Source organism: Corvus hawaiiensis, chromosome 3 (genome assembly GCF_020740725.1).
Source record: "Corvus hawaiiensis isolate bCorHaw1 chromosome 3, bCorHaw1.pri.cur, whole genome shotgun sequence".
NCBI lineage: Eukaryota > Metazoa > Chordata > Aves > Passeriformes > Corvidae > Corvus > Corvus hawaiiensis.
The window spans coordinates 72270605-72392797 of record NC_063215.1 but is presented as its reverse complement, the minus strand read 5'-3'; the positions used below and the strand labels follow the sequence as shown (position 1 = coordinate 72392797).

The 122193-nt window shown below is 39.3% G+C and overlaps 2 protein-coding genes and 1 long non-coding RNA gene across 10 annotated transcripts; 2 read left to right on the top strand and 1 right to left on the bottom strand.

Moving 5' to 3' along the window:
• Window positions 1-693: 693 nt before the first annotated feature.
• Window positions 694-36835, bottom strand: HEATR1 (HEAT repeat containing 1). Its single transcript, XM_048296595.1, has 45 exons — window positions 36776-36835; window positions 36388-36566; window positions 34457-34673; window positions 33396-33537; window positions 32770-32871; window positions 31728-31868; window positions 30946-31157; window positions 29657-29790; window positions 28818-28926; window positions 28357-28467; window positions 27890-28007; window positions 26549-26656; window positions 26019-26114; window positions 24916-25004; window positions 24405-24616; window positions 24012-24133; window positions 23228-23425; window positions 21766-21949; window positions 21358-21506; window positions 20497-20689; window positions 19755-19927; window positions 19252-19419; window positions 18155-18397; window positions 17305-17436; window positions 16782-16888; window positions 15586-15729; window positions 14729-14847; window positions 14358-14479; window positions 12715-12843; window positions 11230-11460; window positions 9952-10078; window positions 9488-9654; window positions 8784-8830; window positions 7958-8081; window positions 7009-7149; window positions 6505-6794; window positions 5595-5745; window positions 4921-5079; window positions 4134-4268; window positions 3756-3860; window positions 3494-3662; window positions 2631-2785; window positions 2119-2277; window positions 1306-1414; window positions 694-915 (listed from the first exon to the last, which is right to left on the bottom strand). The coding sequence occupies exons 2-45, from the start codon at window positions 36527-36529 to the stop codon at window positions 827-829; spliced, it is 6474 nt and encodes a 2157-aa protein (XP_048152552.1). The 5' UTR covers window positions 36530-36566; window positions 36776-36835; the 3' UTR covers window positions 694-826.
• A 298-nt stretch (window positions 36836-37133) lies between these two features.
• On the top strand, window positions 37134-41341 carry LOC125324116. Its single transcript, XR_007202820.1, has 3 exons — window positions 37134-37240; window positions 38662-38828; window positions 41152-41341. It is a non-coding gene; the product is annotated as an uncharacterized LOC125324116 (long non-coding RNA).
• Window positions 41342-53700: 12359 nt separating this feature from the next.
• On the top strand, window positions 53701-121941 carry ACTN2 (actinin alpha 2). 8 transcript variants are annotated; one of them, XM_048297563.1, is made up of 22 exons: window positions 53701-54097; window positions 77041-77155; window positions 78416-78535; window positions 84412-84498; window positions 85624-85711; window positions 87752-87830; window positions 90680-90761; window positions 92868-92953; window positions 95600-95692; window positions 96680-96910; window positions 98044-98191; window positions 99683-99833; window positions 107572-107680; window positions 108496-108636; window positions 109030-109212; window positions 110355-110489; window positions 110978-111157; window positions 111525-111671; window positions 117643-117720; window positions 118843-118908; window positions 119790-119948; window positions 121273-121941. In XM_048297563.1, exons 1-22 carry the CDS (start codon window positions 53963-53965, stop codon window positions 121429-121431), a joined length of 2772 nt encoding a protein of 923 aa, XP_048153520.1. In that variant the 5' UTR covers window positions 53701-53962; the 3' UTR covers window positions 121432-121941. The 8 variants fall into 8 exon arrangements, with proteins under 8 accessions (XP_048153520.1, XP_048153515.1, XP_048153518.1 ...); XM_048297558.1 differs by lacking the exons at window positions 87752-87830; window positions 118843-118908 and adding an exon at window positions 89472-89550; XM_048297561.1 differs by lacking the exons at window positions 87752-87830; window positions 117643-117720 and adding an exon at window positions 89472-89550 and having other exon boundaries at window positions 53702-54097.
• The last annotated feature ends 252 nt before the right edge of the window (window positions 121942-122193 follow it).

Genomic DNA, 122193 nt, shown 5'->3' with positions numbered 1-122193 from the left:
TGCCTTTATCTAAGAGTTCAGCAGACATTCTCATGGGAATGTCCTTTTTGCTTTGACAGCAGACACAATTAACAGTTTTAAGAAAATCCTGTAAGAGCTTGATGTGGTAATCTTTCCACATATGGGATCTACATGGCATGATGCACCCTCGACAGAGGCTTCTTCCCAGCACCCAATGGGATGTAAGACACTGTATAGTGTCAGTTCTACCCAGTTGCATTTTAAACCCTATTTTACAGAGTCTGCTTTTCTTAGTACCAGTGGAATGAACCAGCACCTCGTGGTGCAAAACAAGTAGTAAGTTTTTGGGCAAATTCATTATCATAGCAAGCAATTTATTCTTGAACTTCAGCTAATCAGTAGCAGTCTTTAAAGACTGTAAAACAGATTTAGTTCCTACATGAATCATAGTTTCTTGGAACTTCTTTTTCAGTATCTTATGTGGGTATACTTTTTACTTCCCTATAGATGACAGGAAAAACCCAGATTCTCAGGATTGCAGTGCATTGGTCCAGTGAGTACCATGCTTGGAGCACGACAGCCCCTCCACAGTAACTGTATACCCCAAGCACAGTGGAATTCAGTGAGTCTCACATGTTGTCACTCAGGATTTCTTTATAGCCTGCTCCAGTTTCCCACTGTTAAGAGCAGTTAAGGAAAAGTCATAAGAAAAGTACCCAGTCCATCCAGAAATGATAAAGCCAGATTCTTAAAATATTTTATTAAAAAGTTAAAATCTTGTCTCTGATAAAAACAGTTATGACAGTTTGCCTGTAACACCTGAATGTGTAAAGCTTACACAATTCAGACAAAATTTGAAAACAACTTAGAAGTAGCTTTGGAGTGGTTCTCCCAAAATGACTTCCAGTTGTTGAATTGTCTTCTGACACTGCTGTTCAACTTCTTCACATTCATCTAGAAAAAGAAATTAAGCAGGAATTAAGTAGAGCAGTGATTACAAGGCTACCCTAAGAAGGCTTCATCACTCATTAAGGCTAGAACCATCCTCAAACACAATGTATGAAATCATTATTCAGAAATACTTTGTCACTGAACTAGGTAAACTACTGTGACACTGATCTAAAATTTGCAAATGGGGAGATGTGTACAGGCTACAACACTGAAGAAATTACTGTAATTTAACTGAACTTCATGAGTGTGTTTGATATAATCCATTTCAGTTTGCATTTTTCACAGTATAAGCTACCATATACCAATTTGTAAGATTTACAACAGTTATAACAATGAGCCTGTCTGAATCTTTGAAGTAAGTGACCCTTCACTAATTCCAGTTTAGAACATTACCTTCCATAAGCTCAGCTAAGAAAGGAATAGATTCTGGTAGCAGGACCAGGTAGTTCTCCTTCAGTTTTTGTGCAACTTCTATCAAAGCAAGCAGGGCAGCAAACCGGACCTAAACCAAAACAATTATGTATGGAAACAAACATTACAATATAGTTCCCTGTTCTCCCCCACCCCTGCCTTCTTTCCATTCATTATAAGGTTAAAATCTTCCATTACTGAAGGGAACTAGTTTTATGCTAATTTAAATATTAAGATCTGGGTTAACATAATGGCAAATAAAAAAACAGGTTGGAAGAAGCAGGTAATGTTGCTGCAAGTTACTTGATATAATGGACTTTAACTTCCTGTCACAATGCCACTCCCACTGTATCAGGGCTTAGCTCAGCACTATGAAAAACCAAGTACACTCCCTTAATGTCTATAACCTGTCAATAGAAGAGTCTTGACAAAAGTCTATATAATAAACAGGTCTGAAAGCTGGTAACTGTCTTCCAGGTACCCCTCTAAAGTGCCCCTGTCTTCATAGACAAATAATTCTCTCTTTATTCCAACAGATACTCAATCTTCAAAAAACCCAAACCACACAGTATAAAAGGCATGTGGAATATTGACAGTGATATTGCTTACAGTGAGAGCAGAAGAGCATGTTGCACCCATCTCTACAACTTGGGAGTATTGTGGTACAGCACCAGTATTTTAATTTAGTCTAGTATTTCAGCAGTGACTTGGTTAACTCACTTCTGATTTTGGGGCCACTGTTCCCATTTTCTAGCATAACAAAGAAAACCAGTTCAAATTCTGACAGCTCCCAACCTTAGGAGAATTGTGCCTTGTCTTCAGCAGGATCTGGTAGTTCAGAGGTTTCCAAAGAGAATCGTCTGCCGTTGCCACTGAAAACTGAGCTATGCAGGGTATCAGGTGTGCTGTCACTCTTTCCCGGAACTTCTCATCTCCTCCAAGCACATTTTCTAGCTGTGGAAGTAAAACAGATCCAGACTCAGATAAACCCAGCCAAAAACACTTCTAGCTTTGGCTTTCAGGTACTCAAGAATTAGAGCCAAAGGTCATCAGTGGGAGTGCACTGGTCTGCAAGAGCTCAACAGCATGCATGGACCTTACAGAACAAAGACATTTAGAAAAGGATAAAAAATTAATCAGTAATCCAGAGTCTTAGGCAAAACAGTCAATATTGTCTGTAGCTCAAAGACAATGACCTAATCCCTCCCTTTTTGTTAAGGGGGAGGACTGACACCTGATCTCTTTTTTTTAACTATCAAAGGGAAAAAAAAGCCAGCTATGAATTGTTTTTAGGGGTTTGTCAATACCTGATCGACCAGAGGCTGCATCAAGGTTTCTGCTCTTTCTTTACTCAGGAACTTCTGGGTGTCAAACAGGAAGAGCTTGTGCAGACAGTCCATGGTGAACTGCAACAGTAGACAGCTCTTTTCTGTGTTATTGTCAGAGTCAAAGAAAGCTTCATCTACACACCAGCCAAGGAGAAGAATAAAAAAATCATCAACAGAATGAAAACACAAAAGTTCCCCCTGCAGGACAGAAACATTGGTAGTCTGTGAATGTAGCTAAGGGATGGATTACATAGCAATTATGTACTCATCACTCAGGACAACAGAATGGATGTGATAGGGTATCTGGCTTTAAGCTACTGCCCCAGCAGGTCTGCTACTGAGGGAAATAAAAGAGAACAGCCACAGGCTACAGGAAAAGTGCTTGGCCATACCTCTGGATATGGAGAGTTTTTTCAGGTCACTACAACTGGGATGGGCAAATAGTTTCCCATAGAAAACAGTAACACCTGTTTTTGCCCAGAAAGCAGAGGACTCTGAATACACCAGGTAGCGTGTAAGAGAAGTCAGTGAATGAAAAAGAAAAAAGCAAAAAGAGAAACAAGTCTCCCTCTTTCTACACAATTTCATACTCAGGAAACTCCCTGGGACTGACACTGAAAATTTTCATGTGGTCTCAACTTTGAAAGCATAGTGCCCAAGGATAAAAAAATGTCCTTTGGTTCCATCAGAGGAAGATTTCTCATTTACCAGAGAAAGAAGAAAAGAGTAAAGAATTATGTGTGCTGTGAAATAAATCCTGTAAGACTAAAATTTCAGCAATTAAAATTAACTTCTCAGCAATCAAGACTAAGCTGCTCTGTAGCCAGTAACTGACAACTTACCAGTTTTAGAAATGTTGACCTGGTTCAATGTCTCAGCAAATGGCTTCACTAAATGACCAGCAAAGAGGGTGAAGAGACCCTTGAGCTTGTCTGCAATGCAGTCTGCTATTCGGTGGAATGTCAGCAGCCTGTCTTTTAGGGTAGCCTCTGTTTTGGACCAATCAAAGAGCTGAAAGTGAAAGGCAGATTAGCTGTTCCCTGTGTCTGTGCACTGGAAAGCACAAACATGCTGATGCAGATGAATCACATTTAGACTTCTTACCTTGAAGAAGAGGGGCCTGAAAGAAGCCTCGGAAAGTTTCATAACCATACTGATTAGACAGTCAATAATATAAGCCTCTATCTTACCAACTTCCTCTAAATCATCCTAGAAAAATCAGAAAACATAATTCTGTGTTCGAAATGTAAGAATTTGAGCTTTCAAAGCACATTTTAATTTTGTCTATTTCAGATTAAATACTTAACTATCATGTTTTCTACTGTAAGAACAATTCGGAACAGAGTGTTTCATACCCAGAATTTCAGAGCACACATACAATCCGTAACAGCACATATACAATCTACTACTCTTTTTTTAAACAAGTGAGAGAATTAGCACGTAGAGAGGTGCAGCTGCTGCTCATCCTCCCAATCAAGCTACCTCGGCATGCTCTGTTCGGAAGTCCAGGACTTTCATGAAAAATGCTGTCAGTTCAGGCTGATGGGAGATCAGGTGCTCCTTCTCCATACCAGCAATGTGCTCCTTCAAAATATTCATAAGGGGACCCAGGCAGTTCTACCAAAACAAAAGCAAAACAATGCAAAGGCAACTGTGATATTGACAGTAACGGAGAAACGTAACTAGGAAATTGGATTTAGGCACTTCATGCGTTTGCTCATTAAAATACTGTTGATAAAATAAATAAGCTTCTTCCCTGTACTTTTGGGAGCTTAAGTTAGTAGAATTCCTGAAAAGTATTTTGTCTACCCTCTGCCATACTGGAGAGAATTCTGACGTGTTCCTAGCACATAAATGAAGTCCCTTATGAATGGGATGATCTCCCAAGCATTCATCATCTAAGATGCAAAGGACATTGAAGTGCTGGATCTCTCCCAGATCTACCTTTCCCGAATCACCACAGCAGTACAAAAAACCCCAGAGATTATAATATAGAGACTATGGTAGGTTTGGCTGGGATGGAGTTAATTTCCTTCATAGCAGCTCACATGGTGCTGTGTATTTGATCTGTGACCAAAACAACTCTGATTACACAGCGGTGTTTTAGCTGTTGCTGAACAGTGCTTGTAAGACTTTCTTTGTTTCTCATTCTGCTGCCACAGTGAGCAGGCTGGTGGTGGCCGAGGCTGAACCAAATTTTTCACTGCTTGTTTCTTTTTTTTTCTTGTCCTTCTTTATCTCAGTGCTAAAGGATGAAAAAACCCCTTACCTTGCGGGTATGCACCACCTCACTGTAACACTTGGTAACTGCAGGCAGGAGTATTCGGGGAGCCAGCCTTGTTGCTAGGATGGTTTTTAGTGATGCTACATGTACGCTTATCTGGGAAGAAGGACCAAACTCGGCCACAATCTTTTCCAAGCGAACAACCTATGAGGAATTCCAACAAGAGTTAGGCCTACTTAGCAACTAAAGAACTTATTCTACAGTAGCTAGCTGCTGCAAATGTCAGACAGGAATTTTGCTGTTTGCACCACTTGAAGCACCTTAGATTAAGCTGTCTGTACAAAGCTTCACTCTCTTCAGAAGACACTGAAAAAACGCCCATGCCAACAGCAGAGGGCCAGAATGACTCTAACAAGAGTGTTAGATACACATTTGAGGAGACTGTGGATATTACAGAATGATCTTTCGGGATACATCTCCCTTTCCAAAGAGGCAAAATACAACCTATGTGAGGGAGGAGAAGGAGATGCTCTTAGGTTCTGTATCTGAGTTACCTGCACAAGAAACTGAGTACAAGAGCCGTATGTTACGAACTTTCACATAGTTGGCACACACTCCTACTTCAGTTTCAGAGAAAAGAAGTAATCTCTACAGCTTCTGCTGGGATCTGGGCACATCCCCTCCCCCCTTTACACACCTGGGGGAGTCACACAGCTCACCTGCAACAAGCACTCCAAAAGGTAAGGACTAAGGAAGTGTGGTAGTGTTTCTGCAACCTTTAGCAGAGCAGTGACAGCACTCAGCAGGTAAATCTCATTTGAGACCAGCTCCTTCTTACTTTTTAAAGTCTTCAAGAGTGCTGGCATCAGCCTGTGAATAACCAAACACAAACAGAGAAAGGTGAAATAACTGACCATTTGGAGGTACATTTCCAATCAAATAAATACATCTGTTAAGCCTGCAGGGACAATTTTCACATGAGTTTTTACATGCATATTTGAGACAACTCAGTATTCTGGGCTCACTGCCGTATTTTCGAGCTAATGAAGGATATTAGATTTAGAATCACAAAATGGTTTGGTCAGAAGAAATCTTTAAAGATCATCTAGATCAACACCTTTCACTCTATCAGGTTACTCAAAACCCTGTCTTTAGTTTAAAGATTTAACGACAATAAGAGACTTATATTTGTAAAGAGATAAAATAGTCTTACAAGCAACAAGTTAGATGCTTGGATTCTTCTTGAATAGGGAGAATAAAATAATGCAGCTTGAAGGGTTTTCAAATGTACTTGTTCTCATGTTTTTAAATGCAATCTGTTCTACAGAAAAAACACAGACTATGGTCTGATTTTTCTAAAGCCATAAAGGTTGCCTCTCTAATGACAGCAGCAGATTCCATAAGGAACTCTACTGTGCATTATAAAAGTCTTGCCATTTTCCCCACTAGTTTCTCAGTTCTATGATGACAAAGCACCTTCAAGCACTAGAAATACTTTAAATCTTGTCTACACAAAACACACGAGGGGGCAGACTGCCATTTGGCTTTCATCAGCATTCCTTCACTAATGCATTTTAGTATAACTAACTCCTGCTGCAGTTGGTTCTGTTTAAAAGAACCCAACAGTACCTTGGAAGCTGAGGTATGGCTTGGGCTTTCAGGGTACAGGTGACCTCAGCTATACAGAGCAAAGCACTTCCCATCACATTTTTTTCCTCCTTCTCTGAAGAAATGAGATCAATGGCAGTTTTCAGAACAGGCACAAATGGCGCCGGATTTTCTGTGCCAAAACCTTTGCAGAGCAGCTTGAGGCTGAACAAAGCAGTCTGCCTGTTGATGGCTTGCTCCTCCTCTTCCTCCTTTCTTCTACACTTGACAATGGCAATGAGCTCAGGAACCAGCTCTAAGAGCTGCAGGATCTGAGAGGACAAGAAAACACCCACATCAGACGTAGTTACAAACTCAGGGCCTGCAAGGGCAACTCAGGGCAGGTAGCCTACGTGTCACTGCTCAGGAGTCCTTGCCAGGCTTGGCACTGGTACTGGGCACCTTTACACTGGGTCAAGCACTTGCACATCAGTCTCTCTCTGGGTACTTCTGCTAAAGGAACTGGGTTTAACCCCTTTGTCTCACCTGGCTCTTCTGCCACTTGGTGCGCTGCTGCACCTTGTTGTTCAGAAGGTCCATGGCCTTGCGTCTCACCGATGGCAGCTCATTCATCATCAGTCCCCCAATTACAGGGATGAAGGTTTCTGTTGGTAGTAAGGCATTGACCTACAAAACAATACCATAAATCCTTTTGCATGCACTGTGACATGGCAGCCTCCTGATACGACACTCTTCAACTTCCCTTATGGGTTTCAGGATCAGAGGAGAGAGGACAAGCCAGCAATGCTGTATCTGAGGCAAGCAAAAAATCAAAACAGGTTCCAGCTAGTCTGTGTTCACTGGCTGCTAACCAGCCATTATCCACTAGCTCTGACATCTCCTCAGCAAGTCCTTTTGTCTGCTCTGGTGAGCTATCCCTCTTTACCCAAAATAATTCTGCCAATGCCCTCTGCATGTACATCATGAAAACTGGAATATGCTTTACCGGTGAAAAAAACAAATTCCAAGCTGTAAAAAGATGTATGTTCTGACTTATGCAAAAAGACAGCCACTCAAATTCTACAAATATACTTCTAATCAGAAAAAATAGTGAGGTGAAAAGTGTAAAGATTTAACTTCATGTAGAAATACGCAACAGCATTAGTTAAGTCATTTTATGAGTTAACAGTGAAAAATGCTGCCAAGAGCCATTCTTCTCGACCAGACATAGTGAAATGACTGTTTACAGCCAGCAGAATACTAAACTAAAGGAAACAAGCATTGGTGATTTTTGTTCTGCTTGTTCTAAGAAGCTGTTAGCTGTAGTTAGCTGTTAGTGTAGCTGTTAGCTGAGTTTAAACATTGATGCACCAGGCAGCAGACCATCCAATGAAATACAGTACTAATGCAACAAGAAATCCTACAAAGTTTATAATCATATTAATGAGCAAAAGCAGCAATGTCTCAGTGCTAACATGGGGCTAGTGAGACATACTTTATCCAGCATATCATAGCACTTGCTAAGCAGAACCCTCCAAAATTTGGCCGTTGGCTTGTCCACATTTCCTTCCACAGAAGATGCCACAGTGTTTATATAGTGAAGAACTTCTTCTAACAGCCTAGAGAAAAAGGAAGTAACTTTTAGTAAGCAACAGGGAGACTAAAGAAGTCCATTTTTATTACGAGAAAGCATAAAATTTCACAAGACAACAAAAATACAAGAAAATGAATCAGAAAAATTTTAAAGTGAGCATTCGTGGAACACAGCATTTAAAATAATTCTTACACCCTTTTACAATCTCTTGGAACAAACATACAAGTTAGGCCTCTGCAAAAGAAACCCTCAATTTTGTATCACTGGCTTTTACAGCGCAATGGCTACAACTGTTATCTTTGATTACTGGTACTTACACCAATACAGAGGCACCTGTGAACAATGGTTAGTTCTTTTTTTCCTACTAATTAAGCAATATATTTTGCTAAAATGTGGAATTCTTTCAGTGATTCAGACATGAATAGCATGACAGTTATGGCCAAGCACGTAAATAACGTAAATAACCTCTTTCAAAAATACAGAAGAAGAGTGTATATTAGGTAGAGCAATCTTTCAGAAATAGAAAGCTCTACATTCTATTAAAAGAAAAAACCAAACCAAACCAAAACCAAACACAAGTAACTTGCACATAATAAATACTGCTTGTTGCAGAGGACGTTAAAAAAGTATCATTAGTGTAAAAGATATTCTAATGGCACTACACTTAAAGGTATTCCTGGGCTGCAGTAAAAGCTGAAAATAGGAATAGGGCAGATTTAAAGCATACCTCTGTTCCATCTCCTGCAGCTCTTCTGTTTCTTCATATTCAACTATCTGGTTTAAAAAGCAAGAATGAAAATATGAAACTTACCTCCCCTCATTAAACTGAAATGCCAGAATACACAAATTTGTTTGTTTTGAATCAAACGTCCACTAACGTGGTAATTATGAGTCCCTACATTTGTACTTAAGCCATCATTCTAGAAGGAAATCTGAGAACCCTGGGCAATGCAGTCACATTAGCAAATACATTTCGTGCTGGTGGATGATTCAGCTGAAAAACTGGGACTACCAGCTAGAGCCAGAGCCTGAAATTTGTAAGATTTTGTCTTTTCAGTTTACAGCATGAATCCCACACTGAACTTGGAGTTACACAGGCTGTGAGTGAAATCCCAACCTCCATGAAGCCAGTGGGAATACACTGGGACCAGAATTTCACTTGGTTACCTATTCATCAGTCATGTAAGTGGAGTCTGTCTGGAAAAGCATTATTAAAAAATAAATAACATTATTGAGAGGTTTCAAAACTGTGTCAATACAAAACTGCGTTTCTAAACTGCTAAAACCACCACAAGGTGTCAGCAAGATACACCGGACAGTGCCGCCCCTTTGAAAAATGAAGTCATACTAAAAGGTAAATTACACCTCATCTGTTACTGTATGGCACAGTCACTTACTGTGACCAGTTTAGAAGCAATCTGCCATTATTACCTTTTTCACAAAACTCTGAGAGGACAGAAGTTGTGACATGAAGGAGACGGACAAGAATTTGAAGTGCCGGAGTTGTTTGTCGGAGTGAGACTCCACATTAAAGAGCTGCCCATCCTCATTTTTCAGCTTCGTCTTACACGTTCTTGGCTTTTTTGTCCCAGGATCATCTGTTGAAGACGTTGACAAGAAAAATTTGCATCCAAGAGAAAATGTTACTTCACTTCTGATCACAGAAACAAAATTACAGTTGTTCAAACCCCCATCCAGCCTGGCCTTGAACACTGCCAGGGATGGGGCATCCACCACCTCTCTGGGACACCTGTTCCAGTGCTTCACCACTCCCACAGTTTAGTTTCTCCCTTATATCCAGTCTGAATCTATCCTCTTTTAGTTTAAAACCATTACCCCTTGCCTCTTATAACAGGAAAATAAACATGCATTTGCTGGCTCTGTTTTGTGGTTACCTTCTTTGTTCTCTGGCAGCTCTGTCAGGTACTGGATTATTTTCATCACACTCTGGAACTGTGAACGTACATTAAATTCGCAGCAGATGGAAATCCAAAATTCAGTGTCTGCTTCCAGAACAGCATCCTGTTAACAGTTCAGAAAAAAAAAAAGAAATATTTCAAGGATTAAGAAAGAGTATTTCTAATAATTGATGCCTTTTCCTGGTCTTAAAATCAAGAATCAAACACAATTGGAAGGGAAGAAGGGGTTTTACCTCAGCATTTGTTTCAAGGATCCTTAGGTGCACCACGTCCAGGTGGAATGGGCCGAAATGCCCACTGCAATGCCCACACACAATCAACGGGGTATAACTGTATAGGTCTTACTAATTACCATATCTATCAAAGATTCCCCAATGAGAGGCTTGAGTGAGCCCTCCCTCCCCAAGGAGCCTTCCCCTGGATGGTTCTATCTTAGTTTACAGAATGTGTTCTGGAGAGGACTTTGGGGTCTGGGGCACACTAACCCCTAACTAAGAGGCTTCTAAGATGTTTAGTCTCCTAGCTTAACAAAATAAGTCTAAGAATGTGAGCTAAAAAACACTAATACAAAAAGCTATAAAAAGGTATATAAAAGGGGTATAAAAGAAAAGGCAAAAATCATCATGGCATCATCATAATAATAAAAATACTCAAAAACTCCTCAGTGAGCTTGTGAAAATGCCATATTGAGCTGGACACCGCCAGGATTAACACTAGTGGTAAAAGCAGCAAGCTCTTGGAGAGAACATAGCTCCAGAGGGTGTAGAGAGAGCTTAAACTACTGCAGCAAAGACTTTCTTCTCACCAATGTTCCTTTAACAATTCTTTCAGTTTTCCCCATAAATTACGCTTTCACCTGATCTCAGGGCCTGACCACACAAAAACATAACAGGCTTTTCATCTTAGTCTGTAGGGAAAGACCAGTATCATGTTTCACAAACACAATTGAAGAAAAAACCCCAACTTCATTAATACTGAAGCACTACCTAATTAGATTATCAGCTCTTCAGATCACGGATTGCTGTACAATATGATCTGATTTATTGTTCAGGCTCCAGGACCTAACACTATTGAATGTGCAATACAAGTCATAGCCAACATCACCATCAAGTTCTGCTGTAGCACAAACCCAGAGCTCACTACCTTTTCCAGGATCATCTGGGGCTTACTGAGAACCTTCTTAAAGGCAAGACCATGAACAGAAGAGAGAGATCAGGCTGTCAAGGAAAAAGCTGACCCCCTCAGCCTGCTAACCTTGTCTGTGCTTGATGTCGCCGTCACAGTTTTGGTCACATACTGCTCAAAGAGCAGCACCAGGAGAACCCAGAGGAATTTGTCTCCTCCCACTGTGGTGATCAGCTGGGACAGGATAGGCAGGCGCCGGTGCTCGGGCACATGGGGCAGGGCATCAACAAACACACGGATGATCTTGATCACCACCTCTTCCACACTTCCTGAGGACTCTGACAAGTCACTGTCTTCAGCCTGTGCACAAACACGGGTACAGCAGTTCAGACAGGTTACTGCAGATGGGTACAAGGTCTTTCTGGTAATCTCAGAAAACAGGAGAAAGGACTACATGCCAGATAACGGCACTGCCAAATGTATAACCTCAAGGGTAATGCAAGTGTTCTGAAGTTTTCAATCATACAGCTCGTTGTCAGTTTTAAAGGAAGATGTTTAAAATAAAAGAAAAAAAAAGAAAAAGAAAGAAAAAAAAAAAGAAAAAGGAGAAAAACTGCTACTTGGCATCAGCTGAAACAAAGAGGACATTTTCAAGAGAAAGCAAAGCCACATCCTTCAGAAAACTTTGCCTGAGTTAGGGACTTGGATTCAAGGGCTCAGGAAAAATAATAAACATGGGCTACATGGTGTCAAGTAAATAACAGTAGGCTCTTCCCACATAATAATCGTGTGCCACAAATAATTTGTCACAGAAACTCATGTGGGCTGCTATGAAAGGCTTTCCATAAAAAAACTTAAGAAATCAAGTTGTCTCTCTTTTTATATAACAGAGAACTGCAAGAGGATGAAAAATGTGTACACGTGTAATTAAAAATAGTCCAGGGAATCCTCAGCCCATTATTGAAGACAACTTTTTTTCCCTAATTCATATTTACATGACATTTATACAACATTTTTCATGTTTAAATCTAGTAATGATCAAGAATTAAGATTTCTTAGGCGCAAGTGAAATCTGAATGAAGAAAATGTTGCTTTAAAAAACAAGCATCTATTTTTGTTTTGGTTTATAGCCATTTATCTAAAAGGTCCAGGCAAAACCAAGAAAAGCCCCACAAACACCAGCTGGAAGAATAAAAGCATCTGTCAAATATTATACCTTTCCACTTCCTTCAGACCATGTCTACTATGCCTATGACCATGACATATGATAGGACTAATAACCACCTGGTTACTTCCCACGGTTCCTCTACTGAACTTGTCTGGTTTTTTTATGACAAAAACTTGAACTTGAAGTATGTTTCAGGTCCTCTCAATGTATAGTTGTGATAATTTTGGCTAAACCATTTATAAAGTGCAGGAACCCAAAAGACTGCAAAGAAGCAGCAGCCTGATGAACTCAGTCGGTCAGAGACAGAGGCATCTGAATTACACTGTGCTACACATAATTTAATGTCTATCCAAAAATAATCCTAGAGTAGGTGACAACTTATTCTACCACCAATATTCTAAATAATTTACTTAATTAATAATCTTTCATTAAGTAGACAAATTTACCTGTATAAGAGCAGGAATAACCATCTGCACTGTCTTGTTAATTACTTGGAAAGTGTAGGTATCATCCAGACGCAAGACATTTGCTCCCATGAATGTAAAAATGGGCATAATGTTGTGAAGAACTTTATCCTGGAAAGGAACAGATCCAATTAGTTCATGCTGCTGTGCCTACTATACCTTAAGGCATTTCTCATTCCCACAAATGACACTAGATTCCTATTAAAAAGCCCAAAGAACCGAAAGATAATCTTGAGTATCTTTCAAAATCTCCCTAAATGAATTTTGAATGTATGTTGTCCCTTAATGTTACTCACTGTGTGATTGATAGAGTTCTAAATATGACTTAGAAACCAAGACACACACCTAAGCAAGTAATTAAAGAGTGGAAATCGAGAGTTTAGTGTGATGAGACACCTTGTATCCTTCCACTCAGCGCCATGTGAATACAACAAGTAAAACCAGCTATGAGGAGACTTGCAGAAGCACAAATGTGATTGTGCCACGGATTCCAGTGATTTTCCCACCCACCCTTTTTGTATCTGTAAAACATCTGCAATATCCACAATCATACAGTGTAAACCAACCATGCTTAATTTAATTTTTGGCTTTTTGGTGGCCTAGACTGTAATCACAGTAACCAATTCTAAGAAGGCTGAATTAGAGGTGTCACCTAGCTCAAAAGCTGATTTCCTAGATTTTGCCAGAACTTAGAGCAATAAATTATGGGCACATTTTTCACTTAGTTTAGTGACTGGAAGAAGTATTAGATATTAAAAATGAGATGAGATGAGATGAGATGAGATGAGATGAGATGAGATGAGATGAGATGAGATGGATACAAAATGTTTCCTTGTATTCTGACCTCGAAAATCTTGTAAGAGCCAATATTAATGTAAAATAAACACCTAGTTCTATAGCAGGTGATGGCAGTAAAATAAGAGGCAAAAAACCCCATACAATTTAACCACAAAATCCTCCAAAAATTTACCAAAAACATTACCATTTTATCTTTTGGAAAGAATGCTACCTTTCCAAATGTGTGGAGAAAATATTGAGGTGAATATAAAGATGCAAACTGAGTTTGATACACCTGGATACATTTTGCTGGCTTAGAGTTTCAAAGCAAAAGAACCTTACTTAGTGTACAGTCAAATTTCAATGCATACAAGAAAAGGCCTGTTTCTTGGCCAATTAAAATCAGAACAACCCAGTTTTATCATCAACTACAACCACATTTCTCAGTGTTGTACAAGATAGAAACGTGTAAGAATGCATGTGCTACCAGGCCAGGTGCTTTCCCTCTTTATATAAAAAAGCAGGAGAAAGAAGAAACAAGGCATGAGAGCTGTGACAAGCATGAGAGCAGTGGGAGGGTGAGGCAGGGCTGGTGTCAGAAAGCTGCTTCCATTTCTACTGCGCTCCACTGCAAGCCATAAATGGCTGGTGACCAAAGCATCAAGACAGAGGTTTGTTTTCAACTAAAATGGAATAGAAAGCCCTAAAGGAGCAGGGAACCTGCCCATTTTGCCTCTGCTCCTTTCAGGAAGTTTCTCCCCACAGAACAGATCTGTATGTTCTTCACCCTACCCAATATTTGGAAACCAAAGAGAAGAGCCGAAGCATAAATTCCAGGTGTTACTTACAGGAAACATTCCAGCAACAGCACCAAGGAGCAGCAGAGCATGGTGGTGTGTCTGGGGCATTTTAGAAATCCTGATGCACTGAACTATCAGTTCCACGTTGAATTTTTCTTTGTCCAGGATATCTGCAGGTAAAAATATTCACTGATTAACACTGTAGGAATAAACAGTACACTCAAGCAGGTTTCAATTTGCAAAGCATACCTAATGGATCTACAAAAAATTATTAGGAAGGCAAACCTGTACACCCTTATAGAGGAATCTCTCTCTCCTCAACAATACAGTGTAGATTGAGGAAGAAAAAAGATAGATACAATTGTTTTTGTGCTGTCCTGGTGAGAGAATTACCAAGAAATGAGTCTGGTGATTTTTACCTGCTGGGACCTTGCTACCATCTGATGACAATTTCTGACAAATGTTCAGCAGGCAGCTGAGGATCAGCTGCTTTGTATATTCCATATTTTCTTCTTCTGATGCCATGGGTTCCAGACATCTATACATTCAGGAAAAAAAACAGAGATGGAAAAATAAGTGACCAAACTGCATATTAAGATACAAATAAGAAACTGTGATTTTAATTCCACATACATTCTAAATTGAAGCTTCCAAAAAGTCTTTGCCAAAAAAGTGCCTCTTTGTGTTTTCAAATGCATCAACTGGTCTAATAAAAGGCATTTATCACAAAGCACTGTCAAAAACATAAGTCTAACCTGAACTGTATTTGTCAGTCTACATACAAGCAAGTCATATGGAAAGGAAGACAAACACCCAATCTACATGTAAACTTTCTTAAATGCTTGGAGATAGGGCTGGCAGGAAAAACAATTGTTTCCTTAGGTTGCACTGGACTAAGACTGTTCCATAATGTGTTGGGAGGAATTTCAAAGCTTAGAGAATTATAATAGCTCTGCTGAAGACACGAGTCCTGCCAATTATTCTAGTTTGAGGACAGGTGTTGTCCTTGTTGGCAATCCCAAGCCCTCTGCCCGATAAAGTTTTCACACAAGAGAAGCTATGCATTAGGTAAAAACCTTTTTGTTTCAAAGGGAAAAGAATCATAATAACTTCCCATTCCTCCCCTCTGATTTGCCTAAAAGAAGTTCAGTTGAAAGAGGCAAGCTAAGCTACAAGACATGGCAACAAAGCAGAGACACAGTAGCCCATATGTCCACGCTTTAGGGCGCTGGCTGCAGAAGAGAAGGCTCCAGGGCTCTGCTGTGGGTGCAGTTACCTGCTCAGAAGGTTGAAAAGTGCAGGTACCAACGCCTGTGGGCGCCGAAGCTTCTTCTTATGCTGCAGTAACTCCAGAATAAGCATCACCCTCTGCCAGCTGAAGTGGCTGGTTTCTGGTGCCAATTCTGCATCTTGAGGCTTTCTAAAAAGACAAGACAAACAATCAGGGATTTGCAAAGGAAATGCTACAGTGCTTCAGGAAACACACACACCCCCTCAAGTGAAAAAAGACCATTTTTCTTTCACATAGTAATGTATGTCCTTTACTGCTGCTCCCTGGAGAGGTGGCAATGTGTGGGCTTTTGACTGAAGCAGCAACACATTTTAAACAAACAACAACAACAACAAAAAAAATCAGACCAAACTTGAAAAAACAAGTGTTTCTTGGAAACACTTCTGGAAGTGGGGAAAAAAAAATCTGTTACCAGGTAACTGTCCACATGATGATCTGCTTGCCATCCAGGAAACTTGCTTCTCTGGAACTACTAGTGGTTAACACACTGACTATGCAGGCAATGGGGGTGTGTGTGAGCCTGTGTGTTTGTAAACTGTGACAGGTACAGTTTACAGATGGATCAATCTAATAGGTGATGATTATTCAAAACGGTCAAGTGAAGGAAAACTAGAAAAGCTATTCTAGGTCAAACCAGGAAAATTAACTCAATATCCTGTTTCAATATGGCTGAAAGAATGTTTAAATACAGTGAACAAAACAGTTCCTTATGAGAATGGAGAGAAGAAACAGGACAAAGATCTAAAAATTAGTGATTATATTACCATCTTGATGGAAACAAAATACTGTCTTTCAGTCAACTAACAGAAATATTTTGATGTACCTCTGTAGCTTTCAGCCAAGTTTATGTAATTTGTCCATACATCTATACTTAAAACTAACTTATTATTAACAAAAATGGATCTTGGACAACTGCATCAAGCCAGATTCTACAAAATCAAATGTCACCATTAAAAATGCTAGATTTTTTTTTTTTTTAATTCTGACTGTACTTCCATCGGTTCTCAAATAGCAACATGAGTTGGTTTTCTCATGCTAGAAGTAACTTGCAGTTATCTTTACTGTGCAGAGGAAAAGAAGAAACAGTTGCTTGTGCTTTCAATACAAACGATGCGATGTTTTAAGACAAGTGGTGTTTTCAAACTGCACGGATAATACTTGTGGGTTTCTAGTTATTTTACCTCTGTTGCTGCATTTTCTGCCTTCTAGTTTGTTGAACAGTGGCCAGACTTTTGGTTTTCTCAGGAAGTTCCAGTTCTCTGACAATCTGCTCAGCACACACTGTAATCTGAAACAGAATAGTAACAATGCAAGCACCAGTGAACAATTTGTCACATCATATACCTGTGCCCTGCCTTTTTTTAAAAACACGTCCCTTTCCTGCACATATGGGTATATAATCCACATAGTCCTTTCATACCCAGAAAATGAAAATCAGCGCAGCAGAAAGAAGTGACTTCTGGTGAAGTCATTCACTTAGTGTTGTAAATGACAGATAGGTGGCTTTAAAAAAAACACCTTCTAAAAGCAGTCATTTAACAAACTTTTCGTGCCATTAATGCTATTCTATTATTTGACAAAAAGCTTCCCATTCCTTTCCTGCTATAAATGATACAAACAATGAGTATTACTGAATGTAGGTGACACAAAATCACACTGCAGTAGGTTTGAACGTATTTCTGTGCTCTGGAGGTTGCCACTTACCCCTTTGAACACACTGCTGATTGTCTGGGCACAAAGCGGGTTCTTACAGTCTAAGAGTAAGTCAAACAATACATTTAGCAGCTTCTGTTGCACCATCCCATCCGACACAGCTGCAAAGAATGGCTTAGTAATCTACAAAAGGGGAAAAAAAGGATGCAGAGAGGTTTACTTTAAGAAGGTAACAAAATCACGAAGTGTGGGATTAATACACACTGGATTCTGTATGGCACACCCCATCAATTTGCACATCAACTATGTATTTGTATATATCCAGGAATCTTAAGAGATGTAAATCACATACATGTGAAATATCCAACAGACAAACTGATTCCTGAAATTTTTCACACGACTGGTGTGTGGAACAGACTTGCTGCTGCCAGCCTTTGGGAAATATATGCCACATCTGGCTAATACAGGCCTGAATTTGTAGCCTCCTTCAAATGAAACTATTTCTCACCTACTGTATTTTGTTGACAATTTTTCCTCAGAAGAAAAACATTAGGTAAAGCTCTTGCCTGACTGACAAAAACCTAAAACCTGTATAACAGTAGTATCTGTAATGATACAGGAATTCATCTGTGTGTAAATACAGTATTTCTATTCTGTGCTTGTCAAAATGCAAAAATTAGAGCAAGCAGCAATTCCTCCTCATGATAGCTTTAAGAGTTCAAGTTTTGCAGGCTGTTTAGATGTTTCAAAGACACTATGGAGACACTGAAAACTTGTACTAAAAGAAAGGTTGAAAGCTATGGACTCCTTCACATAGAAAGAGCCCTTGTAAATCCAATCCTAAACACTGCTAGCTGCTTTAAGGATAAAAATAAATGAAAAGTCTTTCATAAAGCCATACCTGCCCAAGTGCTGTGATCTGAAATGGTGGAATTTCTTCATATATTTTCTTGGCAGCATGCAGACTTTTGATAAACAAATCCAGACTCTGCTGATTCTTGCACAGGAGCGTTGCTGAATATTCATTAAACTTTCCAAGGATTAGATGCAGGAGAATAACTTCATCTTTCAACATTGCTTCGGGTTTGTTAAAGACCTTCTCTAGCAAACGGTCTAGTGCAGGCAAGAGGTGAGAGAGAACCATCTGCAAACAGAGAAAATGTGTAACAGAAGTTTTTATCCATTCTCAATTTAAGACCTTTCCAGTAGCACAGCTTCATTTTACTGCAGCATCCCCTCTCTCATAACACACTGCATACAGTATTTTAGGCAACAGCTGTTCAACTGGAAAAATACAAGACATAATGTGAGATTACCCCAAGTACTTGCTCATCTGCTCCTCAGCTATTCTCCTTTGCAGAGCAGTATTTCATATTTTCAAAGTACAGAAACAAGGTAATTTTCCCACCAATTTATGACTGCTGTTTTCCACAAAACTCAAATGTGAGGCAAAACCACTTACCCCCTCTATGCAGTTCACAACCTTTTCAAGACACATACAACTGAACAGAGCATAAAAATTCTAATTTAATTCATTTTTTGAACTTTGAAGCCATATATTTTCCAGCACTTGGAGAATTCTGAATATGCTAGATGAGAGTAGGTTAATATATACAAAAGAAATTCACAGTACTACTTAATACCTTGCAATTCTTTACAGAACTCTTATGTTCACTGACACCTCATCAAGGTAATATTTTTCTTCTGTAACAATCTCTTCTGAAACAGATCTTTTTTAGTAATATAAAGGGAGTTTCCTTAAAAATTCCAATGCAAAATTCTGCAGCCATTACACTCCTGGAAGGAGCATGCAAATGTTTTGTGTTTCATTAAATTGTACTTTGCAGTTTTACTGCTTATTACTGGAGGTGTCAACTTAATACCTAATAATCTAATACATTATGGAGTTACTTAACAGCATTATTACTAAATGAAATTTGATTTCAGCATTTCACTCAAGTGCAGAACCCATAAAACAACTCAAAAGGCAGCACTTACTTCACCATGGATTTCATGAAGAATTTTCATTAAGTTTCTTGCAATATATGATGGGAAAACAGGGTTCTGTACACAATCAAGTATGTTTTCCAAAGCTTCCAACAATTTTTTTTTCTGGGATTTCTGTTTTGGTTGTGTCTCAAGCTCCTCAAATAGAGTTTCCATAATCTAGTTCATTAACAAAGTGAAAATTAAGTTTTTTCCTGCAATAAAAATGCCTTAAAACAACATTTATTTGATGCTTTCATAACAATGCAATCTAGATATAAGCAGAGCTCTTCATCTGGAGATAAACCACCGTTAATGCCCCTTTGGTTCTTAGCCCTCTGCATGTAATAAATCACTTGAATGTTTTTATAGTTCCTAAAATAATTATACATCAGTCTGCTATAGAATATAAAGACAATTAACTTTCCTGCTTAACTTGATTTCTTTTCTGTAAGTTAGAAGCTCACAGCAGCAGACAAAACTTGCATTAATGTACACCTTAATAAGAAAAATACCTGTGCTACATATGTAGGGTCAGATATAATCTCTTCTGTCTTTTGCTCCAAATGCTGAAGGACAGGATGAAATAGAGACTCCTTTATTCCTCTCAAGGAATGGAGGCAGTTGAGAGCAGCCCTTCGAACTTCACTCACAGGACTACCCAAGTTAATTAGCAAAGATATCATCACTGCAAAAAGAATGAAGGAAGGAAGGAGGAAAAGAACAGAGTAAAATGAGTGGTGAAAATTTTACTGTAGCTGTCCCTGAAGAGGCATCAACATTACTTTGGAATTAAGAAGTCTTCTCTTTTCACTGTAAACCTCTAGGGTACACAAAACCAACATGAGTCTCACAGATCCATGACTCTGAACTTCATCACAGTCCTTATATTCATGTCTAAGCTCACAGCTCATTTATTGCTACTGCCAGTCACACCCTGACACTGCCCAGACAGTAACGTCCTGTAACAAAAACTTCTTTAGCACAGCACTGTGCTCCTTTAACACTTTCAAAATTAAAAAAAAAAAGTGGCTTCACTTACTTCAAGCTTGGACTGATAACTGCAGCAGTGAATCAGCGAGAGAGCTGTCTCGGCCCAGTGCAGCCAAACATAAATAACTACAGATACCTTTCATGGTATAAAATATAGTAAAATTGCACAAAAATATAAAGTACTGTGATTGAATTCTAAGATGAGAGATAGATAGACAGACATACAGACAGATAGAAAGACAGATAGATATTGTTTTACTTTACCTGGAGATGATGGTGATAGGAGTTGTTTTTTTTTCTGATTTGTTTGTGATTCAAGCAGTGCATAGCCAATATACAGAGCCTGAGTCTGTAGCATTGCACTGACTTCATAGTTCAGATGATTTGAAAGGTTGTAACTGTAAGTCCATAAAATGGAAAGGAATTTGAAGAGAACCTCTGAATCTTTTAGATGTACCTTAAATTTAACACAATGAAAAAAAACAGAAAAAAGAGAGAAGCACTTGTTTTATTTATTTGGCAAACTACTACTGAAAACATCTGATAAACCACCCCACCCACTTCAAAGGAGTACACTTGAAAGAGAACTTTGTCTCAGAAAAACAGAGAAACATTGTCTTTAGGGAAGAAAAAGTCATTGAGTAAATGTTGCATGTACGTGCAAGTCCAGACGTAACTTAAATATGCATATGAAAAACCATGAGATGACGTAATAAGGAAACACAAAATTTCTCCTAGAAGTTTTCCTTTCAGTTTCTGTATTTAAACACTAACAAATTTTACAAAGCAACCCTTTGTCTTGCTACCAGACAGAACCAAAACTTTTGGTTCAAAATTTAGGCTCTCGATTTTGTCCTGCAAATCAGCATTATGTTTTCACCTTTGCCTCAACTGGTACATTTGTGTTTTGGGGGGGATTTTTGTAGCTTTAGTTTTCCGTTATTACATTTAATTAGGGTTAAGTAACCCAGCTGAAGCTTACACTTCCAGCTCGTCACAGTACTTGAATGCCACAAGCAGTATTGCATGACCTGTTGAATATTTTTCTCAGTTTTCCTCAAAATTAATGTAACTGTGTAATAGTTGATAGCTCATAATTCAGAGTAACAAATGCAAAAATAATACCTTGAATAAGAGATTCATCAATGCTCTGTACTGAAGAGCATTGCTTCCCTCACTAGCTCCACTGACAAGCAGGTCAAACAGCCCCAAAAGGAGGTGCAGGTAGTCTTGGCTATCTTGATTCAGAGATTCGGGATTCCACCACGATTCCTCTAAAAAATACAGGTTACAGTTAAGACACAGTGGGTCCACAGGAACACCCTCAGAAACCAGGAGAAAACAGACATCTCTAGTTAAAAGAAGACATTTGGTTGATTTCATGTTCACAAGTAAGTAATCTTTACAGATGTCAATAACAAAGGAGAAGGTTAGGGAAGTAACATTTCCTTGATTCCAACAACTTCTGAAGGAAAAAAAAATTAACTTTCCTTCTTCACTGATGTAAGGGACAGGCAAAATCTTAACACCTACCTTTTGAAAAGGACAGGGGAGGTTTTAGGCCATTAATGAAGTCTTTCAATAAGAACAGGACCATAGCTGACTCCTCCGCCTGAGCAGTCTCATCACTATTGAGCTTTTCTATATATGCACTTAACAAGCCCTTAGGCACCAAAGTTTCCTCTATTGTTTCAACAGACCAATTCAGGGGTGTTTCCTGTGAATGAAATTTGATTTTAATGTATTCTGTCACAATTTCTGCAACAGAAAACAGAAATTTAGCACTAAAATTCAGCAACATTTAATTTCCAACCTCCAAAGAGGTATCCTTATGGAATGAATTACATTTCTGATTTTACATTGAAACTTGCATCTGCAGTTTTAAAACCTATGCCAGCTCTTTCTACCATAATTACAGTGTACATGAATGAGGTAACAGAAGAGTAAAATATCAATCTCTCTAAACTACCTCTTCAAAGAGATTGGGAATTGCAGCATTTTTCAACATTCAGCTTAACGCTTTAATCTAGCTCTGTTCCAGAAAAATAATCCATATCTTTCAGATATATATATATATTGCATATACAGAAAATCATTAATGGATTAACCTCAGATCAGAATAAATAATTACCATGTGTCACTATGTGTGTGTGTGTGTGTGTGTGTGTGTGTGTGTGTAAGGGGATATACACACAGAAACACAGCCCTGCTCACGTGGGTTTCTTGCACACAGAAAAAACCTAGCACTGTTTCTCAACAAAATAAGTCAAGAAAATTCCAATGGAAACACACATAAAATTAAGAAAAAAAGGTAGCAGAGAAAGATACAAAAGTGCTCTTTCTGAACATTGTTCCTAGCCCTGTGATGGCTCCTCCTTGGGTCTCCATGTTACCCCACAACAAGTGCCAGTACATCTACTCATGGAGCTGGACAATAAATCAAAACCCAGCAAATTCAGGAACAACCCTTTTAATATTGCTGTAAGGACGTGCCTGAGATTGCAATTCACAGTTTCAGCTCTCAGACCATTTTCATGGCCCTCCTCTAGAACATATCTTAGTATTTCCTTCTTTCCCCTACTGAATGAACCAGCAAACCTTGACTCAAGGACTAAACCCCCCAATATTCCTAAGGCTAACAATGACATCATATGACACCACAGGGCAACTGGCGGAAACACAACAAACCTTGTGCCAAGCCCACAGCACCAAAACAATGAATCAGTTGGTGGGATGCTAGCCTAAAGCTCTGGAGTTCTTAATTTGTTAATGTAGACTCACAGGAGTGGTAAAACATTAGAGTAATTCTTAATGGCACTATTGCCAAGTGTGTGTTTTTGCTCTGAGAAGAAATGAAAGTGAGATTTTTCACTCCTTCTCAAAGCTTCTGAACCTGGCCTTCAATAAAGCAATTAAAAAATAAAATTCAAAAATACTTCTTTGTATTGTTTTCCAATACCAAGAAAATGTCCTCTCCACACTGTTTACATCTTACCTCTGCAGGTTCACAAGTTCTGAGATTTTTAATTTTTTTATCCAAGAAGCGGAAGACTCTGATAGCCACTGGAAAATAATTTTCCTTCATCTGTGTATTGCAGCAGCACTGAACAAGCACTGAACCAATTATATGAGTAGTTACTTTCTGTCTCACACTGTCAGATTCTGTTTCAGCAACGAGTATCAGGTCATCAACCTTACAAAAAGGAGTGGAGGACAACAAAAATCAGTACAACGGTGGCACTTCATTATGACTTTAAACTGAACATGTAAATGAAAAATGGTGTAATAATGTTTACCTTCTATCATAGGTAACAAGTTACTGTCTGCTGTAATGGTACTCTTTGAAACCTGGCAATGCACAACCATCAGTTTCTATGAACAACCCACAGGTATACTTGCTTATTCTCTAGAGAATTTTTTTTCAGGAAACTAAAAATTCCTTGAATTTAGATACACTAATCATTTGTCTAAAAAGGTAATAACTTCATTTCTTTTCCTTATGTTAAGGAAGAAATTGGTTTTATCTGGATGGTATTGTGGTTTACTATTTTATATATATGTACAAAAATTGTATATAAATACTTACATACATATCTATATAAAAAAATTAATATACACACACACACACACATATATACATATGTTTGCCTAGCAGCTTGATGATTGCATACTAGTGCCTAGAGCAGCCATGAAAAGTTCTTCTATATCACATTTGTTCGATTACAGTCACCACCTGAAAAGTAAAACTTCTTAAGGTCAGGGTACTATGGCACACGTACCATTTGCAATAGTAGGGAAGGGTCCCCTGAAGTCAAGTTTCCAGAAAGTAGAAGAATCATTTTCTCATTGGCCACTCCAACCAACTCTGCAGACTTGGTAGATTTAACTGCCTCTTCAAGAGCTACTCCAAGGGAAAAAAGAAAAGTCAGATAATCTAGGTAAAAAAAAATCACATATTAACACACTGGTGGCTCAATAATATTTAGTCAGAAACACACTAAACAATTTCTACCTCTTTTCAAAGAGTATTTTTATGAAATGCGTTCACAGTTACAGCATGACAGCCTGTTAATGACAGCCAGTATCCTTAAATTTGCTTAGGTTCAATAAGGATGAGGTCCTAACTTGCCACAATTTTTCTCTTATCAAATTAGTTACAAGAAATGCTTTACCTTCTGGCCAGCCTTTCAGTAAAGGGTGTAAGGAGCAGAGATCAGACTCTGACAGACAAACAGCCATTTTCCAATCTGAAGATTTTGAATTTGCATTAGTGATTATCATAAAAGGTAACAACTGCATTACTGCTTCATCTAGCAGTTCTTTCTTCTCTTTTAAAATCTCCTCTTTGACTAAAATTTTTACTGCTTGCTCCAAAACCTTGTACCTAAAAGAGCACAAATCATGTTGAAAATACATTATTCAAACATGCCGGCAACATTTCTTTGATCTGTTCTCTATTCTCCATGCTGATTTTCTGTATCTAAATAAGACCAAGAACAAATAAGGAATTAATGGGAAATGGTATGCAAATAATTGAACATCTCTCCTGTAACTCAGCATAAAAATAGTGTAACAAAAAGCATTTGCAGAGAAACACAGCTTTTTAAGTATTCTTTATAGTTACTTTTAAAAGAATTAATTTATATAGAAAGAATGTAGACTGAAAAAAAATCACAAACATACCACTTTCCATCCTTTGAAAGATCAGCTTTCTGGAAAATGTTCAAAAGACTTGATACTATTACTTCTGGATTGACTTGTTTCCTGAAAGACTGAACCATAATCAAGAAAAATGAATGAAAGTACAATAATATACAAAACAATTTACCACATCATAATGGAAAATGCATCTGCTATACCAAGTGAAAGCAGAGATCAAACATCACTAACTGCATTCCTACTGATGTTCATGTAATGAAAATATTATCAGGTAGAAAGAAGTAATAGGCTGCCCAGTATGCCCTGTTGATATGCTAAAGTATGGAGAATTCACTGATTGTGGAAATGTTCGGTAAAATTGATAAACGATATGCAAACCACTTTATAATTAAATAAGAATTGCTTTTACTTTACATTCCATCTGGATCCCAATAATAGAAGGCACATTAACAAAAGATACTAAAGTTTAAAGGAGCACTCACGTGCTTCTATTCCTATTTATTAGCGATTGAGAATGAATGAACACACAAGACCAATTCCACTACTGCTAATAATATTCTCCACTACTACTAGCAGAAGCCATAAAGACAGTTACTCTAGCTGGAAACAATCAGTACAATGCATACCAGAGTCCTATCCAGTAAACCTGAGCTGGAGCTCAGGACTTTGCCACTATCAACTGACCAAATGACTCGCACATGGAAAAACTCAACTGAGCACCTCTCACTAGAGTAACGTCTTGTGACTGCACCGCTTTCCATCCAAAAGACAGATAGTGTGGCTTGCCTTTTTATAGAAAAATGTACAGAATAAGCAGAAAGAACACCTCAAATAATAATCAAAGATTTAAGTATGCTTCAGGAGCCACTGAAAGAAAAAGAAAAGCAAAATTGATAAATTCAGTTTAATTGCCAACACTTTGGGAAGGATCAGGTAGCAGAGATTTGGGGGGTAATTGTGAGATAGCAAACAACACAAGTCTCCTAAATTTGTGCTGCTTTATCCTGTTAAAGGATAAAAGTCATATGCTAATGACACAAGGACAAGAAGGACAAGTACACAGAATACATTCCAGTCACACATTCAAGACCAGGTAAAATCTCGCATGCCAAAAGACACACACCTACCTCCAAAGAACTGAGAGCAGACATCACAACATCTCTGTTGTCATCCTTGAGCCGACCAAAAATTGCTTCTTCTATGAAAGCCTGATCAAAGCCTTCCTGAAAAAATAAAGGAAAACAGAGTCAAAGGGAAAAAAAAAATCATTTGTAGGTAGAACAGCTAACAGGCTTTTAATGAAGTATCTGAATTCTAGTGGAAGAGAAGTGGTAATATCATCTAAATGAAACCTCACAGGCAGACTAACTTTCAACAACTTTTCAACTTTCTTTCAAAAGAAAGAAAACTAGAAATATTCATTAGCTTGGATTTTATCTTAGCATGCAAGCAGCTTAATAAACAAGAACTCTATTCAGACTCCAGAACATGGGAAAATGGTGACAGAAGCCTACTGAAAACACCATGAAAAGCAGTAAGGATGACAAAAGCACAGTTTCACATACCACTCATCTTCAACTGGTAAGTCTGGTAAAGCAGCTTTTTGAAGACATTTTACGTTAAGTCAGTTTTGTAAGTGAGAGATTCAGACACAAACCTTTGAAGTTTCAATAACATCTTTCAAATGCTGAAGAGCCAAGACCCGCACAGCAGGCTGAGGATGATTCAAACTCAGCAGAAGAGAGGTATCAGAGTCTTCTAGAAACTGAAATACAGATTTCACAGTGACCCCCCATTGCATGTTAAAAATACTTTAAATACACACAAGGATAATGGGAGACACTGTTATAGCAATTTTTTGTACCAGAAGAAAACCTGCATAATCTCGACCTAGAAAGTTAAACTACGGTACAATGATGTTGTATAACTGTTTTAAATTTGTCTTCTTCACTAATGCAGACAGTTTTTGGAAGATAGCTTGAAAAGTACAGTAAGCCACGGACACCATTATGTCCTAGAAAAGCATTACACTTATCTAAGGATTCTGAGAAAGCTCTAGTGACAATGTCAGTGTGACAGAGCACAGATAGAAACTGTTAAAAAGGCATCCCTGCTAGTCCAATTGCGTGCACTTATCTCAGGAACCTTAAAAGCTGGAAGAGAATCATATGCCTTTGTTCTGCATGCTTTGTTTTTACGTTAATCCACTTGTTACTCAGACACAGAATCTGCACCTTTGTTAAATCAGTACAAAAATACAGGAAGCGCTTCTTTATGTAGTTTGTCATATTTTCCTAAGTGCTTTCAGTCTTTCAATCATTGCAAACAACAGCCATAATACTAACCATCTCTTATAATAAATTCCTTGGCCAGATCTGTTGCAGTAATGGTTATTCTGTGTTAGGCTGAGTTTCAATTGCTCTTCAGATAATGGCACAGGAAGAACTCTGTGGTCACTCTATTCTTCCATGTTACCGACTGTAAACATTCATAAAATCAGTTCAAGAAAAAGGACCAAGCCATCTTCTCTCAACAGTGATAAAGTTGTTTGTCAGCTTTCCCAAAACAGACACTTTTGACACTGACAGCATCCTTAAGTAAGATGAGGCCTTGCCGGGCACCACTGTGTTGTCACTATTGACCACTACGGTATATGCAGTGGCCATGTTTCTAAGGAAAAAAAAACTATTGGCAGCAATTGGAGCTGGTGAAAATGTATAAATTTAAACCAGTGAAAAAAGCTCACACTCACAAGTCCTTATGATAAACAAAAACTTAAAAGATCTGACAGCTTTTATTTTACCACAGTTTTGACCAAGTTCCTCCCCAAAATATTTAATCAAGTTGGGTTATTTTTTTTTTATTTGGGTTTTTTTTTATTTTTTTGTGAGAATGGTAGACATTTTATTTATAAGAAGGAATAGAGAGCAGAACTCTGTCAAAAATCAGCCTTCTGACAGTATAACCATGTAAGAGCTGGGACCACAATCCTACCTACCTCGTACTTGCCACAGCTTAATGAAAGTGAAATAAATTGATGAAAAAGATTTTGGTCAGTCTCATCTGTGCAATCTTCCAGGTGCTTCTCCAACACAGAGTCTAAGGCTTTAGGATACCTGCCAAAAGACAAAACCATCAATATTTTCTGCAGAGGCTTATAGAAAAACGTGTATTTACAAGAGAAATGCAGGGAAAACCAAGGAAACTGAATGCACATGCATTCATCTGAACCAGATATTTTAAGTGGCTCAATTTTAAGCAATCAACCATTTTGTCTTAACACAGATGAACGAGATGCAGACCACTAGGATACATAACAAGCAGAGGTCATGCTACAAAGTAAAGAGCTGTACAAAGCCAGTAGGTCTGTGTCCATGTATTACAGTGATAACAAAATATGTAAGGACAGATCAGTAAAACAAAACTCTACAGACTGTGGGTCTGTCATAGAGAAACGGAACTTACTTTCTCTCAAGAAGTCTGATGAGAGGAAGGATCTTTTGATTGAGTGCAGCCATTTTGGTGGGATTGGATTCAATCTCTGTACCATGGGAGATAAACTCTTCAAGGAACTTGCTAAAATTACAAACAGAAGGAAAAGCCACTATGTTTTGCATGGTACTGTTCTCATTACTATTATAAAGCACAGTGCTTAACAGGTTGGAATTAATATACATTATTTACTGCAAGTACAGATTTGCTCCTGGCCTGAAGTTTCACTCTGTCCCACAATTACTCCCACAAATGCTAAAAGAATAGCTCTTCTGGGTTACTGAATGTTTAAATTTCAAAATCCACAAGCGGATTTAACTTATGAACTCAGAAAAACATGCTCATATAATCCTAATGCCATTGTCAGGAATTATTTATTATTAAACCAGAAGTGACTGCAGCACTGTGTAAGAAAAAGAACTGAATCAACTCACGAAGCCAACAGGCAATCTAAATCCTTTTCCAGTGGTATACTCTCAAGAATAACTTGAAGATGCTTGATGTAAATGTCATTTTCTGTCTCCCCGGATTCTTCTTGCTCCTCTAAGGACAATCATGAAAGAGGAACAATAGTTAAGAGAACAGCCCCTGCATACTGATTAAAGCAAACAGCTTGTACAGGCATCATCCTCTGGTGAACCAAGCACACAGCTTGAAGACCACAGTGCTCCTTGATTACTAGCACTAACTCTCTGTGATCCATTAGCAATGCTTTATACCAATGTCGTTAAAATGCCAAAGCCTGGACTGCTGCCAATAAATTCAAGCACGCTTTGGAATGTTCCAGACCTGCTGCTAAAAGCTGTGCCAGCAACTTCCCTACAGCATTCCTTGGTGTGAATCTGGACCTTTTTAACAAAAGAGCTTTCCCAGACGCGATTCAGCAACAAGGCCACAGTGCAAACAGACTCACTAGTGAAGACACAGGCTGCAACTGCATGCCAGTCAGCCTCGCTGCCCCAAACTGTTCCCAGGCACATTTGATTCACTGGGTAAGCACAGTTGTCCCCTAATTAAACCACATATGGAGTACATGCAATCTACCCAAGAATGATTTCACAGTACTACAATAAACCTCTAAGAGTCAGAAAAGAGAAAAAAACCAAAAAAACCAACTGGAAAAACAAAAAGCAAACACACAAAAGCTCAATCAGGTCCTCACATGTATTGGTGCAGTTTCAATGGAAGAAGCAATTACACAGCTGTGACATTTACCACAGATATCTGTCCTTAAGGCTAGCCCAAGTTTTAAAAAGAACCTGTGTTAACTTACCAGTATCACTTTTCACAATGGTGTGAACAAGGTGAGGCAACAGGTAGCGGAGAAGAGGAGAGACATCATAACCTGCTGACAGGCCTTGCAAAAGTGTTACTAGTTCTGGAGTTTTGCACAGATAATTAAATGGCCTGCACAATGGAAAGGGGGAAAAAAGAAAAGTATGTATACTCATCCGGGTTACAAACACTTTCAAAACCACGCAGACTTCATGAGGATTCAATTTTCAGCATCAGGTAACAGCCCCACTGTAAGCAAACACTGCAATGATTCAAGGGGCTCCACTTCCTTAATGCCAGAGGTTTTTTAATATCCAAGAAGAAAAGAGAGTACTGCCAGTCATGTTGAACACAGCTGCTGCAATGGCACAGTGAACTTACCTAAGCTTTTTGCAAAGTTGGTAGTACAAGAAAAAATACTTCTATGAATTGCAGGAAGAGATATCCTCACACTGCAAGGAGCGTATCCAGCCCCTGGTGGTAGCAAAAGGGACGGGAAGTAATTGTGCAATGACAGATCCTCTGAGTAGAAGCCATTTCCCTTTCTGCTAACACAAAGCTTCATCTTGTCTCCTTTTACACCCACCTGGCTGGATGCTACATGCATCAAGCATGCCTCTCCTTAGGTCCTCACACCTGTGCTTTTTAACCTATGACAGTGTTCAAGTATCTGGAAGGTAATCACTCTATATATCCCTCATAAGATTTTTCCTATTGGAATATTGGCTCTCTGCCAGCAAGCAAATTCCATGTAGCATGTGGGACTATGTTCAAATGCATGTTAACAGCACAAGCCAACTGTTCCAAGGCAGGGCAGACAGATGGGAATGCACCTACCACATGTTCCTCCAGGAGAACACCTCACCTGAAGTGAGACCAAAGAAGTGGTGGTATAGAAGCACTTATGCTTCAGGCAATAAACTACACAAACTCAAAGCCCTTCCACTAAAGGGGCAGAACTTTTTTGCACTTTCCAGAAAACCTCTTACTTGACAGGGTTCAGTTTTGCATATTGACATCAATAACCTTACTAAGAGAAGTAGCAGGAGAAGGACCAAGAGATGACCAACTCGCACCACTGAGACTCCTTTGCTATAGCGAACATACAAATTTTCAAAGTAAATTTTCAAAGTAAGCCAAAGGAACTTCCGAGCCCTTTGAAATGTCAACTACCAAAACTTCTGACAGGGAAGTATCCCATTAATGATGAGGATATAAAAATTTCAAATTATCCAAGTGCAGTTTGGAATTTTACAAAGTGGGAAAATTTGATTCATGTAGACTTACTTTTTCCCAAGCTTATCTCCTTTCTGAGTTTGTAGAAGTAGGTTCAAGCAAGCCAGCCCATCCCTGATTAATGAGGGCACTTTAAATAATGTCTTGCTTATCTGGACCATCAAGGAATGCACCAAGGAAGTCTCCACTGTCACTTTTACTGTCATCTGACAGATTATCATATATGTTGCAGCTCTGTAATCCTGTACAGAGGATTTCAAGCCCTAGAAAAGGAGATAAAGGTGAATTTTTAACACAGAATAACACGAAAGAGTACATTAACATAAAAACAATTTTTATTCTGACATCCACAGAATCACACTACGTTCTTTTCCATGTGTTAATGTTCAAGGTATTTATAAATTCCACTTCCAAGAAGAAAAAGCTGTCATGCAGGGTGCTCAGATAAAGAAGACACATTTATTAACTACTGCTCTGTTTGTTAACAAAGCCAACAGTCCTGGAGGAGAGAGGACATTAAAGCAGCCTGTCTACCCTGACTCCATTTCCTCATGATTTAGCATGATAAATCGCACAGCAAAGACATTCTTCAAACTGTGTATCCATTTCTCACAGCTCCATTCCTCATGCAGAGTAGAAAACAGTTCTTAAAGTGCTCATCTGAGGTGTGAAGAAACGTTATTTCCCATGGACCCTCACCTGCCTGAGGTTTCAAATCAGGCTGAGTGGTGCAATATGTATCATACAGGATGTCTCTCTCAGATACCTGCAGATGCACGCCTGCAGAACACTGTACACTTCATCACACAGGAAGGAAATAGAGCTTCACCTACCTTTTGGATGTAAGGGAGCAGCAGAGAGACCATAGTGTCTGTTATCTTCTCTGCAGCTCCAAGAGCTGACACAATGGTGGAAGCATAAAATACAAGGAGAACTCTCAGTTGAGCTGAATTGCTGGGACACTCTGAAAAGACCTGGATCACAGAAAAGTATCAGTTGTTCAGACGTCAGGGCAAGTGGAAATGCATATATGGCTTCTCTCCAATCATCAGAATCTTAGAATTCCAGCCTGTAAGCTCCACCAGCTCCTGCTGGCACAACTTAAGTCATCACCTCTTGCAGCAGTAACCCTCACCAGAGGTTACTGCTCCTCCTCACAGATACAGCATATGGAAATGGGTGTCAGTGTAGTTAATCAGAATAAAGCAGCCAAAATCCCTCGTGATCTTGGTGTACTGCTCAAGACTCAGAGCTGGACAGCCAAGAAGCAAACTGGTATGTTTAACACCTCCTTCTACACCTATGAATAAATTCTGTTATTGTGTGTGCTTTGCTTAGTTTGACAGCAGATGCATCCCAGTTCTCTAAATAACTGGAACTGTCATACATCTTACCCTTCTGAGACTATAGAACTAGCCCTCTATTTGACATCAGCTGAAAAAAACCAAATAAATTTGCCCACCTTCTAACATTCTCAATTTTAAGTTCTCAATTATATTTGAAGACGTATATTTAAAACACCCATGAGAACCCGCAGGAGAGACATGGAAATTCAGAGCACAGTTACAAACTAATACCATGAGTTTATGAAAGAAATTAAGACAATTAAGTACTCTGAGGCAACACAGTACATAATAGAGTATTGCCAAATTCTTTTGTCATGGCTGATTGGTACTCAGCTGTTTCCTTATACGAAGTTCTGACAGACGGTCATCTTCACAAATTATAATAAAAGAAATCTTCATATTGTTTACTGATAAATGAGTCATTTTACTCTTTGATATGTAGTTCAAAATACTAAGAAATAGCACACTACTATACAAACATGGGGAAGACAAAGTGACAAAGAACAACATTCTAGAACAAATGAACAACCTTCACAGATTTTGCCACCAGCCTGCAGATGAAATCCATGAAATCCAGGTCTTTGTAGCAGTGTGTAATGACAGTACCCCTTGCCAGTGGGACTCCAGGTTTCTTTACACAGTGAAAAAAAGTAAAATTAGAACACTCAGAGTAAAGCAAAGCACAGAAAGTAAAAATTACTATTATCTCTAGATTAATCCTACTGATCAGTTGACACCATTTAAATTGAAATAAGTACTGGATATCCACACATGGCTCTACAATGTTTTGCGTCTAAATTAAGACAGATGATGAAGAGAATCACATTTAATCTACATGCAAATAAACATACATCTTAGTAATTGATGTATCTTCCCAGCAGTAGCAAATACTTACACCTTAAAAGCATGCTTTAACTTAGACAAAACAGAGAGTAAAAAGTCAAAGCTTTTTAATATCAACTTCATCTCTAAAGAAAGATAACAGAAACAACACGTGGGCATCCAGGCTCCATTCCTGTAGTTAGATCTTTCAGTACAGTTCCACAACTAACCACATAAGTTGGTGGACCATATTCATAAGCAGAGTAAGAGTCAAGATATTATTAAATAAAATCCCTCAAGCTCCTCCCATTTTGCATCTGTTAAATACTTTACCCTTATTGGATCCATCCAATGCCACTTATGAGTTGGGCTTTTTATATCTAAAAGTTGAATAACTCTCACAAATAGATTAGTTTCATGATATGGCAGAACACAACCAATCAAACTGTCTTGATTGTAGAGATGAATGTGAAATCTAAGGAAAAGAACATACATATGGAGTTAAAAAGTATCTGGAAGTCAAAAAGGAAAAAAAACCCCATCCACATTCTTCTCCAAATACCTTGTTTACTTGCTTTTAAGCAAGACCTGACATGGTTGTCATACTGACTCAGAAATATGGTCCACCTACAGTCCAGAAACTCAAGGTGGCCACCAGCTTGTACGTGCTAGAAGAAAGGAACAGTGCTAAGTCCTTCTTTTCCCTCACTGTCAACCATTTTAGGTCCCTGTATGACTAAAAACTACCTTAATTTCTTCTGCATAGATTTCAATATTAAACCAGATGTTACAATAATCTAGTATGAATCTCAGTATAACAGATGTTTAAAAAATTGTGATTCAAAGGCTGTATCAAGAAAATCACCCATTCTTTCATGGTAAGTACTACACTTTCTGGATTTGGATCGGTGAATTTATATAAATAAATACAACATCACTTCACAAAATACTTGGCTGCTTTTTTCTTCACACCTTCTAACAAAATCTTGAAATAAGAATAGTTAGGGCTTATGGTTCACAGTTAATATTGAAAACTTGCTATTTTACGAAGTCCACTTCTAAAAGCACAATACCCTAACTGCCTCTCTATGTCTTCTGTAAGATGCCTAGGGCTGGGCAACTTTGGTGAAAGCTAGGCAAGGAAGTAATTGCTTTTATACAGAGTACCACGACAGGTTAAAATTTTCACAGAAATTCACCAAAAGACAAAAATCTAATTGGCAAAGAAGAGCACCTGGCCCCATAAATACTAAGCCCAAATGCACATTATTAACATTTTGACCTGTATTTTCAGACAGCTAAAGTAAAATTATTTGAAGTTTTTGTCATTGGAGAAAAATAAATCTTGCATTTCTAGCCTTCTCTATTGACAGGTAGGATATTCAGTGGATTACCTGTGAATCAGCCATTCAAGGCACTTCTGGGCTGGCTTAAGCATAAAGTAAGGGGACAGATGAATGAGGAACAATGAAATATTCTTATTCAGCTGCTGATTTACTGCTTTAGTCTGAACACTGCGTTCAAGGCCTTTGGATGTGGAACTAAACAAACTGGACTGGAACTCTTCAAATGAAGGATCAATCCCCATCAGCTCTTCTAAGCCAGTGCATCCTGTGGGGAAAAAAATAAAAATGGGAGGGATGCTTAAAACCCAACAGTTTGGTTCCCCAGTCCTACCTTCCAACCTCCTCACTGGCATATCCAACTTTTTTGCTATACTGGTATATGTCATCCTCACTAAGCAAACCAAAACAAACAGTAAAGACACCTAAGACCAAAACTTAATATACTTGAAGTATTTCTTAACCAACAAAGAAAAACAACATTAGCAACTATCAGCAGAGTGCTCTCGCAGCACTGAAGGCCAGCAGCATCCTGGGTTGTGCTGTCCCTGAGAGCACAGCCAGCAGGCTGAGGAGGGGGGAACTGCCCTTTCCATTTGTGAGCTGCAGCTGGAGCAGTGTGTGCAATTTTGAGATCATCAGTGGAAGAAAAACATTTCCATATGGATGTGAGTTCAGCAGAGGAATGCTGAGATGGTCTGGGAACTGGAAAACAACATACAAGGAAAAGAAGTAACTGGGTTTGTTCAGCGTGGAGAAGAGAGAGTCAAAAGGAAATCTTCTTGCTGTCTGCAACTACTTAGCAGGATATAGTGTGGGTTACCAAGAAGATGGAGCCAGACTCTTCTCACAGATGCACAGTGGAAGGATGAGAGGGCAACAGTTGCAAGCTGGAACGTAGGAAATTCAAAGCCAATGTATAGGTTCTACTTTTTCTAACAGTGGAGTGATCAAACATTGGATCAGAGGTCCAATATTGGATCAGGGACCATAGAAACTCCATCCTCAAACTCAGCCACACAGTTCTAGAGGAACTATTTAAGAAACTAAAAATATACTCTGTGCTGCATCAAATATATATCTACAGTCCCGTTACTTAAAATCAGTACATGATATCAATCTGCCTATCAATAACAAAACAGCTTTCTTATTCAAGAGTATCACATTCCTGGATAAAATTTTATACAAAAATGGAAGGGGATAAAGCATGAAGAATTTGAAGTGTGCCAACACTTCAACTTGAAAGGCTACTGCCACTTCACGTTATTTGTGACCATAATGTTACCCAAGAGCAGGGCATCAGCATGTTTTCATGAAACACAGAATTCAGGTCAGAAGGGACCTTGGGAGATTTCCAGTCCCAGGCTCTGCTCAAAGCAGGGTCAAAAGGGTCCCCAAAATTGGACCAGGTTGCTCAGGGCATTATCCTGCCAGGGTTTTTTTTTTCCAGGCACAATCTCCCTGGACAATCTTGTTAACTGCTTGACTGTCCTCACACTGAAAAATCCTTTCCTTCTATCCAGTTTGAACTCCTGTTCTTTCAATGTATGCCCACTGTCTCCTGTCCTCCAGCCATACATTCCTGTGGACAGCCTGGTGCATCTCCTGGGAAGGTCCTCAAAGGCAGTGGCAAGCTCCTATGAGACCCATCCAAAGCCTTCTCTTCTCCAGACTGAATGAAACCAGAGACATTCCTCCCACGAACATTCTCTTATTCGGCAAATTCTCTAGTCCTTGAGCATCTTGGGGATCCCTGGCTCTTCTCCATCACCTTATCCTTACGTGCCCAGAAAAGTGCTCCTAGAGCGACTGCTCCATGGTTTTCTCAAGGACTGGAGTGATGCTGACTAGCCTGCAGCTTTTTGAATTATTCTTTTGGCCTTTTTTGAATACGGGTTTGCCTTTCCTATTTATCTTGCTCCAGATTTTTTTTTTGCAGAGATTGTTTTTAAAACCAGTGGCATCTAAGCAGCCAAACTCACCGATGGCAAAAAAAGTGTCCCTGTCAATAGTCGCGGCTTCCTTGCAGTTGAACAGCAGCGATGCCACCTCGCTGCGGTCCAGGAGGCTGGGATCGTTCTGGGGAAGCGCCAGCCGCTTCAGCTGCTCCGCCAGGGACGTCATGGCTTCGCGCTTCGGGGATAGGAGCCTCCGGAGAAAACTGGGGACAGAAAAGCACAGCAGGCCCGCGGATGAAGCAGCCGCACGCAGAGCAGCCGCCTCTCCCGGCCCCTTCCCGGCCGCGCTGCGGGGCGCGCACGTGCGGCCAGGCCGAGCCCAGCCGGGCCGGAGGGGGGACAGCGCCCGGCGGTGACGCCTGTCCCGGTTCCTGTCCCGGTCCCGGTCCCGGTCCCGGTCCCCGCCACCGACCTGGCTCCCGCCGCTGCCCGCCGGGCCCCACGTGGGCTGCGCGCGCCGCTCACCCGGAAGCGGCTGCTCCGGAGGCTCGGGAAGTTCCCGCCCCGCCGGCGGGAGCCGGGCCCGGCCCTGCCCTCGCTCCGCCCCGGGGAGCGGGAAAGGAGCTGGAGGTGCTGGGGGAGAGCGCCAGCGGCGTGTCCCGGAGCCAGGGCACCCTGGCCTGTGGCAGAATGGTGTGGCCAGAAGGACCAGGGAAGGGATCTCCAGGTCCTGTGTCCGCTTCTGTGCCCTTAAGTACAAGGAAGACACTGAGGTGCTGGAGTGAATCTAGAGAAGGGCAACAAAGCTGGTGAAGGGTCTGGAGCACAAGTCCTGTGAGGAGCAGCTGAGAGAGCTGGAGGTGTTTAGCCTGGGGAAAAGGAGGCTCAGGGGGACCTTCTCACTCTTTACAACTGCCTGGAAGGAGATTGTAGCCAGGTGGGAGTTGGTCCTTCCTCCGGGCAGCAAGGGACAGGACAAAAGGAAACGGCCTCAAGTTGTGCCAGTTTAGATAGGATATTAAGAAAAATTGTTTCACTGTAAGGATGGTCAGGCCTAGGGAAGTAAAGGAGTCACCATCCCTGGAGGTAGTTAGAAGACATGTACTTTTAGATATGTGCCATTTAGGGACATGGTTTAGGGGTGGACTTGGCAGTGCTGGGTTAGTGGTTGGACACAATGATCTTAGAGGTCTTTTCCAGCCCAAATGATTCTATGATTCAGCTAAGTATGTGCCACATCCAGGAATGGCCATGCTGGCATGTAGCTGGTCTCCGTGAGGGAAGCAGCTGTTGTGGCCATTGTGGATTGTTTCATCCATCCAGGCAGATGCCTTGGAGGGCAGTGTCCCTGTGGAGGCATCATGCAGGTGTGGGGCAGCCTGCCTGCACTGAGGCAGCAACCAGTCCAGGCACCAGCCAGAGTGTGAAGGCAGCAGCAGTGGAGAGATGGACAAACCTCAGTGAGGTGTCTGTGGCGGAGCTGCTGCAGGCTTTGTGCTGAGCTCAGCAAGGCAACAGCCCAGGCTGGGAGTGGGGATCCACAAAACATCTCTTCAGAGAAGAGATGGAACAACTAGAGTTGTTCCACCTTGGGTTTTTTCCATATCTGGAGTGAGTGATGTTAGGGAAAGTGCAGGATTCCCATGAGCAGAAGGTATTGAAAGCTGCAGTAATGTGTGTGGGCTAGATCCCAGCTGCAGAACCACAGAATGATCTAGACTGGAAGAGTCCTCTAAAAGCCATCTGATCCAGCCCCAGAGCAGGGCCAGCTTAGAGCAGTTTGCTCACAGTTTTGCCTGGTTGTGTTTGGAATATCTCCAAGGGTGGAAATTCCATGGCTTCACTGAGCCTCTCATCCGAGATTTGCTCACCCTCAGATTAAAAAGAAATTTCTAATGTTAAAACCCGTGGTATCTCCCATCCGTTTGCATTCAACGTTGTAGGGTTCTGCACCTGGAAGAGGGTGCACAAAACCAGAAAGGGAACATGGCTTGTGACAAACCAGGAGAAGCCTGGCAAAAAATCAGAAATAAAACGTATTCCAACTGATGTCAGCAGATGGACAAAATGATACCAAAGATAACAATTCCAGCACCAGTTCTGTAAAACTATTTCCATATATTGTTGTTCTCAACAATATATGCAATATATGCATAGCTTCATAGCTATGACAGAAGTAACAGATTTGTTTGTAAGGCTGCTGTATTTGGCAATCATTTAACATGCAGTACAAATACAAAATGCTGATAGAAGTTTGGTACTGCAGATAATTATTTAAATGCTTAATTTTATCCATTGGGAGTGTCCACTGATTTCAATATTTTGTTATTTCTCTCTGATTTATTTTGCTTGTGTTAGGTTAAACCATTGTAGGAGTGGGAGCAGAGGGAAGAAATGCAGCTGGATGTCCGACTCTGTGCCTGATGATATTTACCAGTGACTTGTTAGAGTGTGTGTGTTAACTCTGTGTCACGTTCCCTCTGACATGGTATGATCTGGATGTAATATCAGCAGTTGCTGAGCTGGTAAGAGTTGCTACCACTGCAGTTATAACAGTGTTAAAGTGTTTGGAGGATATAACTGATTTAACAGGGATTGATACTATTTTTCTGATTGTTCTAACACTTGAGATACTGATCATCTAGCAAAGGAGCTGGCTGGAGGTGGTGCAAACCAAAAGGCCAGTTTTATTGCACTTTTTCACGTTCCCTGTGACTTCTGTGCATTCTTTTCTTCCATGAAACTTTCATGTGACCTTACTGCTAGCATAATTTAAAACCTGCAGAAATATGCATGTTTCCATGCCTAAAAATACCAAACATTAAAATATCTAGAAAATATGCAAGGGGCAGAAAGTTGGTTCTAAAACAAGAAAACCAGTCTTGTTTGTTTGTTTGCTTGCTTTTTTTTAGCAGGGTGGTTCATTATTTAAATGCTCTAGCCAGAAAGATAAACTGGAAGCTGTAAATGCTGAAATGTATTCAGGTTTTCCAGTACTCCTATCCCACTCTATTCTTTCCCATGGAGAGCTGCAAAACAAAGGTTTTATGCCTTTGTGCTTTCTATTCCATCCTTGTTTGGTTCCAAAGTAAAGCTGGATCCCTTTGGAAGTTAATTGGTGGAAGAGACACCTTATGCAGAGGGAAAAATATTTTTTCTTGATTTGATTATAAAGAAATATTTTGTGGAAAAGTATAAGCTCAGAAAGTCTATTAGGAAATATGCTTAGCTGGCTTTGTAATTATCCAGTGTTGAACTTGAGCCTCGTGGAGATTTGGTCCATGTTGGACTCCAAAGAGGTGCTCTTTGGAACTGAAATCCAAAGCTGTTTCAAGGAGTCCCTTTATTTTCTCATCACACAGATGGTCTGTGTAGGTGAAATTCTCATAGCCACACTGCAGCTGAGATCACCTCTGCTGATGGCTACTATGAAACTGCACTTGAACGAATATATTGTCTGTTAAAATTCATAGAGTCTTAGAATATAAATTGTCATGTGCTAACTTTTAATTGGGAAAAAGGTGATCTGTTTCAAGCATTTTCTGTAGGTTATTCACTTGTAAGCATTGGTGTGTTTGAAATGGTTTGGTTGAGAAAGGCAACACACATTAAACTTTTAATGTTCTTTGTATTTGGGTGAGTTTGTGGTACTGCTGGAGCAAATACAATGAATATCTTTATATAGCTAGAGGTCTAGTGTTTATTTTCCTTTTCTTCCAACTCACCTCACCAGCTGTGCATTGAGCAGAGCTTCATCTGCCTTGGTAAGTGATGTAATACAGCAGGAAAAGATTTGTAGAATGAAGTGGTGCTGAGAAACCCTCATGATACTGTGTGCACTTCAGAGGTTTTATGGAGACCAGATCTTGTTCTTTCTGATCAAACTCCTGTGTGTTGTGTTCCTGGAATGCATCTTTCTGGTTTGGTTTCATTTGTAAGCAAGAGATGGGGAGGAATTTCATTTAGAGAGGAAAAGGGAATCCCTTTCTGGTAGAAAAAAAAAAGGGAGTGTTCAGTAGCATTTGATTGTAATACATCAGAATGAATGTGAAGGAACTGAGTACTACCTATGCAATTTACTGTTTACATACCAAGTTACAGTGTTTGTATTAAATCCTCTTAAGCATTCTCAAATTGTTATTAATTTATTTACTAGTATGGTGCTTCTTTTTTCCTTCTTGCACTACCTTCTGTAATCTAGTGAACCACCATGATAAACAGTTCTGAAGGAGACAGAAGAAAGCCACCTTCCCTGTGCTTCCCCATCACTTGCTAATAATCTTGGTGTGTTCCCTGACATTTCCCCATGCCATTTCTAATTGGAAATGTGACAGTGCCTGGCATCTAAAATATAATGTGATTGCAGCATGATGAAGTAATAGTAAAACCTTTCTAGGATATGCAAAGGAGATTGTCACTTTCTTGGAGTGTATGATGTTCTTTAATGTTTTAAGCAAAAGTAGGTGTTAACAGATCCATGTGTTTAATGTGGGTATGTGGCTGCTAACTAAACTGTAAATCAATCTGTGTTTCAGAGCAGTGGCTTAAACATCTTGTTCACCCAAAGTAATCTCATTGTCAAGGAATATATATTGTGTTTTGCTGTTGGTTTTAGGAGGCATGCTGAAGTTTTATAGTTTGGGAGGCTGTGCAGTTTAATCTGCTACTCTGAGCCAATCCATGTCCTTTGTTCTTAATTCATGTACATATCTGCTCCCTATTAGAAGATTATAATTTATAAGAATGCACCTGTGGTCTCTGAATTTATAGAGTTACTGTAGTTATCAGGAAGAACAGTGCTTTATTGTGTTCTTTAGGCTGCATTAATCTATTTTTCTCTCTTTTCAGTTCTTTCTGTACCCTGTGACGCTGCAGCTGTCACTGTTCACCAGTGGGCATTGTGAAATGATGAGGCAGTACCTTTCTGCAGGGTACACATTGATAAGGCCTTGAGGCTCCTATTTCCTTGGCTAAGCTTTTGCTAGAAGCAAGGAGATGGGAGCTGTTTTGTCGTATAGTAATGCACCTATCTAAAATGAGGGAGGTAAGATTTGTTTTTCCTGTCTGCTCTTTCTCCCATAAGGGCTTGATCTTTTTATGCTTGCATCAGTGAAACTCAGGAGTAATTCTGATGAGGTCAGTGAAGCTGTATGAGTGCACAGCTGATGTAACTGGAGGCAAGCACAATCAAGCATAATTCATAGAATCACAGAATGGTTTGAGTTGGAAGGGACCTTATAGATCATTTAGTTCCAACCTCCCCACCATGGGCAAGGACACCTTTCACTAGACCAGGTTACTCAGAGCCCCATCCACCCTCACCTTGAACACTGTCAAGGTTGAGACATCCACCACTTCTCTGGGGAACCTGTTCCAGTGCCTTACCACCCTCACATTAAAGAATTTCTTCCTAACATCCAATATAAACCTACTTTCTTTCAGTTTGAAGCCATTCCCTGTGTTCTATCACTACAGTTCTTGACAAAGAGTCCCTCTCCGGATTCCCTGTATCCTCCTTCAGATACCGGAAGGTTGCTGTTAGGTCTTCACACAACCTTCTCCAGGCTGAACAGCCTGTGTTCATAGGAGAGGTGCTCCTGTCCTGTTATCAGCTTTGTGGTCTCCTCTGGATTTGCTCCAACAGTTCCACGTCCTTCTTATGTTGGGAACACCAGAGCTGGATGCTACACTCCTGGTGGGGGTCTCACAAGTGCAGAGTCGAGGGGTAGAATCCCCTTCTTTGCCCTGCTGGCCGTGCTGCTTTGGATGCAGCCCAGGACATGGTTGGCTGTCTGGGCTGTGAGGACACATTGCTGGGTTGTGTTGAGTTTTTTCTACACCATCACCACTCAGTGGTGGTTGAAATTACAGAGAATTGCACTTCTCACTGCTGGATTAGGTCTGAAGGGAGAAAAATACTTGAATTGAACTGAAGGTCTGGAAGAAGCTTCCCTGCTAGGCCGTGCATCCAGAACATCATTGACTAACTGACCACTCTGGCAGGCAGCGTCATGTTTTCCTGGATGTCCTTGAAAATCTTTTGTAGCTTCCCCCAGCCATAAATTCTCATGTTTAGCTGCATTCCAGATCTAATAATGAATAGAAACCCTCTAGATGTGGTGGTGGAAAGCTGTTTTGGGGATTTCACTGTATTAAAGGCTTTCTGATATGGTAAGAGACTAAAGGCTTTTGAATCAAAATTGCTGTAAAGGAAGCTTTTAAATATATATTCTACATAAGGAGAAATAAACCCAAAATAAGCCAACTAGCTTCAGCTAGACACATGCAGAGAGAGCATTGTCTTGAAAAAGGTAGGCAATAGTCATCTTTGTAAATCCATTTGTATCCATTTGAGGTAGGTCTAGTTTATCCTAGGAGCATCAGGGAGAGGAAGGAAGACAAATGGAGATGGTAAACAATGGGAAAAAAAAGCTGTCCTTTCAGTGCTGAGCTGCTTGATGGATTGTGACTTTTTTGTTTGTGTAAAAAGTCAGCTAGAAAGTTGGATTATAGAGACTGCATAACAGTTGCAATGAAAAGTAGGAAAATGTCTCTCATGATTGCCGTGAATGTATAGTCCTTTGTCATGCTTTGCTATTTCTTAGGCTGGGGAATACAATATTGCATCTATAAATTAACTGTTTATTATTATGAAAAGGTACCTGTGCCAGACAATCTACTGAGAGAGTAGCTGTCATAGATCTACTGTGGGGTAGTTGTGAGTCACACTGTTTAATGCATTGGAGTGTAGCAATGTGGCCATTGGGGACTTGGATGTAATAAACAATAAGGAAAATGTTGTGTACTAGACATGTCTCATCGCTCATAGCAGGGCTGTAAACAGTAAAAGAGACAATAAACTGAAGGATGGGAAGGAGGAAAAAGTGATCAATAGGGAACATGCTTAACACACTTTTCTTACTGCATGTACAGTCTTGCTATCACCTCCTTCAATTGCCTGTTAATCAAGCAATTGGCAGGTGTTGGAACAGCAGCAGAGCTCACTCACCTGTTCCTGACATGCAGCTGTTCAAACCTCTATTTGCTTGTCAGCCAGCCACTTTCTGGGTCTTTTTAAAAAAAAAAGTTAGGCTGAATCACAGCTCTTTCCCTGAAGAAGAAATGGTGTCGTTCCTATCTGAATGCACTAAATACAAATTTCAGCCTTTTTCCCAGGCTGGCCACTGAAGCCTGTGCTGCTTACATTTCTTCATTTGTCCCAGTCACTTCTAGTCCATGGGCCTTTTCTATAACTGATGAATACATGATTTGAACGACAATAAACTCAAAACTTTATGTGATAATCCCTGAAAACAGGTATGATCCACATTCCGTAGCAGAGAGGAGAATATTTATCTGCCAGTTTTGCTGTTCAGTTATATTCAGTTATGTATTTTGTTTATACGCTTTCTAAAGTTTAATTATTTTGCATATTTTTTTGTGTAGGAATGAGTTATGTAATGCCTAGCACAGTGACACTGTAAACACTGCGAAAAACTGGACATTTTTTAATGTGTGTATATAGATATATGCGCATACATATATGAGAGATATTAATACTGTTATATTTTAAAAGTATTAAAGAGTCAGAAAGTTCATTTTCATGGTAGTGAGTCACACAGTATCTGCAGTCACATAAATCCCCCAATCTTCTCTGCGCTTCAGTGCCATTTAAAAAAATGTTCGGCTTTTGTGTTTGTTTTCATTGTGAACTGGAAACTGTTCATGCTCTTATGTATTGTGGGGATTCTTGGGGGAAAAATATCCCTGTTATTAGAAGAAATATTGTGTTAGATGAGGGTATGCATCTGGGTTTTACTAATAAGCCTACATCTCCAGATTTGCTGATTACTAGAAGCGTCGTGTTTTCAGACTTAAAATAGTGGCCCTGCTGTCTCTGTGCCTTGCAGCCTTGCATAAAGTAGTCTTGACAACTGGAAATGTTCTAGATAACTGCTAACAGCTCTTACTGACAAGTGTATGTCAGTGGTTTCTCCACTGTGTTTCTTACTCTCTGACACTCTGCCTGCACTGTCCATACTGGGGACTTAAGGGAGTTCTCTACAGAGAAACTATTTGCGAGAGACTTAGAGACCCCGTGACATCAGAGGCAATTCCTTGGATACACAGAGACAAGGGTACTATTTCTGTGCTTGACAGAAAGGCTTGACAGGCACCTAGTATAGGGCTAGGAAGGCAGCCTGGACTTGAACATGTAGGGAACAGGAGAGTGGAGCACTAAGAATCAGGTTCTTCTGGCATCAGTATGCTGATACATTTCTTTTAAATAAGCCTGGTGGCAAAACACTCCTGCTGTCATACTCTCAAGTACTGCATGGGAGAGGTTACACTTCAGAACCTTTCTCACTTTACTTATGGTGTGATCCCTTTGGTTTGTATTACCTGCTGATTCTTAACAGTATGGTGATGTATGTGCCTCGTTTTAATTTGCAGGGGGGCAACAAAACACTTTGAACAATTTAGGACTAATTCAGTCCAAAAAATGTGTCTAGTCTGTGTCACTGTAACACATTTAATGACTCTTGTGTGCGAACTGCAACAGACAGATCTGAAATGCAAAACACGATGCTATTTCTTGAGCAGAAGCTGTAGGGGTTATGCAACTGCTGGGTTGCATTGGAAGCCTTTAGTGCTTTTCTTAACACTGTGTATGAATTGTCTTCCTATTCAGAACCTATTTATAATTACTTAATTTATAATTTATTTATAATTAGTTGTAGGGCAGTTATCTTAAAAAAACATCAAGGTCACAATTTAATTCATAGTGGACTATGCCAAAGCTGTTTTGTATGTGTCAGAATGCAGACTTTATTTGCATAGTCACAAACCTTTCTTCCCAGAAATTGTGCTTTGTTCTGTGTACTGCATAAGCAGTGCTCAACAGCATTGTGATTCCTCTTCTTTATTCGGTGAACGTCTGTTGCACTCAGTTGAAGCATGTTCCTAAATACATAATTTATGGTTTTCCGCTCTGGTCATCATGTTATTTGTACTCGTCTTCAAGTATTCAAAATTTATCCGGTATTTGATTTTCACACACTTCCTTGTACTTCATAGTATTAGTGTTATTCCTGGTCTATAGAAAGAAAACTGAGGCACATGCTCCAAATTGTATATACTTCAATTTCCCCATACACTGGATAGTTTTAGGGTAATGAATGCTGTTAGTGTGGAATTTGTCTTTTCCCTTGAGTACAGTTACATACTGCACTTTTCCCCACTGAGTAAGCCTGATGGTTTGAACCTTTAGGCCCAGCAGAATCCTCTGTTTTCTTGGTATTTCCATCATGCATTGCTTTAAACATTCTCTCCTGTGATTGGAAGTGCAGTGACTCTCCTGACTCCCACCAGTGGTACGTTCACAGTAAAAAATCAGGCCCTACAAATTTAGGGCCTGAACAGCCTGATCTTCAATAGATCATCTCTGTGCTGAGGTTACATATGAAAGGTTACAAGAGGGATTACTGATCTGTGGGGAACAAATGAAAAAGTGTCATGCTGTTCTAGAAGCACATTCATGACAAAATTAATTCCCCTAGAGAAATCTAAAATATATTTGAGTCCATTAATTGGAACTGCACAATGAGCTTTCTGCAGAATATTTTTATCAGGGAAGATGTGTTCAGATTGTATCTACTGAAAAATTAATGTGGGGGTTTGTAGAAATATATGTGGAACCTTACAGGCTATAGGGGTAATTTCACCTTTGTTGCTGACTCCACCTCCAGTAACTGTTTATATGAACTGGAAAATTACCTAGAACAGCTTCTGGCTTAGAAAAAAAACCCCACACATGTTGAATTTGGTTCAGTTGTGAAATTCTGGAAGATTACAGCTATTCCAAATTTAACTATGAGACACAACAGAAATCTAGACTGCCCTTTAGCACAGGTCCACTGCATTTATCCTATAGACTAACTAGTTTCAAAGTGAAGAAACATTTAAATGCTTTCCTGTCCTCCTTTGCTTATGCTTAACTGAACTTAGGCAGAGAGAGAGGTGATCTAGTTAAGAAACAAAGGACTTCTCCACATTCAGAGGGGTTGAGAACAGACAAGAGCCTTCACCATGAGTGGGTTATTGCTGGTAGATCTCAAGAGCAACCAGTCTGATACTGGAAAGTGTGCAAAACTGGTACTCATTTCTCCTGACATAAGAATATGTCTGAAGTTGGTGAGAGGGATCATAGCTGGGAGGAAACAATTGCCTTTAGAATTGGAATTGGAAAATTCAGGCCTTGCTGTTTTTCACATCAGGCATGGCAGGAACATTGCTCATTTTCTCAGTGCCAGTTCTTTATGAGTGTCAGAGTAAAGCTTTGTTGGACAGCATGCAAAGACAACAGCTCCTGAAAAGGGAAATTTGTGCTATACGTAAAGAACATGTTATCCCTGTTTGGCAGTAATTCAGGTTCTGCCTAACGCTGCTGTGTATAGGGATGAATTTGCTGCTTTTATTGATCTTTGTATCTCTACTGTGGAATGAATAATAAGTAGATAGTATTCATTTTTACAAACTGGCAATTTGTTCAATCACGTTGCCTTCTTGAGTGTGTAACTTGAATATCATTGATGTCAGTGATATTACACTTGTGTATCTGGAAAGAGAAATGAGGGCATTGAGACTGCAGCTTGTCAAAGGTCAGTCAGTCAATCTGTACAAATGCTGAGTTTAGAACACAGCAGTGTGATATCCTGTGCCCATAATCTCTACCTCATACCTCAGTGATTTAAAACCTGTGCCCCTCAGATAACTGTTGTCTGGAAACTCTTAGTTGACGGTGTTTGTTTCTAGATAAGTAGAGGCATATTGTCTTTGCATTCCTTGTCTCTCACACGCTCTCCTCTCTCATTGTGACCGAAACTATTGCTGAACGATGTGGTGCCATTTTAGATGATAATCTCAGGTAAATCATTAACGGTCACAGGCTGGCCTACAAAGGGGTTTTTTTAACTGATTCTATTAATGAAGTACAAATTGTATCATCAGTTGCAGCTTTCATATTGCCCTAGTCACACAGTTTCTTCCTTGCTTAGTATCTCTGTGTGGTAAGGCTAAGCCAACATAAAATAGGAACACAGACAGGGTTCTGGGAACACACTATGTGAAAAGGTTTCTTCAAAAGGTTTGTAATAGGCCATGCTATACCCCTAGTCCTGCCCCTTGCATTCTCGTCACTGAACCATTTTTAAAATCCTGGATCTGTCTCACCATTTTTTCCACTCTTACGCCAGGCCTATTTGTAGTTTCCCCACCTGTTACTGTGTGTATTGCGTTGTAGCTGACTGCATGTTGCTCCACGACTTCAGTGTGCCAACAGACTGACTGCAGTGTGGTATATAAGTTACAATATACTTTTCCCAGTTTTTCCTTTACCCACTTCTAATTTGTGCAAAGCATCTATCAAAGCTTCTGATATTATTTAGTTCATGATCGGTCTTTGTGAGTTGCACCTACCCTGACAAGAACGCTTAAACCAAAAAGACATCCTCAAAGAGGCTAGCTCAAGGGATAAGGGGCTTCAGATATCGTGGTTCCTTATGAATACAAATGTGTCAGTACGTGAAGTTTGAGGGCTCTTCTCATTCATGAAAGGTATGGTCTTGTGCTGTGCTGCCTGGCAGTGCCATTGCCAGAGGCTTTGCCTAGCTATGTTCCATCTTTCAGCACTCACGTTGCAGTTTGTGATTGTTAGTACGTATCACAGTACTGCCGAGTGACTTTGTGGCAGAGACCAGATGTTGATTGATTCCTACTGCTACCTGCCCTGAACCCTCGCTGAGAACCAGGACCGTCTGCTGTGCAGGATGCAGAGCTCTAAGCAGGGCCCTACAAACAGTAGGAACACTGCCTCCAGGGTGTAAGGGACCCTAAATGCCTGAGCAAGCCTGATGTCCTAGAATAATGCTAGGTGTGTTTGGGTGCAGGCCACACCCAGTCTGGAGCGGCGAACATGGAGGTGAAGGGTGTATGATAGGTAAAGCACACCGTAATCATCATTTTGGTGTCGATTCCTTGGGGCTTTTAAACAGACAAAGCCTCTGCTCCTGAGAATTCTTTTCTAGGTGGACATTAAGGACCAAAGGAAGCATTGCTGACACTGTTTCAGAGATGGCAGAGTGCAGCATGATAAGCTTGTTTCTCTCAGTGAGAGTAGTCTGATGAGCTAACACGCAGATTTTTGGGAAAATTTTATCTGACATGACTTGCTCAAGGTCACATAAGGGCATCTTAAGCTGGCATTATCACACCACGTCTCAGCCCCGTGATTTTCCTTCCGCACAAAGGGTTGGCAAAATCCAGTGATGTCAGTGCAGTCAGCATTTTCTCCATACCCCTGAAGCCCAAGCTATGCTTTGGTAGTATTTGTTGGTCCCATAAATGTTTCTTGCTACACTTCATCCATGGCTGAATTCCAGGGACAGAGTAAGTCGTCTCTATATATAGCTGATGAAACACTTTGGGATCTTCTGACAATGACAGTTGTTACTATGAAGCCAGCAAGTGAATTTTTTCTGTTCTTTCTTAATTTTTATTTCCAAACCTATCACTTGAAATAATATACTTTTTAAAAAGGATTTAACTACTGCATAGATAATATCACCATGTATAAGTAGCATGGAGATTTTTCAGAGTCAAAGTTTGTGCCTCTTGGTGCTAAATGTGGGAGGGCTAAATATGCTCAGTGCCCACAGTGCTTTTCCTTAGCTCAGACAAAATCATGGTTTTGGTTCCTGGATGTATGGCCCTGTTCTCTGCTCTCTATTTTCCTTATGTATGTGTTAATTTCAGAAATAGGAAGTGAGTTTAAAGTTTATTCATGCTACCTTTACATAATGAATTTAGATCCTTGGTTTTCTTCTTTTAGTGAACTTACAATGTATTGTGTTTCTTACATTGAAGAAGGCAGGTTATATTTATTGTATTGCAAAAAAAACAAACCCCAAAACCTCTAATAAATGATGAATACGTTTTATAACATGCCTTACCTTTCTGGTTAGCTTTGTTAGGGAAATTTATGCATAATTTTTTAACAGAATCCAACATTTTGGCCCAATCTAAATTATCATTTTCTTAAATAATTCAGATTTTTGTTGGTTAAGCTTTAAACTAGTGGATATTTGCTACAAGCAAAAGTATATTTTATGTACAGTGACAGTTATGGCGTGCTTTGAAAAGAAAAGGGCTTTTTGATCCCTCTTTTAAGATTCTATTAACAGTTTACACAAAAAAATAGTCACTTTGAATTTATTTTTTTTTACCTTTCATTGACTTCTTTCTTGAGAAAGCATCCTACTGTTCTTTTTCACAAAGAAACAGGCTGTGACTATGACAAGATGATTACTTAAAGACTTAATGACTGATTGAGTTCTCATAAGGTTCTTTATCTTCCTGTGGCCTTTCTGAGACAGTTTTGGCAGATACAAACTATTGTGTTCCTACACAGAAGGGTTACAGCTGAAAACTAATGGTGACCATTTCCATGTCAGTTGATTGTTTCACAGGCTATTATTTAAGTAGAGAAATCTGGCTCATTTCTTATTCTAGATCTCATTAAGTTCAAATAGAAGAATGATCTGGTGAAACATTGTTTGTAGTGTTCAGCATTTTTTAAGTTTTAATAGAAGTTGTCACTTTATTCTACAATTTTGTGAGAGGGAAGCATAAGAAACATGTTGAAGGATTGAAAGTCTGACAAACAGTAAAAATGCAAAGGAGAGAATTCTTGAAAGAATGATATGATGGCTTTTAACAAGTAAATGAATGTTAAATATAAACTCTGTGAAAAACTTTCAATTTCATTAAGAAGAATGATGAAGATTGATGTCCTTTAGCCAGAAAAGCCCTTTGATTCTCAAGGAACTTCATGCAAAGTGTACCAGAAGGCTTTCACTTGGGTGATATTCACTTGTGTGAACTCACAAACCACCTTCTCATGCTAGGAAAGGTCTGGCCTTTTTGGTGCTCCTCATGCATGGGAAGTGATGCCTGGTTGCCACAGTGTTCTCCTGGGTTCAAGGCATCATTCTCCTGGATTGGCCTTTACTAGTGTGTATGTTAGCATAAACTACAACTGCACACCTTTTGCCAAATAAAAGACAGAAATAATTGATAATTCAGCTCTGCCATCTCCATTTCTGATCTCCCCCTGCCACCTTACTTCTTCTAATCTGTTTGGCAGTCATGAGTATTCTTTCATCTTGTCACATTTTAAATAACCCGTGTCATTTCTGCCTTAAATATACTTGCTGGCTCTCAGGTGTCTTGCCGTGTCAACTTAAAATTCCCTATTCACATGGTTCATTGTGTTTCTTTCTCTATTTGAGGCTTTTGTCCTTTCTTTCCTGCTCAGGTTGCTAATTTCTGTTTTGGTTTTATTTTCTTTCTCCTTAGGCACACATAGTTCATGGCTATTTGACAGCTTTATTTGGGATAGTCCTAACCTACCTCTGATGTGAGAAGATCCTTAGTGAAGCAAACTTATTCATACTGCTGTGCTGGGCACAGCTTTCCTATTCTCTTGTTGAGCTGAAAGAGGCAGCTCTCTTTCCACTTCAAGTTTGGCTCTTTCCACTATGGACCTCCATTCATATGTTTCTCATTACCATCCACACAGTTAGTTTATAAAATTAAATTAAAGTAGTAAACAAAATACCAGATACTCCTTCTAAAGCTCCATCTATAAATATCTCTGCTGCCTACTCATGCTGTCTGATTAAGAGGCAGTAAGCAGTTAGTTAGAGAACCTAAAGCAGGTCAGATTCCATCAAGATAGGCAGGAGTTTTTTTTTTTTTAATGAGGCTATTCCATTTAGCTTCCTGTTTCATGGGTAAAATCCCCAATGTTCTCCAAATGCACTCTGACAATGTTGAAGTCTCCTATTTTGACATTTTCAGAATGAAAAAGATTTTTCATTCTGAAATATTTTTTGATCCAAAATGGACTAATACAACCTAACCTGGCTAATATAGCCAAAGTGGGTCTTGAAATACTCGATTTTTTTAATCTCTCAGACTAGCTGAGAGATGCTATGGTTCTGGCTGTAGGTTCCTTGGAACAATGAAGACATTTTGGTTTTATTTGCTTTGTTATCAAGTACTGTTTACCTATGTACCAAGTAAACATGGGAAAATGAACAGTACCTTTGCTGCAGTGGCTAGCTATGTTTTGAGAATATTCAGTTATTTTATGAAAAAACTTAATAGCCTTCTTTCAGAATTCTGGAAAATTTGGGTAGAATGTCCTTTGACTTCTAGAAATCTAGGCCTGGGTCTGATTCCAGTCCTAATCCACAGTGTGATTGGATATTCTTTGTCAAATAAATTCTTTGCCACAGCACCTCAGTTTTTATTTCATGACACAGGCACCCTGGCCCGTGTTAGAGGGTGAGGACCAACAAATGAAATATGGGTTGTAGCTAATACCTCCCTGTATGAAGCCATCAGTACCTTTAAGGTTCACCTGTAGTGCACAGTGGGGACTGGTGCAGAACCATTTTCGTCCATGTAGATCCCCAGACAAGGCAGTGCCAAGGAAAGGCACAAAGCTGGTTGCAGTGGCTCACCTCTAATGAGGGAGTGCATGGAAGGTCACAGGTTTCATCAGTGCAGGAGAGCTCTTCGCATGGGGAACAGCTCTGGGTCACAGTATTACAATTTATGTGTGTACTTCTGGGACTCCTCTGACTTCTTCCTGCATTTCCTTAAGATACTTTCCTGTGCTCTATATAGCGAAAAAGAAGAAAAGGTTTTACTGACTTCGAAGGCTTGAATTATCATTTACGTGATTGCAGGTAGACTTGTATTGCAAACGGAAGTGACTACCAGGCTATAAAAATAAACCACACAAATTACACCAGCACACATATAATGTATATGTACATGAGTTATGTTGTTTTGTAATTGCTATTTGATATTGTCTCAGAGGATCCTAAAGGGAATGCTCACTTGTGTTTGAACAAAAAAGTCTAAGCATAGCATTTACTTTGTTACATAGGTGGAAGTGTAGCAACCTTGAGAATATTTGCACTGAGCAGGGGAAAAGCATGTGGTTCTGTCTGGCTGCTTAGATTTGGAATTTCATTTTTAGACTGTTTCTCTCACAATATGCACATCAGTCTTTCAAAAGTTGAGCTTGCTTTTATTGCATAAGTTGTTGCAATCCTCTTCTGAATTCCAATTTGCAACCTTAGTGCTGCATTTACGAAGTTTTTTTGAACTGAGGAGTAGGTATTTTCTGTGCATGTGTGCATGTTCTTCTATATTGCTTGGAGTTATGGGATAGAAGGTGACTTGGAAGAAAGCAGAGCTTTAGTTAGCAATATGAAATGGAGGGCATATGCTGTCTAGGTGTAAATTATTCTGGTTATTCATTCCCAATGGTTTAGAGATCTACTGAGCCTTTACTGAACATAGTTTTCCCTTACACCTGGTTTTGTAACTTAGGGCTTCCAAAAGCACAGCTTTGGTGAGCATTTTCTAAGTGAGGTTCGAATTGTATCCAGTGTGAACACCGCTAGAGAAGATGACCTTGGCTGATGATAGGTGCAGGCATTAATGACAAGCTACATGAAGAACGTAGTCAACTTGCCAGTTCCCAGAAGAAACATTGTTGCCAAAGCAACTGAAATGATACGGCACGGGAGATACCGGACATGCTTGCCAGGATGCTTGATCTCAGCGCTATCCTTTGAGATTTTGCCCTGTGGAAAGCACCGGCAAATGGTTCCTGTCACACGTGTAAAGTTACTGGGTTCCACAGAGCTTTGTATGTGCTTCTTGGTGCCTGCTTTTGGATTTACTGAGTGTGTTTCCTGGACAAAAAGATACGTGTTGCCTTTTAATTGTGCTTCCATGCTGTATGGTTAACTCCAGACCTATTTTCACTGGAAAACGTTTCATCTCTTGGGTGTCCTTGTCTGCGCTGGCTCGTGTAATCCTTAATCTGAAAACGCCAAGTGACTCAAGGCGGGACACGGGCTTCAGACTAACGATGAGCAATGTCGAACTGCATTAGCAGCTCGCAGGCGGGTTTTGGGGAGTGGGATTACATGTCAGTAAGAGAGAAAGAACCAAAACAAAAGGACGGGTATGTATCAGATTGGAAGAGCAGACCGGCAGGCACGACGGTCAGTCGTTTTGGGCCGGAGCGCTGAGGGGAGCAGCCGCCGCTCCTCGCTGACCTCGGCAGCCCTGCCCGCCCGGGTGCCCGCGGCGGGGCCGGGGCCGCCGCCCGAGCCACGTGACGGCCCGGCGGGGATAATAACCCGCGGCAAAGAGCCGCCCCGGGCTCCTCCGCAGGGTCAGCCACAGGGACCGGCAGCAGCAGCAGCAGCAGCAGCAGCAGCAGCAGCAGCAGCAGCAGCAGCAGCAGCAGCAGCAGCAGCAGCAGCAGCGAGGGGCAGAGGCACAGGGGATACAGGGAAGGAAGGTCACCACAGGTCAGCACCTACCTGGCAGTTTCAGCCTCTGCTCTCAAAGAGATTCGTCACTATTCATTCCCTGTCACCTTGGAAAAAGAAAAAAAAAGAAAGAAAGAAAGAAAGAAAAAGACACTGCTACTTACAACCCCTCAGCAAGTAAACTAAACTTAAATCGTAGTAGAAGCTGCAGCAGCTGAAGCTGATCCCTGGGTAGCATGAATAGCATGAATCAGATAGAAACAAACATGCAGTACACCTACAACTATGAAGAAGATGAGTACATGACCCAAGAAGAAGAATGGGACAGGGACCTGCTCCTGGACCCAGCATGGGAGAAACAGCAAAGGAAGGTCTGGAAATAATGTGTATCTGTGTGTGCGCTTCTGTGTGGAATGATGCCCTGTCTTATTGCCGTGCTGTGTCCGGAACTGTTGGGGTTGTACAGCAAGGGGTTCTAATAAAATATACTTTACATTGTATAAACCATTTATATAATGTATAGTAGCTTTGCCATATTTTGAGGATAAAGCATTCACTTTTTTGATTCTTAAGTGAAACCTATGTCAGATGAAAATGATTTATGAGTCGGGAGTTTATTTTTATATTGCACAGCAAATATTCTGTCAGTACTTCTAAATTTATGTATAAGTATTTCAGTAACTTTCAACTTCAGTTCCTGGGTCTTCCTTTCAGAAAGCAGACTCTGAATTTATGTACGCACCTTATTGATTTTCAAAAAGAGTAAATTGCAATTACAAACAGAGATGAACGAGATGGTTCAAAATTAGTGTGCAAAAAAGGTTGCAGTATTTCTGAGAGCAGACTGAAAAATCACTTTTGAAATTGTAATCTTGCAAGTCAGCTCTTTCTAGAATTTATCTCCATTCTGACTGAATGACTTGACAAGGAAAATATTGCCTAGAAATATTTCCACGCTATATTTGGAAAACCCTATGTCATTATTATGTTCCTATATGCCAGTTCACTGTCTGGAAAAAAAAAAAGAGGTCTGTAAACTCCTCAGGATACAGTTTTAGAAGAAATCCTTCTTGCCTTGTAGGTGTAAGAGAACTATTGTGCTACCAAGTACTGTCCATGTTCTTTTTCTGAACATAGGCAGAAATTATGGTCCCAACAGCAGTCATGTCAGTGCTTTGGTACTTTAGTAATATTTGCAATATCTAATTTCATAACATTAAATTTTAAGTAGCATACGGAAAGGAAAGATGAAATAATGCAAAGGATTTATTGCTTCCTAATTTAAAAGGTGATGTTGAAGTCACAGCTGACAGATCTGGGATTAAAAGGTTATCGGCTGGTTACAAGAACGAAAAAAAGAGAGGGAGAGAGAGACAGTGGTCTGGACAATGAGTTTGAATATGCATTTTGCATTGGTGAGCAACTTAAGTAGAAGGTGCAAATTTAGATCTTATGACAGTCTGTCCCACTGTTACAGCTTCTATAAAAGCTGTACTATAAAAGTATAATTATAAAAGTAAGAGCTGTTAGAATTTTTGGGGCCAGTGGGCTTGCTTTTCCATTAAAATTTGTAGAACCAATATTTTCCTCTCAGATTGATCTTATAGCCTCCCTCATTCTGTGACTTTTATCTGGTTTTGTTCATTTTCTTACATTCATACCTATTCAGATCCTCCTGTGTGAGGATAGGGGAAGTTCTGTTCTAAGCTGAAGTTCACTTTTCTTGATCTAGCAGCTGCTGCAGCTCCTGACCAATAATTAAGTTGTACTCATCAACGCTGGCATTTGTTTTCATTTGGCACTCTTCAGATGGTGAACTATACTTTTATGTTTTATAACAAGTATGACAGTGCTAAAGTACTTTAGTGATTTGAAACTGCTCATCTGTAAGAGGTTGTGTTACATCTAACTAGGATTCAATTGTCCAGTATTTCAGAGAATGCTGTTTTCAAAATAAAATGGACAGGTTACTAGATAGTTATGCACTCTATTGCAGTTTTCCTTCAATGCAGATAAATGTTAAAAAGGAAGGAGAATTTGGAATAGGTAGACATTCTTATGTTTACAGTAAGTCTCTTGTCTTTTACAGGAAAGCAGGGAGCAATTATACTGCATTGAAAATTTTATGTTTCCATTCCTCTGAACAAGCAGTACTTCAGCAGAAAGTCAGATTTCCACACTGACAAATTAAAGCAGGCTCTGCTTTGCTTCCAGAGAGTAGAGAGCGTGGTTTTGCTACTTTATGTTGCCAGTTCCCAGGGTTTAGTTTTAGTATTAATGTGATACTGTATTCAAATAAAATTTATAAGAGGAGATCCTTATTCCTCATCTTGGAAAGAAGTCTGAATTTATTATTACATGAAAAGTAAGTACTTGCATGATAAAGGGCCTGATAAACTTTGTAGAATGTCAAGGCTTCTATCTTCTCCTAATTTGTGCTAAGACAGTTGCAGAAAGTGCTTTCTTAGGTTTGTTATTCATTAGGAGAAGATTGCAAGTACATGGGCGCAGATCTTTGTTCTAACTGGTAATACAATATTCAGAAGTGATCTTGCTGGAGCCCTGGCAGTTGGCAGCATATATTTTCTATTAGACAGTCTTGGAACAAACCAAAAATAAACACCATTGTTTCTATTGTGGGCTGCCCTCTCCAGACTTGCCATTTCAGTGATATGCCTGGTATGAAATCTGTCAACAGATGCTGGTAACACATGATGACGTCCGTAGGATTACAATGGAGGTGACGCCTAATTATAACTGTGCTTCGTAGAGTATTATGGTCTGCTGTAATCCAGGCTCTTTGGTGGTTGCAGATGTCCAAAAATATATGAAGAACACTGTAGGAAAGAAAGATGAGCTGTAGTTTAGCACTGTCTCTCTGAATGTGAACAACAATTTAAATGAATTAATTGAGGTAACATTTAGCCTGTGTCAACTCAGCATATCGAGAAAATGCAGCAATTTGACCATTTCTGCGTTAGACACTATTGGCAAAAACTTAAACAGGGTCATACGGTTGGGCATTTTAGACAGCAACGTGAAAGAAAAAATTGTATTTTGGATGGACATGCTGTCTACAGTAGAAAGTAATTAGAGAACTATGGCCTTAGTGTCTTTTGAATATATAGATGTGTACCATGAGATGGGAGACTTCTGAAGTCTGCTCCTTGACCCACTACACTTCCACTGCCCACGTGCACTAAAGCAGCAGCTGAAAGATCTATGGAAGTGGCCCCTTGTTCCTTCAGTACTACACAGAAATAAAAAAGTATTGGAAGTTAGAAAGTCTGGCCAGAGAGGGTGGGATTATTTTCTTCATTCTGCTCTGTAATCCTAGACAAGGTCAGCTCACCTCTGACCTTGGTTTTCCCACCGGTAGAAAGAGGACAGCAGTTATATTTGTAAGAACTGGTATAAGTGGTTTGTTCTATGGTCTGTCAGACTAGAGATGAGCTGTCTTTCAGTCCCTACCCTGCTGGACTGGAGTGGAAGTGGAATTCATACTAGCTTCTAATGGAAGACTTAAAACACAATTCCTCTTTTCTTCATAATAAATTTATTTCTTAAATTTTCAAGAAAAGTTCAACAGACTCCACAAACCTTTTAGTTTTCACTACCCTGTGTCTCAATATAACTAAAAGGAACGCAAGGAAATGCAGTGTCCCTTAGCTTAGGAAACCTAGCACAGCAATGCTACTCGAAATGCACACACACTGTATTTTTGCAATGTTTTTGATCTGCCAACACAGCTTGGTGAGCCATGAGTTAAACAGCCCTCTTGCCTATTTGCAACTTTGCTATGAATAATTATAAGAGTGAGCGTGCTTTTTAAAAACTTTGACATGAAATGTGGTTTGTTAGATTTCCAAGGAAGGTTGTGAAGCAATTGTTGTCCCTTCCACACTTCTACAAGTGTGGACAGTTGTATTGTAAGGCATCAACGGAGCTCACATATTTAACATGTGCCTTTTGCAGTCATTCAGACATGTCTGACACTATTGCTCTAACACACATAAGGAAGGAACTGGGAACATGTTCCTTGCCTTACTGATATTGTTAGAGATGAATGATCATATTCTAGCTTGCTGTATAACCCTGGTAGCACCTCTTTGTTAATGCAGAAGGGTTTTAATGTAGGTGTCAATGTAAATTATGGCCTTTTGGTTGGGTTTTTTGTACTGGTATAAAATAAACAAGAAGAGTTAAGATATTATTTACCTTAATATTGCCCTCTTTCTGAATGCAAATCTTGAAGACATTGAACGTTGTACATGAGTGAGGACTTTGGAAAAGATTCTTAAGGAAAGAAGCTGTGTCTTTTCAGTCTTCAGCAGTGCATATCAGATTACATTTCCAGTGTGACCTATAAGGATTTATCTGCATTACCTCCTTTGGCTGGTAATATAACTCCTGTTGTGCTTGCAAGCAAAAAAAAAAAAAAAGCATTTGGAAGTCACATGTATGGCAAATTATTTGGAAGGAGCTATGATTATGAACTATGGATTATGGACAATATTCTTATTTTTCTTACATTGCTGCAGCTTCATTAAGTTCAGCAGATTTGAGAGGTTCATTGCAGCCTGAAAGAGAAATTGACCTTGTGTTCAGTCTGACTTCACTGTCTATAAATAAAGTTACAGTCAGTGTCCCGGATTTACTCTGAAGTTTGCCTGGTCTTCTATGGATGGAATCTAAGTTGATTTCTTATCAGAAACCTCTTCCTGTAAGAATTCTACTAGGGAGTGAGAAGACAGATGTAGTGGAAGGAAACAGCTTCATTCTTCACTGGAGGAGAAAAATAAGCAAGGCTGAATGAATGAAAAATAAATGTAAGGTAGAAAACTTTTGGCAGGAGAGGCTGGATGCCACCAGCAAAATTCAGTACTGCAGAGCCACTTCTCATGGATTTACAGGCTCCAGATTGAAACAATTGTTGTGGAGAATACAACAGCATCTGCAATGTGTAGAGGGCATTCCAGCCTAGGTCTTCCTCTTTCACTGGGGTTAGCTGGAAATACAATTGGTTTGGGTTTTGGTTTGTTTGTTTGTTTGTTTGTTTTAAATCATGTAAAATTCTTTCCTTGAATAATGAGCCTTGGGGTTAGGCTCCCATGGCACACACAGAACCACCACTAGAGGGTTTTTAGTGAAGTAACACTTCTTACCCACTTGGAATACCAGTGGGATTGTTGAGAAGGCACGGATTCCCCTCTGCGAGTGAGCAACATGAGCAGGGTCTGGACATGAATGTAGGAGGTGTGAGAGAAACAAAAGGTCCTCTCCTTTCGGAGAGAGTATGAACCTTCTCATTACTTAGTACTAGTACAAACCTGTTAACAGTTGCGCATTTCTCATAAAGAGGAGAGTCCTGAGTTGAGTAGCTTTAGAACTAGTTTCAGGAGGGGATTTAATATGCCAGGAGGAAAATCATCCAGAATCAAAAGCAGAATGATAATGGAAAAACCATGTGCCATGGTAGCATATGCTATTTCATATGCTGAGTCCTACACTGCAGTTCTCTCCCTCCTTTACCTTTTATGCAGATAATTAGGATGATGTAGGTGTCTTGGGAATTATGTTGGTTGAAATGCAGGATTTTCTGTTAGTATTAATAGTTGAAAAGTACCAAAAATTTCACCTTTTTTAGACTTTTTTTCTAGTATTCATCAAGTATTTAGCTGCCTTGTATAGAATAGCATTGTCTTGCCAAATGATAATGTGTTACTGTAGAGGCAGAGTGCACCTTATGAAACATAAGTTTCAGCATTCCAAGGCCAAATGTTCCTCCCCCAGGTGCATCAAGAATTTTATTCTCAAACAATGGATGCCAAAAGCTCTAGTATTAAGGACACACAAAGAACATCTCTTGTTTTCTTTTAAATCCTATGTGTGTTAAATCTCAGTGGGAGATGGCCCCATAGAAGGTCTGCCTGAGAACTTGGTAGTCAATGGAGAAACGTAATATTTTTTTTTCTACAACAGCATGTCTTGATTTTTTCAGCATATACTGTAACTGTCCCAGGTATTAGACACTGATGCAACAGAAGGCCATGGAGTGGCAATTTCTCTCATCCTGTGAAGAGTTGCCTTGAGGGCAGAAGGAGTCTCTGTAGAAATATGGGATATGTTTATGGCTTGTTCTGTACTATTGGCCTCTTAGAGATTAGTGCTTGTTAAAATAGTAACATGTTAAATTCCTCTTGCTGATGTTACTTGCATGGAATGGTGCTTGAGAGGAGCATGCTGAAAGGATAGTGGAACGATCATATTTTGTCTTGGAAGCTGTCAATAAGGTGTGCAGCCCGGAATACTGTGGTACTGGTATATAAAGGAAAAATCAAAGAAAACTATTATGATATTCACTTTACTAGAAATTATTATGTAGGTACTTTGTTTGAATGGGAAGGTTTTCTTTACCACTACTAAGTGAGAGAAATCAATACATTACTCAATATTATGTATTCTGTTTAAACTCAAATCAACCTCTCAATGTTGACCCATTCCAGGCTCTGTATGCTTTTGAGTGTTGTCAAATTGATAATTCCCACAGTCTCAGTTTAGCTGTTAAATGCCATTCACCCCCAAATATCTGCCAGCAACAGAACTGTATGATTATGAAAATAAATTGTAAGAACCATTTTATAATGGGAAGCAAAGGCTACCTGCTTCCTTTACTCATAGATACACACCATGGCCTTCCCTGAAATTTGTATAGTAAAATGTCTGTCTGTAGATATGCTGATCCAATTAATAAGACAATAAGGATTGGAAGAAAGTATAGATCTAAGTGGGTTTCCATAAGGTGCAACCAATGTGCTTAAGAGCTGGAGAAAAGCTGTGTGCTAAGCAATGGACTTTGTAGTAATCTCTTGGGGCTGGGATGTCTGCATCTTGCCTGAATCTCTGTTTGGGTCACTGGAGAGCTGAAGAGAGGGGCATGGAAGGTGTTTGCTTGGAAGACCTCTTAGGGTTTTCAGCCCTGAGACTGCAGTAAAAAGGAATCCATGCTTATACAATTTCTCGCCCTGTGCAAGCAAAAGCAGGGCTGGGGTAAATTCTGTAAGCTAATGAATATCAGTAAGAAAATATCATGATTCCATCAACTATTTCCAAATAAAGCTAAAACAGCTTTGCAAAATGAATTTTGACTGCTTTTGGCCAATGGGGCCAGGTCAAATCTTTCATTAAAACCCTTCTGTCCTCTCACAAGACAAAATACATCATTATGATGGAAAAATCAGATGCCAGCAAATGCCTCACATGAATTGATCACTGTTGCATAAATTCTGATCTCTTTAATGATTTTCAGTTTAGGTAGTAATTTCTGAATTGCACTGTGCCGTTCTACTGATTCATTTCAAAAAGACTGAGCATTAAGATTTTCTTTAATTGCAAATGGTGATTGATATGTAGATATTAATATTATTTTAGAAATTGTACTGCAGAACCTGCTTACAGAATAATGCATTGGATTTGTAGCTGGAATTCAGGTAGACATGATCTAGGAAGAAACATTTCAATGAAACAGAATTAGATGGGGATTTGTGCTCCTTTGCTTTGTCCCAAGTCAAAAAATGTCCCTCCTATGTGTTATTTTATAGCCTTACAAATAAACAAATATAAAAGTGCTTACACAGTTGGCAAAGTTGAGTTGATTTGAATGTCTTTCCTGCCAAGCATAATTTCTTCTGAGCCATAATTGTTGGGATAAACAATGTGTATCTGATGTGGTATTCCTCCACTGTGAGCACTGAGAAGTTGCTGACTCTGAGTGAGTATCTATTTTACGACCATGCATTCTTTACTGTCAGCTGATTCCAGAAGAAGAGTGTATTCACACTGAGCACTCCATTTCTTCCTAAATTAAATTTCATTCCTAGTAGTTTGGGGGGATTTTCACATCTTCAGTGGTTTGGGAACACCATTTAATGAAATGCTGTGATAAGAGTGTGTGACATTTTTTCTTAGATCACTGGATTTGTTGGTTTGAAATGTGCCTCAGGTTGAGAGACTTGATGCATAAAGGTTATCATAACTATGCAGGTCCTATACAATGCTCTATTTCTACATGATAAAATTGGGCATGTATTTAAAGATAGAAGGTTCCTCTTTTCACACTGTTTAACCAGCAGACACAGTGTTATGATCACCTTCTGTGCCTGTTTCTGTACAGAACCTGTAGTACCTCTTCCTGCTGGCAGTACAAGGAACACTTCAGTACAGATCAAGACAACGTGGTCTCAGTAATCCTCAAACTAATGGTGTGGAAAGCTTACAGGGCACATGTTACTGCTTTGCAGGAAGAGACAGAGGCAGAAGACTTTGAAATGCAATGATCTCCTTTTATGAAAGTGTCTCCTACTTGAAATGGTAGCTTGTAGAAATACACTTCATACTTTTGAAAGCCTGTCCAGAGGGAAACAGAAGGTGACAGCTGTCTGGCTGATTTTTAGTTAGTTTCTATAATTGGACCTAAAATTTCTGAGTGTGCACAGAGGAGAGAAAATAAATCCTAAACTTACGTCCTAAGTGCAAGACGGGGCACCGCTGCTCCTATGTCTGGTCCTGGTTTTCCCCACTTTTGAATTATAAGGACACATTGCTTTGTCCATGTCTACATCTCCAAAACAGTGGCTGTAATACCTATGTACTGGCTTTGCAGATGGCAGTGCTATGTGTTTACTGTACTTGATATGACTAAGATTTTCCATTTGCTTCAAATGCTTCCTCCCAACTGCTCTTAACTGCCAGAATTCCTTCAACTTGAAATCTGATGTTTGTTTTTGTTTCTCTTCAAAAAACTTGTAAATTAAAGAGGACCACCCATCCATTACTTTGATAACTTGCAGAACCTAATTTAGAGCAGACAGATTCTAATCTTAACTGCCCCCCTGAAAAGCCTTGCTCACCCCCACTACCATAGCAGGAGTCTGTGGAAAGTGACTACCCCAGGCTAAAATTAGCATCTGTGATTATTCCTTAAGCATGTAAGGAAACACTCATATTTTTTATAGGTGTTGAACACCCAGGCATTTCCACTGACGTCAGGAGGAACTTCTGTCTATTTTGCACCTTTGAAAATCACCCTGCTATTTCAGCAGTCATAGAAAGGCTTAACTATCTAGCATTAAGTGATTTTTTTTTTAAACTCCATTTTATATTTAATCTTGGCATCAGTGTAGCTTTTCACTGCTGCAAGACTTAAGACATTGCACTCTTTAATGCGAAGAAAACTGGTACCCAGCTGCCTTAAATTCAAATTTTAAAAAAGCAAAAAACTCTAAACACCCAACTGTAAATTATTGTGTAGCTCTGGGGTATTATTTTACCTAGAGGAGTTCCTTTGGGCTATGAAAACCTCTGTAGCCCTAGCTCATCTCCAGCTCTGTTCTGGAGAGCAGTTCCACCACGTTTTCTTTGGCAGAGTAGCTGACCATCTTTGACTCTACTACTATCCGTAGTCTTCCAGTCCCCTTTATTTCCTGGGACAATGATCATCTGCTATATACCAGATCATGGAAGAAATCTGAGGCAACTGTCCCTCTTCTTAATACTTCTTAATCCTAAATAATTTCAGTAATGGAGTTTGCAGTGCAGCCCCACAAGCAGCTGTATCTGTGCATGCACATATTATGTATAATGCACTTATCATCCATCTGGCATTAATATTAAAAGACAAGCAAAACACCATACATGAGGCTGAAGTTGGTTTTCTTCCCTTTTGTCTAAGGCCTTCATTTCCATGACCAAGCACAGGTCCCAGCATGGCTCCTGTTGAGAAGAGATATGCTATAAACAAAGAACTGGTTATTTAATTGATGAAGCAGTTTGCTTATCACAAACTCTCTACTGTCTAAAACTGTTGTTTATGCCTTCAACAGTTACAGTCATCATTGTTTATTTACCTATCTATTCTTAGTTATTCTTAGTCTTGAGAACAGGTTACTTAGTTAAATTTCTTATTCATATATAATCAAGTCATCCAAAGATCCTGAGTAATGTTTTGCTATTTATTCTGGTTCAAAGAAAAGATAAGTAATTTAGGAACCTGAGCCTCACTAAATATTAGTTAGAAACTCCTAAATTTTTCTGAAAGTCTGCTGGCTTACAGGATATTTTAAATGTTTTAGAAAATGTTATTCTATAGATAATACCTCATTAAAAAAAATTGAAGCTTAAACAAATTAACTAGGTATGTTTAAGTGGTATCTTTAATCACAGAAATAATTCTTTAAAAATCAGTTTCTCAAAACAAGCATGAAATAAAAATTGATTTTTTTTTTAGTCATCAGTTACAATAGTGAAGTAGTTCACATGGACAGATTATATGCTTTGTGTATTGAGATATACTACACTGAGTAACACGGCATATATGCCACACATATATGCCACAAAAACCCTTTTGTTGCATAATTGGGAATTAGTGTATGAGGTTTTCCGTTCTCTATAAGAGTCTCAACTGAAAAACCTTAGTTTAGATTACAAGCGAAACTTGATTTGGTTATCTCCAAATGTACTACATAACAGAGTGCAAAGACAACATTTACTGTGTAAATTTGATTTTTGGGATCTGACTATTGACATATTTTCCCATCATTTATTGGTGTCAGGGACTTAAGACTGTGTGTTTTGGTGAGGCTAAAATTGAAAAACCTTTCAATATCTGTCAGAAGACCTGCTTTTATGATTATGGAAGTGCTTTAAAGAATGTTGCTAAATTGGATAGAAACACAGTTTTATCCCACTCTGTATTGACCATTTTATAATGGATTTACTTACTCACCTGGCAGTGTAGTATATAATTACTGGATAAAGATAGCAAGGTGAAGAAAATCAACAGAGAAAACAAGGGAAAGACATTTGGAAAGCCAGTCAACTAAATCCTGGATTAGCCTACTTTAATTAATCCTTCTATTTCCAGAGGGCATACCTTTAGTTCCTTCCATACTGTAATGTGTGAATGCTTCTTTCATCTCATCCTAAATAGTGTTTGGCCATGTAAATATATATCTGCTCAAACAAAACTGTTAGCCAACAGCATCTGTGCTAGTTCATGAGCTCTTGGGAAACTAGGAAGAACACTGTAGGGTACAGCTGATGGAAGAAGGACCCGAGACTGGAAATAATAGGAGATCCTATCTCTTTATTAAGAAGGTTCTTTTGGCACTGACAGGGTAGTGGTAATGCATGTTCTTTGTTTAATATACTTGAGAGAAAGCCCCAGGCAGAATGAGGTGCACTGACTTTCTGTTTAAAACACACCTGCAGATTTCTCCCTTGCAGATCCACCATAGTATCCCCTTTGGGATTACCTATACTTCATTTTCAACTTCCCACTGGGAGAGGCAAATGAAACAGAGATTAGTCTTTTCTTCTGTAACAGTGAAGAAGTAGAAAATTGGAAAAGCATATAGAGGGAGAGAGAAAACAGTAAAATGGTTGGTCTCAGATATTTTATCATTGCTGAAACAGTTCCCTCCAAAACTGTTGGCATTTTTAATGCAAGTCTTTTTCTGAAGAGGCCTTCTAGGTTGTTGATACTCTTCTGAAGCAGAAACACAGGAAAGGTGGTGCTCCAGAATTAACTCATTCCAAGACACTTAGAAATGGCGAATTTCTTTTGACCCTATCACATTTTAACTTTTTGTTGTATATTTTGGTCCCATGACATATGAAATACCTTTCCCTATCCTTTTTTTCCTTGGTTTTTCAATACTTAGATCCTCTGTCTAACTAGCACTTAGAGTGAGACCTCCCAAATGTCTCTTTGCTCAAAAATGGTGCAGAAAGCACCAGAATGCAAATAGGTCTCTGTTCCATTAATTGAGCATGCCTTCAAAAGTATCAGGAGTTGTCTTAATTTTGTTGACCCAAGATCTGTATCTAAAAGTCTTGTAGAGAGCAAGAGAGACGGTGCATGGAAAAGAGATATTTGGGAGTGTGCATCAGTACTTTGGAATTTCTAACAGAACCTATGCACTTCATGCTCTGCAAGCTCTTAGCTTAGGTCCATAGTGCCCAGCCTGCCTGGCTGGGGAGGGGTATTTGGACAGCACTTTATGAGATATGAATATGTACCTCTGTATAAATGCAAAGATGCAGTCTTTATTACATGGGTGACAGAGTCCATTAAAACTCTTATAAAAATGTGTACATTTCTTTGCTGCACTCAACTTTGTGCAGTGTAGTGGCAAATCTATTTTAATGCCCTGACAACTGGGCAAGAACTAATTTATTTCTAGGCATGCACTGTAAGGTTCTGGGGCGTAAAGTGATCGGGAATGCTGTGTAAGGTGTAGCCATACTACCTCAGGTTGTAATGTCAGGCTTACTTGTTTATAGAGTGTACATGCAAGCTCTGCAAAGTGCAGTGTATCGGAGCAGAGAATATTTGCCTAGGATGCTCTAGAGTTAGCTTACCCTGTTAGAGGAAAATACTGTTGTGCCGTGCAAATAGCTGGCAGTCCTCAGAGGTTTGGGCTGGATGCTGTGAACTCCCTGCCATGCCGTGTAAGAGTACCCTGGTTCCGTCAGAAAGGTGCTGGTCCTTGTGGGTGATGATCTCTATTTCTGCAGATTTCAGTAAGAGGCACTTTGAAGGGCAAAATTCAGCAGTGCTGCATGTAACAAAGAACAAGTCTCCCATGATCTGTTAATTGTTGAATTATTAAATGCTAGAAACAATATTACCAATTTAAAGAGATCAGCATGTTCATAAAATTTTCCTTTGAGGGAAATACAAAATCAACATCTGAAAAGAAAAGAGAACAAAAGCAATTGACCAAAAATAGGTTATTCAAAACTTTGCATTTGTGTTGTTCCAGTGATTCCTTTTTTTTTGTTGTTTGTTTGTGTTTGGTTTGTTTTTAAAACTTTACTGCCATTTAAGAACTGTGTTCTGAATATATTTGATTCACAGATAACTTTTTCACCAATATTTGTTTCTTGAGGATTATGAAATACAAGTTCTTTCACTTGCTACAGCATTTTAAATTTTCAAAATGTACATGAGACTGTGAAATACATTCCATTGTAAAGATTAGTAGAGCCTGTCTAATTCTGCATTTAAAGGTCTCAGTCCATGGAATGTATTTATATTTCGCGTCTACTGTGGGATAAAGGTTTTGGGCATGTAAAGAAGTTTTATAACGTGGAAGAAGTCATACAGAAAGCTGTGGAAGAGCAAGAACTCCAACACTGAGTCATTACTCACAGTCTGTCTTTTCACTCTCATTGGAGAATGCAATTTAATATGGGGGCTACTATAACTTAGAAATTTGTTAGTAACTTGAGAACTTTGTTTACTTCAGAGACTATACCATTGTTTACTATTCTCTAGTGCTAATTGTCTACGTTGAGAATGTGCATTGAATAATGGTATGTAATCCAAAATCCAGAGGTATTAGTTCTGTTATGACAAGGTATTAACATACCTGTTGTTTTACATAAAAGGCAAAGAGAGCAGACTCTTGTGTAACTGTAAATGATGTCATGCATATTGTTACTGAAGTAGAAGGGAAAATGAAGAGTTAAGATCATTACAAACAACAAGGGGTTGCTCCCCATTACTCCATCTAGCTAGTATGAATTATCCAGGGCTGCCATAATATAGCTTTACTTATGCATCTGGACAAAGGATTCTCATACAATATTGCCTGGATGCTGTTAGGAACCATCTTTTTCCAAGAATTCATGCATAGGATGTGCATGAACAAACTGTACTGCAAAAATAGTCATTCACATACAAGAGAAAGCTGACTTGCACTGCTTAGCAAGGCAGTGACATTATTAATTAAAAGTCTCAGTATTGCAAAGCCTTCTGAGTGGAATATTCTGATAGCTCCCACACCCCAGCTCATGATGAAAGATAACCTTGTGCTGAAGATGGACTTTTAATTTATTGGTTGGGAATGTGTGGCTGACGGGAACCTTTCACTTTTAGGTCAGTGTTTTGAACCCAGGCCAGGTGAGTAAGTGACAGGGTTGCTAACACATGCAGACTGTTTGGTAATATCTGTGAGGTGACTTGTATGCTCAGTTTAGCTCTCGGCAGGACAGGTGTCCCCATCACTTAAACCACCAGAAATGGCAGCTTCATTGGAGGTGCCCAAAACTGACCTTATTAGTGAGAGGTAGGGACAGTGACTTTTCATCCTAGAGGTGAAAGCTAAAAAGATTTCTGTATGTGAAAATGCTTTCTCAGATTGCATCTGTGGGGTTACTCACAGTCATTGTTATTCTTAACAGTTCCATGAGCCACTTCTTTCTCCATACTGAAGGGGCTGGCACATTCACTAAGAGTTTAAGGAGGGAAGGATAACTAGCATGTAACTAGATTTACAGTGGTAGGTAACTGGTTTATACTAAAAAGCTTGATTTGGTTTTTAAATGCAGAATTAACATTGGATGACAGTGAACAGATTCTGAAGATGTTGGTAGTTGTTATGTGTTGTTTTCCATCTGTTCACAGTAGGTTCTGGTTTTGATTCATTTTTTCACAGTTCTATATTTACAAGACATTTATAGTTTTGTCAACTTTCTAATCTCTCTTGCTACTGTTTCTTTATTGGGCTTTTTTTCAGGGTAGTGTATGAGCATCTCAAAAACAATGGTTAATTTCCCCGCAAAATAGTGCTGTGGAATATGGAGGGTTTATTATTATCCTTGAATACAGAAGTGGGATGCTGAAAAGCACTCAGCTATGGCTAACATTTGCTCCTATCATTGTTAAAAGGATTATAGTCCCTTGTGAGGAATCAGGGGTCATAATTTGCTTAGCATTTAGGACAGTAAAAACATCTTTAAAATTCCTGTCTTAAGTGCCTTAAAGGCTGTTGCAAAGCTGGGGAGAAAACACAAGTGTTGGGGTCTCTTCTCAAGGATGATAATACAGACCTCAGGAAATGTGCATACCCATGGAACACATCATGGAATCCACTTCTTTTTATTTTGGTTTATTTAGCTTTCCATGAACACTCTTCTGCCTATTGACTTTGACTCTCCCTCTATCCTCTGTTTCTTCAGCTTTGTTTCATTATTATTCTGTCTTCACCATCTTCTTTCTTTTTCTCCAATATCGCTGACAAATCTCCAATATTAGATTTCTTTTTGCTAAGGGAAATTAGAGGATCATATGAAAATAGAAGAGGGAAATGGGGATCACCACTGAAAGAGCACCCTGACAGAAACAAAATTTACAGCCATCCATTGCTTGCCAAGTGCTTGGATTCCAACCAGGGAGTTGTTTTCTGCTGAGTGACTTCTTATTTTGTAGTCTTTGAATCACTTATACACCTAAATTTTAAGGCTTCTCAGACACAATCTGGCAGGAAAAACAGTCTTCTTGCTATTCTCCCTTTTCAAGGCTGCAGTGTAGATGTCAGTTAGGATAGGAATCTTCCATGAAGATCACAGAAAGTATGATTGGGAGAATCGAGACTTCTTGCTAATCTGAATCTGGCTTTCTTCAAGTTATTTCACTGATTCGTTAAGATTAGTTTGAATTGTAGTTCTGTCATGAAACATGCTTACAGACCCATCGTTTTGTCTTATTCAAATGTGATAAGCATGCACCCTGTTCTGTCATCTAAGTGTGTAAGTAAAGGGTAGTATAGGAAATGCTTCAGGGCAGATTCCTACAGAAGTCTGCTTAATAAGCCCTTCCACTTAGAGTGGGCCAGTAGTCACCATTAGTAGGAATAAACTCTCTGACTTCCTAAATACACATTTTTTTCCCTATGGTTTTGTGTTTAGTTTTTCTCTGATAAATAGGCTGCTATTGCAATCAACTTAGGTACATGACATAAAAGAGCTTGCTTCTGTAGAGTCTGGATGGGGGACCTTTAAAATACTTTGGCTTAACCAGCGGAACTAGGACGAATGGCTAGAGTTTAGATAGACAGAATCATGAGCAGAGGACATGCGTGTATCTAAGTGCAGGCTTAGAACTGTAGTACAACTTAGGTTTTGCCTGCTTGTCCTTGGAAGTTTAACTTCTAATATAAGATTGGATTTAGCAAAAGTTGATGCTTACTTACCTCGTTTCCCACTTTCATGTAAACAAAATATGCCAAACCTTTTATTGCCTCTAAGACTGTGTTTTTCCCTTTTTTATTAAAATTGCCACATGTAAATTTGGCACAGACCGTTCTGGTCTGCTTAGTGATAGGAGTGTGTTAAAAAACATTCAGAATTCAGAGAACACATCAGAAGCAGGCAGGAGAGGGTTTTTTTCCCTGGCAGTTCCTTTGTCTTTCTAATTCCTTCACCTTAACAAATTAGGTAGGTTGCAGTTGTTGTATAGATAAGAATGGGTAGAGATATCTTACTATTTTTATAATGCAAGATAAAACCCATACCCATGCTTTTACTACAGGTTTTCATAGGATCCCTACCTCTTTTATTTCTGTGTTATTTTTCTGAGCAGGTTTCTCTTATTTGCATGACGCTTGAAATTCCAAAAGTTAAAAGTAGATTTAGACCAGTATTTTCCTACAGATCCTGAGAACCTTTTCGTTTGAAATGGGATTTTTAATATTGCACGTGTTCCTAGTTCTAAAATATCAATGTTTTGTTTGAAAGTACATTTTGAATAGGCAGAATTCTTTTAAATTGAAAAGATACTGGAACAGACAACCCTATGGTACTGCATGTATTTTGAGAAGTCACATAGTTGTGTTGTACAGATACTTGTAAATCTTTCTTAAATGGGTGTCATCAACAGTACTGAAAAAGGAAGGGGCTTCCTTCAGGGAATAGAGCTGTTGGGGCATTATATCGATGGTCCATCAAAGCCCTGAGTTGTCTGAACACTTACCTAAATTTTCACACTTAAGCTTGAGGCTTCTCTCTTGCATGTAAGGATGGGCTTGTGTGCCTAAAACTTCTCTGTCTTTTTCAGCTATCTCAGGTGATCCCATAAAGATATCTGCCTGCTCCTAATAAATTTTGCAATACTTTAACTGTTTTAGCCTCTTCAAAGACCTTGTGAAACCTCTCTGCTTCCTTCCTTTCCTTCCTGTTCTTTCCTTAAGAAAAAAAGGCTGAGGTGAGGATAGTGCAGGCAGTGACCCATACTAAATTTTCCATGCAACTTGCTACCTCCTGAGGTTTTTTTCCAGTTGAGATCGCTGGGACAACATAAACTTTCTCTGTTGTCTTCTCTGAAAGAACGAACTAAGGTCACTCACATTGTAACAGAAGGCTTAATAATCTAAAATTTCTTGGGGTTCAGCCTTGCCAAATTATTCTTCAAGGGATATTTACATGCTCTGGGTGTTTTTTTGGTTATAGTGAGCACTGTAAAACAGACGTGCAGTCATTCAGTACTGGAGGGAGTTGCATGTTTTACAGGAAACCCTACACTCACACGGGATTAGGCCACCTGCTTTGCAAGGACTGAGGTCTCCCCAGGCTCTTCCATGCAAGCAAAATGCAGAGTGCCAGTAAGACATGTGCAAAGTCCTGTGTGATGAATGCATCCCTTTGGTGTCTTCTCCTGTGAGTGATAAAACTAAGGGATGGGAGGAAGTTCCCTTAGTTAGTAGAGCAGATCTGCTGACAGTGCAGAATATGCCAGTATATAATCTCTGACACCATCTGTTAAGATATATAGACAAATGTGCTGGAGCAGGAAGGGCTTTCCCCAGTTTTGGATTTGGGGTTCTTGTGATGGAGCTTCTACTCACTTCCATTGTGAGATGGTTCTGTGCTTATCCTTTCTGTTGTTCCCAGGAGTCTGGCTTTGACATAGTGCTTGTGATTTGAGGGTTTCCTTTTAATAACCTTTTAGAATATGCTAAACCTTTCCGCTACCTTAACCTTCATGTCATCATTTACTGTCTTTCCCTCTGCTTCACTTGAGTTGTTGCTATGCTCTGGCACATTTGGTGTTAAAATCCCACTTTGCTTCCTGGTGTTCTGGTGTGATCCAGTTGTACTGGTGAAGCACCTCTCCTGTTGTAGTTATTCTAGTTATTTTACTAACTTGTGCCAATGCATATAGGTTTCCACTGCAAGGGAAAAGAAGAGCAAGGGAACAGTTAATAATAATTCAAGCCAACAACTAAAATGTAATATTTTATTTATTTTCAATTAATAAAAATATATTCCTGCATGTATACAAGTATAGCTGTTCTAGATGCTCTAGGAACAGCTGAAAGATACCATGTGTAGTCATTGGTTTATATCAAGCTGGTTTAAAAATGCTATGCAATTTTCTGCTGTGTTTCACCTTCCAGCCTCTTCTTTTGGGAACAGAATAAACAGTTAAAAGAACGAGGGCCAACACAGACTGCATCCTAAGCCCAGAGAAAACCCCTGATTCCACAGCCATCAGAACACACTGTGGACACAGGAGCTAGGAGATCATGTTGCAGGTTCACAACTTATATTTTAAAACATGGATAACAGTCAGATGGGAAATTCTTCAAGGGGAAACCTCAGTCTGGCCTACTGGGAATGTTCTGGCAGAGCTCCTTCTGTAACACCCTTGCCATGCACTCAGAGCCCAGTAATGTTCTGTATAATTACAGAGTGAATCACTGCATCCCATTTAGCCTAGAAGTAATGAAGACCCTCAGCTAACACAGAGAGGAAAAGCCCTTTAGAAGAAGGGCTGTAAAGCAGTTCCAAGAAACAACTCTATCAGACTGAAATAATTCAGGATAATACATATGTATGTAAACAAATGTGTTGAATGTGTGTATTTGAAGCTAATTTTAGTCAGGTGTGTTCTCCTGCTCTAGTTATTAGAATTTAAGGTCCATGAAAAACAAGTTGTGCTTCTGTTTTCCTTAGCAGGCACAGAATGGATTAAATTTCCAATTCAAGTAAAACCAAATTACTCCTGTGAGCAAGTAGCCTTTCTTGGGCTACTGTTAGGGGCACAGACAAGCAGACATGGCTTTTGACATAAATATTAGTTTTGAACACTTATAGATACTATAGAGATACTATAGCAGACAGAAATTGATTTGAGTTGGAGGGAGTGAAAGGCAGAGTTAACCTTGATATGAGATATGTGTATGAAATAGGATACAGGTCCCCAGTGCTTCATTAGGCTGGATCCACTTCTCAATTTCAATACTGAGTGTAAGCAAATAAATCCTTCTGAACTTGTGGAGTGTATCCCCTTTTGCACCCTGCAAAAGTTATGCTACTGCTTTAGTGATGTTCATTATGGACTCACTGTCAGTGCCAAACTAGAGATTTACTTTGCATTTTCTGGAGGTGGAACAAGTTGCCTTAACTCACCAGTATTCAAGAGTGTGGTGACTGGTACTTCCTCAATTGTCTTTATCCATATTATCACATGCACATGTGAAACTTGTTATCATAGCATCTTGTTTTCTGGCTTTGAACCACTATCAAAAGTAAGTTATCATTACACTCACATAAAAAGGACATGTGGGCTTTCTTGGAAGTGTAGGACAACTCAGATCTCAAAGACACCATTTTTCCCACAAAGCATGTCCTTCATTGTGCCTGTGTCAAAAATATTTGTACAAAGTGGGCATACCCTATTCTTTTTTTGGCATTTTCTGCAGTTGACTGATAATTAATTAGGGGTATCTCCTTTTTCTGCCCCTTGGTTGCAATTCTACTTGTCAGAGGCTTGTAAAATTAAGTGGCCTGAGTAAATTATCAGGTAAGAATTTTTTTCCCCATAGATATACACTTTGCCATCACAGATCTGGGAATTATGAAGATGCTTTTGGCAGTCTTCACAAGGAGGCTAAGTGGGCATAGCACATAAACTGCATTCTCTTTCCTGGAGTTAGTGTTTCCAAAATAGACCTGTGACAGCAATAGACAATTAATGGTGCATTAAGAGAACATTCACCTGTGGCACTGCAAATTCTTTGACTTCCTGCCCTGCATCCCCTCTTCTGGGGTCTCTCATCTAAGCATGTTAGCAAACTTTATTTTGTAATAACAAACTTGGAAAGGAGGAATTTTTATTTATTTATCTTTTCAATTTGTAGAGTTACTTAGGGTAAATAAATTCTAAAAAGAAATGTCTAGCTTTGTAGACACTTTTTTGTATCCTTCCTAGTATTCAGCTTGATGCCTTCAGTCCTGCCTTGTTTCTCTGGGCAATCTGATACTCTGAAATGTTCTGTACAGCTCAGCAGAAAAAGGAATTTGCTTTGTCTAAGTCATTTAATAGCTTTTAAATCCCAATGGATTACAAATTTCCAGGGTACTATATGCTGGCTGTATCTTGATCTCCAGGACTTGAACATGCTTTGAATTGTTTCTCAATAACTATGAATAGAATTGTTAGTTAAAGCCAAAGCAGCGAGAACAAGTGGTATCACAATAAGAGTAGAGGGATGAGGGCTAAATTAAATGTGGATTGAGGAAACTGTTAAAATTTGCAATTTAAGTTGTGCAGTAGCCTTCGTGCAGTCACTAATGAATTGCATCACTGAAACATAGTTAACACTTCCCCAAGTATCATTTGTATAACCGTGTTTAGTCCTAGGAAAAGGAAGCTAGTTTGGAAGGCACCAGGCTATGGGGCTGCATGCTGCAAAGTACTGCAGTGGCATTTGCATGAGGCACAGGACAACTGTTGGAAGGGGACAGATAGCACCATGGCATGGCCTGGGGCACTGATAAAACAGAAAACTCTGAGCAACTGGAGTTTAAATAAAAGATGTAACTCTGTTATTCTAGATATAGAGGATAATTGAAACTATCTAGGTACAGATAATCTAAATAAAGTCTCCAATCACATTAGAGTGCTTCAGCAGAACTTGTTATTTCATGAATGGAGGCCCCTGTGGTAGTCCAAGTTTATCCTTCAGAATGCTACAAATGTCATACAACTGGAAAGAATCTTAAATAACCTACAAATACAAAAAAGCAGATAATAAAAACACTGTCTGTCATCAAACTATGTATTGAAAGCAGCTTGACTCAGCAGTAGCAGCATCTTTTCCTTGTATATATCACAGGGACATTGGCTGCTTAGTGTCTGCAAAATGAATGAGATGAGAAAACCATTTGCTTGAATGTCTCAAGCAAATTCAGTGCCATAAAAACATAAATTTTCAAGAGAAACTATTTAAATTATTTGACAACTTTGTGATCTTTGGATAAAACTTACATTTTGTGTTTATAAGTGCAGCAACAAGTAAGTTAATTTATATATATATATATATATATATATATATATATATATATATATATTTATATGAGCTAAGAAGTGCCAGGATCCATTTCTTCTTAAGAAAACTTCTTAAGAAACTGAGGAGTAGCCTTCTTCACAGTAGGCATCAGATTTGTATTTTAAGACTTCTCAACTGGTGAAAACTTAATTAAATGAAAAATGAGGAAAACTCATTTACTTGAGTGGTACAAGGTGACCATTTACCATAAATATTTAAAAGAAGAGATGGAAATGGCTGAGGTTTTTTTCCAACTTCATCTCTGAGTTTAGTATGGTGTGCTTGGAACAGTTCTATAAACTGCAATAGCATCTGCAAATAAGCACATGTCCATCACTTAAGCTTAATTAATGAAAGGCTCATTTATTTACAGGTTCAGATTTCTAATATTTATTGCCAAATTGCCATCCAAGGTTCTTGTGCATTTACCCTTGAGTGCTTTCAGCTTTTTTTCCTGTTTTGGCATAGTATTATTCCTTCCAAGATGCTTGTAATAATTTTTAGTGTTTGCAAATGACTTAATGTGGTGCTAAGCCTTTTTAGATACATACTACCAGAACAAGACACTGCTTGAGGCAGACAAATTATTCTTATAAACTAGATCCTAACCTTATGGTGATCCAAACCAAATGCCATCCTAACACTCCATCATGTCATGCCCTGAGGGTGGAGGTGCCTAGAGTCTGTGCTGTGAGGATAGGCATGGTCTGGTTTCATGAACTCAGAAAAGCTAGTTACCTTAAAAGGAGAAACATTTTACCTTCCTGAATGACTGCTTTTCAAGCTAAGATCCCTCGAATACATCTAAAATAGATGCATTTGCAGATATGCTTCAGCGTATCCCCATCTGCACACAGAAGTTAGGTCTCTACCTGCAATTCATCCTCTGCAGGTCAGCAGGACTCCTGCCTAGAAACACTTTCAGTATTTTCTTCTCTCTGCTCCTTTTTCTGGCTGCCTCGAATCAGGGATTTCACTGCACAGGTCTGCCATATCCATAGCACTTCTTGCTTCCTTTCAATTCCATAGGAGAAGATGATAAAACTAAAATTTAGGAAGCTGCTCCTTGTCAGTGTAGGAGCACTGAGAAAAGAGCCCAGTAAGGTGCCCATCAATTCTTGACATAAACTGAGTCAAACTAAACAGTAGTCAAAATGTTATTCTTTAACAAAAAGTTGCTTTTTTGAAGATTAGACCATTTGGGAAAATTCAGTCCATGTTTTCTTAAGGTATCAAATCTGTCTAGAATTTACAGAATTCAGTTCCAGGGAAGATTTTTGTCTTAATCTACTGGCCTTCATTATTCTGTTTCTGAGAGATCAGAAATGAAATAGTCTAAAGAAACAGGCAAGAAGAAAGAAGGCCAAAGGGAATTTCTTATTTACAAATGGGATATATTGTTTTTTTTAAACTATTTGAATTAAATGTTTTTAATTTGGAAATTTGGAAATTTGATCTAGTAAAAGAAGGAGAATTCCAAATATCTGACAATTTCAAGTAGCTGAAGTCTAACTTACTTTGTTCAGTAACAATGGGTTTTTTTTATAACTAAACACCTGCTAAAATACCTAGTAAATACAATCTTGCTTTATATATCTTAACAGATGCTGAAAAGCAAGGACAATTTGTCAGAAGGCTGAGGGAAGTAATGAATATTTAAAACCAGACCAATTTAACTGCTATGTTTTATAATAGCCCATGTTTTGACTTCATTCATACGGAAGGTAACATGTATATGACCTCTGCAATGGAATTAGTTCTGCTTTTCACCTCTGCAAGTAAAAGCAGACTTGGTTATTCTCTATGGACAGGAAAATATTCATGGTTGCTTTTGTGATAATTTTTTCCCCGCAAACCTAAGGATATGCATTTGTGTCCAAGTTTTGCCTTTATGTGTAGAATTCTTGTCTGGAGATGCATTTGCAAGCAGAATCTAGCACAAAATTGCTTCACTTCAAGAAATTCTTTTCATCTTCATGAGCATCTGGGATAAGAATTTTGTACTTGTCAACATGTATAGAATAAATGGGAGCTGGACATCCAAATCTCAGATGCAGTGTTTACTCAGATGGCTGAGCAGTTGTTTGGAAAACGCCCTTGATGTTGTTGATAATTTCTTTTTTTAAATGCTATTACAGACATTTACAGCCTGGTGCAATTCCCACCTCAGGAAAGCAGGCACACAGATTGAGAACATCGAGGAGGACTTCAGAAATGGCCTCAAACTGATGCTCCTCTTGGAAGTTATCTCAGGTTAGCTAAAATAAAATTTTCTAGGTATTTACAGCACAGTAACTGAAACATTCTTAAAGGAAAAAAAATTGTTAATGATTCAAAACAGTGAACACAAATTCAAAGTAGACTGAAAACTGAGAGATGAAACACACTGTAAAGCAAAAAGGAGGGGAAAAGAAGCTCTGCTTTTTCCTTGTCTCCAAAATTTTCTGGTTTGTGCTAGTGTTCCAGGATATCACAGTGTATCAGGGCATCACTGACATCACAGTGTTGTTGGGTAAACCAAAAAACATCAAGGACCTTGTCTTAGGCCCTAACAATTAAAACATCTTTACACTGAGGTTACAAATTCATTTTGTTCTGCTTTTAGCATAAATGTTTTGCTTTGCTTTTAATGACCTTATTGGATGGACCAACACTTTCAAAAGCGAGTGCCTAAAGTGAACCTACATCAATATTTAGTCACAAATAAAAGGTCTCATTTTTCAAAAGAGTGGAACATCCAAAAACTTCTTTTGCTAACTGTTGTAAACTCACTGTGTCACTTTTGTTATGCATTATTCAGAGGGCAGTCTCGAGGTAAGATCAGAATGCCCCTTAATGGGAAGGGAATAGCTCAAGCCATTCCTACAAACATACAAGACAGTTTAGATTTTTGCTGGAGATTTCAGTGTGGTAAGAAATTCTTCAAATGATCATTCCTCATGAAATGGAGAATCTTTGTAGAAAAGACTGTTCTTTGTGATCATTTGAAAAGATAAGTTTGTTCAAACACATCAGCCCCATGCTCTGAAATGAGCTGCTCTGGTGTGCTGGATGAGGCTGTTAAAAGCCATTCTTCTTGGTCAGGTGTACAAGGATACTGTGGCTGATCAGCTGGATAGAATCCAGCCTCTCTTTACAGTCGGGCAGATAAGGATGATGAGCTCTGAGAACATTCTGCCTTCTTAATATTCAGCTATTGTAACAGACAGTAGCAATGAACCACAAGTGGAGTAGCAGGAAGTACACATATCTTCCAGATGTTTAGGACAAACAAAAATGTTACTCTGGTTTTACTTCTATATCAGAAAGATCAAAGTCAGATGCTTCAACATTTGAATTTTCTTTACAGGATTTTGTTCAGACCCCTTTGGCATTCTTTCAGAAAAATACCAATTAAAATAATTGCTAACATTTAGGTAGCATTAGGCCACATCCACTCTTGATTTCTAATCACTTGTATGTCTGTAGCAAGGTGTATGTAACAATAAACACATTAAATTTGTTCTTCTGCAGGGGAAAGGCTACCAAAACCAGACAGAGGGAAGATGCGCTTCCATAAGATTGCTAATGTCAACAAAGCTCTGGATTATATCGCCAGCAAAGGAGTGAAACTTGTGTCAATTGGCGCAGAAGGTATGTGACAGAGCTTCAGTCCCCTTTACTGAGGTCACATTACAGAGCAGTCTGATGGAGACCCTTGGCCACGTTATTTGCATTGTTCTCTCCTTATGGGTGCCTCAAAAATCCCTTAATGTTGATTGCTGGACTGTATCTGTGAAAGGACAAGAGGTGGAAATTTCTGGACACCTGGAGAAGGATAGGGGTATAAATAAGCACTAAGCTTAGTCTATCTCCAAGGTTAAATTGAATTGCCTGTTTCAGTGGGTGTTCAGATAATGATTTTTTTTCTTACAGAACATTGTGTTTTTCCTACACAATATTAAAAATAAGGAGCTCCTTTAGAAACCGAGTTGGATTCTAAGGTGTGCTTCATACAGTCTGGCATCTTTAGGAGATATTATTCAGACAAGACAAAGGCTGACATCACTATGGAATGGCTGGAACCTATTCCTATTTTATTATGAGATTTTCTGCAGCTGTGTTTCTAAAATTCAGATGTAGATTTAAGGGAGTGATCAAAAGAAACTGTGGTAGCTGGGGAGAGTTGCTAAGTACAAACATGTGGTTGTCTAGCTACATTCTGATAGATGTAAGCTGAGCTAAAGAAGGCAGGGTCTCACTGCAAGTGAACCTATGCCTCCCTAGGAGATTCAATTAATTGTTTAAAAACGACAAAGGTATGTTTAGAACTTGTTGCTCCTTAAAGATATTTGCATAATGGTTTGCATAGCCATTATCATACCAACAATGATGTGGCTAGCATGATATCCAACTATTTTTGATTCCATAGCCTCAATGATGTGCTTCTTTTTCCCTACTCTAACGTGTCCTTAGAGCAAAATTTTGGCTGTAACCTTACTATGATGGTAATAAGCACTCCTACATTCCACTGCCATTTTTAGGCCTTTTTAGATTGATTTATGATCCTCTTCTTCCTGTTTCCAGATTTCTACAGGCTTATATGTATCCTTATTCTGGCTTCCAAGCCTTGATCCCAGGGAGCTTACTGTAATTGTGGGTGGAACAGGAGATTCTGTGGAGATAATGGAGATTTGGTTTTACTATAGTTTGGCCTAGTCCACTTGGTTCCTCAAATATTGTTCACCAAATGTGTTCAGTTTCTAGATCTAGAACTCAAAATTCCCAAGACATGTGCTCCATGGGCAAAGCGTTTGTTTGAACTCACTCTTTATTTATTTGAGACTGAATTGGGTGGATCACCTGAGTCCAAATACATAGCATGTTATGGGTCTTTAGGCACATAACAGAGACTTTTTTGGGGAATATATCGTCAGTGGGGAGAAATGGGTAATTCCCACAGGCACTTCAGATTTCGTACGAGCTCTACTGCATTTCAGAGGTGCCTGGCTCCCTCCATCAGTTGTGCAGGCTGCTGGGGCACCTGGGCCCTTTGCTCAATTAAATGAAGTGAGATGGAAAAATATTCTGCTACCTTAAACCTCTGCAGTTAAGGTTCTTCTGAGAGTGACATGGCATTGAATGGACAGCAGAGGGTACTGAAGAGACAATTTATATGTGGGAATGAAAATTAAGAATACAGATGCCTGTTGGTGAAGAAATGTTGAAGAAATTACAAAGCATGGAGTGAATGAAAGGTAGTTCCTGACGTGTTGTGCAGGAGATTCTGAGGCTTCCTAACCAAAAACACAGTGTAGCAAAAGGAGTATCTTGAGGGACAGAGTGGTCATTCTCTCTGATCCCAGTTTGCACAAGGCTGGAGTATTTAAACCAAGATACATCAGCTCATATCTGCTCCTGAAAGGAGCAAGCCAGCCCTCTCACCCCCACCTCCCTTATTTTACCCCATTTATTGCTGGTCACTACTGGCAGGGCACTCAGGCTGGGGAACACCACTCGAGCACTTTCTGTAGCACCTGAAGGCAAAGCATCTGGAATAGCCTGATTAACTGAAAACATTTAAACTAACCCTGCTGTTCCCCGTGGCAGCAGCTGGTATGGGTTCAGATGCTCTGTGATTTAGGTGCTCAGTGATAATTCCCTTTGGGAAGGTGTCACGAAAAAAGGGCAGTAATATCTTCCATCTTTTCAGACACTTGCTGCAAGTTGACTGTCCATGCATCCAGTATTTATTCTTGCATGTAGCAGCAGGCCATACCTAGTAAGCCAAGAGATGAAGGTGATAGTTTTAGCTATTATTCCCTGTTTCTGGAATTCTCAATCTGTAAAATTGATGTATTAAAAGCAAAAATGAATTAATTATCATTTAAAAAAAATTAAATTCTTGGATGGAAGCATGGGAGAAAAATTCACAGCTCCTGTCATAGCTTAGGTGCAGAGAGGAACCTGTCATTGTAAGCCATTACACTATGTTGAGTATGGCCTGATGCCCACATCAGATTACATCCATGTGGGCAGGAGCAGATAGATTCATGTGCCTTCCCCTCCCACTCTAAACAGGCTGAGCACAAAGCCAGCTCTGGCACAGATGTGCTTAGTGCCCTGTTAAGTTTACTGCATCCCCTCTTCTAAATTTGTTATCTAAGGCACAGGGTGGTGCTGATGCAGCAGTGCAGTATTGCATCTGACTGGGTATGGTTTCACAGTGTGGGACCTTTGGCACCAGTGTGTGTTTACAGAGTCTCCGTGCCCCCTGGAACTGCATTCTTGCTCCCACACTTCACAGCCCTGCCCTCTCACTGGGGCTGACAACTGTTGCTGTAGCTCTGCTGGAGACTGGATCAGCAATCTGATCTGTTTTTAAAACACGCTCCACTTTTGTTTTCTTTTGTTGCATTTTTCAGTGTTGTTGACTGGGCAGTCATTATAGTAGGTTGGAGTGAATGCCAGCAAGGAGGCAGAGCACAGTCTCCTTAAGTTTGTTTTGTTATCAAAGCCCACAGCCCCTTAACTCTGCCCCTGTGTGTGAGCACGGGGCGTGTGGGCTTGCCTGCACCCATCTGTTTGGGCATTCTCTGAGTTACATGGATGCTTAGAATACTTTTTAATTTCCAAAGCATATAAGTTTTGTATCTAAATCTGCAGAGGATCATGTTCCATTATCTGACATACTGAATGGTGAACAGCACGTAGGCCCAAGGGGAACAACTGACATTTAAAATGGGGGCTCAAAATGGTGATTCCTGTGGGACATCAGTACAAAAATAAAATTAGTATTTTTAAGGGTCCAGGGATATTCTTTAAAGTCATCATTATTGTTCTGAGCCTGACTTCTCTGGGCTGTCTGTGGAGTGGAGAGAGCTGATCACTTTTAATTGTGACGCTGAGCAGGAGACAAATTTACCTACTCTGATCTGTCTTGTTGAAGAATCTCTCCACTGGTCATGAAATGAGACTAGAGAGTCAAGAAGCTAAAAGAAAAAAACCGTGAAAGTAGTCCTTATGAGCCATTCACAGTCCAGGACTTAGACATTTTCCCTTAAGTTTTAAAAAAGTGCAGTAACTCCATTTGCAAGGTACTTGCATCTTGAATGAAATCAACTAGATATCGAGAACCACAAAGGACAAGTATCCTGTTAATTGGAAACACTTCTGTATTGCTTTTCTGGGTAGTGGGGAAAATGTTAAAGACCAAATGATCTGTGAATCTGCTACAAGAAGGTTAGAATTTAAAAAAAAAACAAACAAAAAAAAAAAAAAAAAACAAACAAAAAAAAAACAAAAAAAAAAAAACCAAAGCAGAATTTAAAAAATGGGACTAAAACCTTTGAGGACTTGCTTTGCTTAACTTTTTCCCTAGACAGTTTTTATTGTTTCCCCTTCATTTTCTCTTCTCTCCTTTTCTGCCCTCATCCCCAGAAAGCTGTAGCTTTGTGTATGTGAGGGGTAGGAGCTGTATTCCTGCCAGAGCAAACAGGCAGTGTGAAAAAATTAATGAAGTCTTCTATTGACCTGTAGAGGAAAATTATAGGAATGAATCAATACCTTTTTGTCACTGATACTTTTCAATATTTTAGCAACTTTGTTTTTCTTCCTTGTCCTTTATAGGAGTCTTTTTTGTTGTTGTTGTTTTATGCTAGCAGTAGATAATGAGAAACCAAAGCTGGCAAATCACTTGAAAATCCTCCTGAGGCACAACACAGAAATTTCCCTCTCTTGCTCTTTCATTCTGTATGTGTGTACATATGGATATGTAAATCAAAACAACGATGTAGTGATTATGCAAATCTATGAATTGATTGCCTGGCAATCAGGAATACCTCCTGAGTATTTAAATACATTTATTTTATGTTTGAAGAAATTTGTCTTTACTGTATGTACATATCAGACGTCTGATCAAAATAGTGAAGTTCTTGACCCAGGAGGAGGGAAGAAAGAGAAAAACTACATGCTCTCATTTCCATTTGGTCTTTTTTTGTCTGTAAGGGTTTCGTTTTGAGATTTGAGGTCTTTCAGGGCCAATAATGTAGGATGCATGGAAGGTAGGAAGAGTGGTATAAGAAATCTGGAAAATTAGTGCAGGATCCAAAGGGGAAAGCGGAAAATTAGCCATATATATAAACTTGAATTATCACGCTAACAAAATAAGTATAGGATCGTGATGGGTTACATATTTCCTATCACATTTGTTAATTCCATAGGTTCAAATGACAGCTTGTGTCATGTCCTACTGCAATTTAACATGTGTCTCAAGTCTCAGAGACAGCAGCTGCTTTGTTCTGTGAAAGTTGCCCCTGGATTCAGGCAATTTTAAGTAGCAGAGTGACTGTATTTTCTGCTGGCACTTCTGTTGGCATTTGATGTTAAATTGAGGAAATTCCTCCTGCTGCAAGTTCTTCCTGCTGTTTGCCCAGAACACCAGTGGGCCCCCAGGCAGACACAGCTGCTCCACTTTTTGAGAAAGGCTGGAGGTGACTTTTAAGTAGGGGAGCAGCTGGTGCCTTCCCTGCTCCACTGCTCTTCTGGTGTGAGGTGACTGGAAAGTCAGTCTGTAGTTCCCATCTCTGACTGTCCCATCTCCTCCCTTCCCAATGCTGTACCCTCCTTATAGTCTCAGTATGTTTTTCTGAGCCTCTTCATTTACTTTTCAGAATGATTTAACATTACCACCACATTTAAGTGATCTGGCTGTATATTTTTTGGTGTTGAGAAATTTAAGTGGTATCACTTAATTACAATGTGGGAGCAGTGGATTCTGACCCGGCTTGTGGCAGGGATTCCCATGTTCACTATGTTACAGGTAGTCTCAAGCAGTCTTGGAACAAATTGAAACCCCAGAGGTAAAAAAACCCCATTTATATTAAAGATACACAAATGTGTGCATGCTTCAGAGCTGTGAGGCATTACAACCTCGTGGCCGTGGCTCTGAACAGCTTGGCAGGAAGCTGCGTAGCTCAGTGTCAGGAGGTGCTGTGTCTCCTGAGCTGTTCTTCATGTCTTGTCTATGCTGGCACTATAGGTAAATTCTGAAACATATCTAAATAGTGTAGAGGAAATTCTGAGTACCATTTTATTAAAAAACTGAGCTGTCAATGTCCTGTAGTTTCTTAAAAGTTGGGTTAAGACCGTATGTTTTTTAGTTCTGTGTTTGAAAACTGTTAATATTGATACTGTTCAAACTTTCAATATTACCCTTCCTGCTCTCTCTAAAACATCATCCTGAAAGGTAAAGATTTGAAACTGTTACAACTACCTGGAGAGAAGCCTTTTAGCATGGAAGGACTGAAGTGACCTTAACCTCAGTAACTTTCAGTCCTTCTGACAGAGTAGCACAAGCATGAGTTTGTTGAAAAATGAACCCAGGTGAACTCTGTGTGAATAAAGAATTATAGTAGAAGTATAATTAATTTACTAGTTACATTGTATTATTTATAGAAATACATGATAAAAATGAGATGAAATTGAAAAAACGTTTTAAATACTACTACTACATCTATTTTTCACCTTAGAAATCGTGGACGGCAATGTGAAAATGACGCTGGGTATGATCTGGACTATCATCCTTCGTTTTGCTATTCAGGACATTTCAGTGGAAGGTAAGAGTAATACAATTATGTTAAATAACTAAGAAATTTCTTTAAAGACAGTTTTATATGAATCGTGTACAAGTGAGAGGAGTGTTTTAAAAATAATTTTTTTCACAGCAAATGATACTGTAAGTTCTCCACCTGGTGACAAAATGAATTTCTGGAGGGAAAATTATTTACTCTCCTTATCTTGACAGAGACCTTGAGCCAGCTTTCTAAGTGTAGAAGTTCTGGTCATGTCTCTCAGCTACAGAGACAGAAACATGACTATATTTCTGAGCTTCTGAGCTGTACCCTTTGTGTTTGGTCCTATTTCCAACATGTTTGTAGTCCTGTCCATTTGTCATGTTCTTTGCAAATAAATATTATCTGATTATATCCCAGTTCTTTCTATCTATCACTTTTTCCCCTCACTGTTTCAGAATTTTTTTCTTAACTTCCCCTTGGTAACTGCCTCCAAAAAGCTTGTTGTTACAATATTTTTTAAATCAAGTCCAGACTTTGAAATTCTAGAATTCTAGAAACTAATCTCAATTTTCAACAAAAGTAGAATCATTTCAAGCTCTGCATGTTGTCCTGCCCACATAATTTGTGGGATATTAAATGTGGACCTAATGGTTTATTTAATAATTTCTGACCTTTACTTATGCAGTCAGATGCCCATAGGGTTTAGACAATAAAGGTATTTTTTGGTCACTTAAACTTCCCCATAAGCAAATGAACTGAGACTACAAGCATATTTCATGTAGGCACCAACACAATCTTCTATGTCTACTTGTATTATATTTTTATTGGGTATTTTTCTCCAATATACAGTCTGCTGTCCAACCAATATAACTCCTTCAACTTCTAACATCCCAGAACTTCTGTGCAGGCTGAGACTCAAATCTTAACTGACCTCTGTATTTTAATAAAGTCCCAGTAGTCCATTTATATGACCATCTTTTAGGATTAAATGTTGGTTTATACCATTCAGTTCCAGGTGGCCAACCACATTTAAAATGACAAGAAATTAATTACTTGGTTTATACCATTCAGTTTCAGGTGGCCAACCACATTTAAAATGACAAGAAATTAATTACTTGAGCACTTTTTGAATTTTTACTTTTTTTTACTCCCTTGTGTCTTTTACAGAGACCTCTGCCAAAGAAGGGCTGCTGCTGTGGTGTCAAAGGAAAACTGCTCCTTACAGAAATGTAAACATTCAGAACTTCCATCTTAGGTAAACTTCCATTATTTCAAGAGGTAGAAGCACTCTCAAAAATATTATGCCAAATTTTTCCCACAGTTGTGTAGGTATACATTTGACAGAATTTTACCCTTCACTGTTAACTAGACTTTTTTTTTTTCAAATTCTCCTGCTCTGTCTTCAGAGCGTTATTTTGGTTAGCCTTCAGCATTATTTGCTATGACTTCCAGAGTTACTATTTAAAAGAAAAAGATCCTGCTATATATGGAATGACCATATTACATTTTTAGAGGTCCTTTGTATTATATGGGAATTCCCGAGTACTGCAGCATAGTGGCAGACAACTGTTTTCAAATGACAGCCACAGAGAAACTCTTCTGGCAAAAAGACCAGTATGTTGAGCGTGTGAATATCTCATTATGATGAATCAGTCTTTATTATTTTGCAATGTACATTACTATAAGGAGCATAAAATGCACTTAGTACATACACAACAGCAGCACTGTAAACACATTTGTTTACAGAATCAGGATCATAACCTAAGTTGGAAAATTTAGTGAAGCTCCAGCCTTGTGTTTCTGTGTTTTCATTAAGAGCTAGAATGGGAATTCCAAGCCATATACAGACTGCCTGGTTTGGGGCTTTCACTGGGCTAGTTCCTGAAGCTGTGCCACTGGCCTACCTCATTAAACTACATGATTTGCCATTTGCACTGTTTAACCATGTGGTCTTCCCTTCCCTGAGACCCTTCTAGTATTTAAAACAAGAGCTCTATATTAGTGTTTTGAATTAATTCTTAAGGTAGCACCTAAAGCACATTTAGTGACAGAGAAGATACAGGTCATATATGCATTCCAAGATAAGAAAAATTTGTTTGATTTATAGTCTTCTGTATTGTCTTTCAGAGATCTGAAATTTGGTGTTACTTTCCTAGAATGTGCAAAGGTATATTTAGTAGAACTTTATATGGATCAATGGTATACTGTAAGTTACAGTGTCAGAATCTTAGTGTATATATGTACATATACTGGTCTGATACATGATATGGGGAAAACATCTTGAATGGAAGTACCTTGATTTATGTTTGGGTGGATTGGCTCTTATAGTACTACTTTGCTGGGGGCTGTCCAGATCTTTTCAGTTTACACCTTTTGGGAAAAAAATAAATTGTTTGTTTGGTGCTCAGTTTGATTCGGTTTTACATTCTAGATGATTTTATATTATGCAGTGTAGGTATATTCCGCTTGGTTGTGTTACATTTTTTTGGAGATGGTTCTGTTATTTGAAGGACCTACCCAGACATCTCAGTAGTAGGGATTTTGACAGTCTTAACATGTTAGGGTCACACAATTACTACCCAGGACAAGACCTCAAACCCTCAGTCCCTGTGATTGCTTAAAGGGTTTACATATAGTATCTTTCAGAATAACTGCTTCTGGCTGAAAGGAACCTCTCATAATCTTTCCAAAAATATGTTATTTGTAGCTCCATTCATTTCCTGTTCTGGCCACAAAAGGTAGGAGGACTGAAGTCAGGATGAAGAGTAAGAGCTCAGATCAAAGCTGTCATATATGTGAAGTGTTTTAAATAAACTGAGCTGATTTATGATTTCTTACTTCTCTAAGCACATGGTTGTGCCAGTAAAATTCTCAGAAATAACAGAGGAAAAGCCAATTGCTTCATCAAATTCAAGTAATTGCAGGTTTGCTCTCCTTTGATTTTTTGAAATACGCTGTGAGTGTAATGGGAGATGATGCACTTTCATGGATGAATGTGTACTTGAGCTGTCCTAGAACACTGCATGAATTAAGCAGTTGAAATCAGGGACTGTTGCACGAAGTGTACATTTCCTAGAAAGTATATGGAGTCCTTAATTGTGTATGGACTGTAGAGTAAGATATGTACTATAGTTAAAGGAGTAGAGTAACAACAGCTCAGAGAGCATTGACAGGACCTAAATGTCAGCATTTGACAGAATTCCTGCTTTATTTTAAGCCTTGAGCAAGGATCAAACTGTAAAATGCCATGACTTTGTTAACTAATTTTTTTCCATTTTATTTTTTTGTTGTAAAGCTGGAAAGATGGCCTTGGATTATGTGCACTTATCCACAGACACCGACCTGATCTTATTGACTACTCCAAGCTAAATAAGGTCATCAGTCTGGGTGGTACAGCATGCTGTCCTGCAGTGATTTGGCTGGCTTCTGGTTTGCTTAGCATGTTTTCTAAAAGACAGGCTGAGGAGTGCATACTAATTCTGACTGACTTTCTAAAGTCCTTCCCAAAAAAATCTCAATGACACGAGGGAGAGGACCTTCTGACTGTCCTGTGTCCTCTCCTTCCCATTAATGACTTGAGCATTTAATTGCAAATAATCTAGTCCTCAGATGCTGGCGGTTGATGAAGTCTTTACACTGCCCAATATGGATGTTAAATACATTGGAATTAGCCATTTTCTGCTGATAGTAATGTCCATCCTGTTTTTATCTGGTGTAAATGACTGCAGATTGCAGACCAGTAAACAATGACATGACAATTAATCCTAAAATTCCTTAGAACAAACACTACCCTTGCTAATTAGGAATACACAGTAAGTTACTAGTCTTACCTATTCATAAAGTATTCTGTGATTCTCAGATTATAGTTCTATCTATACTTCAGACAAGTGGAAACAAAACCGATAATCTAACTTCCTTAGGTAGTACCTCATGGGGATTACAAAACTATTTTATTACCATGTGCTACTTATGGCAAAATGCATGTTTTCTAAATGATACTTTGGTTTGAGAGGGAGGAATGAGGAATGAGCAGTAATGTCAGAATTTCTTGGTATCGTTACTGAAGAAAAAAAATCTAGAAAGAAGTAGAATGTTGTTGTTTCATGTTAGGTCTCAATACACACATGCTGTTTTCTCCTCTTTGGAATGAATGCTTCTTGAGATCTCATGTAAACACCAGTGCAACAGAAATCTTAATCATAGTTTTCATCTGTTGTGTGCAACTTTGCACTGATGAGAGAGACTGGTAAAACATCAACTGTATTTTTCCATTCCATGCCCTTTCATTGCAAATTAGTTTACTAGTGGAATCAACTGTTATTAGAAAGTCCTTGGTGAAGGAAAAGATAAATGAATGAACTGAAACTATTTTAAAACTTAGTCTGCATTTTATATATATGTTCAATTTATGCCAGGGTCCCTGAAGTGTGCAGTGATGAAAATTAAGTGAACTTGGTATTGAACATGTAAGATTTTAATTTAGGCAGCTGTTAAGATAACTTCAGATCTGAACCAATGGGCAAAATATTAGCCATCAATACGAGCTTGTTCTTCAATTCTATATACAACCTTTCCTACAGATAAACAGAGTAATGGAATGACTAAGCTACCTGTCTCTGTGCACATGTGCTTATTATGCATGGCGGGAACAGAAGTGAGTTTGATTGAATTTGTGCTTTGAATAGTGGTACGTGGTACTAAAGAACATCACAGTATAACCATCCCATAGATGAGTGCTGAGAAAAGGGAACAGAACATAAGCAGGTCTCTTCAATGTTACTATTTCCCTCTTAGAGGTTTCCAAAATAACAACAGGTCAGGTTTCAAACTGAGGCTGAGCTGTTGCACGTAAAGCACATGCAGAAAAAAAATCCTAAAATAGATCTTGCTTTTCTGGCTGTGTTTGATTGACTCTTCATTTTGGTTACATTAACAGCTGTCTTGGTGTCTTGTTTCTTATCTCCTGCATGCTGTCCTTTCCTTTTCTCACTAATGTGTTTTGTGTGAACTTGTAGCTGGAAAGATGGCCTTGCTTTCAACGCCCTTATCCATAGACACAGGCCTGATCTCCTTGACTATGCCAAGTTAGATGAGGTATTTCTTTAGCTGTAGCAGATATTTTTAGTTACTGTGGCTTGTAGTTTTGTTTAAAAGGATGGGTGATGGAAATCTCCAATTATTCAGAGGCTGCTATGATTTTAAAGCAATCCTTTACCAGTGGAGCACTATTTACTCCTGCACTTAGTAGCAAGCACACAAATAGGAGGTGCTCATCACTCATTCATAAGCAAAGTGCTTTAACCTAGTCAATAGGTCTCAGTTAGATTTACTGTCTTTTTTACTTTGCTTTTCTGCATCTTATTTTCCCAATCTCTCTCTATAGACATGGGCATTGTTCAGAGTGGCTAGGACCAGTTAGCAGTTTGTGACTATGTCAAAATAATAACAGCATTAATGGCATGAACTGCCATTTCACATAGCATGGTTTCCCTCCAAGCTGATATGGGAAGGCTGCCTTAATGGCAGCCCTAATCTGACACACTCTTTCATTGTCAGAAACAGCTGCCTGTAATGTAAGACACAAAATGTGTGCTCTCTGTCTGAACTGTTCTCACTGCTTCCTTTCTCTTTCCTTCAAAAACCAAAATCTCAAAACCAGAGGAAGTGCTTGAATTTCCGTAACCCTAAAATTCAGCTTATAGAGGCATTACGGACTTTTATTTCCAAGCCCAACCTGGCAAGCTTTGCTCCCTCTGGAGAACAATTCTGTCTGTGCTTACTTCTTCTCATGCATGCACCTAACCAGAAGGGAACTCAGGAGAAGTCATATCCCTGTGACATACTGTGTAGTGGGCATAAAACAAGCAGTCTTGTTTAGCCTGCTGGTCCAGTGGCATTTAGTGTCTATATTGCTGCTGTACTTCATTCAGAGTTAGCTCAGAATTGAGCGTACACTGCATATGTTATTTGTGTTCACCTCCAGAATGTATTTCCAGCAGAGTTCTAGTGGTAGATAATAGCTTATTAAGGTTTTCTTTTGAAAACATAGCAGCAGATGGACCAAAAGTTAATCTACCTAGACTCTGTTTTTTGAAGAACAATAGTTATGACTCCAGTTTACAGTCTGGAAAAACAGAAGCTAAATTTTAGTGTACCTCCTCTAGTCTTGCTTCAAGGAAAAACTTCTATCTTTGACTCATGATATTCTTTTTCTTTAATGCAGGATGACCCCATAGGGAACATCAACCTTGCCATGGAAATTGCTGAAAAGCATTTGGATATCCCGAAGATGCTGGATGCAGAAGGTGAGAGTTACACCTTATTGAAGTTTGTGTTGGTCATAAGCAGGACACAGTAAAATTTCATTTTTTTTTCCTAGAAGATTTTCAGTATTCCTTCCATACAAATCATAATGTAGCAACCTGCTTCATTTTCAAAAAATATTTTCATTCTTTTCCCCATGCATTGGATATTTTCACTTGCTTTTTGCTTCATTATTTATTGTTCGTTAATGTTTGCCTTTATTATAGTACTTTGGACCTTAACCTCAGCACATGGCCCCACTGTGTTAATTGAGGTAAAATGAAGAATTGGAAGTTAGTCCTTGCCTTTAATAAGTAAAATTTAATACGGGAAATATAACTGTTAGCAGCTTAAAGCATATTCAGTTTTTTAAATGTTTAAGTGAGGGGTCAAAAATAGAAATAGAAGTACAAAACTTTCAAAATATACTAACACATGCCTCCTCTGAAAGAGAGCTTGGTTGAGGGAAGCATTTTTTTTTTGTTTATTTTAGTTCTAAACTCTTTGTAGTGATACTTTCAACAAATAATTTTTGTCTCAAGTTGTCTTGAGCGTTTCCTGAACTTCTTCAAGATAACCAAATTTTTGTACTCTGGGCAAAAAATGCTACCAAAACTATTGGAATTTTCCTACATCAGTTTAAAGCATTCTTCTCCAAGAATGGAGACTCAGCTCTGGTGGCTTGTCAGTAGAGCAGTGATAACATGAGAATTATCCAGAGCACTCAAACTGACTACACCTGCTGCTCTTGAAGTCTTCATTCGGAAAGTTAGACAGGATAATTTGGAAAATCCAGGTTGTAACCTCTTCATTGAAGAGTAGTTTCACTTTCATGCTTTAAAACTAATTGTTTTCATCTTTTGAACTGCAATTCCCCTTTCAAGCACCACTTAATTACTTTGCTCTGAAATACTGTGCAAGGAATAAACAGAGAAGTGCTGTCTCCTTGCCATTGAGCAGCTTTTACTATCATTCTGCTTTCTACATTTTTTTTTCTCTTCTCTTCATCCTCAGTGTAAGAAACCTTTTATTTTCCTTGCCAGATTTTCTGCACATTCTATTCCTTATCTTACTATTCTCCTCTTGGCAGGGGAGGAGATAATGAAATTATATTTCTTCTAATACCTTCTAAGTGTTCATGGTCACTTTTTACTTTCTTTACTTCCACTGTGCTCTCCATGGAAACTTTGCAAAGCTTCGTTCACAGCTACATAAAGTAGATGCAAAATCAGTAAATATATTGGTCCTGAACCTAGAAATCTCACTGTTAATGTTAGAAATTGTCCCCTCGTTCCTGGGTCTTTTCAAGTTAGTATCTTCTCATTCCCTACATTGACAGGAATCCTTGCAGCTTGCACTATAGTCATTCATTACTCAGCCACAACTGCTGTAAAAACACCTTTTTCTGTCTTTCTCTGTTAAGTATTGAAAAGGTCCATTTTTACCCATGGATGCATACCTTGATTGCACCCACTTTATATTTTCATTCTTTCCTGCCATGGCAGGGACAAAGCTATTTTTAGCCAGCCAAGCAAAACCCTCCCGTGATATATGCTGTTAACTAAAAAGATGGGCTGGCACTGGGATTGCAGAACTGCTACTATCCAAGCTTTTCTTAGCACAAAATGTATTTCTGGACTGCAGGAGTTGTACAGGTTTCCAATATATGCCAGTACCCTGTCAGCCACAGGGACCCTGTGCTGATACTATGTGCAGTTCTAGTCTGTGACTGTCAGTGGCTGTGTTTAGCTCTGCAATAATTGCAGTGATTCAGATGAAGTTGCTTTGGAGTGGCAGCGAAGCTGAACCCAGTAGATCTGCCAGCCATGCCATCTGCTTGGAAGTTTCCACAAACCAGAAGGTAGCAATACCCTTCTGTACAGTCTCAGCCTTTAGATGTTTTGCCATTTTAGGAAGAGTTGTATATTTTTTGTTTGCTGATTCCTAAAGCTTAGGTGGCTTTGCACTCATATCAGTAAACAGATGCAACCTGAGTAATGGTGTATTTATCTGGAATCCTTACAGCACTGAGGTGACACCATTAGCATAATCAGATGAAAGTATCTTGTGAGAATTTCTGAGCAGTTAACCCTCTTCTCTCCACACAGATGTAGTAAACACTGCCAGACCTGATGAAAGAGCCATTATGACTTATGTTTCCTGTTACTACCATGCATTTGCTGGTGCTCAGAAGGTGAGATTGTAGATGGATCAGATCTCATCCTTCACCTTCTCTCTTGTTTCTTTCAGCAATTTTTCCTTTTCTGATCTTTTCCTCACTAGTTACTAGAACAGCATCTTAGAGCTGAGCTCATTTCCTGTCGCCTCTTTTCTCTGTGAGCCACTGTTTTAGTAGAGCCAGTAGTAGTCCATCCATTTGTTCCATAGAAACAAATCTTCCTGTCTCATCTTTCTGCATATTTACTAATAATATCCAGTAGGTTTTTGATAGCTGGTTACTGAATGGGATAGAGGATGATATTCCCTTTAAATGATATTGTGTGAATTCATTTGAAGCACCATTAAAAATGCAAGGTGAAAATACGCAGAGTGAAAAAAAATTTCAATAGTAGAATGCCATCTTTCTTCTCTCTGCTGGATATTATTTCTGCTACAGATGTCAAAATCATTATAACATGCTCAGAAAATAAACCCTTCTCTTATGTTTTCAGGATTGTTTTTAAAATGTTAAATGCTTAATGGTAAGTACAAACAGCAACATGATGCTACTATGCAAAACAGACACAGAAACATATATAGACATCTCAGACAAGCTCTGGAATCATGTCATAAAGAAAAGAAGGAAAATTCTAAAAAGCAAGGCGGTTTGGAGTTGGGCATACTTCAGGTACTGGTAATATAAGGAATACTGATATATAATGCTAAGGTTGTAACTAATCCAGGTGCAACTTCCAGTGAACATCTCCCCAGATCGAAATGTAGTCTGCCTTTCCTGTGTCTTAGTCAAAACCCCCACAATCCAAGTCACCAGACATACATGTGTCAGTTCTTAAGCAGTCAGTCTTGTTAAGGTTACTCTCCCTGTGGCAATACTGCAGGATCGAGCTTATTAAAAAAAATCCTCCTCTTTGTATGAGCTTATACTGGATTTTTAATGTATTTTATATTCCATCAGCACCCCTCAATCTAACATTAAATTTATTACAGCTTTGTAGAGCTTCTAGAATACAGAGCTATGGATAAGAAAACAGTAAGAAGGACATGAAGTTATGCATTTATTTATTCCTCCTATTTTCTACTCCTCGATTCCTTTTTTTCCTGTTTTATTTTAACTTCTCCCCCCTCTTGTAGATATTGTGAACACTCCCAAACCTGATGAGAGAGCTATCATGACATATGTGTCCTGCTTCTACCATGCTTTTGCTGGAGCAGAGCAGGTATTAATCAACTGTCCCTTCAGGTTGCTGTGTTTTTGATTGGTTGTTTCACATTTCCACTAGCTTATTTAAAAAAACCCCAAACAACTAATTTAGTACTATGTGGTTTTAATTAACATTTGCAAGTATTACTTGAGCACTAATATTCGTTTTTAACCAACTCTCAAACCTGTTTTAGTTAAATGTGTAACAAATTAACTTCTTTAATTCAAATAGAGATTTTGCTTCTAATTTTGGGTCTTTATTTGGAAATTTTAAGGACTGTTTCAGAAAAAATGTGTTTGAAGATATTGTTAAGTGGAGTTGTTGCTTGTTGCTACAACATCTTATGTGTTTTACTGCATAATAGAACGTTTGACTTTTGGAGATGGAGACTTACTTATGCTGAGTAGTAATTTAGGGCTAGATTTTCAAAGATGCCTAAAGACACAGAAGGGCACAGAAGACATCCAACACAGTATTTGTGCCTGGTTCCCACTGAAGCCAACAGAATTATTTGTGGATGAAAGTGCTAGTATAAAAGACATGAATAACAGCAGCAGAGCTGTTTTCGGTGAGATTGTCACTTATAAATGTGGCATTTCCCACTCTTCTGCTTCATACATTTCTAGCCTACAAATGGACATAACCAAACTTATGTTAAAAAAAATAAAGAACCTTTAAAGTAGTTGATATTTTCCCTTCATCCTCAGGACTGAATTTCCCTTCCTGTTGGCTAGGTCTCCTATACCTTACCACAGCACAACTACACTGTTGCACTCTCTCACTTCTGGGTATGAAGGTTTTGCTATTTGTGCAAAAGGGGAATTCCAAATACTCTTTAACACAGGAGTCTACATGAATATTTATTTGATTAGATCATCAGAGTCATATTTGTGTGAAAGTATTGCTCTGTGATATCAAACTAGTAAATTTTAAATATGGCAGAGCTACACAGTGCCTTCGCATATAAATTTGTCAGGAGGCATGAGAAGATTTGCTGTCAGTGGTTGAGCTGCACTTGTTCTCAAGGGTGTATGTACATATGATATGCAGATATAGAGTGGTCTGAGACTCCTGCATCACATGTGGTGTCTTTCCAGTGTGGCTAACAAATCTAATACTTTTTGGATGTGATTTTAAAAAATAACCTAATAGGATATCTTTAAGACTTGCCTAAGTTGTCTTTAAAAAGAAAAGATTTATTAGACAACTATATAGTAAGGCTTCATTGTACAACAAAGGGACCTCTGTGCTGATCCATGCCTCATTCAGGCCTTTGGAATCTATGGCTGCAGAAGGAGGGAAAATGAGTATCTAAGCAATCTAGGAGCATAAATCAACAACTATAAAAGAATGTGATCTTTTATTTGCAGCAGCCACATTCTCTCTCTTTCTCCAAGCCTATACCTTTCTCAGAATGTGTTTATGAATATGTCCTGTTTATTTGCTGTGTCTTACAGGCTGAGACTGCAGCTAACCGGATCTGTAAGGTGCTTGCTGTGAATCAGGAAAATGAGAGGTTGATGGAAGAGTATGAGAGACTAGCAAGTGAGGTAAGGATGCTCTATGTGTAATGTGGTGACAATTACGTCCGTGAAATATTGAAAGATGAAAGATTCATGCACTCTCTTCAAGACAGGAAAGTGGAGACACTGGAAGGGTAAATCTCACAGTGGCAGGTTACAAAGCCCAGGTGCCCAGGATATCAAGTTTTAGGTGATTCCTTTGCCACAGACTTCCTGTGTGACCTTCAGCAAGTCAGGCAGTCTTGTTAACGTGCCCAAAAGTGTCATCTGTCTGCCCCAAGACCAAGCTTCCTGTCTCTCTAATCTTGGAAGACAGCCATCCTTGACCACATGCGGAACATACAGATCCTGTCACTCCAAGCAAGCCCATTGGCTTTTTGTACTGCAAAGCACACCTGGAGAGGGTCTGTCAGGTTGTTCACAATTCATCTGTGAGCACGGACAGCAGATGAATGTACAGATGAAGGTATTCCTCCTGTCCTTTCTTGTTTAATGGCAAATCTGCTGAGCAGGACTACAGATATACAGTGCACAAGTGAGAGCTTTGTTATCTTTTATGCATAACCTGCAAAAACATACTGAGGTCACAGCACTACTTTCTGTATCTAAATTTGCACTAATGGCCTTCCAAGTGAAGATTTTTATATGACTTGAGGCTGTTTCTGTCCTGATCCCATAACTATGACTACCTGAAAAACCCAAGACCAATACTTTTGAAAGGGGTAGATGATATTGGGTAACTCAGATTTTGAGTAATTAGAGACACCTTACATGTGTCTTAATCTTTCTGAAAACCAGGGTATTTCTAGAAATACCTAGAATATCTGTGCAAATTTGCTATAAAAGTATTGTTCAACTTTGAATATCTTGTGTTTACTTGCCATTAAGGCATCAGTACCAACTGAAGTGAATAATATTAAAATGGAACAAAATTAAGATTTGTATGTTCAAGATAGCCTTTTCTTCATTGTTTTTCCATTGTCTTGATTTGACTTGTTTATGTTGGTTTGAAAGCTTTTAGAATGGATTCGCCGGACAATTCCTTGGCTGGAAAACAGGACCCCAGAAAAAACAATGCAGGCTATGCAGAAGAAATTAGAGGATTTCCGGGACTACCGCCGCAAACACAAGCCTCCCAAAGTCCAAGAGAAATGTCAGTTGGAGATCAATTTCAACACCCTGCAGACAAAACTGAGAATCAGCAATCGGCCAGCTTTCATGCCATCAGAGGGGAAAATGGTTTCAGTAAGTAAAGGAGGCATCAATATTCTGTTTGCTTCATCAATGATCTTCCAAAAATGTCAACATGAAGGATTGAAGGGCAATTCTAAGTCATCTTCAGAAACATCAGTTTGCTGCACTTTTTCAACACCAAACGCTTTTTACATATTCCCTTTCATTCTAAATCTTGCTTTCTAATAAGCATGCTCCTGCCTCTTTGAAGGCTTTCACAAAAGCAAGTTATCTGGAGATGCAAGACGATACAGAGCTTCCTTTGGCAGTGTTATCAATACTCCTGTATCAGTGAGGCCAATGATTGTTTATTTAAGCAAAACTCAGTGGTTTCATTGACCTTTTAGTCATCAAACTTAAACAAACAGACAATGCTCAATACATGTTTCTGCATTTTTCAATTCTGCTTTTTTTCTTATGTCTATGAAGATAAGAATAGTCAGTACCAAGAATCCTCATCTGCTGATAAGTACTGTGACTTGACTGTGGGTCAAAACATTTCCCATTGAATATAGCAAACCTGTTTCTGTACTCTACTCTATCATTGTGTTTTGGTTTCTCAGATTTCATAAACAAAAAAAAATTGCTCCGTCTGAAAAGGGCCATTGTCCGCTCCCCGTATGCAGGAAATAAGGGCCCTGTTACTTCAGCTTCCCACTCACGTCTCTGAGTTTGCAAGGAAGCTCACAAAACTTTGTGTACTACAGAAGGTGAAATGAATTTGTGTTCCAGGTAAAATACGCACCAAATCCTCTTGATACGAATTACTTTGCTATTGTCAACTTGTGAAAGCAAAGCACTTTCATTTTGATAACAGATAGGTATATCATAAAAGAACACACACATTGTAAAATGGAGGTAAAAGCAACATATTGTGAAGACATTGGACACATAACCATGCTCAAAAACCATTTCTATAGGGGCTCATTTTGTGACCCCATCTGAATGCAACACACTATGAGAAGCAGGTGTCTGCACTAAAAGACAACTGCCTCACAACATTTTCTCGGATTCTGTGATTTTACAAAATCTGAACATAAAAACTTCTCTTTTTGAAGCCAAATTGTGAAGGAATCAAAAATCTGTAAATTTAGATAAAAAGAGGTTATAGTTTCATCCATCTCTCCCGTGTATTCTCTTCACAGGATATTGCCGGCGCTTGGCAGAGACTTGAGCAAGCTGAGAAAGGCTATGAAGAGTGGCTGCTGAATGAAATACGACGACTGGAAAGACTTGAACACTTGGCTGAGAAATTTAGGCAGAAGGCTTCCACTCATGAACAGTGGGCATATGGTGAGGAGAGATGCCTTTTAACATTTTTAGTATTTTAATGTTCAAAGTTGAACTGTCAGTGCTGAGTATTTGCCAGCCATGAACTCACTTATAAGTAGTTTGGACAGTTTCAGACAACCTAAAATAATAACAGATAAAATGTCAGGTTTTGTTGACTGTAGTCACAATCCTAACTTGTTGGCATGTTGCTAATGAGATGTAACTGTAAAAATCATACTTGAGGTAGTGATTCAATGGGAATATTCTGCATTTGAATAGAGGCCATTACTGCTGATATATTCCTATGTAGTTGTACACCAGCAATCCAACCAGGAATGCAGTGATACCACTGGCTGAGTGTGAAATTATTAATGGAGGTATTCTGAGTTTATTATTATTTGGTCATCATGATGTTCTGGATAGTCCAGATAAGCTACATGACAATAGACTCGTGTCTGCTTTGCTCCAAACCCTCGATTACACGCCATTTATAGTTCTGGCTTTTAATGGTAACCTAACCTTACCTGTAGTTGTGACACCCGTAGGACCATACAGTGGCATTCAGTTTTGTTGGGGACTATTAAACATAGGTCTGCTCTATCATCCTGACGACTGTCTTGCTGTTTCTGCCATGCTTCTGGCTTTTTCCAGCAACATTCTTTTGACACTGTGAAAGTGAATCAGAGTCCATCCTCTAACAGTTGCTGGAAGCATGCAAGGCTGTAAACGGCTGCCAAGCAGATACTAGAAGGGAAACTACAGCATTTATCAGCCCTGAGAGCCTATTTCTAAGCATAAACTACTCATGGTGACAAGTTATAGCTGTTGTGTAGGGAAAACTTCACATAGGCTGGTACACAGCAAGTGAAACAATAGTTGCTTCTGGCTCTAGGATTCACAGAGCTGTAAATGCCATGTGGTGAGTGTAGCTGCAGGGCCTGTCTGTGTGGACTCAGTTGTCCAACATAGGAGTTACTCAGCAGTAGTATTTCAGTTTCTACTTAATCTTTGCTTCCCTAGCCTTTTGTAGATAAGTTGGCATTTTCCACTTAAAATTCAGTGTTTGATACAAAAGGCAGTCACACATCTCAGGGTTTGTTTTTTGTTAAGTGCTGGAATGAATAACAGATCATTAGTAAGAGTGAAGCTGAGCATAGCAGTGTGATTTCTGGTTTTGTAAGTCTATTCTACAAAAACTTAGCACAGTGGTTTAGAAATACAGTTTTTGCTAATATACCATTTTTATGCCAGTTTCTCCAGCAAAGTAATACTCGCTGTTTTAGACCTGTATCAGCAGACTATGCAAAAATCAAGACATCACTGTGAGAGCTTTAAAAATATATGTTTCTAATTAACATGTGCTGACAATTTGCTGCTGATTTCAGTGGGGGTGGGATTTAATTCCAGACATATGATTTTCACCATGCCTCAACCAAAAATTTGATTAAATTTGCATTTTTCCTAACAAATAAATTAGCAAAAAATGAGTAATATTTTAATTTCCTCTTTCAGGCAAAGAGCAGACCTTGCTTCAGAAGGATTATGAGTCTGCCTCTCTGACAGAAGTCCGTGCCATGTTAAGGAAACATGAAGCTTTTGAGAGCGATTTGGCTGCTCACCAGGACAGGGTGGAACAGATCGCTGCCATTGCCCAGGAGCTGAAGTATGTTCCATTTAAAGGCTTGCAGCTGCTGACATTTAACTTTGCGATAAACTCTTTCCAATGAATTTGATAGTGTCATAGGTACCAACGTAGGAATTCCAGACATAGCTTCATAAGTATATTATCTGAGCTGGTCACTGAGACCTTTCCCTCATCCCCCCCTTACCCCCAACCAAATATAGATATTCAACTGACCAAAATTATTTGAAAACAAACATTTTCAACTTGACTTCACAGTAATCTTTTAGCATTAACTCTACCCATTGTGGGTTGATGGGAATCCTGGAGGTGTTTATTTCTCAGTTCATGGTCTGCTGAGAGGTACTGGCTATGAGTTGTTTAACTTAGAAAATATTTTCATTTACACAAATTACAGATCAAGTATCTTCACAAGTATATTGGTCCTTTTGAAAGGCTTCACATCCCTATATTATCTCCATAATAGTGGGTAATGCACTGACTTTCCTGCAGATTTAATTGTCTCTAATATGCTTATTTTCACAACTTCTTGATATTATATTTGGAAGTGCCCTTGTCTTCATTTTACAGAAGGGACAGTGGGGCATATGGAAACTAAGTAACTTGCTCAGGGTTGCACAAGGAATCAAGCACACACAAAGCTCTCCTATAGGAGAGGTAGAGTTTTCATCCACAGTTCCATCAATTTAGCCACTGACGCTTGCTCAGCCAGCATACTATGCCCAGAGAAAACACAGCCAAAGCTGAGAACTGCTCTGCAACACATTTAGGCTACATCTGTGTTGTTGACATCAGCTGCATAGGTCAGCAATGTGAAGAGTCAAGGCTCTGGACTGACCCCTTATGGCAGCAAAGTCCTGAGTGTTGTTCAAGTTAGTCTGGCTAAACTCTGTCCCTGTTGGTGGAGCTTGCTTTTGTTTGTGGGAAGGTTGTTAATTCACCTGTGTGAAGCACAGTTCTGTGAGCTCTGCCTGCACTGATAGGACTGTAGCATTACGTACCTGTTTGGGTAAAGCCATCTTGGTGTTAACACCAAGGTAAGCACATTTGATTTTATCACCTTATGCAGTTAGTTGCAGAGGCTTTGTGCTGTAAATCAGTGGTGCCACTCCTGGTCGTGGCAGTTTGGCACTCACTGTATAAATCTGTAAAGCCAACAGGAGCAAATGTGTAGTAGTGGTTGAAACAGCAGCCAAGATCAAAATTCTCAGATTCCTGCCCTTGGCTTCAGCTCTCCAAGTTTCAGTTTCTCACCTTGAACAGGCAGAACAGTTACTGCTCAGAAATCAAGTCTTAGAAACATGCCCTTTTGTCACTTTGTGAAGGACCATGACTCATGAACAGCTCCATATTCATTAATGATTTAAAAATCAGAGACTTGTCTAAAAATGTAGTTCATACCTGATAGTAGCATCACTTACAGGAATTGTGTAATTCAAATGGATTGAAAAGAAAAAGCCCATCTTCAAGATAATTTAAAGAAAGAAAAGTAAATCACAGTGGGCAGAGTAAGTACTGTGTTTTGGTTAATGTGAAAGAAATCTGAAAAATTACAGAGAATGGAGACTGCCCTGAATATGTGAGCTTATGAAACACCTCCTAGCATGCCTTGATCTCTGTGGAATTATTTCATAGAATGGCTCGAGTTGAAAGGGACCTTAATGACCATTTAGTTCCAAGACCCTTACCATGGACAAGGACATCTTCCACTAGATAGCGTTCAAAGCCCCATACAACCTCGCCTTGAACACCTCCAGGGATGGGGCATCCACAGCTTCTCTGGGCAACTTGTTCCAGTGCCTTAGCACCCTCACAGTAAAGAATTTCTGCCTAATATCCAGTCTAAACCTGCCCTCTTGCTGTTTAAAGCCATTCCCCCTTGTCCTCATTAAAAGTCCCTCTCCAGCTCTCTTTTAAGTCCCCTTTAGGCACTGGAAGGCTGCTATAAGGTCTCCCCAAAACCTCCTCTTCTATAGGCTGGGCAGCCCCAAGTCTCTCAGCCTGTCTTCCTGGGACAGATGCTCCACCCCTCTGATCATCTTTGTGTCCCTTCTCTGGACCCACTCCAACAGGTCCATGTCTTTTGTGGAGGCCCCAGAGCTGGCTGCAGGGTTCCAGGTGGGGTATCACCAGAGCAGAGCAGAGGGGCAGAATCCCCTCCCTGGCCCTGCTGGCCACGCTGCTTTGGATGCAGCCCAGGACACGTTTGGCTTTTTGGGCTGCAAGTGCACATTGCTGCGTCATATTTAGCTTCTTGTCAACCAACATCCCCAAGTCCTTCCCCCCAGGGCTGCTCTCAATCCATTCTCTACCCAGCCTGTATTTCTGCTTGGGATTGCCCCTGAGATTTGCTTCTCTTTATACTAAAGAAAGTTTCTGTAACACCTAATCATTGCTAATTCAGATTCAGCTTTATGAATTATGTGAAAGTTTGGGAATGTAGTATACACAGCACAGCATCTGCTTACCAGTGTTTTGAACCCTCTGTCCTTTACCTCTGGTGACGTCAATGAACACGGTATCCTGTCTATTTTGGGATTGTCTCTTCTCAGTTGTTTCAGTAATTTGCTGTGTGAAGTTAAACAAGTTATTTGTGGCCTGGGCTGCGAAGGTGCTGAAAGCTGATTGCATTTAGAGATGCTCTAATTTGACTTCTCTGCTTCTCCATACAATGGGGCTATCAGTGCCTGATTTTCACTGTGACTTTGTAGCTCAGTTAGGCTTAATGCCCATGGAGAATACTGAATGAAAGGTCATAAAGGTCAGGTTTTATCACTGGCTGCAAGCAAATGGACACCTTCTGTCTAAATACTGATTTTAATTATATGTAATTCCTCGCACAATAAAACTATGGAGGAAAATGCTAATTTCTTTCTTAATCCATATTTTTAAAGAAGGATCAATGTCTGAATGCTAAGAAATGTGCGCCTGATACAAAACCTGTTGAAGTCCATGTGGGTATTTCTTTCTTGATTTTTGCTTATTTGTTTGGTTGGTGGGTTGGTTGGTTTTTTTCTCATCACTGGAGCAGGCCCTTACAGAAACCATCATCATCTGTGTCTACATTCCAAGTCAGTCCACCTCCATGTTTTGTTTTAGTCAATCTCTTGGATGCCTAATGTTGCAAATTTCAAAAGAGAACTGTTGCTGTATGACCTTGAACTCTACTAGTTACAGTTTCCTGTCTGATCTGGTATTTTCTGCTGCAGCAGCTCAGTCCACTTTGTGCTTAAGGTTAAAGTTGCTACAAGCTTGTTGATTGTTGCTATTTAGATAGAGGATTTATGTTGGTATGCAAGCAGGTGATTCCAGCCAGGATGCTGCTTTAAGATTGTTGCGTTCCCAGCCTGTATAGACTTAGATATTCTTTGGCAAAGAGGCATGACAGGGCTTGGATAGGGCTTTATACAAAGCTGAAGGGGGACAGGCATTTCTAAATTCAGATTTGCCATTTATGACATAACAAATGCTAACTTGAGTGAGCTGTACTATGAAAACCCATATTAATTTATGATCTTATGTGCTCATTTCAATGTTTCCAATCATCAAGGCAAAATTTTTGTAATGTAATTTCTTGTATATCCATCACTTCTAATGTACTGATTTCCAGCCAAGGAGACCATTATCTGTAACACTGATTTGAGAGTCATCTTGATTCTGGAGACCTGGGCTCAAACTGTGCTTACATGCATGGTTAACATGAACCTTGTTCTGAAGCACTGCTAAAACATGTTGCTCAGCAGGTTATTTTTGTGGCACTATCACTGTTCCTAAAGTGAGCTCATACTTAAGTGCTTCTCTGGATCAGGTCAAAATGTCAGTAAATTTTAAATTTTGGACAGATAAGATTGAATTACTTGTAAGATCAATAGCCATAACTTAATAATTTTAAATTCCAAAGGCTGTAGGTTTCAAATGGCCAAACAAATAGAAAGACTGTTATCTTAGAAGGTCTGTAACACAGGAGAAGCTGTATTTCATGCAATGCAAAGCACAAATTTTAACAAAATGTAAATCTAGTCTCTTCAATGTTGGGGAAGATACAAAAATTAATAGGACAGGGAATGTAAGCCTGTGCTCTATTTCCAAGTAGTTAATATTTGATGAGTTATTACTTCTTCTGCTCCTGCTTTGAGCAGAAAAATGTTCTTTGATACCTACAATACACTTACTTGAAGTAAACAACAGCAGGCCCAGAAAGGTAGTGGAGCTACATTGTTTAGTGCCACTTGGTAAACTAACTTAGGATTTTTGACCCACGGGTGCCCTTTTAAAAAGTTGTTTTGATATTATTCTTCTACGTATTTGTCCACAGCATATATACCTGGAAGGAACAGGGTAGTAGAGATCTTACGGGGAATGATGGAATCTCCCTGGCAGAGCTTGTGGAGGAGGGTGGCATATCACCTTCCAGCACTTTGACCACAGCTGGTACAATCAGTCCCTCACTTTCATGGAAGGACACCTGCCCTTACTCTAATTGACAAAAGGAGATAAGTGATCCATTGAAGCAAAAATAAAATTTGCTCACTCAGGAACAAAATCTAATAATCTTAATATGCTATAATGAAAAAAACCCCAATTTTCAGCCAAAAACTCATAACAGCAAAATAAATCTCAGCCTGTTTCATCCAAGACTCTATGCTCCTGACTTAAAATTTCTTAGCAGATAGGTGGCTTTTGTTGCGTCCCTTGAAGGCTAATGAAAGGGCTTCCAAGAAGTTCCTTAACTTTTGAGTTAAGGAACCCTTGTACAGTATGACTTGCTGGCAGCTTTCTCCTTACATACAAGAGTTTACTTTCACAATTTTGGGTTGTTTTTGTTATTTTTAAAAATGGTTAGGAGAATTGGATTAGAGAATACCTAGGCAAACTTGACATCTACAAGTCCATGGGCTCTGATGGGCTGCATCCATGAGTGCTAAAAGAACTGTAGGATACCATAGTGAGGCTGCTCACAATCATCTTTGAAAGGCCAAGGCAGTCAGGAGAGGTGCCTGAGGACTGGAAAAAAGCAAATGTCACCCCAGTCTTCACAAAGTGTAAGAAGGAGAACTCAGGGAACTACCAGCCAGTAGTTCCAGCATCATCTCAATCCCTGGAAAAGTGATGGAGTGTCTGATTCTGGAGGCCATCTCAAGCCACAGGGAAGACGAGAAGGTGATCAGGAGTAGTCAGGTAAATCACACTTGACCAACCTAATTGCCTTCTAGTGTGAAACAACTACCCGTATAGATGAGGGAAGAGCAGAGGATATTGTCTACCTCAATTTCAGCTAGGCTTTCGACACTGTCTCTCCCAGTATCCTCATAGGCAAAGTCAGGAAGCGTGGGCTGGATGAGTGGACAGAGAGGTGGATTCAGAACTGGCTGAATGGCAGATCCCAGAGGATCGTACCCAGTGCACATGGTCAAGTTGGAGGCCTGTCACTTGTGGTGTCCCCCAAGGTTCAGTGCTGGGCCCAGTGTTGCTCACCTTGCTCATCAATGACGCAGATGGAGGGGTAGATGCCTCCTCAGCAGGTTCACTGACAACACGAAGCAGGGAGGAGGGGCCAATACCCCAGAGGGGCTGTGCAGCCCTTCAGAATGACCTTGACAGGTTGGAGAGATGGGCAGAGAAGAACTGGCTGAAATTCAACAAAGGCATGTGCAGGGTCCTGCACCTGGGGAAGAATAACCCCTGCACCAGCACTCCCCAGGCTGCAGGCTGAGCTGCTGGAAAGCAGCTCTGTGGAGAAGGACCTGGGGATCCTGGTGGACAACAAGCTGTCCAAGAGCCAGCAGTGCTCTCGTGGCCAAGAAGGACTGGGATGCGTTAGGAAGAGCATTCCCAGCAGGTCAAGGGAGCTGATCCTGCCCCTCTACTCAGCCCTGGTAAGGTCACATCTGGAGTGCTGTGTGCAGTCCTGGGCTCCTCAGTACAAGAGAGACATGGAACTCCTGCAGCAGGTCCAGCAGAGGGATACAGAGATGATGAGGGGACTAGAACATCTCTCTTATGAGGAAAGGCTGAGGGAGCCGGGCCTGTTCAGCCTCAAGAAGAGATGACTGAGAAGGGACCTTATCAATGTCTATCAGTATCTAAAGAGAGGGTGCCAAGAGGATGGAGCCAGGCTCTTCTCAGTGGGGCCAAGCAATAGGACAAGAGGCAATGGGCAGAAACTGATGCACAGGAAATTCCATCTGAATATGAGGAAGAACTTCTTTACTGTGAGGGTGACTGAGCAGTGGAGCAGATTGTCTGGAGAGGTTGTGGAGTCTTTCTCACTGGAGATATTTAAGAACTGCCTGGCCTCAATCCTGTGCCATGTGCTCTAGGATGACCCTGCTTGAGCAGGGAGGTTGGACCAGATGACCTGTGGTCCCTTCCAACCTGACCTACTCTGTGATTCTGTGATTTTGTGATTCTGTTATGGTATTTTTTTTTTCACCTGTTTTACCGTTCTTCACTTTCAACACTTTCAATTGATTGCAGCACATCTGAAGCTTCTTTTAAACAGAATGCTTCTCATACTTCTCAGGTTTATCCCAAACCAGATTGCTCTGACTGGGCTTAGAAGAGGAAACATGAATACTGCCCCTGGCCTACAGAGCTTCTGGCTTCCGGCCTCTGGCTTCACAGAGGAAAGCTGCCTCTTCTCATTTTGTTCTCTGATTCTCTGTGTTACTGGCAGTGTGATCTGTACATTCCTCTTGCCAATTGCCTAGAGAAGAATGCTCAAAAAAGGGGGAATAAATTCTATCTGCACTTACTGTCTTGTTCAAGCCTCAAAGTAAATCTTAGATTCATATTGCCACGTGTCATGTATTTACAGTCTCTGCAACGTTTAGTACTGGGCAGAGTGTTCTCGAGGAGAAGCCAAGAGCTAAACTCAGTGGATGGTAATACACCAATAAAAGTGAGTTTCCAAAGTGTCAAGCACAGGTACTATGGATGGCTATCATCTGCCACTGAGATCGAAAGTTCAGTTTGAAGCAGACTCCGTGCAGAATCTCAGGACAGAGCCTTAAAAATTTATTCCAGTCTCAGGCAGAATAGTAAATTGCTTCCTGTCAGGATAATATCAGCCTATGAAGCAGGTGAAAAGGCAATGGTAACTGCTATCCTTTGTGAATGCACTGATTCATGCTGGTGGCATATGTGGGTCTGGAGATCCCTGTTCTCTGAACCAGCCAGTTCTGGGTTGTAGATCTGTGAGGAGCTCCTGGAGAGGAAGACAAAAATTGTTCTCTGAGCCCCAGATCTGGGCAGCCCCTATTAGTATTGCCAGGCTTGTGAGAGGTTATGCTTTGAATCCAACCTGATGTATCTTTCTCAGTTACATAATTTCAAAGCATATAAGGAAAGGATCATTGGATTATTCAAAACAAAATGGATATTTCAGGCCAATTAATTTAACACCAATCTTGGCAAACCTGATAAAGACCAAGACTGAAGCATTCTGTCCATCAGGGGTCGAATTGCTTGTGTCACAGGAATAGCTAAGACAAAGATACTTGGACACCTTAATTGTCTTTAATACCTGGATGTCAGTTGATTTTTCTCAGAGCAGAGGAGATTGATGCTGTTCCCGTGCTGTGCTTCTCAAACTGCTGAATGCCTAAACACAATGTCCATACTGCAACACTTGCTTACCTTAGGAGAAATATTGCAAAAAAGAGGGGAAGAATTGTTGAGGGCCAGTGGAAGTGTGGACAGTGCAACTGCTCCTGTCTTTCAAAAAGTCACACAGATTTTTGTCTTTGCTCTTTCTTAGTGAACTGGACTACCATGATGCTGCAAGTGTCAATGATAGATGTCAAAAGATATGTGACCAATGGGACAGCCTGGGAACACTCACTCAGAAAAGGAGAGAGGCACTGGAGGTAAACCATGTAACAAGGATCAGCAGCTCAGCTGAGGCAGGGAGAGGGAAATGAACCATTTATTTCAGATCTGGAAATGTTGCCACTGAGCATCCACTTTGGAATCCAAATAGCAATAAACCCTTTCCTCAGACCTCCATTTCATTTTGGTGTGGTTACTTTTGCAAACAGACTGAATTGCTCAGAGTAGACTTGACCGTACTGAGCTCCCAGGGATAGTTCTAAAGCAGCAACAAATGGCATGTGGTTTGTAGCACCTCTCTGTGGGAATCCAATGTCCAGCAAGGCTAAAAAAAGCTGTTGGTTAGTTGCCTTTTCATACTAGCCTGAATTTGCAGTCTTGCATACTTGCCTGTCCAGCAGTAGGTTAATTTTTGGTAGTGAGTATTCCAAAGCACTGAGATACTTTGCAAAGCCTTGTTCCTTAGGAAAAGAGGAAGTCACACACATAAATGCCAAGGTGGGAAATATATGTGTAATTCTTCCTTTTTGTACTTACAAGAAATTACTAAATCAAAATTATCAGATTTTAATTCACTTTCAGTTAGGTCCTAATAACAAAAATACTTAAAATATCAATAGTTATACTTCAAAGGCATACACCCACCCCTTTTAATGTGTTGGATATGAGAGTACTTTTACTGCAATTAGACCAAATGCCTTGAGTGAGAATCCTTAAAGCAGGTGGTGAAATCAATCAGTGCAATCAAATGATTTTGAAAAGATGAGGCATGACTTTGTATATAGGTGGGTATGTGCATGGAGCTAGATCTTGCCCTAATAACAAAAGAATGCACTTTTCCCAACCTGTACAGAGGACAGAGAAATTGCTCGAAACAATTGATCAGCTTCACCTGGAGTTTGCCAAAAGAGCTGCTCCTTTCAACAACTGGATGGAAGGTGCTATGGAAGACCTACAGGACATGTTTATTGTTCATAGCATAGAGGAAATTCAGGTAAATGGTTATCTGGGGGTTTTTTGGATTAAAGTCATAGGGAAAACAAGAAAGGAAGATTTTCCTCCTGGGAAAGTAGAATACATATAAGAAACCCCCCAATATCTGTCTTAATGTTTGCTTTGTGATAGGCCATGTCTATTCTGTTGCAACTAGGTTTCTTTGTTGGTATGAAAGCATATTCCAGAGATTATGGAAAAAGTGATGGTCCTGATAAAACCAATGAGGGCTGTTACATGAATGTATCTAAATGTACTATTTCCTGTATCTATACCCAGTAGCCAGAATGTTTGAGAGCCTGAGAGAGGAGCTGTGCTTATTTACAGCAGATCTTCCAGATGTTGGATGAAATGTTAAAGTTTTCATGCTTTCCCTCTCTGTTTCTGATTTTAGAGTTTAATCTCTGCACATGATCAATTTAAAGCTACTTTGCCAGAGGCAGATGGTGAACGACAGGCCATCCTATCAATCCAGAATGAAGTTGAAAAAGTCATCCAGAGTTACAGCATGAGAATAAGTGCAACCAATCCTTACAGCACTGTTACAGTCGAAGAGATTCGTAGCAAGTGGGAAAAGGTAATGTATTGCTAAATTGCTAAATACGAAAAGGACACTGTAACACAGTATTCCAGTTTAGAAATACTGAGAATATTCAGAGAACTTTACAATAAATCTCTAAATTATTCTAGATCATCAGATGGCAGAATGAATTTCTACAGTACCTTATGATCTCCCATATGTTTGCCAGGCCTGCTTCAAAATATCCTTTGCTCCCGTCATGCAAGATTACCTGTGTCCTCTTTGGCTTTCTGCCAGGGCAAGAGAAGCATGTGTTGAGGCTAGTGCAGAGCTGGTGCCTGGCCAGAGGTACTGTTAAAAGAACAGAAAATGATTGTATTCTTTCTCTTAGTATAAAGAGTAATTTTTTGTGTTTCTTCTACCCAGATGCTGCTTTTCAAAAATGTATAAAATCAGCATCTTTGGGGCCATTAATATTTCTTTCCAATTAGATTAAAATTGGCATTAGCAGCTGAAAAGTACTGGGAAGGGATTAAAGAGAGGCTCCTAAAGCAATCACACCAACTTCGTTTCATTAGGAACCAAGACAGATAAAAAGCTACAGGTAAATGATTGTGTAAAATGTAGAATTAGAAAAACTTACATGGACAAGAACACACCCTCAATGGGTTATAATAACCAAGCAGTAATGACTCAGGTTAGAATCTCCCTGGCCAATTCAGAAGGGTAAGCCAAACAAAAGCATTTGCAATGAATTAGAGACCTTCAGATGTGCATGATGGGCAGAACATATCTCATGTTATCCTATTGTACGGATGTGCTCAAATAAAATGTTTTGCACTGACTGTTCTTAGAACAATTACTTAGAGATTGAAAAATCACCTTTGTTTTTCAAAAGGAAAACAAAGCAACTGCTCTTAGAGCAGTTAAAGTGAAATAATTGTCTCGAATCCAGACAGAGGTGAGAATTTCTTCTCTCTGCATGTCAGTCTCTCTGGTCAGGCTGCCCAAGGCCATGTTACAAATTTCTTATGTTAGCATGGAAGTTGTAACTAAAATAGTGATCATTCTGGCTTGTCCTTCTGATATTGGCCTTCAGACCAATAATGAAAATTAGCAGCTGTAGACTTATTTGTTCCATTTGTTTTTAAACTATTCAGCTGCGCCTACTCACCTTTAGTGCTTTCCCACTGTAACAGGTGAAGCAGCTGGTGCCTCAGAGGGATCAATCCTTGCAGGAGGAATTAGCCCGCCAGCACGCCAACGAGCGCCTGCGCCGCCAGTTTGCTGCTCAGGCCAATGTCATTGGGCCATGGATCCAGACCAAGATGGAGGTGAGTGCGCATGTTCCTCATGCAGAAGCTGAGGAACAAAGTGATTTATAATTTTTTTATCTCTACTTTATATACAGGGCAACAGCAAAATCAATGACAGTTCACCAGCTGTTTGATCCTAAACTATTTAGCACCTGTTAAGATTGTTCTTGAAACTGTGGGACCTTGTACAAGTGGTACCTTGATGGTGACTAGGAGATTCAGCTTTGAAAAATCAATCACTAAACAATTACTGTTTAACTTCTGCTTTTTGTAGAAAAGATACCAGGTTCACTGGGGTTTCAATACTAATTCCAGATATAAATGTGACACGTTTCTTTTGAAATGTGTTTTCTAAAGTAAAATTTCTCATCTCCACTGTATGAAGGTTTTATTACTACTGCTTCTTAGTATAAAAATACAACATATTTATGTGAACATTGGTCCAATTAGCACATCTGAAGCTTAAATTCTGTGGGACTGGGGGGTGTCTTTGTTTCTTTTGACAGGAAATCGCCCGCAGTTCTATTGAAATGACAGGGCCTTTGGAGGACCAGATGAATCAGCTGAAGCAATATGAGCAAAATATCATTAATTATAAACACAATATTGACAAACTGGAAGGAGATCATCAGCTTATACAAGAAGCCCTGGTGTTTGACAATAAGCACACCAACTATACCATGGAGGTAGCCATTTACTCCCTTTTGTATTTATTAGTTTATTCTGTCCTCTTGTGCTGTGTCAGTACCTTCCTGGATTTAAAGAGACTGCCACAGAAGATGGAATTCGGCAAGCTTTCTGATAATCTCATAAGACTTGTTTAATTTTCATTTATTTTCACTTTTAGTGAAGAAGTACCCATTTAGAAACCAGCTTTGTATTTTTCTGAAGGCCATTTGTATTTTTAGTGATCCTTGGTCATGATACAGAGTTAGTGGTATGGCAAAAAGTATCACATAAATATTTCGAGCTGATTTTTTTCTTACTGTACTTTTTGTACTCTAAAAAGAATACATTTGATTCTGTAATAACTCGGTATTTTCTCTCTCATAGCACATCCGTGTTGGATGGGAGCTCCTACTTACCACCATTGCTCGAACTATCAATGAGGTTGAGACTCAGATCCTCACAAGAGATGCCAAGGGTATCACCCAGGAACAAATGAATGACTTCAGAGCATCGTTCAATCATTTTGACAGGGTACAGTACTCCTGCTTTTTCTCAACTAGCAATATTTATTCTTCCCAGAAGCAAGGTTCTTCTCATTCCAAACGTAAGCCTTTTAAAAAACCTGCAAATGCAGTAGCAATGGACTCTTTTTGAAAGAGAAAAAAAGATCAGTTAAGGAAGAATTTACAGCCTCATAAAGTCATAGGATGGCTTGGGTTGTAAGGGACTTTAAAGGTCATCCAGTTCCACTCTCCCCACCCTGGGCAGGGTTGCGATCCACTAGATCACATTGCTCAGGGCCCTAGTCTAGTAGCATTGTACACATAAATTAAAGATGAATTTTTGCTTTTTAAATGTAATGCAGAATTATAGCTCTGCTAATATGGTTTAGTATTTTTTCAAATAATAAGCAGAACTGCATAAATCTGTGTGTTTTGGAAATAACATGGCCCTTTATTTTAAGACAGTACAGCATGTTCTAAGTACTTGCTGTTGCTTCCAAGTCATTACATTCAGCTGTAATCTGTATTACAGAGGCTTTTTTCCCCTTTGAATCACAACTTGTCTCCCTAGAAATATATTTGTAGGGAATATAGTTGGGAATTTACTGTCCAGGAATATCCTTTGTTTTGCTGGCTGTATGTGGGAAATAAGAGGCTGTTACATTTTTTAGTTATCTAAATATGGATGAATAAAAAAGTAGGAAGGAAAACACTACTGTGAAGAAACTTCACTCACTTCTGTGAGTTATGCAGTATTCATGGACAGAGTGTTACAAAGGTAACTATTTATAGACACAATAGCAAAATATATGCAGATGGAGATCTGACATTTGCAGTTGGAGATCAATGTGAACATGAGTTAGTTCTGATGGCTCTGTGCTCACACGGACCCACCTCTAAAACCAAGTTCACAGTTCAAATACTGAAAAAGTTTAACATAATGCAGCACCAGTCTGTTGGGTCAGCTCCTTCAAATCATTTCAGGCTACAGCAAAATGCCACTTTCTTTTTTCACTGTTTGTCCAGCTATACTCAAATTGGTTGCACTTGCACTCGGTGTGGATTGGATGCTGACAGTCACAGTTTACTAAATCTTCTTTAGAATACCCCTTACTGTTTAGGAGGAAGACCAGAATTGTCAAACCTCTGTTTTCTGAAGAAACACACAAGCATAGGGAAGTTTAGCTACACAGGAACTAGGAACGTGTTTTATGGAAAAATCCTAATGTGATTCTAGTATAGCATAATTCTTTTTTGTATTTTCTAAGGAAGCAGAGGATAACATCACAAAAGTGAGATATATTTCCTGGGATGGAAGGAAGTAGCACACCAAATGGCTTTCCCAATGCACTGGAGCAGATAATTGAGCAATTAAAGCTATTAAAAGCAGACAGACTACCAGGCCTGGATAAATTACATGCCTGTATTTGAGAGATCTCTCTAAGGGAAACCAGGGACTTCGCCCAAAGATTTGACAGCTCTCTAAAGATGAGGAAGCAAGGTGACTGAATCCAAGTATATGTTATACAGGATGGCCATTTCTGGCATCCCTGTACCTTTGTAGTGCATAGGTGAGTTCTCTGGCATGCTCGCTGGTGCCTCAGACTGCCTGAAGGGAGAAGCTAAATCCTACACCAACCAGCCCTACTGTTATGGATTTTAGGCTTTGCAGATGCAGTAAAACATTGAGAGACCAAGGCATAAAACAGAACAAGGCCTTAGGAAAGGTTGTATGACCTGGAAGAAGGTGGTTGTGTCACACAGCTGCCAGCACACTGGAGATGGGCTACAACAATAATGTGTAACAAAAACTGCGTCCCAGCTCCTAGATTCTTACCTATCCCTGACTGTCTCCTTTCCTCAGGCTATAATGGTTCATGGCTTCAGGCTGTGTCCCTTCTGCCCTGGCTCCTGTTGCAGGAAGCCTGAGTGGCCAGGTCAGAAGCAGAAGGGGACAGGTGCTTCATCTATCATACATCCTCATCTGCTTCTATGGCCTCAGCAACCTGGGCCTGGTCTGCAAGTTTAGTTGTAGACCTTGCCTTTCCCCATGACAGATACAATCCAATGGCTTAAAAAAAGAGGTTTGGAAGGATCACATAAGGGAAGGACCATTTTGCAAATGCCCTCTTTAGTATATTTGCCTCAGAATCAGACATGGGAAACTGATCTAGGAGGAGTTTTGCACTGACGGAGTGTAACAAATATTTTCTGTAGCATAATGCAAGTTAAAGAAAAGAAGGTGGTAAGATCTAAACCCACTCAACCATCAAGCCAAGTTTTATGAAGGGAACAGATAGTAGAAACACTGATAAAAGAGAAGTTTATAAGGATTAAATTACATTGTTACTTAATAGATAGATGCAACTCAATTTACACAGGCTAAAAGGAGACTTTGAACAAACATGTTGGAGAAAGACAGGCTTGTTTTTCATTTTTCTATCTTTCCTATATCCTTGCACTCTCAAATATTTAGTGTTGGTGAATAAAGGAAACCCAGGGTGCTTTAGAGTTATTTCAGTGTACCTAAAATAATGGAGACTTTATATTTATTCATCTTTAGATAGAGAAGGCAGTAATGGATTCTTCTATGGTTTTGATTTCCTTAAATAGAAATGAAGATAAAACTGGATTATCTGAACATAAGCACTACCATGAAAAATACTGTCTTCTTCATGTCAGATGGAATTAACAGTATATGTAAAAATTTTGTGGCACTTAGCAGCATTTCTAAATGCCTGATGTAGTTTAAAAATACACTGGAAGGATTGGACTGCTGTTCACAATGATGAATAGCCAGAAAGGATCCCAAAAATTAATACTGTCACTGACAAGGAGGCTTTAAATACACAACAGAATAATTTATGCATGGTATAGCTCTGATTTGTGTGGCATTTCTCCCATTTAAGACATTTCTTAATGTCTGACGGTGGGTGTTGAGGAGGTCAGCAAAGTACTAATATGCAGAGTAGCTCCCTTCCTGATTTTAAACTATGTATTTTGGTATACATAAATCTAACAACTCTTTTTAGAGTGCTTCTAGAAACAACTTCCTTTGCTTATGAATCTGAAAAAGGAACCCCTATCTTCCTCCCTGGGAAAAATATATTAAAAAATTCTTGCAGTGCATGTGAGAATTACAAGGGCAGGAGGAGTTGTGTTTCTTTCAGTGCATCCCCCAGCAGAGATGTGCTGGCACAGAAAGCTTTACAAATCATCCTTGAAAAGGCAAGTGGCAAACATGCTCTCTTCTTTGGGTCATGAGGTAACCTTCTTGGCTCCTGTGTTCCCAACAGGCATGTACATGTGTTGGTGCCCCCGGGGGTTATTCCTGAGGGTGCTGCTGCTTACCCTTGCTTACCACTGCTGCCCTACTTCTAGCTGGAGACTGAGACTGAAGGCACAGTCTAGTTGTAGGGATAAATATAAATCTTTAGCAATGCTGCTATATTTCCTTCCTTAATGTGACTGTATGGAGAAAAAAAGAGAAAGTGGGACACAATGTCTGAACCACAGAAGCAGTTTAGAAGTGTTCAAAATGGTGCATAGCTGAATAATGGTATGCAGCCAAATTAGGATACCATACAGATAGGTTGTCAGTCACTGGTTTTGACATCTTTTTATGCAGGGATTCCTTTTTCAGATTCAGTATCTTTAGTAAATTCTAAATAAGATTGCAAAGTATGTGATAAAATATCTGCAGCTGCTCTGCCTGTACTATCTTAATGGCTGTTAACACATTCTACTATTGATTTTTCTGCAAACTACAGATTTCAAGTAGGAGCTCTGCATGCAGAAAAATAGCATCATGCCACCCTATATTTTGCTAACAGAAAAACAACAGCTCCCTATTAAAGGAATCGTGTGTTCAGGCTTATGCAGGTCGATTAGCATTCAGGAAAATTAAGGACATATTTAAGAATGGATTAGTTTGACTCAGAAGTTCACTTGTTTTTTAAGGTCACATATAAATCACAAGGACGAGGAAAAAGATTTCTGGGGACTAATAATGAAACATTAAGGGGATTTTAGTGTTTTGCTTTGTATTGGCAGAAAAAGATGAACAAGGCAAAGTTATTTATATGTGTTAAAAGATTAATTTCAGCTCCTAATGTTGGTCTGCAAACAACAAAAATAAATATCAAGAACCATTTCCAATTACAAAAGCCTTCACATGGGCTTGATCTATGCCTTAATTGCAAAATGCCACTGAATTCGATGAAACTGATATACTGCAAGGCAAAGATGCCTTTTTAGGCAGCATATGATGAAGATTTGAAAATTTCACTACAAGAATGTGAAAACCTGCTATAGCACTTGGCACTACTACTTGGACCCTCACTAGGGAGTCCCACTTAACCATATGACTGTTCTGAGCTCCAGCACAACCACTGCACTTCTCTCCTATAGAAAGTGGTTTCTTGGAAGATGTGCCAGCCTCTCACTCCTGTCTGCCCTTCACTGCTTCAGCTCCTGCTGCTGTGTGTGCCTGGCTGGGGAGCTCCTGCACGCACTGCCCGCTCACCCCACATGTAGTGGGGTGGTAGCTGATGATCCCCTACCAACACCTGCTAGAGGAGATGGAGGGGCAGGATTTGGCTCTTAGCTCCCATTTTTATATCATTTCGTTTGCAGTCACACAGAAGTATCTTTGCCTTTAGAAATAAGGTAAAATGAACTGACTTCACCCCTGGTGGGACCTGCTACAGCCTGTCTCCAGGACAGTTTTTGAAAGTTTCAAACCAGCCTAGATTAACATTTTGAGAATGATAAAATAAGCCATTTTGAATGCTTCGTAACAGGAATTATCATATAAAATGGAAATATTAAAGGATAAAAACTTTACTGTGATTATGGCTTTTAACTAAATGCTGCTCCAGATTTTTAACTTTGCTTTTTTACTGTTCATTGACTTCCCACTGTTATTTTTCATCTTTCCTGTATGGGGCTGGTGGATGTTGATGCACACGGAGTCAATAACAGCATGATATTTTAAAAATGCATGGTGTTATTAACTTACTAAAGCACTACTTTATCCTATTAGTATATTAAATAAGCCCAGTGCATTTGTTAAAACTCCTATAATTTTACCTATGCATAGCTATATAAAAAATTTCAAAAATAAATTATTCATCTAGCAGGCAAATATGTAGCAGACAGAAAACCTTGGATCTTCTCCAAACTGTCTGTAAAATCAATACAGGTAATAATTTTTCATCTTGGAATATTACCTTAATTGTATTTATGTTAACTCACTCTACAGTACCCCTCTGATAGGACACATTTTCTATGAACAGGAAGAAGAAGACAATCCAGTCTGTTTTTAAGAGTTAGCGTGAACTTCTTCACCTGCAAAATAGAAAAAAAACCCCAATGTTCCAGTGTGATGTGGTGTTACTAGGAACCATTTAACCTGGAATTCAATGGCACTTTTTTAAAGTCAGTTTTCAAAGCAAAACCTGACTGTATATATTGTTAAAGAAGACAGATAACTGAAAATATGTTGTCTATTACAAATTTATTTTGTACTTATCTCTTTTGAGATATGCTTATTATGTTAAGTAATATTACCAGATCAAGAATGGCGTTAACAGTAATTGAGTGGGGAAAACATGTTTTGCCCAGGTTCAGTGATATTTTTATTGCATCACATACACTGCATGACAACGGAAAAAGAAGGAAGCAAGTAGCAGTTCATAGAATGAAATCTGCCTTGTCAGCAAAGGGGTTAAAAAAAAAAAAAGGATGGAAGGAAGCAGAGTTTTAGCTCTGTAGTTGAAGGGAGGACTAAGAAAAAGCCTAAAGCATGAAACTGCAAAATCCGCACACTTTTTAGGTAATTCATTGCATATGTTGACATTACATTTCCATGAAATTCTGTAAGAATATGATTATTAATTTGAGAGTAGAATGTTCTTTACTAACCAACTAACCTGACCTGTGACTTTTCTTTCTTTCCTTTCCCCTTCCCAAATGCATGACCTGTGATGGGATGTTAGGACGAATCTGACAATCTACAGTCTGATGAATTTAAAGCCTGCCTCATCAGTCTAGGACAGGTTGGAAATGACCTGCAGGTAGAGGAAACTGAAATAATTCTGTTTTCAGATGTAACAATAGCCAAAAAGATTGCATGTTTAAACTCCAGTCTGTTGGTCAAAATGCTTTGAAAAGATCCTGCCTCTGGGAAGACAACTGGATTAGATGGACTGTCAGCATCCCTTTGAGCTGTATTTTTCTTTGCATTTTTCAAAGATGTTTCAGTTTGTTTGTTTTACTTGGTTTGAGATATTTTATTTGGACACTACTAGATACCTAGGAGAGCTCCTATGCTTCTTGCACTTAGACTTGTGTCAGTTTTCCTTTCCTCAGACTCAATACAAGTTCTCTTATGTTTTCTCCTAATACAGGATGACACAATTCTCTCGAAGCCACTGCAATGTATCACAGCACAGAGGAAACATTTATTCACCTTCTTACTTTCATGCAATTTAATGTTTACTCAGCTTTGAGTCCAGAATATTGCAGATATATTATTGCCTGGAAAATGACCAACCTCATTTCATATAAGGTCTTCAACTGATCTGTTTCTAAGTCTTGCAGGTCTCATCCTTTAAGTCAGTATGCACATCTCTACTGTAGTCAGGGTCTTGACATCCTGCAGTCAAAAGGAAAATCCCTGTACTTATATCCCATATTTCAGCAGACTGCTCTCATAATGTATCTCCCTTGACCTTGGAATGAAATATTTGGCTGTTTTTCACAGTACTTTTAGCTGCTAGAGATTCCATGCAGAACGTTTTAGAGACATTTCATATCAGGGAGGCAGCTTGAGCATCCTCTGAATTTGACTAGTTTAGTAACAAACTTTTCTCCTTGCTCTTCTCTTTGTCTTCTCTGGTCGTGTTCTCTGTATTCTTGTCCCATTCATCTCCTCTTCTCCCTTATCGCTCCCCTGACCTTTCCTGATGTTACTTTTTGTGGTCAAAATGTCTCTCTCCTGTGTGTAATATGTTAGTTACTTCTTCCTCTTTTAAAATTGATGATGATTCTGGTGACCTGATCGGGGAACATCAAATGAATACTGTTCATGCACTGAATCCAATATGCCAATGGTCCAAACTCGTCATCTCTCTGGAAATTACCTTGGATTCTTCAAACCCTCCCTTCTGTATTCCTTGCGTTGTTTTGTTCAATAGAGGAAGAATGGATTGATGGACCATGATGATTTCAGAGCTTGCTTAATTTCAATGGGTTATGATTTGGTATGAGCTTTAAGAAACAATGTCAACTGATTCTGCTCACAGCTAAAACATTAACCACAGCAATGCTAAAGTTTATCTAAATAGAGAGAATACTAATGTCATTTACACTAGAGATAGTACTTTGCTTTTTCTATAATTTCAAGTTATTAAAAGGGAAGTTGAAAGTAAAGCTAGACACTTGAAAACCATATTCTATGGTCCACTGCATTGCTCTTTGAATTAAGGAAACTTTAAAGTTGAAATTAACAATTATTAAATGAATTTTTTTTTAATTTATCCTTTTCTACCTGCATGATTGAAGAATTAGTTTGATACTGTTCAATTTTCATAAACTTGCTTTGGGGGTTGCATTTTCCTTGCTTCAATTATTTATTCTAAAAATTTCCTCCAAAATTCACCTTTTTAATGGAAAAGAAAGGGATTATCCTTAGTTAAGCTGTCCTGTATTTGGCATAAATTGTTTCCCTTCTTAGTTCAGTGAGTCTGCAATTACACTGCTTGTTGGGCTATTGTTTCACTTCCCTGCGTAATGCCTAAATTACAATGGTTTTAGGATGAGATGGAAAAAGAAATGTTAAATTAAAGCAAGTTAAACAGGTGTTGTGGGAGGGTGGGAGGGAGAGAAGATGGAGACAGTTAATTGAAAGGTACATATTATGTATTTAGGACAAAGGATACACTTTAAAAAGCACAGTCCTTTTTACAGAAGTGGGGTGGACATTTCAGATGCAGATTTCATTGGCTCTGATGTTGATGTTCCTGAGTCAGGAAGATGCTTTAAAAGCTCTGTAACCAGTGGTTCTGACTGGTTCATGAGAGGCTTGGGCAGTTGGAGATTGGTACTACGGTGACCATTTTCTTTGTTTTGGATTCTGTGAAAGGGTGAAGCTGAGTTTGCCCGAATCATGTCTCTGGTTGACCCCAATGGGCAAGGAACCGTCACTTTCCAGTCCTTCATTGACTTCATGACCAGAGAAACGGCAGACACAGACACGGCTGAGCAAGTGATAGCTTCCTTCAGAATCCTTGCTTCAGATAAGGTCAGTTGCCGCTCTGCTGGCTGTAAGGATTCAATCGCTCTCCTGTTTAGCCCTTCTTATTACAAGCCTTTTATTAACAGTGAAGCTTTGCAGCTTGTCAGACTTCAGAGAAAGCGTTTGCCTTTTCTTCTTGTTTGGAACCAAGACTCTTACCTGAAATGGGTTCAGAATACAAGGCTTTGTCTGTGTATCCTCCTATCACAGAAAGCCAACATAAAGTTAGACATCTTAGACAATACTTAGATGGCTGGTCTGTTTAATGGATATATTGGACATCAGGTTATTTCCACACCACAGCCTTGATTAGTGGGGAACTCATTCTACCTTTCATGCTGTTGTCTGGATATTTCAGTGCAAAGTTTGGCCCTCTGGAACATAGCCTAGGTCAGGTACACAAGACTACACCTTGTCGTGAGCCATGTTGTGACTGGACAGCTCACTCAACAGGGCGATGCAATGTGGTGTACCCCTATCCTAGCAGGAGCAGCAGGAGGAGGCCTCCTCTAGTTACTGGGATTGTAGAGGAAGCTCCTGGATTTGGCATAATTTCGCCCCCACTGCCAGATGCACTTGTGAGTGAGTGGTGTATGAAGATAAAAGGTAGTATAATGGCAACACAAGAGCTTCTGGAGGAGTCAGGACTATAAACTGTGCTGCCACAAAACCACTCCTGTGCTGTGGAGAGAGATCACAGCAGTACAGGTCTATTTGCCCAAGATCGCTCTATGGATTTTCTCATTCCAGCTGCTTGTATTGATTTTGTGATCTCAGTTAATGTGGTCCACATTTTAAATTCCAGACATGTTCTCAGTAGCAATTCATGTGGAATATGGTCTTAGGAAAAAACGGTTTTCATTAGATTGCTATTTTAAGCAATGTCAAGTCTGTTAACAGAGGGTATCCCTCATGTCATAAATGCAAACCATTAAGAACAAGAATGCATCTTTCTTTACACATATATTAGAACCTTGAAACTAACAGGAACTACCTGCATCTGTCCTGTCACTGCAGAAGGGGCAGTAGTGCACTGCAGAGATACTGACTATCCAGAGATAAGCTGTATCTGTAGCAGTCTGCCTATGGCTGCACAGTGCTTGGTAGATAACATACACAGTTACATATCCTGAGACTGCATTTTGACCTAATCAGTTTGTTGGTGGAATTGTCCCCTTCAACTCATAATTTGTGACAGATTTTACTGAGGAAAATATTTGGTCTCAGAAAAATAGGCAGGACGTCTGGATTTATTAGTCACAGCTACAGAAAATATTTTGTGTTTTTGAAGAACACATACTGAATTTGTCAATCCTTTTCCCCCTCCCAGCCTTATATCCTGGCAGATGAGTTGCGTCGAGAGCTGCCTCCTGAGCAGGCTCAGTACTGCATCAAGAGAATGCCTCCGTACACCGGCCCGGGGTCTGTTCCCGGGGCTCTGGATTACACCTCTTTTTCATCAGCACTGTATGGAGAGAGTGACCTCTGATTCTGTAATTGGCCGTATTCATGGTAGACACTAAAAATACCCACCTTATTGCCCAGATTGCTTCTCAAAAGCTTTGACAAGCTGATTTAAAAACAAGTTTTACAAATACAGTAGGTACCGTCAGTGTAAAGTGCTAGTAACTGAAGTAACTGGTGTATATTAAAGTGTGCGGCACGCTAGATACCTGCCTTGTTGGTTTTAGGTTGTCTGTCCTATGCAATGCTAGAAAATCTATTAAAAAAATTTCAAGATACTAACTTTGAAAATATACATTCAGAAAATAGAATGTAAAGCCTAAAAACATTGAAACTCATGAAATACTTCTCCATTTTTGAAATGTTTCAATGCCATATGCGCTTCTTTTACAATGTTCATAAAACTATGTTAGAAGTCATGCTTTATTCTTTCATAGAGCAATATTTCCTCTCATGATTTCTGATTTTGTATGCTTCTATTGGTGGAATTTAATAAAATACTAAAATGCAGATTTTCAGGGAAGAAATGTAACAACCACATAAATGACTTAATTACAAAAATAATCCAGAATGCTATGCTTATTGTCACAAAGAGTTGTAATATAAGGGGTAAAGCTGACTAAAATGCAGGTTTAGAGTTCTGTAACTCTAAAAAAAAAAAAAACTCTAAAAACAGTTCTTTTGTTTTAGGCCTTTAACTTTTACAGCTGAGGGAATACAACTTTTATAATCAGAAATAATAAGGAAGTTAATTTCATGTGAACTGTTTTGTTATGAAAGCCTCATT

Excerpts from the sequence above, each read along its gene's own strand:
- HEATR1 (XM_048296595.1), bottom strand. The coding sequence starts at position 36,529 with ATGACGTCCCTGGCGGAGCAGCTGAAGCGGCTGGCGCTTCCCCAGAAC. Across the intron at positions 19,420-19,754 it reads ACCCTACATATGTAGCACAG|ATTATGGAAACTCTATTTGA; the intron begins GTATTTTTCTTA and ends TTAATGAACTAG. Across the intron at positions 5,746-6,504 it reads GCCATACCTCAGCTTCCAAG|GCTGATGCCAGCACTCTTGA; the intron begins GTACTGTTGGGT and ends GGTTATTCACAG.
- ACTN2 (XM_048297563.1), top strand. The coding sequence starts at position 53,963 with ATGAATAGCATGAATCAGATAGAAACAAACATGCAGTACACCTACAAC. Across the intron at positions 92,954-95,599 it reads CATTTGCTGGTGCTCAGAAG|GCTGAGACTGCAGCTAACCG; the intron begins GTGAGATTGTAG and ends TGTGTCTTACAG. Across the intron at positions 99,834-107,571 it reads GCCATTGCCCAGGAGCTGAA|TGAACTGGACTACCATGATG; the intron begins GTATGTTCCATT and ends GCTCTTTCTTAG.